Here is a 116,040-nt window from a genome sequence, read left to right on the forward strand (position 1 = left end):
GTCTAATCGTGTCCAACGACACAAACATGCACCCGCAACAGGTGCTCGCAGGGTGTGCCCAACACACACCCCCAGCAAAGTCAACTTGCTCGCCCCCTGCTAAAAGCCCTAATCACCAACTCCTGATATGGTGGATCTCCACTCACGCCAAGACTATCATATCACGAGGAAATCCCACACATACACATGCAAGCATATCAACCATTAAAACATGGTTTATATTAGGAGTTCAAAGAATAAGGGCACACAGTTGGCTATGCAGGTTCATCTCATAACAGTAATAAAGCGATAGCAGTTCTAGCAAGCAATGCCTAATAGGTAATCAAATCATAGATGGGCGTGAACCTGAGACTTCTCGTAGTCGTCCTAGGTCTTCGGAGTCATCTCGTAGTCTGGTACGTCCTTCTGGGTCCTCTGCGCGTCCGGGGCGTCGATCAGCTCCTCCTCACTAAGGGCCTATTCGTAATTATGAATTACTAAGGGGGCCAAAGTGCAAAAGTGCACAAAAGTATCCAAATAAGATCCAAATCACACCAAAACCTACTCTAACGGGTATATCATGATTTTAGAAAAATTATGAAACTGGTTTCATAATTTTTGAAACTCCGGTTAATTTATTATCAATTTTTTAAGCCTAAATCTATTTCTGAAATTATTAACTGATTTTTGGAAAAAGAAAAACACACAGTCAACGGTCAACGTCCAAGTCAGTGGGTCCACGAGTCAGTGGCCCCACCTGTCAGTCTCACGCAAGAGGCTGACGTGTGGGACCCAAGGGTTAAAAGGGTTAAAAGAAAGAGAAAAAGAAAAAGGGAACCATGGTTATTGGGCTGAAAGGAAAAGGGATCGGCTCAGGTTAGGAACGGGCTGGCTCGAGTAAACAGCTCGCAGGCCGGCTCAGACACGGCTCGGCTCGTCGGGCCGAAAGCAAGGCCGACGGCCCAAACGGCTCCTTCTCACTCTCTCTCTCTCTCTTACAGACTGGGCCCGCGGGGCGGTTCAGCGCCTTCCACTGACAGGCGGAGCCCGCCCGTCAGTGAGGCGGCGGATCCAGTGTGGCAGGACCAGATCCGGTGCGGCTGCAGGGCTGTGTGGCCGTGTGTGTGTTCGAGGCCGGCTGAGGGAGGCTGGGGTGCGTCGCGCACGCGACGTCGCAGTGTTGGCCGCGGTGTCCGCGCGCGGCGAGGGCTTGGCGAGGTGGCGGCGAGGCAAGGCCGGGTACAGGCTCACGGAGGCGAGGCTAGGCTGCGGCCTTTCAGCCTCGACGGCGAGCGGCGGAGGTTACAAGACGGCGAGCGGCGACACGCGCGCGGGCGCTTGGCTTGCCGAGACCGCAGCGTGGCAGGGCCTGGTGCACGGCAAGGTGGTGGCTTCGGGCAAGGCCAGGCTGGTCAGGGTAGAGGCATCGTGGTGTGCACGGCCACGGCCACTGTGAGGTTTGGGTTCAATGCAGGAAAGGTTCAAGACACGGCCTTGTGTCTTGTGCAGCGCCCGTGCACGTCGAGGCATGCCCACGGTGCGGCGGAGCACCATGCCCCGGCGTGGTCCAAAGGAGCGGGGGCGAAGCGAGCTCGGGGTTTCGACGGCGGTGCTTGGCTCCTGCAGAAGAAGGTGAGACGGGGCACCTGGGCTACTACGGAGGCTCATCGGCGGCGTACGGCGGCCGGACAGCAGTACAGAGACGGAGAAAGGGCAGCGCGACGATGGCTCACCGGCGGCTCGTGGAGGAAGGGCTCGGTGCTGTGGCGAGCCGATGCAGGCGGGGTTGACACCGTGCAGTGCCGCACGGGTGCGTCATTGTCGTCGTTCAGGGTGCAGGCGCGGTGAAGCTCCTCGCTGGTGGCGTCCTCTGGCGGTAGCAGGGGCGTCCTCCTCCTTGGCCCCTTCCTGGGCGCGACGGTGGCGCTGAAGTCCTGCTCCTTCCCACGGCGCCTTCCTTTCCTCTCCTCTCCTCTTCTTCCTTGGCTCGGAGCGCCTCCTCTATTTCACGATCGTGGCGGTGGCGGCGCTCGATTGGGGACAGGGAAAGGCGGCTAGGGTTTGGAGAGGACGATTGGGGGTTATATAGAGCTGGTGCTAGGGTTTGCAGGTCTGGGCACGGATGCCAAGGGTGCTGATTGGATGCGTCGCGGAGGCGGGACACGCGGCGGGATCAGGCGGTCCGGCGTCGGGGTTCACGGCGCGGAGCGCGGGGAAAAGGAGCGCAGGCGGTCAAGGTGCACGGCCGGGTGGTCTCCGTGCCTTGTCGCGGAGCGGTGGCGGTCGCGCGGGAGCAGGTGGAGACGCGGGCGTGGGCAGGCGGAGCAGCTTTGGCGCGGCGGCGGCAAAAAAGCAGAGGCGGGCGAGGCGTCGCGAAGGGGAAAGGCACACAGCGCCTTGAGTGGCTGACGAGGCGGGCCCGCACGTCAGCGGCTCATGGCGAAAGGGAAAGCGACGTGCGGCGTGCGCTAGGTGAGGCTGGGCCGGACTGGGCCGTGTGGGCTGTGCTGCTCGTGGGAAAAGCAGGCTGGGTTAGGCTAGCGAGGCAGGCCGCACATGAGGGGAGAGCGGGCTGGCTTTGTGGGCCGTGCAGGGCGTGCGGATGGGGCTGAAAGGCTGGTGGGGGGTTGATTAGGTTAGGTTGGGTTTGATCCCTGGGTTGGTCCGGTTAGCAGGTTTTGGCCCAAGACTAGTTAGAAGGCTGGTTAGTATTTGAACTTAATTTGATTGGTTCATATCAAATTAAGTTCCACACAATTCAAACAAAAATAAATCAAACCAAATTTAAACACGGTAGATTCAAATAAGCTCCAACTCCAAATATAGCACACTAGCATTTATATCCTTATATTTGTTTTGCTTTTAATTTTCTAGGAATCCGAGATGGAAAGGGAGATCAGCCTTACATTATTTCTACCTAATTACACATGCACACAAAAAGTTTTTGAAATCTCACATTTTGGCACTATATAACATTCCGTAAAAATACGGGATGTTACAGAAATCGAGCGAGGGAAGGGAGGAGATGCTCCCCGTGCAAGGAATCGAGAAGTAGCTCACCAGAGACGACGAATCGACGGCGGGGGTAGAGCTTCGACGTGCTCCAATGGTGGCCGGCCGGTGCGGGATCGATTCCGGTCAGGGAAACGCGGGGCTGAGCTCGGGAAAGCTTGGAGTAGGTGCAAGGGAAGACGAGGAGGCCCTGGGTGCGCGGAATCGGAGGACAACGGCCGGAGTTGGTCGGGGCGCCGGCGACGGGGGCGGCTCTGCTCGGCTCAAGCGCAAGGAAGAAGAAGAGAATGGAAACACGGCAGCTCAGGGATAAGGTCGGGGAGCTTTGTCGGGGATAAGGACGTGCGTGGAACGAGGATGGCCGGCGCGTGGCACGAGGATGGTCGGCGGCGGTGGCGACGTGCGGCGCGCTGTGATTCGTGCAACGCACGCCGAAGCAGAGCGCCGGGCGGTCCGTCCGGGCGGGAAATTTGGGGCCGTGACACGGTGGACCCGGGACCAGACCTTGCGATGATGCTGGTGTCCTCGGACGCCATTCCGGAGGTGCTGCATGCAGTTGGTGGTATCATATTGGGGTGCCCCGTCAGCAGATTATCAAGATTATACTGTATATCAATAAGGGCTTTCAGGAAATGCTTGAGCTATGAGAAATTTAATTTAATAATACATCCAGCTAGGAGGTTAGGTTAATACCCTAATCTGATAGAACCTCCCAACCGTCACGTGCACGATTGTTCATCACAATGCAAGCTTAAAAATACTGTCTTCACTCTGGTGCCTGAACAGAGTTGCTCTACTGTGAATACTTTGGCATTGATTTCAGCGGGGGAAAAAACGAGATGACGGTAGAGGAGGGTGTGATTTGCTGCTTATACTTGATTGCGCATGCGCCATTAATTTTTTGCTTGATATCTCTGGTACTTTGGAGATACTAATGATTTATTAGGTGGTGAAGAATCATTATTTGACCGGTGAAAACTAGAGTGCACACCAATGCATTTGTCCGATCCAGAGGGAGGGCAAGTCAATTTGCTCCTTCTGCTGGTCTGCTTCTGCTGGTCTGGTCAGGTAGATGTGACGACCGATTCGCAGGGATAGGATAGATAGGACACAGCATTCTTAGCATTGTGGAACCTGCCTGCTTGCTTGGACCTATATTTTGATTCGTCTATTTTTGGAATTCGACAGCTAAATTCAAGTCAAAACCGGCACTTGGCCGGCAGCAGGTAGAAAGAATACTAGGTATATTTTGATTAATGATACGCGGTTATAAAATTGGACAAGCAAATCTACAAAAATAGCATGCAGATATGTAAAAAGGCTTGAGAAACCCCGAAAAGAAGCGGCAAGGATTATTAATTTATCCCCGAAAAGAAGCTTGCTTTGCTGCTTCCAGGGAAGCAGGGGAAAAATCAAAAAAAGGAAGAGCCTGAACCTGGGAGCAAGGTACAAGGATCCTGGTTGGGGACGGAGGAGCAGATCCCTTGCAGATCGATCAGCTCGATCGGTTTGCTCGGCGTCCGAGACGATGTCCGTAGGAGTTTTGGAGGTGTGGTGGACGGGGGAATGCTGGAATGGAATGGGACCTTGGACTTTTGTTGCCAGTTGGTGGAGGGGAGGGGCTTCGGTTGGTGCGGGTACGTGACGTGGACGACTGCAGCGGCCATGGCGGCGATGTGGCCCAGTAAAGGAATGCATGCTGTTGACGAACAGGGAAGGACGGTTGGGCCAGGCCCGGGGCCGAGCTCGACACACGTCTCAAGGTTTACTGGATACTTGCTCAAGGTTTAGTAGTAGAGATATACAATTTGTAGGAAGAAGCTGACACACGTCAGATATCCAGTCAGTGACCAACTGAGCGACCCGCGCGGCTTGCTAGGGCCTGTGCTGTTGCTGGGTTTCCGCGTTCCATGTTCTTTTCTATTTCAGATTTCACCTATTCAAAATGTTATAATTCCCCTCTGAATTATGCAGCACTATATTCGCTACGATAAATTCTACAAAACTAGATCCCATTTGCATATATTTTATGCATTCATCCCATTTACAATTGATGGCTTGCTCTCTTTCTATAGCAACTTATGTATATATTCGACTTACTACGGTGACAACTTGTGTATATAGCAAATTTTGTTTCAACTTATATGCATGAGTGTATGATAGATTTTGCTTGTACTAACTTATATTCTATACGTATAACAACTCATGTGTATAATAGATTTTGTTTTGTGACAACTTTTGTTTTACATGTGTGACAACTTTTAATTTTATGACAATTTGTATATAAACTTACCTGTATGACAACTTACTCATTTTTTTTCTACTACTTATGTGTGTGATATCTTGTCCTTGTAACAATTTATGTATACGACAGACAACTTATGTTTATAACAAATTATGTTTTGTGGTGAGTTTGTTTCTGTGACAACTTATAAATATATATTTGTGGCAACATTTATCTTATATGTGTGTGAACTTATATTTTATATGCATATATTCTGTTTTATGGTAATTTTTTTTGTTATACACATATGGCAATTTTTTTACGAACAATTGGCTTTTATATAAACTTGTCAGATTACTCTATTTTTACTACTTATGTGTATGGTATCTTGTTTTTGTGACAACTTAATTATGTTTATAAGAGATTATGCATATTGTGGCAACTTTATTTTTATGACAACAAATAAAATATTTTTTGTTGTAACTTTTATCTTAAATGTGTAGCAACACGTGTGTACGAAAACTTTCGTCTTTTTGGCAAGTTATGTACATAACAAATAATAACTTGCTACCAGTGAAAAATATTTTCAAAATATATGTATGTGGGATCTAGTTTCGCTCATCTCATTAAGTAAAACACAATGGTACAATCGATATTTAAAACAAAAAGATAAATATTTTTATAAAGAATAATGCTGAGAAAAACATGCTTACATGAGAGTACGAAGCAAAGTGGAAAGCATGGAGGAGGGAGGTCGCGTGCTCTGCTTTTGCGCGACTGGTCAATGAATATCCCGGTCCAATTAGTAGATGGTAGTCTCTTCTCTAACAAATGAAATTTGCACCATACGTCACTAGCTATTCTCATCTATTGAATTTTGATCGACTGTCCACAACTAATGGTAGTTGAGCTATCGTTTCTTTAGACTAGAATATTCCGCGTGTAATGCGCGTCTTACTGTTTGAATAATCAACAATAAAATTGACAATCAAAGTATATGCATGGTAAAACGAAAGCACCATATCTAGCAGCAAGTATATCATTAACATGTTAATATAGATGTCTATCCAGCATTTGAATCGTAAATATGTCACCATATCCGAGCATCAAGCTATCCTAGCCATCAGGAGTCTGTCCGACATCTGAATAATAAACATTGCAAGACATACGAGCACCTGGCTCTTCTACGCATCAGGTGTTTGTCCGCCATCTCAATCATGAACATCACAATACATCTAGAAAGCAAGCTTACATTTATATGGCCCTCATAAGTATAATCAAATTTCAGAAATTAGGATGGCAGTGAAGATCCAAGAAAAAGAATATTGGAAGATATCTACAGTAAGTATATAGTTTCTCAAACTAATTTAGCATGCTACAGATGCTTTTCTCAATGGATTATAAATACCATCTTATTGGAAATTTACATTGCAGCATACCAGCAATGATGCCAATGCTCAACCTCAGCACAAGAAACCAAAGAAATATGTAATCAATGTCAGACCCGGGGTAGCGGGACGGGTCACAAGCATGAAATGTTCTAGAATAAGGGATAGCGCATGGCATGTGTCTTATCCTATTGTAACTACCCGATTAGACGTAGAACTAGTCAGAGTACAAGGAAACTACCCAACCTGGTTGGAGTAGGACTCTATCAGTACTCGATTAGGACTTTTCATGTAACCATGTCCCCCCATACTATGTAAGGGCGGGCAGGGACCCTTCCAAAACACACAACATCATACATTATCTAATGCAATACAGACAACCACACAGAACGTAGGGTATTATTCATCTTGCGACCCGAACCTGTCTAAATCTTTGTGTTCCTTGTACCATCGGTTTCAGAACTAGTCGATCACTTGCCTACAATACTACTGCCGGGGTTGAATATGGCTTGGTAGCGGCCTATGAGTGTTGCGTGCACATGTTTAGTACCACCTTGCTAGTTGATCAAGGGTAGAGCTAACTTATAAGTCTTTGTCCCTCTAAGCATTGCACCTTCAGATTGACTCTTTTACATGAAGCGAGGACGTTCTATGTGTATGCGAGCCCACCCCTCATATCAACATTAAGCTATTAGAACAATAGTAGATCCTGATTAAACGTGCGTCTCGTTAACATTGGTACTGTCACACCTTTTCTTTTAAAAAAAATACTGTCATACTTTTTTAGCCATCCAAAACTCTTGACAGGGCTTCAATTATGTCTGCAAGCAGTGCATCATGATCAAGTAGATTTGTTTGCTTCCGAAGTTGTGACAGTAGCCAAAACACTTGAATATATACTTTTCACACTCTGACACTAGATCGCATGACAAGTTAGGGGGTACAAGTACAACCCCATATTTTGTGGACTGGTGCAGTGGTGCCTCTCTGCACTCCTGCTGATTAAGCAGCTGCGCCATTTTCTTCAGTTCAGTGGAATACGGGCACCATGAGAACGGATGGACGAATGTTAACTCCAGCGTGCTGACATTACATTCCTAAACCTTAAAGCATAAACCAGACTGCGTGCTATACATTGGGGGGGGGGGGGGGGGGGGGGGGATGGCATTGCCATGTATCAACATGCATGAACACAGTAGTGGATCTGAAGGATGCACTGTACCAACCGACGACGCCTGCGTCCACATCAACAAGAATCTTCTCTTTTTTAAAAAAAAAAAAGCAACAAGAATCTTCTGCTCTTGGCCTTTACTTCATTTACCTTTCTATATACTTCCATACAATCCGTCGTTGACTTTACTTCACACGAAACCTACAAGTCAGAACACAGATCTAGTACTACATCACACACACACACAGGCTCATAGATCACTGACAGTGATCCACAGTGTTAAACCTGCATCCATCCAATCCAAAATCCTCTAAAAGGTGATCTTAAAACATGCTGCTCTTCTTATGGCTGCTGGTCAAAACAACTCCTGACCTGGGATTCGCAGGACCCAAACACTGCCACCCAGCTCTTATTTTTAACCCCCGAATCACCACACTGGTCAGACAGCCGAGGCCACTTCTTCATCGATCGGGGGATTAAAAATCAAAACTGGTTCAGTGTCAGTACAAAATTAACAAACAAACAAGCAGGTGCAGGTCTCGTTTCAACCCCGGCATCGTCGTCGCTTGCTGTTCGATCTCCCAGCTCAGCTTCTTCAACGCCTGCAACCAGACGCTCACGCCATCTCCAGACCTCGAGGCCGAAGAATCTCCTCCGGCCGGGAGCGGCCATTCCGAGACGACAGGCAACGAGAGGAAGCATTAGAGAAAGCAGAGCTAAGAGCTTGCATGGCGGACACGGACTTGTGAGCGAGCGCAAGCCAACAACGAGAGTTGGGACACCGAGAGCCGACCGGCCTCGCTGCTGCTCTACGCAATGCCCGTATAGCTAGCAGCTAGGTCAAAGCCCACACAGATCTACAAGACTACAAAGTAGTGCTGCTGCGAGTGTACGTACTAGGCTGCGGTTACTGGTGTTTTTTTAGACAAATTGATGGTTGTGATTAGTAGTGGTTACAAGAGAGATCACGATGTACTATAGTGGAGCAGATTCCATGCCTCGGTCAAATAATCATGCAGAGTAGAGATCTTTCATTTGTGGGCTTCTACTTGACACCGCGACGTGGGGTCCTCGCGTGCTCGATTGCATATTAACAATGTTTTAAATAGCAGGTTATTGTGATTTCACGGAGCTGCCTCTATGAACACTGCAGTAGAAAATAGAGCGCTATAGCGGCGCTAATAGCGTTTTGAAGATCTTGCCGCTAAATCTTATAGCTCACTATTTAAAACATTGCATATTAACCAAAGTTCATTTTTTTTCTTTACCAGGGCGTCATGGTATTTCATGATAAAATGAAAAAAAAAACCCTAAAAGAATGATGTCTTGATAAACAAGAAAACACGGTGTATAAACTATATAATTGTTGAATTAGAGCCCATGGTGCTGCACCTGTGGCAACAAAGGCCTCTCTTGCTTGCATTGATACGATATAAAAACTAAAAAGTGATGCAATAATGCGAGAGAAGATTTAGGCTAAAATAATAAAAAATGAAGTTTTGTGTGATTTAACGTGAGAGGATGCCTCAGAACATGGTACATAGTGCAATAATATCAATTCCAAAACTTATGCTTAGACTTTTGAAGCTGCCACTTCAAATTGTCGCCTTTGTCCTGACAAAACTGTCGTTGGTGCCAATTTTGAAAATTTGGAAACCCAATGAGTCCATAGCATTGAAGAGCTACCAGCACAGAGCAGAAGAAAACAACCTAAAAATTCCCAGCCTCTTCTCCAAACATGCCCTCAAGTCTCAACTCAAACTCCAAGCCCATTGCCTTGGCGTTTGGAGAGGAGACCGACCTTGTGAGCCGAGCCTGTGACATGCTACAGGCGACAACCAAGTAGTCGCCAAAAGCCAGGGGCTCCTCCTTTGCTCTGGTAGAGGGTGGACTGGATTCCCCTTTGACGGGCTCCTTTTCGGTTCGCTGATTTCGTCAGCGGATGTGGATTCTCTCTTCCAGGATCTCGACAGCGACGGCCGATGGACGCCAGAGGGGAGATGGTTTGCGGCTACAAGCTGGAGGTCCCTGTCGACGTCTTGGTTGAGCTCTTCGCCTAGGCGACGTGCTCCTTCTCCGACTCTAGCGGATCCATGGGGAGCATCTTGTCTAGGAGTTCTGCGTCTTGACCCAAGGACCTTAGTTTCAAATTTGAATTCTCGTTGGGTCTTGTATGCAACTTTACACCTCTGGAGGATGTGTGTTGTGGACTTCTTTGTAATTTACTTTTCCTCCAGGGTGTTGTCTGTAAGAGCCTGGCTCTTTTAATATACGGTTTCCAGTCCCTTCGCAAAAAAAAAAGTCAGGGGCTCACCCTTGTTTCGACATGTTCTGCCTGCGACCTTGCCCATGTCCTCACCCAAGTGCCCATGCACAGCCAAACCCCAGTACTCCTAACGCTGGCTCGCCTCCATAGCTCCATTAAAAATGGAGTAGGTTTTCCTTGGACCTGCACTCCAGCCTTTACAAACCTTCCTGATTCTGCAGACGTTTTGTTTTGCGGCGTGCACGCTGATACAGTCATGCTCGGCTTGCTCAGTCAGGCTTCAGAGTTCAGAGTTCAGATCCTGTGTGTGTGTGTGATCATTATTGGTGTGTGATTTCAGATCGCTCTGTCAATGATTAGGTCAGTGAGCTAGTTGCGGCAAGTGGCAGTGCAATTTGCAGCTAATTCTAGGGACTGGATGGGATCTTAATCTGAATTTGTAGCTAGGTGGCAGCACTAAGGATTTTTTTAGTGCTTGGGAATCTGACTGGAAATGAGGTCTACTGTGCCCATGCAGGCACTGCATGGGCTGACCTAGGAAGTCAGTAGTCTTGTCTGCTCACCACCGGTTGATCAGATTGCTAGTACCATTTTTTTCTTTTGGAATAATTTTTTTGAATATTTGTTTTGAAAAAAATAGCTGAAAACAGGTTGGTGTGATCTATCCTGAAACCTGAATTCCTAGTCTGTAGCGTTTACTCCGTGTTCCAGTATGCTGTGTTCGGTTGGCTTGTCGGCCAGCTAACTAGTAGTGTTTTTCTCTCACATCATATAATTATTTGTCACCAGTCACTAGCCAGCCAGCAATATTTTTCTCTTACAACAAATTAGCATCAGTTAGCGGCCACAGTCAGCCGAACAGAACGGAGACATGAATAATTGGAAGGTACCGCGACATGTCCTACGGTTTATTTATCTCACCCCGTCTGCCCGTGCCCCCATCTTTGCATAATGTGGTCCTGTATTTATCGTTAGACAGAAAAATCGGTAAGCAGTTTGGGCTTCAATGCGGGACCAAAAACAGTTGGGATCTTATGGGAATGGACTAGGAAGAAGAAGAAAGAACAGTATCTTGGGCATGGGCGCATGGCAAGATTCCAACTGTGAAGGCTTCAACATTCAAGTGGATCGAGTTCCCGAATTGTTAGAAGCTCCAGTCAACTTGTACTTTGCTAGTTTCTAATCTCTCTATGTTTTATTTTGTTTTGTTTTAAGGTTTATTTTATTTCGTTTGTACAATCCCTTGATCAATAATTAATTATTTATACTTCAAATATAATTATTTTAAATTTGGTGTCATTATATCCGTGTTCAATTTTTTTCTTATATGCATGTGGTTTTGTATCACAAAAATGAAATAGGTGGTAAAAGTCATGTCCTAACAATATGAAATAAGCCTAAGGGGGAGAATGCTTCTCAGTTCAAATTATTTCACCTATTATTATGACAAACTACATGAACAAATCCATATTATGAAATTCTTGTGGTACTTTTATCATACTCTAAAATAAATTGCAGCATTTGATATTCAGATGAGGTCGAGCAGAAACTGTTGCCATCATGGATGGATTGGATGGGGCGACGAAAAAGTTCCTCGAGCCTTTTCGGCGACAGCTCACTGCTTCACAAGGCCTATGTGGCCATTTGACTTTGTCCTTTCCACTGACATGCTGGATTCTCTGTGCAGCGGCAAGATTAACCCCCCCCCCCCCCCCCCCTCCTGACCTGATCCCTCCATCCACATCACGGGTGTCATGACAAGTTTTTTTTTTTTTGAGCAGGTGTCATGACAAGTTGACAAAGCTAAGGAGAATGGAGATAGTAATCATATGGACAAAGATAGGTCCCTGGCCTGACACGACGCAAATCATGCTATAGCTCATCTGCAATTCATGTTGGATATGATTTTTTTTTTCAACGAACAGGCAGAATACTACTGCTCAAATGGAAACATTATTGAATAAACACTCAACATCAAAAACACTGTTGAAATGTCAATGCTAGTATATGGATTTTCAATGATGGAAGTCAATGTCAGTTTGGGTACGATTTTTTTTTTTTTGCAAAGGGGCTGGACTAGAACCCATATATTCAGAACAAGTCTCATCATTAAAATTCCAACAAATGGAAAGAACTCATTTGCTTTAGCCCTATCTAAACTTCTTGTGTGGGACCCATTTAAAAGATAAGAGCTACTCGTAGTAGACAGATACAAAGGCCATTTTTAGATCTAAAATTCCAAAATCCAAAATTTTTGTAAATCGCCTGCATGGTGTAACACCCGTATTTTTTCAAATTAGGAACCAAAATAAATTTAATTAGGTTTGTTATAGGCTCGATAAGGTTTTATTTAATTTCTTCTTGAATTTAGAGCATTTGCCGAAAATTAAATAAAATACCTAGCCATAAAATAAATGTAAGGAAAATAGGTTTGCGCATCTCATGCTGCTTTGCATTTTTATTTGCTTGTTTTTCATCTTAAATTCAAATCTTTGAGTTTGAATTTAATTTGAAAGTGTTTGAATCGTTTTGGAAAATGAAAAATCTTTTCTCTTTCTCCCATTCTTTCAGGCCAGCCCATCTCTGCCTTTTTCTTTTTTCATCCCGCAGCCCAGCAATTTTTTTTCCCGCCAGCCCACCCCCCCCGCTCCTGGCCCAACCCAGCCCAGCGCCCCTTCCCCCTCCCTGTTTCACCGCCAGGCGGGTCCCGCACGTCGGGACCGTCTTCCTCTCGGGTCCGAGCCGGACTCCAGCTCGTATCCGCCCGAGATCCCCGCGCGCGCGCCGCCGAGTCCCTCTTGGGCCCGCACGCCAAGGTCCGTGCTCCGCCCCTATAAAAGGAACCCTAGACCCCTGGAAGCCCCAAACCGAAGCCGCAGCCGCCGCCTTCGCAAAAACCTAGCCGCGCCGCCGCCATTGTTGAAGCTTCTCGGAGCTTTGCCGCGCCGCCGTTCCGCTTCGTCTTCTCGACGACACCGCTGCTCCGGAGCTCCGCCGTGGTGAGAGGAACCTCGCCGACCTTTTATCTCCCTCCATCTCGCTCTGTTTCGGCCGCATTCGCTCGCCGGAGTTTTCGCTCCACCATGCGCCGCCGCTAGCCCGCCCCGCTGTCCTAGCGCCCTCCCAAACCCCCTAATCGAGTTCGCGTGCTCGCGCGCGCGTTTCCAGTCCAAGACCCGAGCCAAACGAGCCCCGGACGGCTGTTTTGGCCTACGCCGGCCGTCCCGCCGCTGCGCGCCGCCGCCTCAGTCTCGCCGCCGGCGCTATGCGCCGCCGCCAGCGCCGCTGCTCAGCCTCGACCCGTTTGCGGCCGTCAGATCTAGATCGGACGGTCCAAATTAGATCGGATCCCAGTCAACTAATCAGATACCGGTCAACCATGGTCCTTTTGCACTTAAGCCCCTCTGTTTTTCCAAAATTAACCCGCCGTCCACTGCTGTTGAAAAATATTTACAAAACAGCCCCTGTTTTTATGATCTAGCCCCTGCGTATAAGGTTTAATTACGTTTCAGCCCTTAGATCTTGTTTTAGCCATAACTTTCTCGTTTTAGATCCGTTTTCGATGATCTTTACGCTCACGCGATCGTTGCAACGAGTAGAATAGTTTAGTAACCTCTTTTTGTACTGTTTTTATTGTCTGGTGTACTGTTTCTTATTGTTTGTACTTGTTTGCTTGCATGTGCTTGTGTGGTGCGATAGACGATCCGCAGTTCGAGGAGCAGCAGCAAGATCAAGGCTTCGGAGGACCGGACCAGCAGCAGTTTGAGGAAGGCAAGTGGACCCTTGATCATGTTTTTGACCCATGAAATCACCAAAACTATCACATTTACTTTTATGTTCATGCATGTGTCTATAATATGATGGGAACCGAGTTAAGGACATGCCTAGTATTGTTTACCTTATTCCTTGATCAACTTGGGTTTAATTTCATGTTGGGTAGCTATGCTAGTTGCTATACCTTGGGGTTATGGTTGGTTAATGATGATACAAATATTATACATGTTTTATTCCATGTTCATGATGATTAATGTTGTTAATCAAGAGTATATGATTTAATTGGAACATGGAGAACCACCCAAGAAAACAGTGCAACCACAATACTATATGGCTCTGGTCTTGGCTAAGTAACTAGATGATCTATATGTCGTGCTGGGGCGTTTGATTGGTGGATATTTTTTTTTGGGTTACCGTGCTTTGAGGAGCGGGTGAAGGAAGCTTCGTCTTCTGAGGTACCGCAGAAAAAGGGACCAGTGCGTACATATAGTGATTCTTTGGAAAAGCCTCGTAGTGAATCCCTAGCCACTCACCAAAGGAAGTGTTTAAGGGCTTTGCAAACCCGGGCGACATGGGAAACACGAATTGTGGTGAAAGTGTACAACCTCTGCAGAGTGTAAAACTAACCGGTTAGCCGTGCTCACGGTCAAGAGCGGCTTGGACCCTCACATGATAATTTAACTTGAAGTTGATCTAAATCGATGCTCTAATTTATGGTTAATTGTTGTTTACCTCTATATATATATATGCTTATCTTGTGGGTTTAATGGTATATACTTATATCTAGCTAATGCTTGCTAATAAAATATGATCAACTAAAATTGCTGAGTGCAGTTAAACAGTGTCAGCTATTCCTTGAATTAGCCATGCATATATATTATAGTTGTTTCCCTGCCACTTGTTGAGTACCAACCATAAGTGTACTCACCCTTGCATACTTGCTGCTCAGACCGTAATAACAACTGTCCGGAGTTTCCAGAAGACTTCGAGGATTTCTAGGCGTATGTCTCCCAGTCATCTGCCTGTGCTGAAGAAGATTCCGCTGCTACTCTATAGACGTTTATTATTCGCTTAAGACTTTCGGTTTTGTAATAAAGTCTTTAATATTCTCTTTACGTTTGCACTAGTTGTGATATTCACTTTATGTTTAATCATATGTGTGTAAACTGATCCTGGCGCACATATGAGATGCATTCGGGTTGCCTTCATAAACCGGGTGTGACACATGGTGTACTAAATATAGTCGAAAAATAAATCGCATTACACAAATAGATTGTAAATCGTGAGACGAATCTAATGAGCCTAATTAGAACATGATTAGACACTAGATTGCTACAGTAAAGATGCAGTAAATATATGCTAATGATGAATTAATTAGGCTCATTAGATTTGTTTCGTAGTTTACAGATGAGATCTATAATTAGTTTTGTGATTAGTCTACATTTAATACTACAAATGTTGAAAGATTCCTTTCCAAAATCCCAAAATCCAAAATCCAAAGTGAACTAAACACACCCAAACTTAATTATCATGAAGAGCAAGAAAAGCAGCATAAAACTAGGCGAAAAGGCCAGAGACAGCTCCACAAACCAGTCAAGAAACGATCATTGTAGCAAAGCTTTTGCTTTAACCCCCTCAGAAGAAAATCATAACTAATAACACTATTGCATTTCAATGTAAAAAAAAGTTTTCTTAAAAAACTGAGGCAAAGTCAATGCCCAAGCTCTTGTTTGGATGCAGCTGCTGCTTTACAGCTCGACCACTGTACTCTGGGATGCGGATCTCAGGGAAAAATATTGCCAACAAAGTTTGTTTTTACTTGGTGTAGATAGTACACTAAAAAAAAGCACTCACAAGCAGCTGGCCCCTAAATTGTAACTGTCAGTACTTTATCACTCCAGTCCAGAGCAAGAGGTAGGAGGAACAAAGAACAAATAAAAAAAAGTTGGTGGTGTACTGGTGCTGCTGCTGCAGCTGCTAGTAGCTCTTGCAAGGCAATGAATGCAACCTCCCCCTCATCATGATGCACTGCATTTAGTGGCTCTTGAAACACTTGCAAGGGGTTTGGTGAGAGGAGCTAGGGTGTGAGTGGTCTCTGCATCTGAGTTTCTTCCCCCCATCTGGAAATCGAGCTAGGCTCGTTCTCCTGTTTGTGGCTGTAGATTTCGAGAGCTATTCCAGCACATCCCGTCCCATTTCGTTTCACCAGTTGGTTCGAGCATTGTTCTTGCTGTTCGACAGCTCAAGAGGGAGAAAAAGTGGGGTCAAATCTTTTGTATTCCGCTGCTTTCTTTCTTTGCGTTATTTGATGCTGTGCTCTTTTCTTTAATTTGAGTTCTTGATCCTGCCAAAAGTGAAAGCCCTCACCTTTGCAACAAAGTTGTGGGGGTGTCCTCGCATTTCAACCCCTCACCAATCCCTCCCACTCCAGAGCTCCAATCTCTACCTGCAATTTCCCCACCTCCAAATCCGTTTCCCTCCCAAAAACCTCGAATTTCCACACCCCTCCACCGCAGCAGTTCTTTATTCATTCACCCAGACCCAGTTATCCAATGACCCAGTTTTCCCTCCCGAAACTACAGTTTTCCTGCATTTGTCGGTCCAAGAACACAACGAAATCTCCCCATCTCCCACGGAAATCTCGGGGTTTTCGCCGCTCAATGCCTCAGACTGCTCGTTGATTCAGATCGCCGTCGGAAAGCTGTGATTTTTCCGCCCAGGAGCGGCGGTTTCTCGATCAGAGGCCCATGCATCTATCGCTATGGAAGCCGCTCTCCCACTGCGCTGCCGTTCTCCTCGCCAAGAACCACCGGCGTCGCGGCGGCGGGGGCGGCGGGCACGGTGGCCCTGGTAGCAACGGCCACCGTGACGACCCGTCCTCATTCCTCCGGCAGCTGCGGGACACACTGGACGCGGCATCGGAGGACGGCTCCCTCTACCCGCTGCCGGACGCCGCCGGAGCCGATGCGGACGCCGCTGTGTCCCGCTCCCGCTCCCTGGCGCGCCTGCGCGCGCAGCGGGACTTCCTGCGCGCCACCGCCCTCGCCGCCGCCGCTGGGCCGTTCCGGTCGCTCTCCGACCTCCCGTTGCTCTCCCACGCCATCGCCACCTTCCTCGCCATGTACCCGGACTATGCTTCAACCGCCGATGTCGACCGTCTTCGAGTCGACCATTACTCCCACCTCGACGCACCTGGTGCCGGCAGGGTCTGCCTAGATTACTGCGGCTTCGGCCTCTTCGACTCTAGCTGGGATTCTTCTTCATCGTCCTTTACATTGCACGGGCTCAATGCCAATTTGAGCAACCATGCGCTCTATGGCGGTGCAGAGCCCGGCACCGTGGAGAATGATATCAAAGAGCGCATCTTGGAGTACCTCAATGTGCCAGCCAGTGAGTATGCGCTGGTTTTCACAGTGAGCCGAGGGTCAGCATTTCGGTTGCTTGCTGAATGCTACCCCTTTGAGACCAACCGCAGGCTGCTGACCATGTTCGACCATGAGAGCCAGTCAGTCAACTGGATGGCGCAAAGTGCACGGGCAAAGGGTGCCAAGACGCGCACTGCGTGGTTCCGTTGGCCAACACTGAAGCTCTGCTCGACGGAGCTGCGGAAGGAGATTGTGGGCAAGAAGAAGGGGCGGCGACGGGATGCTGCAGTTGGGTTGTTTGTTTTCCCTGCGCAGTCTCGGGTGACTGGTGCCAAGTACTCCTACCAGTGGATGGCACTGGCACAACAGAATGGGTGGCATGTGATGCTTGATGCCGGTGCACTTGGTCCCAAGGACATGGATTCGCTGGGGCTCTCGCTGTTTCGGCCAGACTTCATTATAACTTCATTCTACAGGGTGTTTGGTGCAGACCCGACTGGGTTTGGTTGCCTTCTAATCAAGAAGTCGGTGATTGGGAGCTTACAGGGGAGAAATGGGTGTAATGCGTCAGGGATGGTGAGGATTGTTCCTGTGTTTCCACAGTATCTCAGTGACTCAGTTGATGGATTTGATGCATTTGATGAGCTTGAAGATGACTCGGGCATTAACAAAGATGAAAAGACAGCTTCTAATGCTCAAAATGGGTCGCATCTGCCAGCATTTTCAGGTGTCTACACGTCTGCTCAGGTTAGAGAGACTTTTGAGAATGATCCTGGTCATGACAGCAGCTCGGATAGGGATGGGGCAAGCACCATCTTTGAGGAAACTGAGAGCATCTCGATGGGTGAGGTCATGAGGAGTCCAGCATTCAGTGAGGACTGTTCATCAGAAAACTCTTTCTGGGTTGATGTTGGCCAGAGCCCGTTGGGGTCAGAGAAATCTGGCCAATTCAAGAAAGGGAAGCTGGGATCACCATTACCGTCTTCTTGGTTTAGCGGAAGAAAGTGTAACAAGCGGATGTCACCAAACTTAACCTCCAGAATATCGAGAAGCCCACTTTATGATGGTAATGTGATTTCTTTTGATGCAGTTGTGCTATCAGTATCTCAAGATGCAGACTGCCTCAAGGAAGACCCTGAAGAAGAATTTTTTGAGAATAGTCGGAGAACTCATTTCAGGCAGGTTAGTGAGATCCAAGAGGAGCCCGATGTCGAAGATGTAGCATGCCAACATGGTATGAATGGGGGTGCAGAGCACAAAGAAAGTGCTATAAGGAGGGAGACTGAAGGGGAGTTCCGGCTGCTGGGAGGGAGGGATGGCAACAACAGATTTACTGGGGGGCGACTCTTTGGTGTTGAAAACATCGGTGGAGATTTAAGCATGGGGCGCAGAGTTTCATTCAGCACAGAGGCTAATATTATTGCTGACAGGATGAACCGGGCTTTGGATGCTGCTGAAGCTTCTGGATATACATTCCGTGATGATGATGGTTATGCAACTGATGGATGTGATGATGCTCAGGATTGGGGCAGGAGGGAGCCAGAGATAATTTGCAGGCACATTGATCATGTTGATATGATGGGGCTCAACAGAATTACTCTTAGATTAAGATACTTGATCAATTGGCTAGTAACTTCACTTTTGCAGCTAAAGTTGCCAGACTCTAAAGGTGGTGACGGACTCCCTCTTGTACACATCTATGGTCCCAAGATTAAGTATGAAAGGGGAGCAGCTGTTGCTTTTAATGTGAAGCAAAGTGATGGAGCATTTGTTAATGCTGAAGTTGTTCAAAAGATTGCTGAGAGAAATGGTATATCTGTTGGCATTGGTTTTCTCAGTCATATAAAATTAGATATGAACCAAAAACAGTTAAATGGCGTGCTCGATATACCTGAGGCTTCCTTTTATAAGAATGGACGCAGAGACAATAAAAAGGTGACTGTAAGAGTTGAAGTCGTGACTGCTTCACTTGGCTTCCTTACTAACTTTGAAGATGTTTACAAGATGTGGGCTTTTGTTGCCAAGTTCTTAGATCCTTCATTTCTTGAAAGTGAGCTCCTTACCATTTCTGCTGACCACTCGGAAGGACAAACTTGAGCATGACATGTAACATAGCAACCACCACCAAACAAATGAGAGGAAGGTGATTTCTCCTTATGTTGAAGCATATGTTGACTTTTATGCTTTGGAGGGGTAATCAATAGTGGTTTTAGCAGATTTGTTTATTCGTTGCCTAGTTCCTCTATATATGAGCCATATTTGTTTTTGTTCATGTAGAATTTGCTCAAATATGTACCAGCAGCTCATCAGTGGAGCTCTTTCCCACGGAGCAATGTTTGTAATGCAGCTCACTGGAAATGAAAATAGTTTGAGTGGCTTTGTGCAAGTTCTATTCGATCAGATGTGTGTTCATAATGCAGTTTTACATCTTCAGCTAACATTTCATTTTGGTGTACTCATGTGTTCTTTGTTAAAATTGGCAAATTAAAAATTCTGGGAGTCCTTGTAACACCTGGATGTTGCTGAATACTCCTACATTTTCTTTTTTGTAGGGCGTATAGGAATTCAGAAAAGTCAAACTTCACAAGATTGACTGACAGTTAGTAAAATTGTAAAAGACTTCTCCAATTCCAAGTACTCCTTATCCAAAAAAAGATCGCATGAAGTGAACCCAAAAACTTAAAATGCTTTTCAATTTTCTTCCAATCAGCATCTTATGCTTCTTAATCCGAAGAGTACATGTTTGTTTCTTAATAGTAAAACTATCCGGCTGGGTTTGAAGTTCATGCGCAGTACACTGTTATCACATATTACCTGTGTTCTATTGTGCCATTTAAATTTTCTGTTATCTCAAAGAGAAGGTTGTTTTTTAATGTTAATTTTTTGTTGCTGTGAAAATGAAATGCCTTGCTAACTATATTTTAAGAAGTGTTAGAAATCAAATGCTGCTGTTTCTGCTGCCTGGGACCATCTTTGTTCAATGTTGTCCTATCGGTCTATGGCATACACATTTAGGATCCTGTCTGAAATTGCTATGATCTCATAATAAATGGAGAAGGTCCTATACAACCATAGCAATATAATGAGATCGAAAAACAGCAAGACCATTATTCTTACCTGACCAGGTCTTGCTGTTTCTGACCTGATTTTTGACCTGTCATCGTCATGCTATGCCTTACATTGTTTGCTCATTTTGACAGCCTGAGATGCTGGAATCTCCTTGAGGATATCTTCAAATTTAATACATCAAATCTCCTATAATTGTTCAATTTTTTGAAAGCAGAGAGGTTATTCTATTTTCAAGATCTGGTAGAAAGCCCTGGTGATTTTTATCAGGATCTGATTAGACCTGGTGCATGACGGGCCATGCCCTTTGTTCAGTCAATTTTAGTCAGTACAAAGTGAACTGGTCCTTCAGTCTGGATGGCAGCAATTTGCCAGCGCTTATGATCTTGAAGAGGGGGATTTCTTAGTGTTCACTTATAGTGGGCACTCCCACTCAAAGTTCGAATCCTCGATCTAAGCTCTTTCTCAAAAGAGCTTAGATCGAGGTAACCAGTTTTCCTTATGTGCAAAAAAGAGCTTTCCTGTGATGTGATGGACAACACTCCTTATGTGCAAAAAAGGAGTAGTCTCATCATAATTACATGGAATCACCGATGAAAGAACGGAAGTTTGGCAAAATATTGCGGTGATTATCTCTATCTACAGGAGGAAAACCCCAAAGATGAACCCAACAGGCTCCCCTTGGCATAAATCAGGTAACCAGTTTTGAACATACAGCTCTGTGTTTTGGTACATTTTAGTTACAATGTTCATGGTTAGAACTTGAGATTATGCAGCTGAAAATGATGCAACATCTTCTGATGACAGTCAAGAGCCCATGAGTTCAGGTGGACGTTGGACACCCACCCGCTATCACTATGTCCCAGCAACAGGATGCAGTTGGACTACACAATAGAAGGGAGTGTTGTCATGCTTGAGCAAAAACTTAGAGCAGCTGAAAATGATGCAACATCTTCCAAAGGCATTCAAGGGCCCATGAGTTCTGGCGAACATTGGGCACCCACCCAATCTCACTGTGTCTTAGCCACAGGGTGCAATCTGATTACAGTGTAAAAGGCCAGAGTTTTCATGCTTGAGCAGAAACTTAGGCACCGCATTCGATTGTATGTCACAAACTTGAACAAGACAAGTCAAGTCTGTCTGATAGATTTCTGGTATGTTCAATTGCATATTGCAATTGACTCAGACTGTACCTTTAGTTGCATGATAATTTTTTTTAACAGGAAATATTAATTTTTCAGATTCGAAGTATACCATTGACAAAACATTACTCTTCTTTCTACTTGTTTAACGGCTAGAAGCTACAGTTTCCTGAGATGTTAATGGAAGCCAGTGATATTATTTTAACATCCATGTCTTCGTTATAGGTAACTGATAATTGACAAGGATTATGCTGTCAAGCATCTTTCACATGAATATCAGATCATCACACTTTGCCATCGTAGCAACATCAGGAAATGGCATGCCAGTTTCAAGTTCAACACAGATGGTACACGCATTCTTCTATTGGCTTATCAGACTTTTTTCATGATAATGGGTTGCAAGAAGGTGATATTTATATATCTGAAGCATCTAAGAGGCCAGACAAGGACCACAATGACCGTTAATCTTCTTAAAAGATACCGTCCATCAGGTGATATTTGTATACTAGCAGCATGTTGTACCAGATATGAGCTTTAGGTGTAGACCTATGCAGTGCAGTTCGCACTTATTCCTTCTATGATAAACTTTAGACATGAAACAAATTATGCAGAAGGAATTACATCTTCTGAAAGTTCTGTATATGAAGATACCGAACCTTGGTATGCGGTCTGAGTGTCTGATAAAGAACCTGTCTAGACTCTAGATAATCAGCAGAAGAGGAAATAGTAAAAAAGGTCGAAGCTATTCAGTCTGAAACCCCAATTTTTGTGTTTGTCAAGGGGTGTAGTGGGGATTACAAGGTGGTGAGTCACATAACTTGTTTTTCCACAGTTTCTGAAGAGTGCTGCTACACTAACAACACATTTGTACAACTGTGTTACACCAGAAGATCAAATGGTCTGAATTATAATTCCAAGGGCTTGGATTTCCTAGCTGTATCACCGTTTGACAAATGGATTGTTTGTGAAGCGTGAGTGTGGTATGTTCAACAACTTATTAATTTTTACCATTTTGCAAGGGAAAAAAATTGCTATTAGATCTCGGTTGTGTAGTTGAATGTTTCGATTCCTATATAACATTTTCCATGCACATTGCAACCAGGGCTTGAAAAAATACTGGCTGTAAAGTATCTCCCACACGAAGAGCAACCGCTGATGCTCCGAAGGCGTAAGAAGGGCGCTGCTCATACTAAAGAGTGGGAAGCTAAACTCTTGATCAGAGCGATGGGTTGTATCATCTTGGTGGATGCTGGAATCAGTTCATCAAAGACAAACACGCTGCGATAGTGCCTGTTTGAACTGCTGAAGGAGAAGAGGCTCACCATGTATGTCCATATTATCCATGATCCTGCAAAAAAAATGAAGCGCAGTTGATCGGGGTAGGCATGAACCCTGTAGTAATGCTTTTGTGATGCAACTTGTCATCCTTGTGGTTCTTCTCTCTTGCAAGCTTTGGCAAGGAACTTGTGTCCCTGACCCTATTATTTTGAACTTTCTAATCACTCCCGGTCCATGCTGCCACCACAAAGATTTCTGGAATATTTTCCCCAAATGGTCAACGGTTATTAATATTCTTTATAGTTTTCATTAAAATCCAAGGGTTTTCTAGTCTTTACTAGACATTTTCTCAGAGTTATCTACTAAGTGGACATTTTTTTTTGAATTGCTGTTTCTTTGCTTTCGCCCTCGGGGATGTGCAAATCGGACTACACATCCATTGGTCACTTGAGGAAAGCTGTGAAGAATACAACCATTGGCCATTTATAGATAAAAACACTTGTGAATTCTTAAGTATTTTATGTGCCCGCAATTGATTTGGTAATTGAGGAGAAATACCATGCTTTCTTCCATATCTAGATCCCATAACTATAGGGGGTCCTTTTATGGTGCTTGCGAAGTTACCATGGGTTATAGATGAAGGAATGGGATTGGCTCCAAATGCATTTTTACTCAATGCTTAGATGAGGATTTTATTAGTTCTGTTGAAAGTGAAAACAGGTCATCATATATTCATGTGTTTGAAGTCTATGGCAGAAGCCCTGGATGATTCTTATCTGATGAGAGTTGTCATGCCTTGCTTCTAACTCAATTGGCAGCCAGAGGTGCTGAAGAATCTCGATCTCCCCAATGATAACTTTAAAACTCTAGAATTGTTCCAATTTTTTTATCCAAGTTCCATGGAAGAAAACTACCTGCCTGATTAGGCCTGGCTGATTTGACCCTATGAGTGACTGGTCATGCCTCCATTCAATCAAGTACTGTCAGAGATGCTGTAAAAATCCCCCAAATGATACTGAAGTAGTGCACAACGCCATCGTCAGGTATATTCCTCTCCTCTTCCCTGTCATCGGTGACTCTTTTGTCCCTGGTTTGAAACTTTTAATTCACAGACAGTTCAGGTATTTTTTTAGTGTTAAGTGTGATTACTTGTGATTTTTGGGCTTCCCCTTACTATTTCCGAAATCTTTGCACTTCCGCTCTTAAAAATAATTGCTTTGGATTTTTGAGTTGTGCCATTGATGTCTTTTAGAAAATATCCTGTTAATTCCCCTTCTTTTTTTGGATCAGTTGTTGGCTGAAGAAAAAAAATCTACAACACTATTTGGGATGATGTTCTCCGTTTCTCCTTGAACAGTTGAACTTACTAAAAGACGGAACTGGAACTAGCATATGTCAGTAGATTCCTTGCAGCTTTTGGTTCTCAGTAAGTCTAGGAACTCTAGATTCTCAGTATAAGTAATCATGGTAATGCTTTTTTCTGCACCTAGTTTCAGTGAAGTTATGATTACCAACGTTGAATAATATGCTAGAGTTTTTTTTAGATAAAGGATTGTCCCAGCCTTGAACACTCTCAAGAGAGTGTCTACAGCCTACAGCAAACGCAGCACGTAGACTGCAAGAGCTACAGCTCAAACACTATAAGTCCCAACCAGAATAAGCAAAGAAATGAAAAAACTTCACTCAACAGCCAGCCGACTAGATTAGCCCTTTAGTTTTTGCCTAAAGTTCCAAACACCTCTTGCCCCAAAGTCCATCATTACTCCTTCCAGGTTCCTGCAACACTTCAACATAAATTCTCTCGCTTGTTGGAGTGAAAACACAGGAACGCAGGTAAAGTATCCACACTTGTAGGCATTAGGCAGCGTGTTTCTTGGCTCATTTCAAGTGCTGCCTTGCCCTGTATCTAGGCCCGGCGTTTCTTGGCCATCTTGTGTTGAGGCTGCTTCTCTGCAGGACGATCGACTTGTAGAGCTTGTTTCCAAGGTTAGTGGCATCTTCATCTTTTCTAGATCTTGATCACACACAATCAGAAATGTCCTGCGCCTTATGGGTTAACTGTTTTGAAGTTATTTAGCCTGAAAAACATACACGGAGTTGAGTGTTGTGTAAGAGCTCGCAAGTCGGGCTCTAAAGGATTTGATTTTTCTTTTGGGGACAAGGCTTACATTGCCCTACGGACTTTTTTTTTATTTCTTGTTGACTCATGGTGTTTGTTTATCTTTGGCTTTTGGGGACAAAACGGCAGCACCGGCCCCAGTATTACTAGACCCTAAAAATGGCTGGTGTTCCACATACATGTGAATCATACCAAATTTGCAACATACTTGCTTGCCTATCATAAGGGTTATTTTTCTGTTTGCCTAGATTTAAAGTTCCCCTAACATCTCCATTACATGGTAGGATCGTAGGAGAGGTGATAGGATGAACAAATCTCGCACTGTGTGCAAGGAGTGTATTGCAAACCATTATTGGCACCACATGGATGACCCGAAGCGTTTCTTCAAGGTTTTGATGGGTGATTTCAAAAATGGAGTGGTAAGACATATATTCTATTTTGATGGGAAACCAAAATCTTCCATTTCTGAATCCAAATGGTAACACTTTACACTCTAATCATGTGTGCTCCTAGTTCCCTGGTAATTAATGATGCAGAGAAGGGGATCAGACTTTCGAAACAGTTGTAGAGAAGAGAACATTTATGCTCATGGTTTCATGTAAAAATTTTAAGCATAGACCTGGCTGTTAGAAAATTGTAGGTATGATACAAATATGCTTGTGTTAACTATTCATTACTGAGTTGTACCTGTGGTAATTCCTGGCCCTCCTTTTTCACTTGACTGCAGTTTTCACCATTATGGGCAAGACTATTATCTTGTTATGTAAAAGACCTAATTTGCTAACTCATGCAGACCATACCGAGAAAGTTTGTGGCCAACATCAGAGAGCATTTATCTGAAGAAGTCAAACTAGAGGCACCAGATGGCGAAACATATACTGTTCAGGTTGCCAGGGAACAGAATGAGTCGGTCCTTCGGTCTGGATGGTCAGATTTTGCCTGTGCTTATGAACTTCAATTAGGCGACTTATTGGTGTTCAGAAACAGTGAGAAATCCCACTTCAAAGTCCGAATCTTTGATCCAAGTGGTTGTGAGAAAGAGCTGTCCTGTGTTCCGATGGACGGCACTCCTTGTGTGAAAGAAAGGAAAGTTTCTCATGGTAATCATATGCAGTCATCAACAGGCAAAAGGATGGCAATTGGTAACCCAAGCGTCAGTAGAAAAACTTTGAAGACGAACCCAACAGACTCCCCTTCACAGAAAAAAGGCTAGAATTTGACGTGTTTAACTTACATTTGCGGCACTTCTTGCAGTCTTTATGTACTAATCTTTTCCTGGTTGACATATGTAGATGAACATGTCCCATCTTCTGAAGGCATTCAGAAGCCCATGAATTCAGGTGGTGGCGTCCAGAAGCGCACCAAGTCTTGCATTGTCTTGCCAACCGGATACGATATGACAAGTGAGCAAAGAGCTCAAATTACCACCCTTAAGCAGAAAATTCAACCCGAACTTCCTTTTTACATCACAGCCATGCACAGGAGAAGTGTGGCTTCTGGAATTCTGGTCAGTAAGTTCATTTACGATATTCTTGACTTGTGCCCTCATGTTTGAATCTTGAGCCTTCGCCTACACGTGTCAAAGATTATAAGATAAATTTGTAATAGGCCATCTCCAAGAATTATGCCATGGAATACCTCGCAAACAAAAGTGGGATCATCCAGCTTTCTCGGCTTGATGGTAGCAAGATATGGGCCATAAATTTGGACATAACCACTAAAGAGCAATATGCTGTGTCTACTGGCTGGATTGACTTCATTCGCGACAATAAGTTGCGAGAAGGTGATATCTGCGTTTTTCAACCATCAAAGAGCAAGGATGGAGTGACACTGATATTTCATCCTCTTGAAGAAAACCATCGCCTGCAGCCACCAGGTTATAGATATGTGTGCACAGTTTGGTTCCTTAAGATTTAGTTCTATTGATATACTCTGACTTCGATGACCATGATTATGATTGGGGCTTCTCTGCAGGACATATCCCTTCAACTGATACCATCAGTCCTAGGCATGGAGTCCCTAAGCCCCCATACATGTTACCGTGTCGCAAAACTCTGAGTGATCAGCAGATGAGTGAATTAAACAAGAAAGTTGAAGCTATTCAGTCCAAGATCCCCATTTATGTGGCTGTTATGCATAATTCCAATACTGCCCACAACAAGATGTGCCTTTTGGTGAGTCATCATTTATCTGTGCAGTGTTAGAAGTAGAAGGAAATTAACTGAAATTTCATTTTTCAAAAGTTTATTCCCCGTTGACTTAGCACTAATCGGAACATATTAATTTTCCTGTCATCGAAATTACAGAGCAGCAGAGGTCTTTGATCTGATCAACTCACTGCAACCTGTTGCTTTGCTTGTATAATCACCAAAAATTCATTTTCATTTTCTCCATATGCAATCAGGAATTCGGTAGAGACTATGCAACAAAGTATCTTCCTTGTGAGAACCAGACTATGAGGCTTCGACGCCCGGGTGCCAACAAGGACAATACATGGGAGGCTGTATTCCGGGTCCAGAACAGGAGGTACACCCTTGGTCGAGGCTGGAGGCAGTTTGTGGATGACAACAAGTTGAAACCTGGCGACCTCTGCCTCTTCAACCTGATGACAAACACGAAGCAGCTGACGATGAACGTCCACATTATCCGAAAGAGGTCGACTTAGCTGATCGGCACCAGAGCTGTTCGTGCTGATGCGTCCGAGAAAATGGCAACACTTTTGTGTCAGAAATGCTCATTTTGCCTGCTTGCTGTGGCTACCTAGCTTTGTTTCAAAACTTGTCCAACCTGCAGCATGAAACTCTGAATGTGATGAACTCTGAATTGTCTATTTTACCCCAGTAATAGTATGTTGCTTATGTTGTGGCAAGTTTATATGGGAGAATTACCGCGAATAGTACCAAAAAAAAAGATAGCTTAGAACTAGGGATGAAAACGGTCGGAAACGGTAATTATTCGGTAATTAATTTTTTGGTCGTTTTTCTTTGATTGCGAATAAATAGGATATAGAATTTTGTATACAAATTTGTATTCTTGTTTTGAGCATTGAGTTTGTAAAGATTCATAAAAGGTAAACCTTAAATTCATCCTATATTTTCTCAAATGATAGATATAAAATTCGGTATGGATTCGGAAACAAATTCGGTATTGTTTTTCACTTTTTTTTTGTTGTAGGGAGCAAATAATGCATAAAATAATTTATGCAAAAATTTATTCTTATTTGTAATAATATGCTTGATAATATAAGAAATGATCACCATCAAATTTTATACATATCTATTTTAAAATATTAAATTTATTCTAACAGTTCAGATTACCACTTTCATCCCTACTTAGAACTAGTAGTATATTAACTTTGGCCCTCAAGAAATGGCCAGAGTCCAGTCCTGTGTTGTGGCATTCGACCAGACCAATAATGAGACGTGGTAGCGGACATGGGCCGGCCCAATCGCTTAGCTCGTTGCTCGTCTCGTGCTGTGAAGGCCCAGCTGGCCTGCAGCATCGTCGTCTCCCTCGTGCGCGGAGACCAAGGCGCCGGCGCCGCCGGCGCATGGCGGCCGGCGAGGTGGCCACGCCCACGCGCCACCCGCGCCGAGTCCCTCCCCAAGCCTGCTGCCGTGCCGGCCATGCCGAGCCGCTGACCGCCGCCCGCCCGCCCGCCCGCGCTGTCCCGCCTGTGCCCGAGGCCCAGGGCGCCGCCGGCTATAGCTGCTCGGTTGAGGGGATGGATGGCGCCGTCCCCGCCTCGGCGCGACGGCCGCGAACATGCACCGAGTCCGGCGCCTCCGCGTCGAGGCGCGCTTGGCCGGTGTGAGCCGGACGGCAATGGCGAGTTGTGCTGGCCGCGCGCGCCATCGCGGTCCAAGGTAGGACGCCCAGCTCACATGCCACCCAGGTTCCACATCGACGTGGCTGCCTCTCCTACCCCTGGCCCACATGTCATCAATAAACCTACTACTCCGTCTCACGAAGACTATTAGTTTAGAAAATTACTATAGTGAAAAATAGCCATATTACCCTAGTTATTGTGAAAAATGTTCATATTACCCTAATTAACTATAGTAATTGTTATTGAGACCGCGCTATTTATTTGGATTCCTAGATTCTTAATAAATGCAAATGCAATGGAAGCATTGGAAATAGAAAAATAACATCTGCTTAACATTTGATTGGCTCCATGCTCTTCTCAATGTAATTATTTCTTAGCACTTGATATTGTTTTAATTAGATGAATTTTACCACAATCTAAACAAATAGTCTTTGTGGGACAAAATTTGAAGGATCACCTACTATTCCACTTGTTTAACCAATGCAATAGGTGATCATGAGATATTAAGGGTCTGTTTAGTTCCCAAAAATTTTTCTGCGCTACATTTTCAAAAAATTTCTTGCGCTACAGTAACTTCGAACATTTAACCACTAATTAGAAGTATTAAATGTGGATAATGGACAAAACTCATTCCATAACCCCCGGCAAAATCGCGAGACAAATTTAATAAACCTAATTATGAAATGATTAGACAATATAGTACTACAGTAAACAATCTTTAATGATGGATTAATTAGGCTTAATAGATTCGTCTCGCGATTTCCCATCCATCCGTATAATTAGTTTTAGAATTAATCTATATTTAATACTCCTAATTAATGTTAAACGCTCCCAAAAAGATTTGCCAAATTTTTTGGGACTAAACGCGCCCTAATTGAATGTGTAGTTTACTCCTTGCCGGATTGGACGACAGTTATTATCACTTTTTTTTTCTAACTATTCAACCTAGCAGAGAAAATGGGACCTGGGATTTGAAAATAAGGAGAACTTATTGTTCACTATTTTTTGAAGTTTTTTCTTCAGGTCTGCGGATTTCTGATAGTTCTTTACATTTGCCATTTTTTTATTAGAGAGTAAATTTGAACAATGATCACAAACTCAGCCGAGGATAAGAAAAAAAGTGACGTCTTGGGAACATATATTCAGCCAATATTAAGTTGCTTCTAGTGTTCTGTGCTTTACCAATTTTGTTTCAGTTTCCTGTGCTGTATTCTGTGTTTTCCTTTATTTTTTGTTGTGGTTTCTTTTGTTTGGTGGTGTTTGGACCATTTCCATCTTAATACAATAACATGCAGCTCTCCTGCGTGTTTTTGAGGAAAAATACGTATATATATATTCATGATAATAGTATTTGGTTTTCTCTGTATATTTTCATAATAAATAAATAAATTGTCAAAGTTGTGACTTGCGGGCCGGCCATGTCCATCCACGAGACATCACATATTGACAGGTGGGAGTACTAAATGTACCTTGAACTTGTATTTGAAAGCCCATAACTACGCATGATCACGTGAAATCTTTTGAATGAATCCATTACAGAAACCCATAAACACGGAGGATATTTTTGGTCACGTCGTCTGTTGGACTCTGTTTATTCTCATTAACGGCTGCATGCATTCTGCATCCTTTCAGCCGCCCTTTTGGTCTCCTTTGATCCTATAATTGATGGCCCAGTAAACCTCTGGCTGCCAGTCTCGAATGCGTTTGGCCTGATGGCGTCTCGAGATCCTGAGGTCCATGGCATGAGTGCCCACGAGATGAGCGGCAACTCCAGCAAGAGATGCAGCCACTGCGACTCGCATTACTACTGGCATCATCTGGATGATCGGCAGAAGCATTTCTTCAAGCTCATGCTCGGCGATTTCCAGCAGCAGATGGTACGAATTCCTTCACCAATTCCCCTTTATCCCCTTCTCAAAGGAAGGTGTTCTTATTGTTGGGAGAGAGAGAGAGAGAGAAGAAAAACAAGAATCTCTGTTTTACATCATGTGTTCCTGCAGATCGTACCGGAGAAATTTGCTAAGAATTTCAGAGGCCAGATCTCTGGAGTGGTCAAGCTGGAAGCTCCTGATGGAAACTTGTACAGCGTCAATGTTTCACAAGATCTGAACAAGTTAGTTTTCAGGTATGGATGGGGGACATTCTGCAGCGCTTATGAACTGGAGCAGGGTGACATGCTGGTGTTCAGATACAGGGGGGACTCCCACTTCAAGGTCCTCATCTTTGATCCAAGTGGATGCGAGAAAGAATTCTTCCGCGTTGTCATGAATCCCAGTTGTGGTGTCCGACAACGGGGCATTCCTCATGAACAATCTCCATCCGGGGAAGGGTTTGCGCGGCATCGAACCGGTGAACTGAGCCACAGCAGAAAAGCTTCAAAGATGACTCCAGTAGACACACCTTCACAGAGATCAAGTACTATTCAATTTGAAACATTTCATTTACATTTGTATTTCGTTTTTATTTACTTTTCCAAATCTTCTGACTTGATGATTGGTATTGCGTGAGCTGAAGAAATGACATGTCCAGAGGATACTCTAAACCCCATGGATTCAGGTGTCTTCCAAACATTCTCGGAATCGCGCACTATCTTAGCAAAGGGATGCATCCTGACTAATGCGCAGAAGGCGAAACTCGGTGCATTTGAGAAGAAAATTAGGCCTGGGATTCCATTGTATGTCACAAACCTGAACAAGACCAATCTGTGTAATGGATATATGGTATGTTTTTCTTACAACCAATGGCTCAACCTGCAGCTTCTGTTACTCAATGTTCATTGTTCAGATTGTTTTGTTACAAAATCTGTTCGAAACTGTTGAAACACCAGCACTCTGAATTGTTCAGATAATTTGGTTTAACCACCGGGTCATTGGACAGGTCATTTGCAAGGACTACTCTGACAAGTACCTCCCACATGAAGACCAAACCATCACGCTGTGTCACCCTCCTGGTAGCAGGAAACGGGATGCAAATCTGAAGATCTCCGCTGACGGCGCCTACATCTTCTCCACTGGCTGGCGGAGCTTGGCTCGCGGCAACGAGCTGCAGGATGGCGATGCCTGCGCATTCGAAGCATCGATGAGCGAGGGGCGAGTGACAGTGTCAGTCCATCCTCTCCACGGAAGCTACAGTCCACCAGGTGATGCAACGCTAACTCTGCACATTCCATTGTATCAGTTGTAACTCTGAATGTCTGATGGCGGTTCACAATGCTTTGGGGCTGAAACTTCCCTTGCAGAATTGGGCGCGTCACCGTCCCTGCAATTAGACATGCACCCAGGTTACATGGTGAGCAGGCACACAAATCTGACGCCGGAGCAGAAGAAGAGAGTCCTTGAGAAACTCCGGGAAATTCAGGCTAAAACCTTCGTCTTTGTGACGGCCAAGAAGCGTGGAAACGACAGCTTGGTAAGTCCAGTCCAGTCCAGTACCATTTCTTTAGCCCACAAATACAGTTCTTTCAGACTTCCAGTGCCTGAATCAAAGGTATATGAAAATCCTTCAGCAATGATCTGATTCGTGTCACCTGGGCAAAAAAAAAAAATGCAGTGCTTCAACAAGGACTTCGCCATGGAGCACCTCCCTCGGGTGCGGCAGACGGTGCGGCTGCGGCGGCCCGGCGTGAGCTGCAGCTGGGAGGCTGAGTTGCAAGTCAGGAACGAGGGCAAGGTGCACCAGCTCCGCCGCGGGTGGAAGCAGTTTGTCGACGACAACGCGCTGCGGCAGGGCGACCTGTGCCTGTTCCAGCCGCTCGGCGGCGGCGGCGAGGACGACGGCAAGCTCGCCATGAACGTCCACATCCTTGGCGGACGCTGATCCAGCGGCTGCGGCCCCAAGAAGTTGAGCCATGACGTACGATTTAGCAGTGTGTTGGAGCTGCAGCAAGACATGAAGCTTGACAAACTCCCATTTGAGAGATCAAAAACCATTTTACTTGTGCCTGTTTGACAATTCAATAATTGTTCGCGCCAAAAACAATTCAATAATGATGAATGGTGCTCATCCCCTGACACTGACAGCATTTGGCCAAGTTCAATAATTCTTGAAGCTTAGGCCGTGTTAGATCATTTTGCCAAAAAATTTTGAAAGGAAATTTTGCAAATTTGAAGTATTAAATAAAATCTATTTACAATTTTTTTTTTGTATAGATGGATTGTAAATCGCAATACAAATCTAATGAGCTTAATTAATCCATAATTAGCAAATTATTACTGTAGCAACACTGTTGTAAATCATGAATTAAATAGGCTCATTAGATTCATCTTGCGATTTACCATCCATTCGTGCAAAAAGTTTTATAAATATATTTTATTTAATACTCTATGTATGTGTCAAAAAAATTTGATGTGGCATTTTATGAATATAACGTTTTTTTGTAAAGTTTTGAGATCTAAACACACTCTTACCACTCCTCGAGTACAGAGAGATGAAGTTTGTTCACTGGTTCACTCCATTTCCATCAGCTTTAATTTTTACCACTCCTCGAGGTGGGAAAAAAAGACCTACCGTCCTTGGAAATTACCATATTGGCCCCACGTCTCAGTGACGGTAGGGTACCAAATTTGGTTCACCAGTACCTACTGAGGTACTTTGGTGAACTCTCAATAAAAGCTCTGTAACCACACGTCAGTCGTCACACTCTCTCATCGTCATCGTTAACATCAAGACGAGACTCGCTTCACCTTGGAAGCTCAGAATCCTTCAAAGAATGCAGCAAAGATCATGGTCAAGATCTCTCTCTCGCTCCCTGCGCATATGCTCCTGTGAACTATTTGTTCTGTGACAGTGTTGTGTGATTGTTTGGCAGATGGTTGAGAAGGAGTGTGAGAGCTGCAGGAAGTGGCAAGAGCACTACTACTGGGAGCACCTGGATGTGACCAAGATCCGCTTCTTCAAGCTCATGACCGGAGATTTCGCCCAGGGCATTGTAAGTGTCGGCATCCAATCACCCCTGTTCCCTGTTCAAAGATACAAGTCGCTTTAGAAAACTAGCTGTTAAACACTTACAGATCCAGCCGCCTATTTCATCATATTTTTATATCTTTAACTGTTACTACTCCGGTCAATGTCCCTTGACGTTCAGACAAACAGAACAAGTGGAAAGCAAGTAGGTTTTGTATGAGTAGCAAGCTGGTTTTGCTGTATGTGTAACAAGAATGAGGGCAACTTTTCTGGAGTCACTGGAATGACTTAATTAAGATGCCCTCATTCTTGTTTTTTTTTTTTGCTATTTGCAAATTTTTCCTTAATTATACATAAGTGACTTGTTTTTTCCTGTCAGAGCATACCAGAAAAGTTTGCAAAGAATTTCGATGGGACCAGAAGTATTGACCTGAAAGCGCCCAGCGGTGAAACATGGAACATCGGCGTGGACAAGCATGTCGATGAGCTGTGCCTCGTGTCTAGATGGGAGGATTTCGTCAAGGCTCATAGACTGCGGGAGAATGACCTCCTTGTCTTCACATGCAGTGGCAACTCTTCCTCTGATGTCCTGATCTTTGAAGCAAGCGGCTACGAGAAGGTTTCTTCTCTGTTTGGTAACAGTACTGGTCCTGATATGCGCAAACATTTTGATGATATGGCAGATAGGGGTAAACCAGGTAAACAAGCTGAGCATTACGCTCGGACTGATTCTGAGGACACTACTACCACACCGTCTCACCTGGCTGGATTCCCTCATCATGCCTCTACTTCAAAGAAACCTGGTAGCAGGAAGCCAAGTAAGTAGAGTGACTACAAGTTTACACCATCTGAAATAATTTGTCAGCAATGTTGTGTCTCCATTGATCATTTTCATATACATAAGCTGATAGACATACTGATACTGCACATTATCTTCACAGGGCAAATACTTGAATCTCCAAAAAGTAGCAGTGTTAAGCATGATGCTATTGGCGAAGAGGAAAGTGGTGAAGAGCATACCAACTCCAACTACTACTACTACTCAAGGATCGCCAACCGGCTAAGCGATGAGGAAAAGGAGAAAATAATCAGCTTGGCTTCAATCCGACCAGACAATCCAGCATTTGTGACTGTTCTGCAGAAGAGCCATGTTCGACGCAAGAGCAACTTTCTGGTTAGTCTGTTTTGGTGCATGTACATACATCATGGACAATGGCATCGCTATCTACACCATAAAAATTTGAATTTTGTAGATTATTACCCTGTATCTGGGAGGAACACTGACACAATTGACGTTTTCGTGTAGGTCTTCCCCAGCCGATTTGTTGCTGATCACCTTGCCAGTAGACTGCACGAGATCACACTTGTCAGGCCAAATAGGAAAGACAAGTGGTGCGTCAAGTACTCCTACGCACTCGGAGCCCAAGGCATCCGGAACTACACCTTCTCCATGTTTGTGCAGGAAAACAGGCTTTGTGAAGGCGATATCTGCGCCTTCGAGCTGATGAAAGGGGCAAGGAGGGTGACCATGACCGTCCATGCAATCAGGAAGGTTGACGGGCGGTTTGTTCGCCTGGGCTAAAAAGTTGTTGTTTGTTGAACTCTAACCTCCTGAGAGGTGCTCATCTACAGGTGTGGTTTTGTGCAGTATGGCGTAGTATGTAGGAGTAGCACTGGGAACTGAAACTGGGAGTGTCCTAGTAATGCCTTGCATCCAATGCAAGTGCACATTTTGTGTCCTGTAAAAAGGGAGCTGCTGGATGCAGCCATGAGCAATGTGGCTGGCTACTAGAACAAACTGTGACCTGTGTGATGGAATGTCTGCAAAGCAAATGGTGGCTTTGTGGTTTCTACAATGTTCAGATAGAACAATTAGCCTGGAGCAGGAAATACTGAAATAGAATCAAGGGGTGCAGTTGGCATCTGGGCAGCAGCTCCACAAATTCAAATTCTCCATGAAGATTTTTGTAGGAACTGATTTTACCTCATCTGAACAAGGTCATTCCATTTTGGCGTCATGTCCAAGACCGACGGGCTAGGTTGCCGGCGGCCGACGAACCGCACCCGCTGGCAGCGCCCAGCGCGCACCGCTCCATGTACCCCGCCCCGCGCCTCGGCCGGCGGGGGGCGGCGGCGGCCTCGAACTGCTCCGGCTCCTCGCCGCCGGTCAGCTGCATCGCGCCGCCCCCTTCGTCGCCGCTTCGTTTCCTCCATCTCCGATCCCCTCGTGAGAAACGCGATGGATGGGACGCGGCGATGCGGGTCGGCCGCGCCGCGCCTCATCTGTCCGCGCGCTCGCCCTCTCCGGCGGGGACCCGAGGACGGCGGCGGCAGCTGCTGCGGGCGCGGCGCCGATGGAGCAGCGGGAAACCAGGGGCCTATATGAAATTTTCAGAGGGCATTTTGCAAATATCGAGGGGGTGTTTGCAAAAGTTCCTGATGATAGACTAATCGTCCACTCGTCCGCCGCCGCTCGCCGGAGGGAGCGCCGCCTCACGGCGGGCTTCTCTTACGTACCTCTTCTTCCTTCTTCCGGTCTGCAAGCATCCATAGCTTCCTAATCATGGCTACGCTCGTGTAGTGTGCGGTGGTACTCAGATGTTCAGCTGTCGATTTCTCAGGCCTCAGCTCTGAACTTCTGAAGTCGGAACCAATCGAAGGGTTGAAATGGCGACGCCCCTGATCTTGAAGAAGACTGCCCTCGACGTGGCCGCAGGCGGCGCAGCGGCCGGACTTGGTGCGGGGTGGGTTCGAGTCGGACGAAGAGCGAGCACCTGCGTGGAATCGCCGCCGGCGTGGTCCACCGTGTCACGGAGCACGCAGATGCAGGGTGCCGTTCCAGGCAGGCACTTGCAAGCCAGAGCAAGAAACTGAAAAAATGGTAGAATAGAGTAGCTGCTGACTGCTCTATAATTCAGAGCTCTTGAGCTGAAAGCAAAATCATTGGTCCTTGCATGATTCAAAAGTTTCCAATCTAGTAGTTCCAGATGTTGGGCAAGTAGCAGAAATAAGTGAAGGTAAATTCCCAATAAATCAGGATCCAATAGCCTCTCCATCTTGCGCGGCTCAGTATCCCGCTCGGCATCCCCCGATTCTCGCTCGCAAGCTATACCGAGCAGGCGGACTCGCCATCTCGCTCGGCACGCACCTCTCCTGCCCTCCCGTGCTCTTGTTCTACCTTTCTTTTTTTTTTTCGAAAGACCCGGACAGCTTCCGGCATGTATTAATAAGGAGCTCTTGTTCTACCTTTCACAGCCCGCAGCCAAGCTCCTCCCCGGCTGAATCAGTCGAAATCGGCCTATCCACCACCGGCCACCTTTGATGCCGGTCAAGCTTTTTCCCCGCACATCGATCCGCCTCTCCAGCCCTCTTCCGCCCGAATCAACCGCATAATGGATTCGTGGTGAGCAAGGCCGCCGGCGCTATGTTTGTCGCTGGTCGCATCGTGCAACCCTGCGTCGCGCCGCCGTGCTCGCCGGCTTCGCCTGGCCACGCCACCCCGCACAACCGTCGGCCGGCCTCACCGTCGGAGGGAGCTGCGCGCCGCCGCACGCTATGGTCCTGGCTCGGCCATGACGAGAGTTTGTTGGAGTGCATGTTAGAGTATACCCCTCCGTTCCAAATTATAAGTTATTCAAAAAATCTTGAAGAGTCAAATTTTTTTAAGTTTGATCAAATTTATACAACAAGATAATAACATTTACGATACTAATTAAATATCATTAGATTCTTTGTTAGTTATATTTTCATAGTATATCTATTTGATGTCATAAATCTTTGTGTTTTTCTCTATAATTTTGGTCAAACATTGAGATGTTTGACTCTCCAAGATTCTTAAAATGACTTATAATTTGGAACGGAAGGAGTATTAGGAATATCTCTATATTAGGTAGATTAGGATTGTATTTGTATCCTACTAGATCTGTAGGAGAGGCTCCTTACCCTCCAAGTCATATATTCCTATATATTCAGTCTCAAGACTCAGGCTAATACAATCATCAATTACACCAAATCTATTCGACTACCGTGCACTTAAATATAGGAAGGGAGTATTGACTAAATAGATAGCTAAATAAAAATATGAAAAGTGAAATTTGGCTAGGCTTCTAGAGATCTCCAGAAAAACATCAAAATTCTGCTCACCTTGAGCTCTATTCGGCTTGCTGTGGTTGGTAGCTGGTACTGATTTATCGTAAGAGAAAAGTACTACTGGTTGGCTACTGGCTGGTATTGATTTGGTGTGCGAGAAAAATATTGCTGGCTGACTAACTGATAAGCTTGGTGAACAGAGCGAATATCAACCAAACCACATTGACTCATTTAACTCGGAGATTCCTATACAAGGTAAAAAAGGCTTAGGGATTACCGATGAGCCACTAAAATAAAAACAAAATCCAAGGAAAACTTCATGGTTCTATTGAGAGATCTAGAATGACTTGGCAAGCTTTAGGGCAAGTTGACTCAGGAAATATGAACCATCACTTGTAATTTGAATGGCAGAGTGTAGCTAGCAATTTCCAATTTAGTTGAAAAATGCAATTCGTAAAGAGAACAATAATTTTTTTCACATTAATACTGCATATCCATTTATACTGCAATAAAGTTTTTTTTTGAAATATTATATATACACTATACAATCAAGTGAGAAATAAATTCAAGCAGGAACCATGTCTCTATATATATTACAAGCCTCCAGCAAGTCTCCGAGGAACTCGACGAAAGCCACGTCGGACGGGCCCCCTTCCGCGATCGCCTCGGCCGCTCGGCCCCTCGCCGCCGCCGCGCGCTCCCGGAGCGCCCGCGCGCCGTCGGAGTCCCCCATCACCCACCTCACCTTCGCCTCCACCTCCTCGGCGCTCACCGCGCCCCCGCCGTCGCCCGCCGCCGCTATCTCCACCCCGAGCCTCATGTCCTCCACGATCCGCACCTTGTTCATTTTCTGCTCAGCGTACAGCGGCCAGCACAGCAGCGGCAGCCCCGCCGCGACGCCCTCCAGCGTCGAGTTCCACCCGCAGTGCGTCACGAACGCGCCGGCCGCGCGGTGGCGCAGCACGTCCACCTGCGGCGCCCACGACCCGACGGCGAGCCCCCTGTCCCTGGTGCGCTCCAGGAACCCGGCCGGCAGGAGCGCGTCGAGGTCGCCGTCGCCGTCGGATGGCTCGCCGGCGGCGCTGGGAGAGCTCCGCACAACCCAGAGGAACCGCTGCCCGGATTTCTCCAGGCCGGCGGCGATCTCGGCGAGCTGGCTCTGGGGGAATGCGCCCATGCTCCCGAAGCACAGGAACACGACGCTGCGGTCGGGCTGCGCGTCCATCCACCGAAGGCACTCGTGCTCCTCGCCGTCGCCGCCGCCGGGCGAGACGAGTGGCCCGACGCAGTAGACCGGCGGCGTGGCGCGGCCCGGCACGCACAGCCCGTCCCTGAGCGCGCGCACCGCGCGCGGCTCCAGCGACTCGAAGGAGTTGATGAGGATCCCGCGGGCGTCCGGCATCCGGGCGGCGACGCGGAGGATGGCCTGGCACGCCTCGCCGTCGTCGGAGATCCCCTCGGCCATCTCGGAGACCTTGAACGGGGGAGCGCCAGGGAACGACAGGACGGCGGAGGCGCCGAGCCCCGCGAAGCTCGTGCTCATGCTGGCCCGCCTGGCGGGCAGGGCGAGGAAGACGGCGAGGCCGGCCGCGCCCGAGGGGAAGAAGAAGTAGGCGGGCACGCCGAGCTCCGCCGCGATGTCGAGCGCGTCGGCGCAGAACATGTCGAGCACGAGCGCCCCGACGGACGGCAGCGAGCGGAGAAGGTCGCGGAGCGGCGCGTTGGTGGCGCGGAGGAAGCGGAGCATCCGTGCCAGGATGTCCTGCTGCTCGGCCTCGGGCTCGCCGTCGCCACCGGTTGCCGCCGGGGGCGGGGGCAGGAAGTGGAAGGCGACGGAGGCGTTGGCGGCCTCGGTGCGCGCGACGGTGGCGGCGAAGCCGTTCGCCAGGACGGGCGGCTCGATGACCGCGACGGCGACGTCGACCGCGCCCCCGCCGTGGTGGAGGAAGGCCTTGGCGAGCTCGAGCATCGGCGCGAGGTGGCCGACGCCGACGCCCGGGAACAGCACCACCGTCTTCCTCGCCATCGACGACGCCGTCGAGATGACGGCTGCGATTGCAAGTCGTAGCTAAGCTAGCTGCGCACCACCCGAACCCGAACGCGTGTGAGCTGCCGGGCTTCTGGCTTGTGTTCTACCGCTAGTCCTCTGGCGATCAGTCTGGTCCTGACGTCGTCGTGGACACTGGCTGTGCTAGCTAGTATGCTAGCAGCGTGTGTCCAAACGTGTCGTGATCAGGGATTTTTTTACCGACCGCCGGGACCGAACCGCCGGCCACCGGTTCCGGTTTACCGGACCGGTTGGACCGGTTACCGGTAAAAACCGGCCAAACTCAAATTTGAATTTAAAACCCACAGTTATACCGGTTTCGAACATCTAACCGGCCGGTTAGACCGGTTTACCGGTCCGGTTTGACCGGTTACCGGTCGGTTTGACCGGTAACCGGTCGGTTTAGGTTAAATTCAAATTTTTTTTCTTTTTTAGTTTAAATTCAAATGCCCGCAAAGTATACTAAATGAATGTTTGTATAATATATTTTAGCCTAAATGAACCCTCCAACTCTCTTTTGTACTACTTTTACATTGTATTTGTATACTTTTGTATGCATGTTTTTTTTGTTTAACTTCAAATGCTCGCAAAGTATACTAAATGAACGAATATTTGAAAAAATTTGACACCATTAGATTCGTCGCAACTTGAAGTATTTTTAAGAATTTTTTGGGATTTTTCCATATTTTGAAATTCAAATTTAAAATTTGAATTTGGGCCGGTTTGAAACCGGCCGGAACCGGAACCGGTCCGGGCCGGTTAGACCGGTAACCGCGGTTACCGGACCGGTTCCGGCCGGTTTTTTTAACCCTGGTCGTGATCTCATATGGATGCGCTTGACCGCCGTGGTGGTGGAGAAGAGTGGCTAGCTGACGCCAATCAGGTTTGCTTCCTTCAATTCTTCTGCTTGTTCCTTTAGACAGAAAAACCTTGTCAGTTGTCAAGTAATCGGAACAAGCTAAAAAACAAGAATAAAAGAACCCGTCCCGAACAGACAATAGTATTTTACAATTACTAATTGGAGGCTCCTTTGAAGATTCCACATGAAACCACTTAGGATCCTATGTGTACACTCTAAAAAAATAAAAAATTCTATAAATTCTAATAAAAATCATAAACATCTAGCCATCAATCTAACAACTCTAATTATAATAGCTATTATATCTGTTATCTTTCCTTATAAATTATCCACCTCTGCCATTATAAAAATAAATTAAAATAACCCCAAAATATGTATCTAAATTACCCACCTATGTCATTAAAAAAATCTAAAGTAACCCCCTAATCTTCGTATAAATTACCCACTTATGCCATTATAATACAAATTGCCCCCTAAATTTGCATATAAATAATCCAATTATATCATTATTAGAAGTTAAATTACTCCTAAATCTGAATTTAAATTATATAATTATAAAAAATAGTAAAGTATCAATATAAAAACTAAATTATAATTTCTATCATTACTAATATTATTGTTTATATAAAAATACTACCCACGATGTGTCACCATGTACTTATGTATGATGAAGAGATAAGACTACCAATTCACAAATAAATAGTTCAACTAAATATATATATCGAATACATGTGGAGGTGAGTTGCAAAATGAAATCTATTGTAACTAAATAATGATAAATATATATATATATATATTGTAGAGTATGTGTTAGAATATTTAATTGATGAAAAAGAGCATGAGATACGTAATTATAATTATTGACATCATTCTTATATTAATTTTAATTAGCTCGTGCGGGAGCACGGGTTGATAGGCTAGTATGCATAATTGCATATGCAAGAGGATAGCTATTTTTAACTCTTATTTTGACTCTGTAAATAGACTCATCTCCATATTGAGTGAGAGACTCCAACAGACACTTTATTTATCACTCTCCAAATCCTGACGGCTCATTCAACTCTCCCCCCTACACACACTGATGTGTGAATCCCACATGTCATCCTCTTCCTCTCCACTTTTTTATTCTCCCTGCCGGTCTCACACTCTCCTCGGTCTTCCTGCTGCTGGTCTTGCGGCGGCGGCGGCACAAGCTCGCCGAGCTCCGCACGTCGCTGCTCTCCTTGGATGTGGCCGCTCCCGGACGTCCGACATTGCTTTGAATTACGGGGGGGTGTGGGAAGGCAAGCTCTGCGGTGCCTGAGGTGCGCTCTCGCTCTTGGATGCGGCCGCTGACTTGCAAGGATGCCTCTTGCTTGCCACCTCCTCCTTCTAACGTAGCTGCCTTGGTGGCCGGGGTGCGTGGGAGGCTTCAGATCCCGCCACGACCGCCCGGGCTTCAACCCTGAGAGCCGGTCGTCGTTGTTTGCCTCGTTCGGCTTCGCCTCGCCGGAGACGGACCGCTCCCACTCCTCCCTAAGTCATTTCACTTTCGACAACAGCGGCCCGTCACGCTCTCCGAGGATGACAGCAGCACCGAGCAGGAGAAGCAGAAGGTTGCCTTCCCCTTTGATGCCGACCTCCGCACCCGCCGCTCGCCTTCCTCGCCAACTCGCCGTCCCCACCACCGCTCGCCTTCCCCGCCTGCTCACCGTCCCCACCGCCGCCTGCAGCACCAAATCCAGCAGGCGGCGGCGAGCCGGCGCGGGCGCGAAGGCGGCAGGGTGGATAGAGGCGGCGACAAGGGAGGGAGGTCGCGAGGGAGGATGGAAGAGGAGTAGTGCCGAGGCGGCGAGGGAGGGAGGTCAAGCTGGAGGGCGTGCGAGGGCGGCAGGGCGCGCGGGAACAGGGATGGTGAGTCGCGCCGGCTCGGAAAAGAAGGTTAGCAAAGGGGGAGGCTTTTGCAAGAAAGATAGCGAGGGGATGAAAAGAGTTTGTTAGATCCGATTTTAACTTCACTTTTGCTATTTTTAACTAACCAACTCATTTTATATGATGCTTCACTCAGTGTAACGAACATGGCCCCATTTAGGCCATTTCGAGTGATTTTGGTGATCATATGACAACGCAATCAATGAGATTAACGAGTTTGCGAGATCATACTTGTAGGATTTCTTAGGTCCCTTGGATGACGTCCAAACCATATCCGAGACGTCCAATGCACCGTCGAGACGAGATGTTCAATGCACCGTCGAGACAAGACATCCAATGCACCGTCGAGACGAAGCGTCCAATCCACCGCAGAGATATCAAGTCACAGTGAATATATTTGGAGTGTCCAAATGACCGCTGCAACGAGTTGGACAAGTGGAACAAGAAACAGAAAATTCCAGTGGGGTCGGATAATCCGAATGTGCCAGGTCGGATAAACACTTCAAAGCAGCCGGATTATCCGACGCGTTGAAAACACAGGTCGGATTTTGAGTAGTAGCATTACTCAGAGAGCATGTTTTCAGGGACTGAAAATATCCTATAGGGTCGGATTATCCGATGCTATGGAAATGAAGGTCGGATAAAGGCTCGGGTGATTCTGCAGAGAGCCTGTCTGTCGAGATGGAAAATTGCCTTCAGGGTCGGATGATCCGACATGGCATTATCTGAGCGTCGGACTAATGGGCAGTAGCAATGATCAGCGACCGTTGTTTGGAATTCAAATTTGGCAGTTGCACCGAATGATCCGACCTGTGAGTCAGAACACGTCGGACTAACAGGTCGGATAAATGACGTCAGCAAAAGTTGCAAAGGGCAACAGCTACAGGGGAATCTCAGTGGGGTCGGATGATCCAACGCCCTAGGGTCAGATTATCCGACGCCTACGCAGAAAAAGCAGTAACGGCTCAAAACGGCTAGTTCAAGTTGGAGGGCTATATATATGGGTTTCCCCGGTCATTTTCGAGTTGCTGGAGTTCAGAGAGACCCTAGACACATTGAAGAACATCTCCAAGCCAACCAAAAAGAGAATTGATCACATCTTTAGGTTTAGCACTAGTTTAGCTCTTGAGTGAGTGAGTGAGTGTTGGCGCCTACCAACGTCACCTGGCGATGACGCCCGCAGACGCCAAGTTTGGAGTGGCAGTATTTCATGAACCACGAATAAATCCGCAAGCGCACGAAATACCGCTGTAGCATTTTACCCGGGAGTATACCGGGGTGTCATTTATATTTCCGCAGGGAAGGCGATGAGTGAGAGAATATATAGATTAGTGGGTGAACTCTATCTAGATTGGATATTCTCATACATAAACAGGAGTAAGATAATAACATGGTAGGAGGTAGTGTGACACACACACAAACTATCCTCTCGGATAAATAAATAAAAGAAAGATAAAAGATGCTTTAGGCCGGGAGCAAGGTAAAAGTCAGAGCTCGAGTCAGCTGTACTAGGCTAGCTATATCTACACTTTCTCATTGGTTAGCTCGTTAGAGATTAAACTACACAACAGGGAGATTGCTATCGAAGCGACGGGAGGAGCCCGTACACCCCGGCGACTTTATGTACCTCCTACCCCCCATACCGAACGTGGAGGATTACTAAAAGGCTCGGACAGGGCTGTCACCACCTGCCAACTATCTCTACAAACTGTGGGTATAGTTGACATCCAGCAGCTCTTAGCTAATCTAGACGCCATGTCTACACTAGTAAGGGATACTCTAGTGTCCCGCGCGGAGCCCCCACCCTCCGGATGGACAGACATCACAATAGAGCAATCATATGAATACTGGAACAGTTGATAGAGTTCTAGGAACAAAAGACTAACTATCTCCAGCACAAGGCAATTATGCAATGAGATCATTAAATAATAATGCAACCATGACAAGAAGCATATACTCGATAACTCAGAATATGCTTCAAGTAGATATCGGTAACCATAGTCTAATTCTATTACAAATGACCAAATATTACAAGAGAGAGCTAGAGATGAACCCATACCAGACTCTCGAGCAACTCCGGTGACTCGATGACTCCTAGACTTCTCCCAAACTCCACTAAGCCTAAAGACTGTGCAAGAAGGAACTTGAGAGGTGAGTGAAGTGAGGTGTGTGTGTCCTATTCTCTACCCCCTTGTATTTATAGGAGGGAGCCACCGGCCCCAGCACCCCAAACCGACCTAAAGGAGCAACAGGGAGGCGCCACGTGGCAAAGTTGAGGCGGTAGGGCCCATGGGCCTGGTCGGGCGACCTATAGGTCGGCCGGCCTGCCCTGGCCGCCAACCGCCCCCAACTGTTGGGGGTTGGGCTTGTCTGGGCCTCCTTGTCTGATCAACACTGGGGTTGGCCTGTCTTGACTTGTTTTGCTTCGGTTCTTGGGCTACACTTGGTCCATTTGAGCCTGAATCGGTACTCTGATATTTTCTATGATTTTCTGCTGGGCCAAAGTGTGCTTGCAACCTGCATATTAGCTCAAAAACACAACTTGCATATTCTAAAAGGTAAAGTGTTGTTTAGGGAATTTATTGAATATAAGTACGTGTAAGAAATACAAACTCTCATGATTTTCTGATCAAGTTGACGCCTGGAAATGGTCGTTAGTGAGCGTCAACAGTGAGCAAGGTTGTGTGCCTTGTGCCCTGGTTCTTGAGTGAACAAAAGTGTATCTCGGTGAGCCGGCCATCCTTGGAGTCTTGGTGACTCGCCGGCACGTCTTCGACCCTCCGGCTTGGTGTGGAGCGGCGATGACAAGCTTTGTGCGGGGGACGTGGAGACCCCCTTCCTTAGTGGAGAAGTTTCTTAGTGGAACCCGGGATCGAGGTGACTGTGGGCTTGGTGTCCTCGGAAGAGACTTGATTGCCGAGAAGCAATACTCTTTATGAGTGCTTCAACAATATGGATGTAGATGTGTCTTTGTGGCTAACCGAACAACGGAATAAATCCTCGTGTCACAAAAATTTGCGTTCTCTCATCCCTCTTTAAGCTTCCGCATTTACTTATTGCAATTTTTGTGTGCCTTTACTTTCTAAATAGAATCTTGATAGGATTGGCTACAGGTTGTATAACTCTTTTGGGATGAAGGTTTCCACACTAGAAGAACACTAGTTACATATCTAGATAGTATGCTTTAGTTTAATTTATGTGCAAATAGTTGGAGCTTGAGGTTGAGGTTTTTAGTTTGCCTAATGTTGGTGTCATGACCCGGCGGTCCGACACCAACTAGTAAAATGTTGCGTGATCTCTCATTCTGTATGGTTGATGCGAAAGGTAACACAGGAACGCACGGGTTTATCCTAGTTCTGGCCGCGGGGCCGTACGTCCAGCAAGGGTGTGCGAGTGCGCTGTACTATTTCGCACGGGGGGTTCCTGTAGTAGGGGATACAAGCGAGGCGAGAGAGGGAGAGAAACTCCCAAATCTCTACTAGGTGATTGAGGCAAGTGCCAATATCGGGGCTCAGGAGAGCGCGTGTGTGTGTGCTGCGAGTTGCGTTGAGTGTTGGAGATAATCCCAGATGAGCTGAGTCCGCCTCCCCCTTTTATAGACACAAGGAGGGGCGGTGTACATGCACGGGGGGGGGGTGAGAAGTCGTCGTTCCTCCCCGAATCGGGGGATGTGCAGTGGCCGACTACTGTAGAAAGTACACTATGGGGTACTGGAGGTCATGGCACTGGGCGTGACGGTCGTCCTGGACGCCGTCCTTGGTCTTGCGGAGATCGCGCCGGCATCCTTGTGGCCCCAGCGGGCGTCGTGGTGGTTGCTGTAGAGGGTACCGTCCTCCAGTCCTGTCGTGGCGGCGTTCCGAGAGTCCTGCAGGCGGGAGTCTTGCTCCGGTCAAGGCCCAGGCCGCGTTCGAGGGTTGCGCCTATACTGTTCGAGGGTTCCCCGGTGGGGAAAGTACAAGGGAAGTACGGAGAGTTGGCAGTATAGTGGTGAGAGCAGTGCCAGGCACGTCTTGCATAGGGCGCCACAGATTCCCACAGTGCCGGGGATGGCGGAGCAGTGATCGGGGTTGGCGGACGGGACTTCGGTCACAACCGCTGTGTGGCGTGGAGGCCTGACGCCGCCTGACTCCTCACTCCGCGGTGGAGTGGTTGGCATTTATTGCTTTTGTCGGGCGAGCAGGTGAGCCGATGGATGTTAACTCCGTCGGGCGAGAGGTAGCCTCGAGCGAAGCGGAGTTGGTCCTCCCTCCCGAAGGTAGGTTCGCTACCCTCGAGCGAAGCGGAGGTGCGGAGTGTCGTCGAGGGCCTCGGCAGGGAGGCCTCGAGCGAGGCAGAGATTGTTGCGCGGGTTCGAGGGGGTTCGGACGGGCCGCACTGTTTGAGCTAGGCTGTGGGCCGAGTGCGAAGTGGGCCTCTTTGGGTCCTTTCCTTTTTTTCGGATTGGAAGAAGACTGTTGGCCTTCGTGGACCCGCTTACCTAATATGTGTTTTGCATTTTAAAGGCGATTGGGTCCCCTGGTTAGGGTGCCCCTAATCACGGTACCCGACACCTAATTCACTTTCTCCTTTTAGACTACGAGTACCCAATTCCTTCCAGAGAGAAAGCGGATCTTTGCCACTAAGGCCGAGATGGGACTACGAGACGAATGCCGTCCTGGTGGACCTGCTACCGTGGACCCCATCTCTCAGTGACTAAGGTCCATGAACGTTTGGCCCAGCAGTTTGTACTGAACCTGTAGGTGACATAGTGACATCTCATCAAAGCTTTGCAACCACCCCTGCATTCTCATGAGAACACATCGACACACGCTCTCGTTAACATCCAGGAGAAGTGAGCTGCTTCACCTCGGAAGCTCAGACGCTCTCAAAGAATGCAGCATTGTCAGGAAAATTCTCTCTCGGCGCATACGAATGGCTGTGAAATGTGGTGACAGTGTTTTGCGATTGGATTTTGCAGATGGTTGAGAAGGGGTGTGAGAGCTGCAGGGAGTGGCAGGAGCGCTGCTACTGGGAGCACATGGATGTGACCAAGATCCGCTTCTTCAAGCTCATGACCGGAGATTTCGCCCGGGGCATAGTAAGTGTGAATGCCTGCTTTGTGTTCTTGTATATGTTGGTTCAGAAAGGAGATCGTAAAAGTTTTCCAGATTTCACGAAAATATTTTGCTCTATCATTTGAAAACTGTAACAGTACATTTTTGACAAGTACTTATATTTCACTTCTTTTTCCCAAAGATTTGACCTACATATAGTAACAGAGAAGGTACTACTATAACATCGTGAATAAATCAAGTGGTGTTGTGTTACTGAAAGGAGTCAGCATTCAACAAAAGGAGTAAAGGACATACTACGGGTTCTAGTACCTTGTATGAATATCTTTTGCGTACAGTGAGTAAAAAAAAGATGGACTTAAATAAATTTATATTCACTTGCATAATCGCGGGCTGTTAGTTCCGAGAATTCTAACAGTTATCGCCTTTTCGATCGATTAATGATTATCGAGCAACGAGTTGTTACTTATATTATTAGCTATTACAGCATTATCCTCTGAGAATTGTTAGCCATGTGAGTAATTGGTCCTCAATTTTTTTCCCCATTCTAGAGCATACCAGCGAAGTTTGTAAAGAACTTCAATAGGCAGATCACCAAAGGGCTTGACCTGAAAGTGGCCAGTGGTGAAATATGGTACTTCAGTGTGGAGAAGCGTGACGATGAGCTGCTCCTCACGTCAGGATGGGAGGATTTTGTCAAGGCTCATGCACTAAAGGAGAAGGACCTCCTTATCTTCACATGGAGAGGAAACTCTTCCTTTGAGATCTTGATTTTTGAAGCGAATGGATGCGAGAAACTGTCTTCCCTCTTTGCCAACAGAATTGGTCCTAATTTGCGCAAACATTTGAATGATACAGCGGGGCAACACGCTGAACCATACACTCTAACTGATTACGAAGAGGCTAGCATGGCGCTACAGCTGGTTGGCTCCACACACATGGCTTCTAATTCAAAGAAATATCACTGCAAGGCTAAACCAAGTAAGTAGAATCATTACAAGCTTCCAGTTTAACATTGGCAGTGATGTTTTTGCTTGGTCAACTAGCTAATTATAAGCTGATATGATATACACTATGCATTTTCATTGCAGGAAAAGAGCCTCAATCCCCAAACAGCAGCAGTTATCATGTGAAACATGAAGCGATTGAGGAAGAGGAGAGTGATGACATGTATGCCAACTCCAAGTTCTACTACTCAAGGATGGCCAATCAGCTTACAGAGGAGGAAAAGGAGAACATTCTCAGTTTGGCTTCCATCCAACAAGAAAATCCTGCATTTGTGGCTGTTCTGAAGAAGAGCCATCGTCAGCGCAGGAACAACTTTCTGGTAACTTATTCATAAATGAGATTATATACCCACATAAACTTTCTGTTAACTTCTTGATCACTTCATTGGAATTAGAGAGAATTTTTTTCTCCGCCAAAAATAGTAGCTGCTATTTGTCTTCATGGACTGATGTCTTCATCTATACATAATTTGTAGATATCTCATCACATTACTATATCATTGTACGCAATTCAATGATACATTGATACTGACATGATCACGACGTTCATGTGCAGACCATCCCCAGTAGATTTGCTGCTGATCATCTACAGGAAAGAACACAAGATATCATACTTTGTAGGCCAAGCAGAAAGGACGAGTGGTCTGTCAGATACTATCACATGACCTACAACCGGGGCTTCCAAGGCCTGCGGTTTTTCAGGTTTGTGCATGAAAATAAGCTTCGCGAGGGAGATTCCTGCGTCTTCGAGCTGATGAAAGGGGCAAAGAGGGTGACAATGAGGGTCCATGTCATCAGGAAGGTTGGCGACCGGCTTGTTCTGGTAGGCTGAAGTTCTTGTTCTTTCTACTGTACTATATGTCTATATACCCCCCTAGGAGTTGGCATGTAGGTGGGACTTGTACAGGTCTGGTTTCTGAAGCATGTACTACGTAGGAGTAGCACCTGGAAACTGAAACTGGCAGTGCCTAGAGTGACTCCTTGCATGAAATTCAGGTGCACTTTTGTTTCTTGTAAGGTAAGCAGTTTGGCCGTGTGGGTACTAGAACAAGGCTTGACCTATGAATGTGAATGTTTATCTAAGGAAAATGGCACCCGAAGATGGTGCCCTGTGCTTTCATTTGCGCAGTGGCAGTGCTATTGTTCATACTCTCTAGTTCCATTGTTCAGAGGAAGCTTTGTTTGGCCAGTAGACTTGGTGAAATTAGTTGCTTTTTTTGTGACTCGTGAAATTAGTTGCTTGTGACGCAGTGGTTAGTGGTTACTGCCTGCGGTCTCTGTTTTCGTCGGCATGTGCAATACTCTGAAAGTTCTGAAATGGTGACTTGGTATGTGTTGGCGTGCTGCCGCTAGGAAGTTACATATATCAAATTATTTCGATAGTAGGATCGTTTCAAGTGAAAAAAAAGAGCTGATGAACTAGATATTGAGCATTACAAATGTTATTTAAATTTTATCTAACCTCTCATATAAGTTACTGAATTTTCAAGGTCAGCTCGTAGGCAAATGTGCGGCTCTGGTGAGGTTCAGACTTCAGACCCTGGACCTCTGATTTTTATTTTTATTTTTATTTTTATTGTTATGCGAGACTCGAAAGTTTCTCCAAAGCTGGTAGTATCTGTAGCAGCGAAACGTGCTACTGCCACAGATCATAGTAACACTTCACTCGTCTCGGCTTCACTGATACAGCAATCCTTTTTTTTAAAAAAAAAAGCAGGAGCACTACTAAATTATATAAAAAGGAAGCAGAAGAAGTCTTACAGCAGATAGTGTAATCTTTTTACTGATACAGTAATCTTTTGACACTGTTGTCCCATAATAACTGAACAAAGGAATCAGTATACGAGCAACCGAACATAATGGTGTGATCACAGATCACTAATCAGCTCGCAACACGACAGAGGAGACAAATCTTGTTCACTTCTTCACTCCACCTGCTGTCTGCTTTTACCGCTGTCCAAGATGAGGTAAACGCTCTGCCCTTGTGAACCTACCGTGGTGACCCTCCTCACAGTGACCTAGGTCTAGGAACGCCTGGTCCACGAGAAATTGCTGTATTCGACTCGATTTAGTGGTGTACTCTCAGAAAAACTTTCTGCTGTATACGTAGTCACTCCGGTCACCCTCGTCAGACACACACACACTACTCTCGTTAACATCGAGAAGAGGGGGGCCAGCTTCACCTCGGAAGCTCAGCCTCGCAGGATGCAACAAGAACATGGCCAAGCTTCAGTAAAACTCTATTTCTCTCTCCCTCTGCATCTGATCCTCTAAAATATTTGTGTTGTGACAGTGTTGTGTGATTGCATTTCGGCAGATGGTTGAGAAGGGGTGTGACAGCTGCAGGAAGTGGCAAGAGCACTACTACTGGGAGCACATGGATGTGAGCAAGATCCGCTTCTTCAAGCTCATGACCGGAGATTTTGCCAAGGGCACTGTAAGTGTCCACAGCCTGCTCTACTACTCTGTTTTGAGGCAAATCTTCCACTGCTATGTGAACTGAACAACTGGACATTACTTGTTTTCTAAAATAGATGTTCTAGAAAACATGTTTAAAATATGACAAATTTTGGCAACAAATAAGTAAGGTGTGTACATCTGCCATGTCAAAATGGTAATTAGTAGCAGACTTGTCATTGCAAGTATTCACTAATTCAATTTTCTCAGTAACTTTTAATAACAAATAACAGGGAGAACATGAAACAGTCCAACAAGACCATTTGTCAATGTTTTTTTTTGATACTGACCATTCGTCAATGTTTGAAACCACAATGTAAAGTAGAGTGAGATTATACATTTCTTATACAAGGTTACACGCTGTGCTTCTATTAGATCTTAATTGCGATTGTGGTGAGGACAAGTGAACTATCCATGTAAATTGAGATATGTTACTGAAAGGAGCTTAAACAGTATTATCTTACATAGGAGGCTAGAAGCACCTATAGATGGAAAATATTTTGTAAATAATATAATTTGTGATATTAATCTTATATCCACTTGCCAGGTTTCAGTTAGAATTTTTTTTTCAAAAGATACGGCACTGCCGTTCATTATAAGGCAAGCTTGTTTCACTGATTTTCAAGATATTTGTTGCTTTTTTGGATGTCAAGATTACTATTGTAGGTGATTATGAAGCAAATATTGCCCTAATTACTATATTATCAACATCTGAAAGTTAACTATATGATCAATGAGTGGTCACTTCTTATGTTTTCATCTTTAGAGCATACCAGAGAAGTTTGCACAGAATTTCAAGGGGCAGATTACTGGAGGGTTTGAACTGAAAGCGCCGAGTGGCAAAACATGGCACATCAGTGTAGATAAGCGTGGAGATGAACTGTTCCTCATGTCAGGATGGGAGGATTTTGTTAAGGCTCATGAACTACAGGAGAATGATCTCCTGCTCTTCACATGCTGTGGCAACTCTTCCTTTCAGGTGCTAGTCTTCGAAGCAAGTGGTTGTGAGAGAGTGTCTTCTATGTTTGGCGACCGAATTTGTCCTGATATGTGCAAACATGTCAAGAATATCGCGGGTCAACATGGTAAGCATTGCTCTGTGAATGATTCTGAGGACACTACGATACCGTCACAGCTGGTTAGATCCCCTCACAACGCCTCTTCTTCGAAGAAATTAAGTGGGAAGACTAAACCAAGTGAGTAGAGAAGTACTACGAGTTTGCAGTGCACCAATAGGCATGTTTTGTTTGTTTTGAATAATTTGCACATGGCATGTATTAGATCTTAATATATGTAGGTGTTGATCATTTTTCAATATATGTGAGCTGATATACATAATGTACATCTTTCTTTTCAGGTGAATATGAAGCTCCAACCACAAGCAACTTCATGGTCAAGCATTCTGCAAACAGTGATGATAGTAGTGATGATGAATTTGCCAACTCTAACTGCTACTACTCCATGTCTGCCAATCGACTAAGAGATGAGGAGAAGGAGGAGATAATAGGTTTGGCTTCCATCCAACGGAACAATCCTGCTTTTGTGACTGTTCTGAAGAAAAAGCATGTTCAACGCAACAACTCTCTGGTGAGTCATCCATTCAAGTAGAGTAAGTGAAATGATTGAATACAATACCTACATGAAAGTCCTGATTTCTTTGTTTTTTTAGAATGAAATCCTGATGTCTTTGTAGGTCGTTAAGGTTTTGATTTGTTAATAGCAACTACAAAGAAGCTTTCCTCTTTCAAATGGTAGATAGTATGGTGAAAAATTTGCTGACAGCCACAACTTTTCTGAAACTACCAAATGGCAGCTCTCTTGGTAATCTGTGTTGTCCTGTCAATCTGACAATGTCCAATACTGAAAATCCTCAGCTACCTAAATGCAGTTAACTGTATATCCCAAGAATTGAGTATTTTCAACCCTAACATACTGCTTATAAGGAAATCTTAATCTCACAGTAAATATGTGTCTATTTTACTTTTATGGATAGTGATATCTTCATCTACGCTTTAATTTGGTAAAATTTTGTTGATATCATATTATCAGATCATGCTCTGTCCGTACAATGCTGATATAGCCAATTTAATGTGCAGATTATCCCCTGTAGATTTGCTGCTGATCATCTAGAGGAAAGATCACACGATATCATACTTCGTAGGCCAAACAGGAAAGATAAGTGGCTCATACGCTACTACTACTCGGGCTACGTACGATGCTTCCAAAACTTGGCGTTTTTCAAGTTTGTGCGCGACAACAAGCTCCGGGAGGGTGACATCTGCGTCTTCGAGCTGATGAAAGGCAAAATGAGGGCGACAATGACCGTCCATGTCATTAGAAAGGCCAGTGGCCAGTTTATTCTGGTGGGATAAGTTGCCTTGAATCCTCCCAAGAGTTGACATGTAGGATGTGCACTTGTACTGGTCAAGTTTCTGCAGTATGTACTATCCCAAGAGTAGCACTGGAAACTTAAACCGGAAGTGCCTAGCAATATGCCTTGCTTTGTAGCCAGTGCACTTCTGTATCCTGTAAGTTAACTTCTTGCTGCAGCAGTATGGCTGCTAGAAGCCTAGAACAAGGTGTGACCTGTGTAATGTAAATGTTTCTAAGCAAATGGTGCCCTAGGTGTTGGCTTGTGCTTTTGTGCCTCGTTCAGTTCTCCCTTCTGCTGAAAGTTATTGTACTCTGTGTTAGATATCTAGGCAATTTTCGGTATATTTTAATTCCAAAATTAAATGTATAAACTAACAATATTTCTATGACTTTAAGGAGTAAAATAAAACATGTGAACATGTTTATACTTATCACACATATAAGCATAAACAATATAAATAACCAAAGTTTCAGGGAGTACCCTGAAGCGGGGCCGTTGCCGGAGGCATTGGCTGCGCTATTACCAACTGGAGTAGACATCTACTCGGTTGGCCTCAGTCGAAGTAGTCGAACTAAATCGGTGCAGGAAGAAGTTCGCAGTGCAGTCCCGCGAACGGTCACCAAGATGTAGTCGACGTAGTCGTTCGGCCACCAGAATGTAGTCGACGTAGTCGTTCGGCTCGTCCACCAGGAAGTAGTCGTACAATCGGGTAAAGCCTTAGTATTTTTGAGCAGTCACGCTAAAGCGTTACCCAAAAACCTGATTGCCCGCCTATCCCGTGCAGGATCTCAAGGCGAGCAAGGTTTCGGAGGCCTGCTCACGCTAATTCTGTGCGCGCAGAAATTAGCGTTGGGGAACTCAGTTGTTGCAACTGGAGAGGGAGAAGAGAGGAGCCGAGTTGCCTCAGTGCTCTGGTGCAGAATGGATGAGGGGAATGGCACTCCTTATATAGTGACTCAGGTGCTCAGGATCGTTGAACCTGGACACCATCAGAGTCATTTAGGTGATGCGGTTATGGCCATTAATTACAGATTTAATTGCACGTTTAATCGCACGATTAATTGCTGTCAACGGCAAAATAGCCATCACATCACATCGCACCGCGCCACGCCGCACCTGCACGTCACGTCCGGCCGCGCACGCACACCGCCCGCCCGCCCGGCCGCGCCGCGCCGCGCCTCGTCTCGGCCACGGCCACGGCCCGGCCCGGCTCGGCGAGGCGAGCGAGCGCGCGCGTGTGGTTCACCGTCCTCCTCTTACCGGCTTCACAAGTGGTGTACACGAAGTCCACCTTTTAAGTTGGTTGAGATCCTCCTCAATTCCCGGTACGGAATTAAGCATTGATTCCCTAGCATTAATAGTGGGCTTTAAATTCTTTTAATGCTTTAGAATAAATGGGCCAAGCCCATTACTCCAACAATCCCCACCAAGAAATTCAAGCCACACTAGAAATACTCTCATTCCCTCATTGATATACCAGTATTCGACAGAGACTGTTAAGTTGAACTTCCATCTAGGACAAAGGCTACACTTATTCACAACTGTGCAATGGACTATGCCTTGAATTGCCAGTTTTGTGCAAACAAGTTTGACCAGAGCCCTACACTGGTACTAGGCTGCAAAAGCATCCCCGCGGTTTGGAGCTTATAAGTCATACTCCAGGCCCTTCATGAGTTTCTAGAGAATACCCAATTCTCATAGACCATGACCAGTGGTCAAACTCATATAGGTGTGTTCCTTTCAGATGTTCAGTAGGACAACATCTTTGTTTCAAGAAAACAACTCATTTGTTTAAAAGAAACCACCTGGCACACATTAAGGTATAGACCAACCTGCCATACAGATTAGAAGAGAAATGCACCTTATACACGGAATGAGCCCTTTTTACAAAGGTTCTCTTCTCACTGTCAGACTTTAGTTTGTTTCACCATCCTAATTCACGGGATCTCCGATCACATAGGACAGGTTTCCACTATAGAATGACTCACGTGGGTCTCAAGCCCAATTCCATAGATGCATTGTCTATCACATTTCGTGAAAGACCCTTTGTAAACTGATTTGCCAGATTTTTAGCCGTCTCAACATAGTCCAGGGCTATAACTCCGGAGTTTCTCAATTTTCTGACAGATTTCAACCGCCTTTTCACATGTCTAGATGACTTCATGTTATCCTTAGAACTATTCACCTTGACAATTACCGTTTGATTGTCACAGTTCATTAGGATTGCCGGTAACGGTTTTTCAACTATCGGCAAGTCCATAAGGAGCTCACGAAGCCACTCAGCCTCAACAGTGGCGGTATCTAATGCTGTGAGTTCTGCTTCCATAGTTGACCTCGTTAAGATGGTCTGCTTGCAAGACTTCCAGGAAACAGCTCCACCACCAAGTGTAAACACATATCCACTTGTGGCCTTTATCTCATCAGCATCAGAAATCCAATTTGAATCACTATACCCTTCTAGTACCCTTGGGTACCCGGTGTAGTGAATTTCATAGTTCATTGTCCCCTTCAGATAGCGCATTACTCTTTCAAGAGCCTTCCAATGATCATCTCCCGGGTTTGAAACAAACCGGCTCAGTTTGCTTACAGCAAACGAGATGTCAGGTCTTGTAGCGCTCGCTAAATACATTAATGAACCAATGATCTGAGAATATCTCAGCTGATCTCGCATTATCCTTTTGTTCTTTCTAAGAATTAAACTGGCATCATATGGTGTTGAGACAGGTTTATAGTCGCTATAACCAAAGCGACTTAACACCTTCTCCACATAGTGAGACTGTGTAAGAATCACCCCACCATTGATCTCTTTTACCAGTTTTATATTAAGGATAACATCAGCTTCTCCCAGATCCTTCATCTCAAAATTTTGAGATAAAAACTCTTTGACTTCCTTAATCACATTAAGGCTAGTGCCAAAGATCAGTATGTCATCCACATACAAGCACAAAATCACTCCTTCAGCCCCACCATAGCGATAGTACACACATCTGTCAGCTTCGTTCACAACAAAGCCGGCAGAGGTCAAAGTTCTATCAAACTTTTCATGCCACTGCTTAGGCGCTTGCTTGAGACCATATAAAGATTTTAACAACTTACAAACCATTCCTTCTTGACCCTTTGATACAAACCCATCCGGCTGATCCATATAGATCTCCTCTTCTAACTCTCCATTGAGGAAAGCCGTCTTAACGTCCATCTGATGAACGAGAAGACCATAAGAGGCTGCCAGGGAAAGTAACACCCGAATTGTGGTCAATCGGACAACTGATGAATAAGTGTCAAAGAAATCTTCTCCTTCTTTTTGGGTATAACCCTTGGCCACAAGCCTAGCCTTGTACTTTTCAATAGTACCATCTGGCCTAAGCTTTTTCTTGAACACCCACTTGCATCCAACCGGTTTACATCCATAAGGACGTTCAACGACCTCCCAGGTTCCATTAGACATAATAGAATTCATCTCACTCCTTACTGCTTCCTTCCAATAGTCAGCATCAGGAGATGAATATGCCTCTTCAATGGTTCTGGGTGTATCATCTATGACGTATACAATGAAATCATCACCAAAAGACTTTACAGTCCTTTGTCTCTTGCTCTTTCTCGGAGCATCATTGTTATTCTCCTCAGGATTTTCTACAAGTGTATGTTCATTGTGTTCTATCGGCTCAGTAGAGCCATCATCCTCGATGAACTCTTGTCTATAAGAACTTGTTTCATCTCTCATGGGAAAAATGTTTTCAAAAAATGTAGCATCTCTGGACTCCATTATAGTACCAACATGCATGTCAGGTACTCCAGATTTCACTATTAAAAATCTATATCCAACGCTGTGAATAGCATAACTTAGAAAGATACAATCCACAGTTTTAGGTCCAAGCTTACGTTTCTTGGTTATTGGCACACTCACTTTTGCCAAACAACCCCATGTACGTAAGTATGACAGTGTTGGTCTTTTCTTCTCCCATTCCTCGAATGGAGTTATCTCTTTATTCTTTGTAGGAACACGATTTAGGACATGACATGCAGTCAATATAGCCTCACCCCACCATTCCTTGGAAAGCCCCGATGTATCTAACATGGCGTTAACCAAATCCGTTAGAGTGCGGTTCTTTCTTTCGGCAACCCCATTTGACTGAGGTGAATAGGGAGGCGTCCTCTCATGAATAATACCATGTTCCTCGCAGAATAAAGTAAATAAATTTGAGAAATACTCGCCACCACGATCTGACCTAACTCTTTTGATATTTCTCTCAAGTTGGTTTTCTACTTCAGCTTTATAGATTTTAAAGTAGTATAAAGCTTCATCTTTTCACTTCAACAAATAGATGTAACAAAATCTAGTACTATCATCAATCAAAGTCATGAAATATTTTTTACCACCTTTTGTCAACACTCCATTCGTTTCGCACAAATCGGAATGAATTAATTCTAAGGGTGCCAAGCTCCTTGCCTCCGCGGTCTTATGAGGCTTACGAGTTTGTTTTGATTCAACACATACATGACACTTAGAATTTTTGACAAAAGTGAACTTTGGAATTAAGCTCAAATTAGCTAATCGCATCATACAACCAAAATTAACGTGACAAAGCCTCGAATGCCAAACATTTGTTTCATCAACGTTAATAACATTGTATGCAATTTTATTACAAACATCTGACAAAGAAAGACGGAACAAGCCTCCGCTTTCATAACCTTTTCCAACAAAAGTACCAAACTTAGAAAAGATACATTTATTGGACTCAAAGACTAATTTGAAACCATCTCTACACAGTAGAGAGCCGCTGACTAAATTCTTCTTGATGGTGGGGACATGCTGTACGTTCTTCAGCTGCACGGTCTTCCCCGAAGTAAACTTCAGATTTACCGTACCAACACCAAGAACACGCGCATGTGATCCGTTCCCCATCAGCAAGGAGGAAGTCCCGCCGGTCTGGTAAGAAGAGAACAAAGAAGCATCAGCACAAACATGAATATTAGCACCAGTGTCAACCCACCACTCGGGTGAACCAAAGACTGAAAGAACAGTAGGTAATAAATTACCGTACCCCGATGTTCCTCCAGGCTCGCTAATAACCATGTTGGCGGAGTCGTTGCCTTTGCGGTTCGGACACTTTGCAGCAAAGTGATCCGTACTAGCGCACACATAGCAAGCTCCCGTCTTCTTTTTCTTCTTAAAAGTGGTTGTCTTCTTAGTCTTTGGTTGGTTCTGCGGTGGCTTTTTCTTGTTCTTGTGGGAGTTGTTCTTCTGAACAAGATTGGCACTTGAAGCACCAACAACTCCTTTCCCACGTATGTCCTTTGCTCTCGCCTTCTCCTCAACATCAAGAGTCCCTATGAGTCCATCTATTGTGAACTCCTATCTCTTGTGTTTTAGAGAAGTAGCAAAGTCCCTCCAAGAAGGTGGCAGCTTAGAGATTATACCTCCAGCCACAAACTTATTGGGTAACACACATGTGGACTCTTTGCTGCAATTTTTGAGATCTTTTGCCAGAGTATGTATTTCATGAGCCTATTCCACTACAGAACGGTCTTCGACCATCCTGTACTCAAGGAACTGCTCCATGATATACAACTCACTCCCGGCGTCAGATACTCCATATTGAGCCTCAAGAGCATCCCACAATGCTTTGCCAGTTGGCAGCCGGATATAAGAATCCACCAGGTTATCACTGAGAACACTAATGATCAAGCCTCGAAAGAGGATATCAGCCTCATCGAACGCACTCCCTTCCTCTGGAGAGAATTGTTCAGGCTTACCCTCTTTCACATGGATCACTCTCGATAGTGTTAACCACAGTATAAGCCGCTCTTGCCAACGTTTGTAATTTGAACCATCAAAAGGTGATGGTTTGATTGATGCAGCAAAGCTAGATACCGAAAGTCTATTAACACATTCAGGTTTTTGGATTGTTAGATATCTAGGCAATTTTCGGTATATTTTAATTCCAAAATTAAATGTATAAACTAACAATATTTCTATGACTTTAAGGAGTAAAATAAAACATGTGAACATGTTTATACTTATCACACATATAAGCATAAACAATATAAATAACCAAAGTGGCGAGGCGAGCGAGCGCGCGCGCGTGTGGTTCACCGTCCTCCTCTTACCGGCTTCACAAGTGGTGTACACGAAGTCCACCTTTTAAGTCGGTTGAGATCCTCCTCAATTCCCGGTACGGAATTAAACATTGATTCCCTAGCATTAATAGTGGGTTTTAAATTCTTTTAATGCTTTAGAATAAATGGGCCAAGCCCATTACTCCAACACTCTGTTCAGAAATGTCTGTTCTATAATCTATAGGTAGTTTCTAAGTTCAGTGGAAGCTTTGATTGTGTGGTAGTGGGAGCCATGTTGGAATTCGTTGCAGTGATATGCTTCTGCATTGCTGTGAACTCCATTTCATTTCTATATGGTGATATGATGTGTGCAGATTTTTTTTAGATTAAGGAAATGGTGACATGGCATGTGCTGGCACCTTGAAGTTTCAGCTGAGCGGGTAGGTTTCAGCTTGGTTTTTGGTTAAAGGAGCCTGATCTCTTCAGTGCCGCGCTGTAAATAAACTAAATATAAGTCTGAATATTGAACAGCTCTGGTCAGGCAATTATTTAAAATTACTCTGATTTTGCTTAGTTTTTGTACGAAACAATCATATCGGGACAACCGCTCTTGAAATAGTTGTGTGCTGATAGCTGCTAAACCAAATGTCTTATTTTCCTCCCTGAAGTGGAAGCAAGGGAAAATAAATTTGTGTTCACTGTTCACCGCACTTACTGCCAACTTTATCTTCCCCCAAAGATGAGGCAAAACAACATCTAGTGCTCATCGCCCAAAACAATGAAAAGAAGGGAATCCAAGTGCATCAGCTACCCTGACCCGCTTGTCAGTGACCAACGGCAAGGGACATGAACAGTTGGTCACCAGCCTCCAACCAAAGCATAGGTCCAATCTCACAGTAACCAGTAACAACTCCTCTCACCTATATCACACTCCCTCGTTAACATCAAGGTGAACAGAGAGCATCTATGCCTTCCGCTTCCAGAGAATGCAGGATGAGCAAGGTAAGTACTCTTTCTACCTTCATCTCCTCCCAATCCATCCATCAAATGTGAATGATTCGCGACAAATATATTTCCAGAGAAACTTTGCAAGATTTGTGCTGTGGCAATGCTCTGTTTTTGCATTGCAGATGATTCACCAGGGGTGTGAGAGCTGCAGGAAGTGGCAAGAGCACTACTACCTGGAACACATGGGTGCAAGCAAGGTCCGTTTCTTCAAGCTCATGACCGGAGATTTTGCACAGGGCATTGTAAGTATCCATTGTACTCCGAAGTTGGTAGCTGTTCATGTTGTGCATTATTTAACTGTGCTTGTGCAAATTTGGAGAATATTTTCTAGTTTTGTTGCTGGATGTGTTACAAAAGAATCACACTTGTGGTTTATGTTATACCCTCAAGGATGAATCTATGGACACTTCTTTTTTATACGAACAGTTATCAATAGTTTACATTAGTCACTGATTTTCTAACTGGACATGGATTTCTTTATATTAGACATATAATCAAGTTATTGACACCATATTCCCCTAAAGGCAACCTAATTGTATTCTCTGCCTCCTGTTTTTTGTCTTAGAGCATACCAAGGAAGTTTGTGAGCAATCTAAATGAGCAGATCACCAAAGGGTTAAAACTGAAAGCACCCAGCGGCAAAACATGGCTCATCGAGGTTGCCAAGAATGCTGATGAGCTGTTGTTCATGTCGGGATGGGATAACTTTGCCAAAGCAAATGAGCTGCAAGAGAATGACCTCCTCATCTTCACACGCAGTGTCAACTGCTCCTTTGATGTCCAGATCTTTGATGCCAGTGGCTGCGAGAAAGTGCCTTGTTTCTTCACCAGTAAAAAGGGTCCTTGTATGCACAAGCACTTCGATGGCATAGTGGATCAACACGTTGAGCACTGCACTTTAAGTGATTCAGATGATTTAAGAATGCCGTTGCGCCTCATTGGATCCCCACACAAAGCATCTACTTCAAAGAAGATGAGTGGCAAGACTAAACCAAGTAAGTAGTAGTACAAATCTGTGGTATCCTCAGACATCTGTTTTGAAGTTTGGAAGCACTGGGTTAAAGCTGTGTGCATTCAGTTATCAAGTTTATATACAGCTTTCATCATGTGCAATCAATAATGTGTTTTACTCTGTCACATTTTTTACAGGGAAAGAACCTGAATCTCCAGGCAGTGGCAGCTACCATATCAAGCCAGAGCCCATCAGCGATGAAGAGCGGAGCGACGACAGGCTTTTCGAATCCAACTACTACTACTACTCAAGGTCTGCCGGCAACCTAACTGGTGATGAACGGGATCAGATATTTAGTTTGGCCTCGATTCAACCAGGCAATCCAGCATTTGTGGCTGTCCTGCAGAAGACCCATGTTGGGCACAGGAACAACTTGCTGGTCAGTTCATATATTCAACTATTAGGATCACAATTGTGTATAATTTGTCTCATCTTTACTGATTTGTACCTAATTGGTTACATCAATTTGCAGTTTTTTTAGGTTCACATAATCAGTAGTTAATATTGTGAACTTTGTAGCTGATGGCACTCTGACTGCAATGTCCTCTTGCATTTCTATTGTTAACTATGCAGTCAGTGCTGAATCTGTTATGCCTTTGCAATGCAGACCATCCACCATGAATTTGCTGCAAATCACCTTGAGGGAAGATCCCATGACATCCTGCTCCTCAGACCAAGGAGGAAAGACAAGTGGTATGTCAGGTACTACCATGCGAGCCACACAAGAGGCTTCAACTGCCACCGCTGGGTCAAGTTCGTCCGCGACAACAGGCTGCAGAAGGATCACATCTGCATCTTCGAGCTGATGAAAAGCACGAGGATGACAACAATGGTAGTCCATGTCCTCAGAAAGGTTGATGGAAGGTTTGTGATGGTGGCCTAAGTTCATGTACCCTCGTTTGCTATGTTGTATCATGTGTAGTGTTGTGCTGTATTTTGTGTACGTATGTGCCACTGAAAAACTTTAACTCAAAGTAGGCACTGGTGCCTGCCATGATCTCATCATCTCATGAACTCGAGTCATATGGGTGAATGTTTCTCCTAAGCAAATTGTTTCGTCATCCATGAGAAATTCTGAAGACAACTTTCAAGAGAACTGACTGTAAGCAATATGGGGCAGTAAAACATCTCATCAACGAATGATAAGGAACTCCAGATGATAATGCAAATTGCGCTAACACCTCATGCAAAGGTACAAAGGCAGTACCGCGGTAGTAACACTATAATTTAACAGGTCAACTGAAATTTGACACCAAAGAATCTCAGCAGATGTATGAGATCACAAACCGTAGAAAGAAAATGCAAGTCCACGGGCAATGCCATGTAGCATAAAATTTATTTCAGTCTAATCTAGAAACCTAAGGAGGAAACTGGCTATTGCTGGGTAAAGTCATCTAACTTTGCAGTGGATGAAATGCCAGAATAGCTTTCCAAAAGATATATCTTTTTATCCTTTCAAAAGGATGGAATCTACACAACAGCTTCAAGTACCTGTAAAATTGCAGCATCACATGATAAGCAAAGGCTTGGAATATTTCAACCTTACTGTAATAATATGAGATAACGAACTGCAAATGGAGAAAATTATGTGACATCAAGAACTGCAAACAGAGAAATTTGAAAATCCTTCTGAGCTTGGAAATACAAAAAATGAAACATCAAGGCACAAATAGGAACCAATCAAGGCACACAGTAAGCATACGAACAGGAGAGGAGATTCTTGTTGCTGTACATTTGAGCAATAAAAACAAAGTACTACACTGAAAGAAACAGTACAAACCTCAAATAATGAAATAAACTAAGTCAAAGAAAATAAATTTCAAGACAGTTGAAACAATGGAACTATATTAGACACCAGCAAAGGAGGACAACCTTCAAGTACATCAAGGAGCAACAGAAATGACTGAATACACTCATTACTCGAGAACTCTGGAAACATAGGAACAATTGTTTTTTTAAGGAGAAAACCCTAGGCAGCTATAGAAGCTGCTGGCTGATTGGAAAAGCTAGCACCTGATCTGGAGTCATGGCTATTTAGTGCATGGCACATCTGTTTTTTCCTTAACATGTGATGTTTTGAACTGGATCCTATTGACCTGTGAGTATTCCTTTTTCTATAACAAGCTTAAACACAGCTCTCCCACACTTTCAATGAGGATAGCGTGGGTGGGTGGGGGGTCCTTTCTGGCAGAAAATGAACACAGAAAAAAGAAATAGATATCCAACAAAAAATAGGATATATTAGACATAGGTTGCATGACTTATGGCGTTGGTACTACAGAATGATTCTGATTTGTCATTTATCATTTAATTAATCTGAAATGTTTTGCAGTGAATTACTAATTGCTTGAGTTCTGTCAAAAGTCCGGCTTAGGATGAATGAGAAAATCAGGATTACCAAAGGAGTACATGCTTCAAATCAGCACCTTTGGCAGGCTCTACAACGGCCTCTCTTGCATCACCCATCTTTTCCAGTTCCTAACAAATCCCAACCATACCCTCAATCAACTAAAGTTTCAATATTGCGCAAAGATTTATCTTATTCAAGTACAAAGGAACAGTGGTGCAATGGAGCAAATTTAATTTGAATTAGCATAAAACCAAACTTTAAATGTCAGATGTAGATAAATCTACATCAGTGTAGGGTTCTTATGCTTCAGAATTATGGTAAAAGGAATGCAACACACAAAGGCTAATGAAGAATCATAACACGAAAAAGGCATCCAAGCAATAGTGTTCTAACAGCCAACGAAGCACTCAATGTTCTTCCTACATTCAGAATAACTCCCAACCAACTAGTCAAATATACTTGTGTAATTGAGGATTCAAAGGGAAAATGGGGAAAAGAATTGGGAAAAGGGGGACCTACATCATTCTAGGACGCAAAGTCCCCATCAAGTTGTGCAGCCTCCAGCATCAACCATCTTTCCCACTCCCTATAAAATCCCAATTTTAACCTCCTTAAATCAGTTCCACTTGACTTTGTTATAAGAGTAGAAAATGAAGCACGCATTACAATAACCCCTAGTGCACCCCTGCATTGCTCGAAGTTCACCTTTAAAAATGGTAGCTAAGAATCTCTATTAGACGCTGTCGTTTTATGATCCTAAGTTCCTATTATTCAAATACCATGCAATCAACAACATAACTAGATTCACGTTAACTACCACCACTTTCTATTTGTAAGCCACGCTTGCTTCAAACCATGAAACAATTCAGTGGCTAAATGCATCTACAACAGACATCCATTTAGTAGTCCAATTGAATTTCCTAGGCTATCAACAGAAAGAAGCACAGATCAACGCTACAACACAAAAATTCAGCGCGGCATCTATCTAGGTGGTACTAAAGGTGCGGTCTTTAAAGTCAGATTATGCAATGCAAGTGATAATACACGATGCAACAGCATGGCTACTAACTTAGATGGCATCAGCGATCTTAACAAGTGTGGCGGAAGAAGGTTACCCTGTGAGAGCTCGCAGCACGCCCGCGCGCTGGCACCCGGGTGCGCCGTGAGGCGCGTCATCACCGACGCCGCCGTCACCGGGGACCCCATCAACGCCGCCAGAGCCCTGCGCACACAAAACCGCGACGAGCCCATCTGACTGGTCAGATCACCGCCGTAGTGCCCCATGGATCTGTGGTGGAGGAGGAATGCCCCCATTGCTTACCGCGCGGACGGGACGCGGCGGCGAGGGGCCGCGAACGGGGGCGGGGCGCCGAGGCGAGCGGCCGCGGCCGCGGGCGCGGTGGCCGGGCGGCGCACGGCGGCGAGGACGGTCCGGGTGGCGTGGCCACGCCACGCCATGGCTAGGGTTTCGGAGGAGGGGGGATGGGAAGAGGAGGTGAGGTCGTGAGGAACGGGGGAGACGGCGGCGGCGGTGAGGGTATAGGGTTTTATTTAGGAAAAAGTCTATATCACCCCCTCAACTATGGCGTTGGACTACATAACCCCCAAAACTATGAAATGGTCTATATCACCCTCTGAACTTTCCAAAACCGGTCAAATTACCCCTAAATCAGTTTTGAAAAATCATAGTAAATCACAGAAAAATCATAAAATAGAAAATCGAATTGTGTTAGACTTCAAATGAGTAGATCTACACAATGAATATATAATATGGTATGCTTTAGTACAATTTTTTACAGCTATAAAGAAAAACATAGATCTAAAGCTACAGCAAAAAAAATATACTAAAGCATACCATATTATATGTTCATTGTGTAGATCTACTCATTTGGAGTCTAACACAATTCGATTTTCTATTTTATGATTTTTCTGTGATTTACTATGATTTTTCAAAACTGATTTAGGGGGTAATTTGACCGGTTTTGAAAAGTTCAGGGGGTGATATAGACCATTTCATAGTTTGGGGGGTTATGTAGTCCAACCCCATAGTTGAGGGGGTGATATAGACTTTTTCCTTTTATTTATCAGGCTTGGTACAGTACCGGAGAGATGTAGTGGGCCGGATTCTTCAGAAGTTGGGCCCCCATTAAGTAACTAACTATTGGGCTTTAATTAGATTGCTGGGCCTTGACGGTCTCAGGAGGAGTTTGTATTTATCTTCTCGTTTGTATCTCAAAAAAAAAAAAATCTTCTCGTTTGCGTGATCGATTCTTGCGCTTCAGGGAAACAAGAGATAAACACCTAGATTTCGATGGTAAATAATCTCATGTTGTTGCTAACCATAGGGATCTAGTTTACTCCGTTAATCTTGCTCTCCTTTCCTAATTTCTAGGTCTGTTGCAACAAAAGGGAGTGGATCGGATGAGGTATTTACCCCAAGAAAATCATATTCAAAGGAATCTTCTGGAGGTTGCTGCAACTTTCATCACACTTTTAGGGTGGTTTTCAAATTTGAAATGAAAGGGTTTAGTTTTCTAGTTCATATAAGCAGTGGCGGCTCTAGAAATCAATTAATGGGGGGCTTATTTCGTCTCCTTTTTCTCTTTCTCCACAAAAATGGAGGGGGGCTCAAGGAGGGCTCCATAGTTTGTAGGGTCTAGGGGGGCTCAACGAGGGCTGGAGCCCCCCTAGACCCACCGTTGCCTCCGCCACTGCATATAAGAGTCTTATGATATTTTTATGGACTAGTTAGTTGGAGGCTTTCAAATTTTATTCTATAGGTAGTTAGTTTAACACACCAACTAACTTTTCTATAGGAAAAAGTTCGATTTACTCCTTCCAAGTATAGCCAAAGTATGAATAACCCTCTAGACCATAATTTGGTTCAATTTACCCATAAACAATACCATTTAGTTCATTTTACCCCCATGATACAATTTATCTTTTTTGTTTCTCTATATACAATTGAATTTTAATTTCAAATTTTGTAGGGTTGTAGTGGACATCACAGTATATATTAAGAAATTTATAATTTTTTCATCGTTATTTTTATAAAATTTTGAACTTAAATGATTAATTTATTATTAAATATCATAACCTATCAAAACAATGATAAAAATATGATGTGTTTTTCTAACATGGGGTTATGATGTGTACTATCATATTGTAAAATTTCAACTTAAAACTCTATCCATACATGGAGAAATGAAAAAGACAAATTGTATTAGAGGGTAATTTATTTGAACCAAAGAGCATACTCTGAGGAGTAAGATGAACCAAAGGATAGTTTAGGAGGTTATCTGGACTTTGGTTATAGTTGAGGGGAGTAATTTAGAATTTTTCGTTTCCTATAAGCATGACTGCAATACTAATTACCCAAAAAAAGTAACACTGAGTATATGCTGGAAAGGGAGAGCCATAAGCCTCCAATTGTGCAGTTGTGAGGCAATCCACATCCATCCACGACACCAAAAAGTGACAATTCATCACAACCAACAAGGGTCCAAAAGCATGCTTCCAAGCAAGATGGAGCATCCTGTCTGGTGACATTGCATGCTCCCAAGGGGGGTGCACTAGTCTTGTGTGTGCATGGAGTTGAGCTGGGAGGTGCATATATGGTGAAAAATTAGACCTAATCATTGTTTTTGCAAAATTTCGTGGGTGCATGGGCACCCCCTAATCACTACCTACCTTCGCCCCTGCCTAGAGTACATCCATCTCCACAAGACTGCTGCATTGCTTGAGGCCTAAGTGGTCATTGGGGCAATCATCGGCGGTGGCCCGGATGAGCAAATTGAGCGGTTGCGGAAGTATGCAAGATCAATAGGGCTTCTGTTCCAGATGGTCGATGATATAATTGATGTGACCAAGTCGGAGGAGGAGCTAGGGAAGATAGCGTGGAAGGGTAAAATAATCAGAGTTAACTTGGAGTTAACGGAAATGGTAGGCTGCCAAGAAGTGTCTTCTTTTAATGGTATATATATCTATAGATGAATATTCTTATGGTATATATTCAAAGTTTGGTTCTTTTAATGGTATGGATCCCATTTCGCCCCTTGTTTTTTTAGGAGCAAACCCTAGTTTGTGTTGGGGTGGGTTTGGGAGGGGGATGAGATCAGTGGAGGGAGCCCATGGACAAGGCTATGTCTATCTGGGTCTAGGGGGGCTCTTGTAACGTCCCGCCTCCCCGAGGTCGGGCCCGCTTATATCTGGCTGCTTTCTATGACATAGACTGTCCTCATAGACCAACACCAGTCTTTTCTGCACACCTTGTCCTCACTCGTGCGCACCCGGGAAGAACTTCCCGGTCAGTCACCCATCCCCAAATTTCTCCGGGCCAAGCACGCTTAACCTCGGAGTTCTTTGGAGACCGGCATCCGGAAAAGAAGTTGCAACTTGTTGACATGAGTATTCTATCAATCCTATTAAGCCCTGGGACGGGATGTCACATCCTCACCCCCTTAAGAGACCGACGTCCTCGTCGGTCAATCCCAAGCCAGGAACGCCCTCTCTTGGCCACGTCCCGTACGTCCAGTGCCAACAGCCCATGTGCGATGTCCGTGCGTCTAGTGCCAACGGTCCCTGTGCGACGTCCCCCACGCGCCCGTCCACATGCCCGTGCACTTACGCCCGTACGTGCCCGTGAAACCGCGAGAGTCGGCTCTGATACCATTCTGTAACGTCCCGCCTTCCCGAGGCCGGGCCCGCTTACATCTGGCTGCTTTCTAGGACATAGACTGTCCTCACAGATCAACACCAGTCTTTTCTGCACACCTTGTCCTCACTCGTGCGCACCCGGGAAGAACTTCCCGGTCGGTCACCCATCCCCAAATTTCTCCGGGCCAAGCACGTTTAACCTCGGAGTTCTTTGGAGACCGGCTTCCGGAAAAGAAGTTGCAACTTGTTGACATGAGTATTCTATCAATCCTATTAAGCCCTGGGACGGGATGTCACAGCTCTCATAGACCCCTAAAAATAATGGAGCCCCTCCTTGAGCCTCTCTCTATTTTTTAGAAGAAAGGAGGAGGAGGAAAGAGAGGAAGAAGAAAGGAAGGGAGAGAAAGAAGAAATCATTCCCCCTTTAATCATTACTGGATCCGCCATTGCCTCTTCGGCCGCTTGCTCCTCCATTTCCTCCTCGGCTTCGGGCCAATACGCCTGTATCTCCTCCCTCCACCACCACCTCCTCCTCGTATACCACCTGCTTACACCTCCTCCAGCTCCACCTCCACACCGTCGCGGCCTCCAAGCCCTCGTCTGCCGCTCCGCCACGCGCTGCTCCGCCTCCCTACGACGACGGCCGCGGCGGCACCAACACCGGCACCAGCACCAGCACAATGCGAGTGCTACAACTCCTCCTATGCCAATGTACAACAGGACCCTAGGGCAAGAAGGACTAACGGAGGGCTCGTACTGCTAACTGGTGTAAGCAGTGGCGGATCCTGGAATGATTAAAGGGGGGGCTGATTTCTTCTTCCTCTCCCTTCCTTTCTTCTTCCTCTCATTCTTCTTCCTCCTTTCTTCTCAAAAAATGGAGGGGGCTCCATCCCCCCTAGACCTAGTGCTGCATCGGCCACTAGGTGCAAGGGACACCATTTCTATCACAAGTAGCTAGAGCAGCCGAGCAGGGGAGAGGGTTCCGAGTGCGCGGGATGAGTGAAGTGGGAAAGGGCTAGAGGGGATGCTTGTATTTAAGGTGGGTGCGTGAGGTACCCACACTATGTAAGAAATGCTCTAAGGTGACGCGTACAAAGGTGAAGCGTTGTTGTTGCGCATCACCTTGCGATATAGGTGACACACGAAGATGATACACGTCACCTTTGACACCTTGGGGGCCTCCCTAAAATATTGCCCGTCACCTTTCTTATGACATATGTGACGTGCAATATCAAAGCACGTCACCTTTGTTATAGGTGACGGGCCACATTTATGGTCCATCACCTATAAGTTTCATATAGGCGACGATCAACATTAAAGCACGTCACCTATAAGGTTAGTATAGGTGACGGGCTTTGACAAGTCAAAGGTGACGGCATCATCAAAGCGTGTCACCTTTATGACTTTTTATAATATTTGAACACGCGTTTTTTTGAAAAATTCAAATTATCTTAGATTAAAAAATGGTCTATACAAAAGTTGTAGGTCTCAACCCGATCTACAACTTTGTAGTTGAAAATTTTTTCAGTTGAGGTTGTTTTGGCACCCAAATACATAGTTTAAAATTTGAACTTTAAATTTTCAAAATTTTCAAATGGCCCCATATGGGAAAAAAGTATATATGAAAGTTGTTGGTCGCGATCAGATCTACAGATTTGTAGTTGATGAGATCGTTATAGATGTGAAATAGGTTATATAAGACATTTGAAAATGACGATAAAAGGAAAATATCTCATTGTTGGTCACATGTGATGGTGTAGCCCAGTGGCAGGGAAGGGCACGCGCGAGGCTGAGATTGTGTGTTTGAATCTTGGTAATGGTGGAAAAAATCGCATGTGCGCATATTCGCGCAAAAATATCACGCGGCTAAACCAAGTAAGTAGTAGTACAAACCTGTGGAAGTTTGACAGCACTTTGTTAAAGCTGTGTGCATTCAGTTGTTAAGTTTATATACAGCTTTCATCATGTGCAATCAATAATGTGTTTTACTCGATCACATTTTTTTTACATGGAAAGAAGCTGAATCTCCAGGCAGTGGCAGCTACCATATCAAGCCAGAGCCCATCAGCGATGAAGAGCGGAGCGACGACAGGCTTTTCGAATCCAACTACTACTACTACTCAAGGTCTGCCGGCAACCTAACTGGTGATGAACGGGATCAGATATTTAGTTTGGCCTCGATTCAACCAGGCAATCCAGCATTTGTGGCTGTCCTGCACAAGACCCATGTTGGGCACAGGAACAACTTGCTGGTCAGTTCATATATTCAACTATTAGGATCACAATTGTGTATAATGTCTCATCTTTACTGATTTGTACCTAATTGGTTACATCAATTTGCAGCCCTTTTTTAGAGGTTTACATAATCAGTAGTTAGTATTGTGAACTTTGTAGCTTATGTCCGATATTCTGACCGCAATATCCTCCTACATTTGTTCTATCGTTAAATATGCATTTAGTGCTGAATCAGTTATGCCTTTGCAATGCAGACCATCCACCATGAATTTGTGGGGGTCTAGAGGGGCTGGAGCCCCCCTATACCCACCGTTGCCTCCGCCACTGCATATAAGAGTTTTATGATATTTTTATGGACTAGTTAGTTGGAGGCTTTCAATTTTTATTATATAGGTAGTTAGTTTAACACACCAACTAACTTTTCTATAGGAAAAAGTTTGATTTACTCCTTCCAAGTATAGCCAAAGTATGAATAACCCTCTAGACCATAATTTGGTTCTATTTACGCATAAACTATACCATTTAGTTTATTTTACCCCCCATGATACAATTTGTCTTTTTTGTTTCTCTATATACAATTGAAATTTAATTTCAAATTTTGCAGGGTAGTAATCACAGTACATATTAATAAATTTATAATTTTTTCATTGTTATTTTCATAAAATTTTAAACTTAAATGATTAATTTATTATTAAATATCCTAACCTATCAAAACAATGAGTAGTAATTTAGGATTTTAGGGGGTTATCTGGACTTTGGTTATAGTTGAGGGGAGTAATTTAGACTTTTTCGTTTCCTATAAACATGTCTGCAATATTAATTACCAAAAAAAAAGTAACACAGGGAGAGTCGTAAGCCTCCAATTGTGCAGCTGTGAGGCAATCCACATCCATCCACAAAACCAAAAAGTGACAATTCATCACAACCAACAAGGGTCCAAAAGCATGCTTCCAAGCAAGATGGAGCATCCTGTCTGGTGACATTGCATGGTCCCAAGGATTAACTTGTTCATGGCTAGCAGCTTCGTTCACTAGCTACTAGAGCAGTACTGCCTCCATTTGCTATTCTGTGGTGAAGCCTCCAATCTCTGTCATTCTCATTTCTCTCTCCCTGTAATAGTATTCCAACCTGCTGCATGTCCCGCCTGGGGGTTGGCACATCTCTTTCTTCTTTTTATTCCTTGTATATATGCAAGAGACCAAAAGCCCCAGCTAGCTCTAGGATAGAGTGCCCTTTTCAATCAAATCAACATTATTATTCACCAAAATGCATTCTGCATCTCAGAACTTGTCCCCTAGCTACTCCCCATGCCCAACTCCGAATTGTTGGATTTGTTTGTTTCTTCCTCCCAAATTTTACAAAAGCAACAAAGAAATTTTAAACAAACTTGTCCCCTTTTAATATTTTAGAACTTCAGCAACTGCTATTTTGCCTTGTAATATTTATAAACGATACATATTTTAAAAAGAGTAACTCCAAACAACTTGCAAATATGGGTGCAATTTTGTCCAAGAACATGTCAATGGCCCATCGGCAGACCGTTCCACATGCCCTAGAGCTTAACTAGCTAGAAGAAGACCTGGCAATATCTACATCCATATCGCTGAACCAAATCGTGGCCTGCGCAGCCATGTGTTACTGTTACCACGTGGGCCCGTGGCATGTGCTGGCTGTCATCACACGTCGTCCTTCCAACGAACGTGTCGCCTCCGTGTTCTGCCGAGCAGAGGTTGCGTCCATCCTAAGCGGAAGCCTGCGCGGCGTTCTTCACTGCCCAGAAAAATCGATCACGCCAGGTTATCTAGCCGGACGTCCTCACCTCGCGGTCGACGACGCTGTCGTAGCTGCAGTCCCCCTTCCGCTCCGACAGGTTGCAAGTTGCAACTGCAACACTCTACATGTTCTGATCGGTGATTTAAGCCATCTCCAGCAAGCGAGCCATCAGCAGCAACCCCGGCATTGCTGATTCACGTTGCTATCGTCTCCTCTGCCAGAGGCGATTCGCTCGCAACCTCCTGCGGCAGCTACTCTCCACACGCCTCGCCGTCGCCGGAGATGGTCCGTCTCAATTCTGCTAATCAGGTCTGAACCACCTGACCATATTTGTTCCTCACGCGTGAGTGCCAATTCTGGGTACAGCAAGCTCCCCTCTCTCCTTAAATGGTGTAGTAGTGGATTGAAACCATTCATGTACCCTCTTTTCTTTCCCAAATTCATCGGCGACTACTACCTGTAGCCTTTTGTGTGCTCATGACTACAGGTGTTGAGCAACCAGCACGCAGCCAATCCCAGTGAGACATCACGGGTGATGAATTGACCTGCAAAACAACAGAAATGTAGTCAAGTGAAAGAGCATGTTACAACATATTACAGGTAGGCTATCTATGCACTATAAAACAACTAAATTCTTTCGATTCAAAGATATTGGTCTTCCAATTGTCTTATTATCATCATGGTATAAATGTGTCATTTTCATATTCCTAAGGTTCTAAAATCAGTGTCTTTTTTCTTAATAACTGAGGATGTATATGGTACGTTGTTTTACTCTGAAACCTACCATAAATGTGGCACCTCAATTCTTATACTTTGCATATCAACTCATATAAAATCATTTTTGACTTTGCTGTCAATATTGGGAAATCATCTGAATAATTTAGCCAACATTTGCATGCTAAACAGGCTATATAGTTTAGCTATGAAAGCTATTTACTTCATTGTTGTTAATTTTCTTTCCCGTCAAGTTGTTTTGATTCCTGTAATCTCATTTTCCTCTGCTTACCCAGATGGAACAGGGACCACCAACATCGACATAAGAGAAAGTTACATGTATCAATTTTTTCCATAGTTGAGTAGATCGTGCTTTGACTTGTATATCATATAGAGCCAAGCATATCTATGCAAGGTTCTAAACATATATAAATTAAATCCCCCCATTATTCAATTATGTGGAATATTCCTTGCTCTCCACATCACTGCATGCTCCTGTCCCACAAATTGCAATCTCAGTTAGCGAGCTAATAAACTACATGCCAAATGGCATCACTGTCGTACTTAGAAGAATGAGATCTAGAAAGATATTATGGGTAAATTTATTCTTTGAAATGTACTGCTTCCTTGTCACTGCCAGCAAATTATATCTGAACCTATTAACTTTAATTATATTTCAACTAGCATAGTGTCCATGCGTTGCTACAGATAATATAATAAACTTACATAATGCAATCAATTTGTGTTCATTCGCTTCATGCACAGGTCGTGCCGTGATTGTGCGAGGCATTGATTGTATGTGTTCCGACTGGGATTCCAATTGATTTGTTCGGATTCCGATTGATTTGTCCGGACTCCGATTAGGATTTTGATTGACGAACCAATAAAACATTGCTTGCTTTAGAAATAGTAGAGATAAAGATGGAGATAGAGATAGAGATTAAGCGAAAGGAAGGTGAATAATAATCGTGGAGAAACAGCAGTATTATAATGATGAGTTCATTTCAATGAGCACCTCATCTGATGTTCTCCTACACCTAAAATGGAAAAAATGTGAGTGGAGTACTAGTAGTGGCTTTCACTCAAGGTCGTAGTCAGACGATGCTGAAACATTCAGCTGAGCTAGCTAGCTGATCGGGAGGGGAATGAGTGAGAGGGAGAAAGTTGTGCGGTTTCAGAAGAAAAACGTTTCAGTGAGTTAGAGAGAGAAGTGATGAACAACTTTTGCCATGATGACATGCAGGACGACTATGTCCGGAGAAAGTTGAACTCCCATGCTCGTTTGCAGGGCTACACCGGCAATGATATCATTTAAATTAGGTACGGTGTATCAAGGTTTTTCCATTGTTAAGGCCTGTTTTTTGATAGACAGGCACTAGATCTTTCTCGCACTATGTATATACAGTTTGCTGCAAAATGCTTTCTTGCAGCATTTGTCGAAATGAATGGTAGAGTTGATGCATGCTGCTTACTAAGTGAGCTGCTGATACTTGCTTGAACTCAAGTACAGGAAAGGTAGAGTTGTGAACAAGCTATAAGTTCAGGTAGGAGTCCTATGCTACGCCATGTCAGGTAGTTATCCATGGACAGACGTGAGCCGTCACCGATCTCCAACGCCAACGTTTAATGTTTCTTCTCGTTGTTTGCTGTGCCCTTCGTGCTCGTTCGTTGGATCTTCTCGGTTCCTCCACCCCTTTTCCAGTTCAATAATTTACCCCTCACGTCAAAGCCCACTTTCCTAGCTCTCCTACCATCTCCCACTGTGTGCAGTAGGTTGAGACACGCCCCAATGCAAGTCCCATCTCTGAATCCAACTGGTCTGCAGTTCTAACCCTGGCATGCATGCAGCTCGTCATCAATTCCACTGTACTAGCAGTAGTCTAGTGGACTGTCCTTGCTGATGCCTGTCATGAATGTGTGCGTGTATGCCTATTACAGTTTGATTTAGGACACAAATGATGCAGCTGTGTGTTGTATGGTTGTTGGGTAGATCGCTGGACCGGAGGATGACAGGATAAATGTATAGAGTGGTAGCATTTCACTTCTTTCCCTTTCTCGTTTTCGCATGTATGCCGGCCTTTTGAACCATGCATCACAATCAGCTGATTGCAACACAACATACTCATGTAGTCATGTTTCAAGTGTCATTTGCTTGATGAAGAAGAATAATGCACTGTTGGAGAACGGCTTATTAGTGCCGGTCACAGGACGTGTTAGTGCCGGTCCCTGTGGCCGGCACTAAATGGCCGGCACTAACGTGACAGACGTTAGTGCCGGCTACTCTGACCGGCACTAACGTGCGTATGTTAGTGCCGGTCCATAATACTAGCCGGCACTAACGTGCCCGAACCCACCTGAGTCCTGACAGCAAGGTTAGTGCCGGCTGGTATAACTAGCCGGCACTAAATGTTTTTTCTTCTTTATGTTTCTTTTCTTTTCGTTTTTATACGTATGGCTATGCGTATTTCTACCGTATGTGACTACATAGTCGTACTATTTGCATTGCACAGTATTATTAGAACAACATATTACACTAATATTATATATATATATATTTGTCATGTATTGAACACTTAGGAGTTCAAAAGTACATGAGATATTACAAATTATTGCGCACATCAACTATAATAACGTATCAGCTTCCTCGTCGTCGGATCTTCTTGGGCGACGCTTAGACGGAGATCGCCATGAAATTCGCCCTTAGGATTTATGACTTCATCGAGTAGAAATCCGCATATAGCTTCTTGAATTGCCCTGATCCGAGCGATTTCAATGAGTTCTTCTTTCATCCGCCAACGCTGTCACATTTTTCGATAAAAACATGAGAATAAAAAATAATGAATTAAAATAATGAGCAGATGTGATTGTGCTCACGTACATTGAATGCCTCCACTGTCATTTGCCCTTTTTCACTTGCAAAAGAGTTGATCCACTCGCATACGTAGTATCCACATAAGTTGTTTCCTTGGCCCTGTCTCCAACACTATGGACAAATGTGAGTTACGATATAGAATTTCTCTGATGTTTATTGCGAATGACATTAGTAGCGAGAGTATATTCATACCGGAAAATCAGTCACCCAATGAAGAGGTTCGATTTCACCTATGGGCAAGCCTATGTGTTTGTGGAGGTAACGACTCCATGCAGTATTTACCACCTCGATGATATCTTGGTACTTTGATTTATCTTGCCTTAACGAGTCATACACCAAGACCTTGTGCTCCTCAATCCGAATACAAAGCAATATCCAATGAAAGCTGTGCATATACATACGCATAACCAATTAATGTTGATTATAATAGTTATTAAACAGTATTATTAATACGAAGGGATTGAAAAAAAAGGCTAACAAAGAACGACTCACTGATGGTTGTATGGCAAGAGAATGAAGGGACACATGCTATTCTTACGCAACCCCCTGTATATAACATTGACTATGTCTCCAGGATTTAGCGCTAGCGATTTCTCGTGTATAATATCGGGGTCGAAGAACCCGACGTTATGGAAGTTCTTCTTTCGGCAAATTTGAATTTTTGACCTACGGGACACAAGAAAAACGGGGATCAGTCAACACACAAGGCTAAAATAATGAAACGAGAGACAATACTTACATGCACCATACACTGACGAGGGACTTGTGAAGGGCATCTTGATGGTATAAATCGTAGAGTGATGCAAACTCGATATATACATCATCTGCCCCCCGCCAGAAATGCTCATCTTTAATCCGAGCCGGGAACATCTCTAATTTACTAGCTTTAGATTGCACGGCATACCATTTGTGTAACTCGGCCATTCTCGTTGGTAGGAATGGTAGCAACTCTGGCCATATCAAAGGTTCACCAAGTACAAACTTTTTCCTGCCGCGGGCATTCTGTAGGGCCTCCCCAAGCAATTGAGCCCTTGTTAGATCAGTTTGCAATATCATCCCAGCCATGGTCAACGGATCTCTTGATTCATCGGGACAGTCTTCATGTGGCACTATCAACGGAGGGATCGATTGTTTGGACTGCTCTCCGAGCTGGGGAACGGTCTTTGCATTAATCAGCCGATTCTTGGGGTTGCTGTAGCACTTTCTGATCTGCCGATCATAATCCGACTCTCTTTCTTTCTCCTTGGTGGGATCTTTAATGAAGTGTTTAACAAAGTGTGCCTTTGCAACCGGATCTATTTCTGGCTTCTTGTTCGCAGCCTCCCTCAGTAGCTTGCGCTTCAACAAGAAGGTTTGAAACGATTCTTCTGCCTCTTCCTCTTCTGGAGCCTTCTTTTTCTTCTTTCTTTGCTGCTTTTGAGATGGCTGGACCGAAGGTACCGTGTAAGCCTTCTGTCGCTGACTCTGATTCTGTTGTGCGGCTGGTGATGATGCCGGAATTGGCTCGCTGTCTTTCTGTGCATCAAGCAACGCCTGACCTAGCTCGTCAGGTGGCTCCTCTTGTGCAACATTTGCTTCACCCTCGTCAATTGGTTCATCTTGAAAGCCACCTGCTTCATGAACCCATGCCCAATCTGGAAGGTTGTTATCATCATCGCCATTTTCTTCATTATCTTCCATCATAACTCCAACTTCGCCGTGCTTGGTCCAAAGGGTATAGTTACTCATGAATCCATTCAAGGCCAGGTGATTCCATAGAGTATCTCTTTTCCGGAATTCCTTTTTATTTTCGCAAATACTGCATGGACAACACATTAAACCCTTTGGCGACCTATTTGCCATTGCCGCTTTGAGAAAAGAATCTAAACCCTGAATCCACGCCGAGGTGCTCCGGCTGCCGTGCATCCATTGCCGGTCCATCTGTAATTAATTACCGTATAAAAACAAAAATCAATTCTACATATATCAAAACAAGTTACTATGAAGTATTTCGAAAACAAATTGTAAATGTGTCATAGGCCACCTATCTAGTAAACCTAAAGTAAATAGCAAAATAAATTGACACAATAACATATACACATGTCACCATGAAATAATTCGAAAAAATCATTCTAAATATGTGATAGTCAAACTATATAGTTAACTTTCTCTAAAAAACAACAAATAATTCTACCTTGCTCAAATTAATGAATAAATTGATAAATCATGTTCATTTTCCCTCATCCTTAAAATTTTGCATAATAACATATAGACATGTCCCCATGAAATAATTCAAAAAAAAATCTAAATGTGTCATACTCAAACTATATAGTAATCCTTCTCTAAAACACAATAAATCAATTCTATTTTGTTCAAATTAATGAACAAATTGAAAAATTATGCTCATTGTTCCTCAATCTTAAAATCACTATTTTCTTTACCTAGAAAGCATGAAACAAAAGAATAAACACTGTGAAAGAAGAGTGGAAGAAGCTGCTAACCTTTAATGCACTTGGATGGACGAAATCCTCATAAATTTTGGAGAAAATGGGCAGCACCTCCCCTCTAACACGCCATGGTTGAGAGGAGAAGCTCGGCCAAATGGATGGGTCGGGCTGGGGAAGAAAGGAGGGGTCAGTATATACGGGGCAACTTAGTGCCGGCCAGTGAATTCAGCCGGCACAAACTATAGACAGTTAGTGCCGGCTGGACCCTTCAGCCGGCACTAACCTGCACCGTGCCAAGTTAGTGCCGGCTGGAGGCTCCAGCCGGCACTAAATTGGCTCTGACCGTTAGGGCGCAGGCTGCTGACCGTTGGGGGTGACACTTTAGTGCCGGCTGTAGAGAATAGCCGGTACTAAAGTGACTGTGGTGTACTGTAGATACACGTTAGTGCCGGCTCCCATGTGACCGGCACTAACGTGCTGGTACCGATAAGCGTTTCTCCAACAGTGATGCAGCTCGGTGGCTTTAGAAGCTAGCTGAAAAACATCCACGTCTAAAAAGTAAGTCGAGAGGTTTTACTCCACAAGGAAAACAATCTCGGCAAGAACCATTTTTTCTACCACCTGATTTTCTTTTAGAATCTGCCAAGACCCTTTAGCCGATGAAGAGCAAGCGAAACGTCTTGTGTTTTCACAAGACAGGGGTTTGGATGACCATCCTGGGAAAGGGTCGGACTGCAACATTTGGCCCCTTCATTGGACTTCGACACTTTCAAGGATCCCTAGTGATCCTCACGGCTTGGTCGGTCAGGAAGATGCGCAATCCTTTTACGGCTGCCACCAGGACACACTCGTCTCATGCTACAGGAGATAAACGAGCAGACAACGTTGCGGAGGATGGCTGGGGCCAAGGTGCTGGGGGAGCTGCTGCCATATACTTAGTGTGCTGCAGCGATGTGTGTGTGGTTGTTTATCTCTCTTTAGTCGCGAATGCAAAAAAAAAAACTAACTCAGGCTGTGGATTTGGCTTTAGTTTTTGAACAGTTCTTTCAATCTATTAATACAACGACATGTAGTTTTCCTGTGTGTTCGAGATAAAAGAGCAACCGAAACTAATCCCAACTCCAATGGACCCATAGTGAAACATATTGACGATTCACGTATACTTCAACAAAATATGAAACTTTTTAAATGCATTCGTAATGTTTCGACGCGAATCAAAACATAGCTGGACCTTGTTAAACTGTTAGGACCACTAGAACATAGATCAATGGAGGTTTCTTTCTCTTTTCTTTGATCTGAGTACAAGAAGTATCTAGATCTACACGAGTACACAGAGAGAGAGGTAGAGGACCTTCAGTGCCTGCAGAGGAGCTTGAGCCGGCCATCTCGGGTTTGTTGATGGAGATCTGCGCTAGGGCAGCGGCGAGTGATGCAGCAGCTTCGCGGTCGTGGCGACGTTGTCGTGGACGACGGCGCCAACGGTGACGAGTCGAGGACGAAGGCGGCGGCGGCGATGGTGGTGCTTCCCACTGCTCCAGCGCCCCCTTCAGATCGGCTTAGAGTTTTGGGAATGTTGGTGAGGGCGTTGGCGGCACGGTCAACCTCGTACCGAGCGCCCCGGCCCCTCACCCTTTTTTATTTGGCGCTGTACAGTGGGGGCCCACCAACCATTAATGGGTTGGGCACTCCCGATCAGGGCGCGGGATTAAGGGGCCTAATAAGCCATTGGGCTTATTAGGAAAGATATCAATCCAACATTCTCCCCCTTGATCTCACTTTGTACTTTAACTTTATACTTTAATTTGAAATTTTTTTCTTTAATTGTTCCATCACAGATTAATGAATAGAGCATGTTTTATCGTCACGGTCCAAGACCGATAAACTCAACAGCTACCACACATATCACTGTTTTGAAATAAATTCTTTAACTTTTGGGCCCTTCTATTCTCCAGAAATCACAGGTTTTCCCTTGAACCCATGCCGGCTACGTGTTCACTAAACACGTTGGGTGGTAAGCCTTTTGTGAGCGGATCCGCAAGCATTTTCTTTGTGCTAATATGCTCAAGAGTAATTGAGTGATCCTGGATTTTCTCTTTCACAACATAAAACTTTATGTCAATGTGTTTGGCAGCACCACTTGACTTATTGTTGTGAGCATAGAACACTGCGGGTTCATTATCGCAGTACATTCTGAGTGGTCTTTGAATACTGTCTACCACTCTTAAATCGGGTATGAATTTCTTTAACCATTCAACCTGTCCCGAGGCCTCATAACATGCTACGAATTCCGCGTACATCGTCGATGACGCAGTGACACTTTGTTTGGAGCTTTTCCATGATATAGCTCCCCCTGCGAGTGTGAACACATAACCAGACGTGGACTTTCGGTCATCGATGTCCCCCCGCAAAATCCGCATTTGAGTACCCTTCTATCTCCATAGAATCGGATTTTCTGTAGGTTAGCATGAGGCATTTTGTGTCTTGCACATAACGCAAAGTTTTCTTTACCATAATCTAGTGTGTTTGTCCTGGATTACTTTGATATCTGCCAAGTATTCCGGTAACAAATGCCAAGTCAGGGCGTGTACACACTTGAGCATACTGTAGGCTTCCGACAGCTGAAGCATATGGAACCGCTTTCATTTGATCGATCTCATACTGGTTCCTGGGACATTGAAATTTCTCAAATCTATCGCCCTTGATTATAGGCGCAGGTGAAGGCTTACAAGCATGCATACTGTATTTCTTTAGAACTTTTTCCAAGTAAGCCTTCTGTGACAATCCTAATACCCTCTTTCTTCTATCCCGATGAATTTCAATTCCCAAAATGAATGAAGCTTCACCGAGATCTTTCATATCGAAATTTGAGGACAGAAATTTCTTTGTCTCCAGTAGCAGACCGACATCACTGCTAGCAAGTAAAATGTCGTCCACGTACAGGATAAGGAAAATGAATTTTCCACTTTTAAACTTTGCATAAATACAATTGTCCTCTTCATTCTCTTTAAACCCAAATTTCCTTATGGTCTCATCAAACTTTAAATATCACTGCCTAGAGGCTTGCTTTAATCCATAAATGAATTTTCTTAGGCGACATCCCATATGCTCTTTTCCTTTCATGACAAAATCTTTCAGTTGTGCCATGTAAACACTTTCATATAGATCTCCGTTAAGGAATGCCGTCTTTACATCCATCTGATGTAACTCTAAGTCATAATGTGACACTAGTGCCATTATAATTCTGAAGGAATCTTTACATGAGACTGGAGAGAATGTCTCATTGTAATCAATCCCTTCTCTTTGCGTAAAGCCCTTTGCCACGAGTCATGCTTTAAACCTTTCTACATTCCCTCTGGAGTCACGTTTAATCTTATAGACCCATTTACAGCCTACTGTTTTGGCCCCTCTAGGAATATCCTCTAAATTCCAAACACCATTGGAACTCATCGACTTCATCTCATCTTCCATAGCCTCCAGCCATTTGGATGAGTGAACACTTCTCATGACTTCTTCATATGAAGTGGGATCGCCCTCCATATGAACCTCTTCTGTATTATAAACTTTATAGTCACTAGAAATAGCTGACTTCCTGACTCTTTGGGACCTTCTAGGGGCCTCAACTTCTGGTACATTATGTACCTCAACCTGTGGCACATTATCCTCTTGGGGCTGTTATGGCTCTCCCTCATCTGTGGCAATTGGTTCTGTCGGATCCTGAAGATTAGGTTCCCGATCAACATTTGTTTCCACAGCTGGAGAACTCACAATAGGTGTTGGCATCACAATATCAGGTATTGTCGGTGCAGCAGCAGCAATAGGTAGTGAGAAAAACGGCTCTTCAATCATCGGAGTAGGCACACATACCCGCTTCTCCTCAAGATCAATTTCTTGAGCTACCATGCTCCCCCTTACCATTTCTTCCTCTAGAAAAATAGCGTGTCTCGTTTCTACAAATTTTGTGTGTCTGTCTGGGCAGTAGAAACGAAAACTTTTTGACTTTTCTAGATAGCCAATGAAATGGCAGCTCACTGTCTTGGGATCCAGTTTCCCAATATTTGGGTTAAACACTTTAGCCTCAGCTGGGCTCCCCCACACACGCAGGTGGTTTAGTGAGGGTACTCTTCCTATCCACAGCTCGTACGGTGTTTTGGGCACCGACTTACTTGGCACTCTGTTGAGAATATGGATGGCGGTTTTTAACACCTCCATCCACAAACTCAATGGCAAGGTGGAGTAACTCATCATACTGCGCATCATATCTATCAGTGTACGGTTACACCTTTCAGCTACTCCATTCTGCTGAGGCTCGCCTGGTGTTGAATACTGGGTGACTATTCCATTTTCCTGTAGAAACCTCGCAAAAGGTCCAGGAACTTGTCCATATGGGGTATGCCGACCGTAGTACCCCCCCATCAGATATTACTATTTTAATTCTTTTATCATGCTGATTTTCAACTTCAGCTTTGAATATCTTAAATTTATCCAAAGCCTTTGATCTTTCTTTAATTGGATAAATGTATCCAAAACGGGAGTAATCATCTGTGAATGTTATGAACGAGTCACAACCATCCACACTTTGCACAGGAAAAGGACCACAAATGTCTGTGTGAATTATCTCTAAAATTCCTGCGCTTCGGTTGGCACCCTTTTAATTTACTTTACAAACTTTCCTTTAATGCATTCTATGCATTGTTCAAGATAGAACTCTAGTGGAGGAAGAATTTCATTCTTTACTAATCTTTCAATTCTCCCCCTCGAAATATGGACTAAACGACAGTGCCATAATTTCGACGATTCAACTTGAGTTCTCTTTCTTTTCCTGTTCGCATTCACTGACAAGGACGCTATCACATTTACATTCGCATCATACACGTAATGTACTTTATCACGCATAGATAATAAATAAAGCTCATCGTGAAGGAAAGCATCACCAAAACAATTATTATCAAACCATAGTTCACATTTGCCATTCTCAAAATGACAACCATAACCATCTTTGTCTAGACGTGACACACTAATCAAGTTTCTATGAAGCGAAGGAACAAATAAAACATCTCTCAATACAAGCATGAAGCCATCAACTAGCTCGAGGGAGACATCGCCAACAGCTTCAACTTCTGCTTGTACTCCGTTTGCAACTTTAATTTGTCTTTCGCTTCTTAGCGTAGTCCTTGTCGAACGGAATCCCTGTAAAGAATTTGCAACATGAACAGTTCCACCAGAATCAATCCACCAAGTAGATTTAGAAAACTGTATATACAGGGATTCATTTACAAATGAAATTACATTCTCACCATTGGAGCCGGGACAATCTGCTTTACGATGCCCCTTGTCATGGCAGTGGAAACACTCATCTTGAGCTGGAGGGCGCTGTTGCTGATACTTCTGTGGCATAGGGGCATTGTCTTTGGACTGTGAGGAAGAGCCAGCTTGGAAAGATCTTTTCTTTTTATTGTGGACAAAATTAATTGAGCCACCATTCTGGCGCTTCAATCTTTCTTCTTCTTGCACACACATGCTTGTTGCCTTTTCCATGTTCCACTTCTCTGGCTGTGAGTTGTAGTTTACAACGAACGTTGCAAACTCTTTTGGCAGAGAGGCAAACACCAGGTGCACCATAAACTCTTCCTTGAGATCCAAGTCCATTGGTTTGAGCTTGGAGTTTAAGGCGCACATCCCCATGATATGATCTCTTATAGTACCGGCATTGCCATAGTACCTCTTTGTGACCAACTGCTCTATGATCTGTGTGACATAAGTCTTTGAAGAACCAGTAAACAGATTCTTTATCTTTCCAAGGTACTCTGCAGCAGAATCACACTCTCCAATTGAACCCACTTTGCCTTTTTGAGATCATAAGCCATCTTTAAGGGTGCATAGTCCATTTCCTTTTTCTGCCACTCAGCATCAGTGTCAGATTCCCCTCTCACTGGAGCCGATGGCTCAGTGGGCTTTGGAGTGGTGATTATCTCATCCACCTCTCCACAGACGAAAGCAAGATCAACCTTCTTGATCCATTCGCCATAGTTGTCTCCTTTTAGTGTCGGGATGTGATTGATGAATCCCATCAAGTTCGTCCCCGCTGAAAATTTCAAAAAATAGTGAGAACATAATAGCAACAATTGCATGTAATAATTCCAACATTGATCAAAAATAGAACATACAACTGTTTATGCAATTAAATCTATATCACCGTTGGGCAGAGATAGAAATAAAAGCACAAGAACTATGAAATTATAGTATTATAATTAACAACGTTGGTCAGAAAAATAATAATACCATAATCCTCAAAAATACTTTAAACATGCTCTCAAATTTAATTGTCTCATTGGTTCGAATTAAATTAGAGAGCAATAACTTTAAACTTTGCAGTGGAAACATGTTAAATTTCTATTTTCAGAAGCAATACTATGGACTTTTATCTCTAAACAATGTACACGTTGGTGCAAAATTGAATAGCGATCAAACTATAAACAAATTCATACAAAATACTATTGAAAAGGCTTCTGAAAAAAATAGAAAAATGAATTAAATCTTGCACTGTTGAAGCGGCCTGGGCGAGAAATCAGCCCGGTCCAATCAGCGCGCACGGCGCTCGGGCCTTCGGCCCAACAGCTGACGGCCAGGCCGCCAAACCGGCCTGGCGCCGCGCCCCTCTTGGGCCAAATCTGGCCCTCTCACCGCCGCGTCGCCCCCTCGCCGTCGGATCTGAATCCGACGGCCGCCCGCGCGCGTCGCGCGAACAAAACCGGCGACGGCCGGCGCTCCCCGAACCCTAGGGTTCATTCTCTGCCTCCCCCTTTCCTCTCGCGCACGGCAGCGGCCATGGGTGGCCGGGGAAGGTGGCGGCGCCGCCGCGGCTTCCTCGCCGGCGAGCGCACTCGTCGGAGTGAGTGCACCGCCGTCGAGTGAGCCGTGGACGGTGCCCTCTTGAGCCCACGCGCATGCGCCTCCGGCGTCCCGGCGGCGAGCTGAGGCTCCTCGGTGTGCTCCGCCCCGACGAGCGGCGGCGGGTTTCTTTGCCGCACATCGGCGGTGGTGCCGGCGGCAAGACCCAGGTAAGTCCGCCGCCCCTCTTTCCTCTTTTTGCTAGGGTTAGGGTTTGAAAATCTTTTCGATTCGAGATCGATTTGCTTTTCCTTTCTCTGAGTCTTTCGATTCGAGTTCGAATCCGTCTTTTCCCCTACTGGATCTATACGCTAGCAAGGCGACTGATACCATTGTTAAACTGTTAGGACCACTAGAACATAGATCAGTGGAGGTTTCTTTCTCTTTTCTTTGATCTGAGTACAAGAAGTATCTAGATCTACACGAGTACACACATAGAGAGAGGTAGAGAACCTTCAGCGCCTGCAGAGGAGCTTGAGCCGGCCATCTCGGGTTCATTGATGGAGATCTGCGCTAGGGCAGCGGCGAGTGATGCAGCGGCTTCGCGGTCGTGGCGACGTTGTCGTGGACGACGGCGCCAACGGCGACGAGTCGAGGACGAAGGCGGTGGCGGCGATGGTGGTGCTTCCCACTACTCCAACGCCCCCTTCAGATCGGCTTAGAGTTTTGGGAATATGGATGAGGGCGTCGGCGGCACGGTCAACCTCATACCGAGCGCCCCGGCCCCTCACCCCTATTTATTTGACGCTGTACAGTAGGGGCCCACCAACCATTAATGGATTGGGCGGCCCCGATCAGAGCGCGGGATTAAAGGGGCGCGAGATTAAGAGGTCTAATAAGCCGTTAGGAAAGAGATCAATCCAACAGACCTCTATCAAAAGATCAAGACTGTGGACTGCAATTGCTGACTGTGTGCGAGCCCCCCTGGTCAATTCAATGGAAAATGGGTATTAAATTCTGCACAGTGGGACGCTTGGTGCTCACAGTCAGATCCGTTAGAGCATGTCACACTCCAACCGCTCTCTGTCTCCCCTTTCCCATTTCATGCAACCTGAGCCCCCCCATCCTACCTCTTCCCTTCTCTCTCTAGGCATTATTCCTCTGATTTCTTTAACTGCGCCTCTCTCTCACACACACTTTTTATTCTCCTACCTGGGAGGTTTGGACACTGCCAATCCCATCTTTCTCTCCATCATCACCATCCCTGTCTTTATAGTACTACACTAATAGTAGGGTAGCATCATCTTCTCTCTCTAGCTCCTATACATGTAACCTCTCCCTCTTCACACACGCTCAAACGCAAACCCCCGTACAAGAATGATACGCCACTCATGACCAAATCACTCAGATCAATTCCAGTACCTCTTCTTCCTCCTTAGCTTGCAACACCCAAGAAGTTTGCAACAAGATTCCTTCCACAGCATCAGGAGGACTAGCAGGGCGACGACGATGGCAACTCCTGATCTCTCCCTCCACATCAGGCCTCCGTCGCCAGCGGCAACAGCCGGCGAGATGCAGGCCGTGGAGCCGAGGCTGCTGCTGGGGCTAGAGCTCGACACGGCTGCAGCGCCGCCGCCGGCGGTGATGAAGGCCGACGACGCGGCTGCGCAGCGGCACGGCGGCCTCCAGCAGGTGCAGCGGCGGCGGCGGCCGCTGCACCAGCCGAGCCAGACGGCCCACGGGTTCAAGAAGAGCTCGGGCGGCACCGGCGGCGGCGGCGGCGGAGGGAGGAGGAGCGCCAGGGCTCCGCGGATGCGGTGGACCACCGCGCTGCACGCGCACTTCGTGCACGCCGTCGAGCTCCTTGGCGGCCATGAGAGTATGTTCAGAGTGCACACAATTAGCACGGCACATGCATGTACCTGAATTCTTTGATCGATGGGGTTTCCGATCTTGCCCTTGCTGCTAATTTTCTTGGAGTTGTTCTTAATTTGTCGGTGCTTCAAGTAATCTGTTTGATTTATTGCTAAAATATAGTTTGCTACTTCGAGATTTTGAGTTTCTACTAGGATAATGATTGAATTGAGAACACTGAAGATAATTTAAGTATCACGCGTGTTATTTTCCTTGAACATTACCAATGTTTAAGGATTTAAAGGGCAAATTTTAGCATAAATAAGCTCTTCTAGTAATTTGTTTGTTCTTACTTTCCTGTTGCAAGAAGATTTTAACCTTAATTATTATGTATATATCTTCTATTCATTCGTAATAAAAATATGAAATATACTACTTTAATCTACACATGGTTTCGTGCAAACTGAGAGTTTATTCTATTATGTGATTCTTCCTCCATGCATGCATGTGCATATATATTCTTGGTTCTGAAACTTCTTTCGCTTTGATTTTTGTTTGCAACTTCTAGGAGCAACACCAAAGTCAGTATTGGAACTGATGAACGTGAAGGATCTTACACTAGCCCATGTCAAGAGCCACCTGCAGGCAACGCTTTAATTTTCTCCTCTTTTACCAGCATGTATAACATGTCTATCCACACAAACACTTTCACTGCCACTAGTCTCTCATCACCCAACTAAGTAAAATTAGAAAAAAGACGTGTTCACATACCCTGTTTCATACCTTAGCTAGATTCTTGTTGCTAGCTGATACCATGTACCTTTTGTCCTTTTTGTCCTCCAACTCACTTAAATATACACGCATCACACGGCTAATTATCTGTATGACACATGCTCCAAGACTAAACCATATGGCACACACACACAAGGAATAAGCATGCCATGCCAGTCTTGACACATCCATGTATCTTTCTTTTCCTGCAGATGTACAGGACAGTGAAGGGCACAGACAGATCATGCTTTGCAGGTAAAAAATAACACACACACATATTGCCTAGATCCTTAATGTCCTGGCACTGCCCATGTCGTCCGAGTAGTTGTCGATCGATCAAGATCATGTCACAAACAGTGCTGAATTATTGGGATGCATAGGATGTTCACCAACTGAAAGTCCCACAAAACACAGCCATAGATCTCATCAGCTTAATTGTACCGTAGCACTGTATGTAATCCATATATGTGTGTGTGTTTAGTTTGCAATTTGATGAGACATATGCATGTATCATGTGTTGCAGGCCATGGGCAGGCCAGAGACATGGCCTTTCTGAGAAGAGGTGCTGCTGGTGAAGTGGATGGCTTTGATGTTTTCAACAGCAACAGCTCGGTCAACACCACCACTACCTTCAACAACGATACTGCTAGGTTAGCACATTACATTTATTTCCTTTCTGCCAAATAATGAATTCTAATACCACATTAATTTTGACAAAGTACTTACAAATCTGTATATATATTGTACAAATATGACGCATGTTTTGTTCCTTCTCTCGGTCTTTGTGTCTGCACAAGTCTGAATGTGTACAGTGATCTTCATTATGACTTTGTGGCCCACAAAACAAAGGGAACACAATTAACAAAAAGAGACATTCCTCATCCTTAAAGCCTCATTTTTTTGGATATTAGAACCATTATTTTGTCCAATGAAAACTCTACCTTAAACTCTCGACAAATATAATCCCTGTGTTCCAAAAAGGTTCCCCTGAAAATGTGTGAGAATATGTAAAGAATAGCATTAGCATACTCTTATGAAGTGAAAAAAATATCCATATATTATTATCTTACAGACAGTTCCTATAAGAATGAAATTGACCAGGAACTGAAAGTTTTTTGGTCCATCTCTGACACGTGCTAATTAGTTGAAACTGAAGCAGCAGCCAAAGCCATGATAGTTTGCCGTGCGTGCATGTTTCTCTGATCCCTATGCGCTTGCTCGCAGCACTGCATGCAGCCTTTGGCCTGCCATTGAATCGATCATGTGCTCCTTTTTCATCTCGAAATGAAAATTTCCATCACATTTTGTCATCGATCACACTCATCAGTCATCAGCATCTTCATCTCTCTCTCTCTCTCTCTCTCTCTCTCTCTCTCTCTCTCTCTCTCTTCCTTTTATTTTGGTACTAGTAACATCTGATCTCTGAGAAAGAGCAAGCATGCCTAGACTAGCAAGCCTAGGTATCCAGGTGTTGTGACGTTTTCTCCATGCCTGCCGTACTGCAGCTCTGAAACCACCACGCCCTCCTCCGATCCTGCACTTCGCCATTTTTTCAGCATGCTCCTCATTTCAAACTCTCATGCACGCTTGAAGCTTGTACTGATCCTCTGGTGCAGTGCAGAACAGACTACGTACTACTGCAGATAGATAGATTAGAGAGAGAGAGAGAGGTAAGCACTATACCGGTACCCCCAGGTCTGGTGTGAACAAAATTGAGCATGGATGCATCAAGCTTTGTACAAAGGAGCAGGAGAGGGGACACACGAGATGAAAGAAGAGCAGCAAGAGGCCGGCTGCTTGTAGCATGGATGCATACGAACATTGCACTGCATTTCAGGAAGGGTCATGATGCACAGGAAGACTCTACTCCCTCCCGGTCCCGGGACTCCAGCATGCCCTCCTCCTCCTCCCAAACCTTCTCTGCACGCGTCCATGCTTGATGCTTCCCTCTCAGGGCCGTCAGATCAGTGTTGGTAGCAGCTAGCTCCTCCTCTAGTGTTGTTGTTGGCTTGTTGCTGTGGCTGCTGGGGTAGCCAATGATCAGGTAGTAGATGGTTGGATCGACATGTTCAGATCGATCAGATCCATGCATATCGATCAATTGTCCCTCTGCTGGCGGTGGCCGGCCCGGCCCTACCGGCGTCGCGCCGGTGCCGGTGCCGGTGGGAATCTCGCGTTGCGACGGGCGCTACGAGACAAGCGGCGGCTCCATCGGCCTTGACCGCGGGGAAAGCCTGCCTGCCTGCGGCGGCGGCCCGGCTTGAACAGTTGTAGTGGCGAGCATGGACAAGCGACTTGGCAGCGTTACCGCAGCTACCTGACCGATCCATCGATGGATGGCATGGATGTGTTCCCAGCAGGCGTACCTCCTCAGGATTCAGATGCGTGTCCCCGGCCCCATCACCTAGCTAGATGGCCTTGTTCCTTAATCTCACTTAGGGTTTTAGTAGGTTCTAAGCATCCAAGTTTTCTTACATATGGATGGTGAAAAAGATTGGAACTTTTTTTCTTTTTCTAAAAGCAAAGAAGTTTTCCTAGTAGCATGCACATTATTAGTTAATAACATCGATCGTATGAGTTGAAGTGATGGTGAGGATGGAAATTACTGATGGCCTACTGCTTCTACTGGCACCATTGATGGTTTATTTGCTGCGAGTAACTCCTACTGATGCAGGAGGTCACGGTCTCCATCAGGAGAGCTGGAGCAGCAGCGGCTGGATCATCAAGAAGCAGCAGCGGCCGCTTGTGCTTGGATCCACGCCCACCAGCGGCTCCAGAGCTGCGATGAACTGACGCTGCAGCCACCGCCATGCCGCCTGCGGCCTGCAGCTGACCGCCTCTTGACGACGACGACCACGGAGCAGCAATGCCAGCAGCAGGTAGTTACTACTCTTATACTCCACTTGCATTGGCTGCCTCACACATCTTTAAAACAAACAAGGAATTTATACGGATCACGCGACCGCATGCACAATATTCAATTTCCGGTTTAATTCAGATCAGGTGCTGCAATGCAAGTGCAAGCAATTCAATACCGGTACTGCATTTATCTTCTTCGTCCTTATTGGAGGCAAAGAGGATATATATATCTTGAATGTTGCTACTATACATTCACTTTGTTTATGTCATGCCATAGTACAAACATTAACCTAGAAGATTTTGATGGACTAGTAGGCCAAGCATTTTTAGCTTTGACCTTCAATAACCAAAATAACCACTGCTACAAAAACGATTTGTAGCAACGCCTTGTTTTTTTAGGGGTGGGTTGGTCGAAAAGTTATTCATTTCTACAAATGAATGTGGTCACTATAGCTTTTGACCCGCCCCTTGAAATGTATTTTCAGTGACATAAGATATGACGCCATCACTCACCTCTACAAATGAGCCCCTAGTATTTTTTAGCTGCAAAAACTAGGGATAGGTAAAATCTTTTTGTGTAGTACTGAACTGAACAAATTTTAAGCTTAAGTTTGATGGTATGCATAATTCAAACCAGAATCATCATGAGAAAATATTTTCATAGAAATTGGTATTGGAATTGGTTTCATCATGTACAATATACATGCAGGGATCAAAGGGAGGAGAGCAAGATCATCTCGGAGAAGGTGCCGTCGTTGTTCATCATCTCGCGGACGAGACTCCGGAGAAATTACCATCCCCGGCGCCACCCCATGACCACCACGCAGGAAGCGGCTTCTTCCAGCTGCCGTCGCCGACGAACAACACGAGCAGCAGCGGCGACACGGCCTCGAGCTCCGAGTGGCTCCAGCAGCGGCGCCACTACTGCAGCGGCGGGGGCGGCATGAGCGTCAGGCTTCCGGCCGCCGGACTGTCGGCCCCGCCGCCGCCGCCGAGCCTGGAGATGAGCCTGGGAAGGCAGGGGTGGCAGATGGAGCAGCACGTCGGCGCCGAGTTCGAGTTCGAGTCGTCGTCGCCGGCGGCGGCGGCGCCCAACGAGCTAGCCATGCTCAAGTGCTTGTGAAATTGTTTAGTTATTTCTTGCTAATTAATTAACTGCTTAAAGCTAGCCTAATTTGCAGTCAAGACTGTTAGCCATGCCGTTGAAATCCATGTCCGATGAGCTAATCTTATCTTCGCCGTCTTTTGTTTGTTTGTTTCTTCCCTTTCCCGTTGCCCCACTGGAAGATCGTCGTTATCTGTCACGTTCCAAACCATATGTAACCACAATAACGAACATGGCCGGCCAGTATATAATCTCAAATATGGCCTAGAGATCTTTTTTTCTTTAATAAAGAAATGAAGATTTGTAGCTCTTTCTGAATCAAAGATACTAAGTTCGATTTCTGGGATCGGACCAGATGCTTCACCGGGGATTTTCTCTAGTGTACAGTCTCCACTTGGATGCTTTCAAGCGTTGCCTCTTACGCGTGAAGCTACAATGGGATTGTGACGTGTCCGTCACCTTCGGAGGTTTCCGGTGATCTCGAGAAGGACGTGGTCTAAGAATCCGAGTGTAGTTGTAGATTTGTTTGTACATGTGTGGTGTGAGGTGTGTGTGGAGTGGGTGTGAGTGTTACGTATGAACAGATTCTACAGCTGTATCCAGATGGGAGGCTTAAAAAAAGATTTGATAATATCGTTAGCATCAATCACCCAATCAAAACAGGACACGTGGCACCAGCATGTTCCCATCGTGACGGCAACGGTGGAGCTGAGGGGGTTGCCGGGTTGGTGCGCACGCGCCGTGCCGCCCGGTTCTCCCTCGGAGCGGTCGCCGGCCGCCGGCCCGGAGGAAGTTACCGTGCGGTGACACCGCCCCGTCGTCTGCGCACGCAGACGCGATAGGAACAACGAGGCCGACGACTAGGCACGCGCCTGGCACTGGCAGGTAGCCGAGCCGATCCTGTGTTCCGACAGGGCGACAGCGACCCGGCGAGGCGAAACCGCGTGCTCGGCGGGCGCGCCTGCCGTTTCGCGGCCGCTGTCGTCGCCGCGCCGCGCCGGCGACGTCTAGAAGCCTGATCCGTTCGGCGCCGGCGCGGTATATAAGCAGAGGCCGAGGGGCTCCCGAGCTGAGCAACCATCCAACTCATCCAGGCTTTGTTTCTCTCTTCAGCACACACGCACACGACACCAACTGAAATCTAGTTAGCTCGGGTGACTCTGCATCGTCTCAAGCATCTCCATGGCTTCCACGGCGGCGGCGGCGTCCAACTTGTGGCTCGGTGGGTTCGCCGCGGCGGTGCGGGGGACGTGGCAGGCGGTGGCGGCCGGCCACGGCGACACGCGGCCGAGCCCCCAGCAGCAGCAGCAGCAGAAGAAGAAGACAGCGGCGGTGCAAGCAGGAGCCGCCGCGGCCGGTGGGAAGGCGGCGGAGGTGGTGGATGTCGGGAGGTGCGGCGGCGCCATGTCCGACACCACAGTTTACCTGCTGCTCGACCGGTTCACGCCCAGCTGATTCGTCGCCGTCGCCGTCGCCGCGACAGCCGGAAGCTATATGTGTAAATAAATGCTGTAACTACTAGAATTGAAATGCCATCTTGCATTTTCGCTGGCCGTGAAGGTGGACGCCTGGAAGGCTGATCCGTTCGCGTTCGGCTCGGCTCGGCCGGCGGCGCGGCGCGCGATATAAGAAACACCAGGCCAGGCCCCATGTGTGCTCGTCACAGAACCTTCTCCCGCGCGCACCGAGTTCAGCTCGGGCTTCACCTGACACCTCCATGCGACGACGGCGACCAACCTGGCCGACCTGTGGTTTGGCGAGCTCGCCGCGGTGGTGCAGCAGGGGACGTGGCAGGCGACGCCGGCCGGCCGGCCACGGCGACCCGCGGCCCCGCCACGAGCTCGGACGCGAGGAGAAGGCAGCGCAAGGAGCCGGGAGGTGCGGCGGCACCATGCCCGACGCCACGGCCTACCTGCTGCTCGACCAGCTCGCGCCCGCCGCCGCCGCTGCCGCCGTTGAGAATCGAGATGCTTCGAGAAGAAGAAGAAGGCGGCGGCGGCGGCGGCGGCTGATGAAACGAGGAGGAGGAACGGCACGCGCGCGCACGGGGGGCTTCCGATGGTCACTAAGACTGGCTTCGCCGCCGTCGCGTCAGGGCACGTCCGCATCGCGACGGCGACGGCGGAGCTGGAAGGTTTATCGTCAGCGCAACACGACGACGACCGCGGCACGCGCCGGCCAGGCTGGCAGCTAGCTGAGCCGGCCCCGTTCCGCCTTCCGATCGACAGCGACCCGGCGGGGGCGGGGCGGACGAAACCGCGGGCTCGGCGCGCCTGCCGTTCCGCTGCCGCTGTCGTGGCCGGCCGCGCGCTGCGCCGTCGACATCGACGTCTAGAAGCCTGATCCGTTCGCGCTCGGCTCGGCTGGCGCGCTATATGAGCGCGGGCCGGGGTCCAAGCTACTCGCTCACTCACTCATCAGAGCCAGGCGGGCCAAGTGTTCTCCTCTCCTCCTCGCCGAACCTTTCCCCGCACTCGCCAACTGAATTCGGCTCAGCTCAGCTCGGGTCGATCCTCCGATCGCCATGTCCTCGACGACGGCGTCCAGCCTGGCCGGCGTGTGGCTCGGCGAGCTAGCCGCGGCGGTGCAGGGCGGGTGGCAGGCGCTGGCGGCCAGCCACGGGGGGCAGCAGCACCAGCAGAGGAAGCTGAGAGCCGGTCCTGGCGAGCAGAAGCACAAGGCGCCGGCGCCGGCGGGAGCAGCGGCCGCCCAGCTGAGCTCAGCTGCGGTGGCGGCCTCGCCCGCGCTCCGGCGATCTGTACAGGCAGAATAATGGCAGCCGATCGCCGTGTAAATGCTGTGGATTGTAATGCCATCTTGGCATCTTGCTGCCGGCTGTTCACTTCCCCCATTTCTTGCGCTCCATGGGCGCAACTGCAATGTCCCACGAACAATGAACATAGAGGGTGACTAACTGCATATGCAAAGTTCGGCAAGGCGCTAGGCGTTTTCTAGGCGTTGACCCACCGCCTAGAGCCTAGGCGTTAGCAAGGCATTTTCTAGGCGTTAGTATATACACATAAATATGTTTAAAAAAGAAAAAGAAAACAGCAGATAACTGGACTTCAGGGAAGAGAAAGGCCCATAAAACAGTAAACGGCCCAAAGCCCAAGTCCCAAACACCTTATCAGCTTATCCCTTTCTCCTCTGCTCGGTCTCCCGCAATACATACACATACAGCCGCCGCCGCCGCTGGTTCCCTCCCGCATCTCTCTCTCCCCGTCTCCTCTGGTCAGCACGCCGCCCGCCGCTCCTTGCCCCCCACCGAAGACCTCCGCTCGTCGTCCGCTCATCCTCTTCCACCAGCGACACGAGCCCGCTCATCCTCTTCCACCAGCGACCTCCGCCCGCCGGCCGCTGGTCTTCCTCTCCCCCACTGGTGACCTCCGCTCGCCTATCCCTCCGCCTACCCCTTAGGCGAGGCGGCACCCCTCCGCCCAGCGCGTAAGCGCGCCTAGGCGCGCCTAAGGCGTCGCCTTGCCGAACTCTGTGCATATGCATCACCCAGCAAAACATCTCAGCAATGGAGGATGCATACTCTTGGGAGGAATGCATCAAATAAAATGCAGGCAACTCATAATACAATTTACAAGAATCAGAATGGGCCGGTCTTTGCGCACCTCATCATTCTACTTGCAAAACAACTAACAGCCATACAAGCAATGATCAGCTACGAACAAAAGGAATGGGGGGCAACAACTCTAAGAAATGGCGAAATGCACAGATATTTACACCTCTTCTCTGCACACAGCAAAGGTTATGGGGGGTCAGGTCAGTGGGTGAAGGTGCTCAGCTCCTCGCTGTAAACAGTCTCGCTGGCGCCGAACACGGGCTTCTCTTCCTCCCACTTGATGATCTCCCGGCCGTAGCGGATCGCGGACCGGACCGACTCCTGGTCCAGCGCGTTCACGTACGACACGTAGAGCTTCCGCCCCGTGAGGGAGCCGAACAGCCTCTTGAACTTTGTCGCCATGTAGTGCGCGGCCATCTGGGCCAGCGTCGCGCCGGTCTGGCTGCTCCGGGTGCTCCTGCTGCTGCCGTTGAGCAGGTTGCGGCTGATCAGGGGAGTGAAGTCATCGAACCAATCGCACGATGTTAGAGGGGAGCTGTTAATCTTCTGCTCTAGGAGATCAAACTTGGTGAGTAGGAGGAGGAAATCCATTTGCTCAAATGTTGGATGAAGGGCAATGCTCTCGAACAGCTGCCTGCTCTCTATCATCTTGTTGACAATGGTGCCATTTGCATCCTCATAGTACTCATCATAGTCGTTAGCAGCAACACAGAAGATAACAAGCCTCACATCATCAAACATTTGCAGCCATTTGCAGTTCTCATGCAAACCTCTGTTGTTTATCCTGATCAGCTGGTACCTGAAAGCAAATGGAAAAGTTGATTTCGGGAAAGATGGAGAATAACTAGTGCAACCTGAAGCTATTTTAGAGAGGAAAATGAAACAGAATTACACAGCTATCACAATCCCTGACCTAAGTCAATAATTAAAACCTATAATATAATGTTTAACAAACGTGCATGTGAGTTTCGATCCTAACCTGCTCGCTCTACATGAAAATGCCACAGGCCCATACATTATAAAAAAAGTATTCACATTTAAGAGGTGTCTAGTCTAGATAACACAGTACGGCACACTAACAAAGAAGCTGTAGAGAGAGAAAGTGAGATAGGTAATACATCACTAGCAGACTACTATTGCCTTTAGAGTGAGAACTGACCTTAGCAAGGTGTCTTGTGGATCAGGCTCATCAGCGCCCTGTCCACCCAAAGACATCTGTGGGAAAGAGAATTCTGTTGATGCTAGCCCATCCGAGGATGTAATTCCATCAGCATACAGTATATCGATATCAGAGAGCTCATATTCAGTTCTAGAAATATCAACAGCCTGGCCATTCCAAACAAGGTTGAAGAATGAGCAATCACAATTATATAATAACCAAAGAAAAAAAGGTTTGCAATGTCCCAATAATACCTTGTCAAGAAAATAATTGGCAGCAGGTGGAAGGAATGGCAGTTCACTTCTTCGTTTATATGTAGCTTGAATAGCATGATCTTTCCATAGTTCCTCAACAAGTGGTGCATATTCACGACTAGCTGCAGGGAAAATGTCTTCAAGGTTACCTAAAGCCATTGCCTTAAGAATCCAATCAGAGAATGCTTTCAAGCGTGGAATAAGGGAGTATTCAGTAACTTCATCAGAGAACCCAGATTCACAGCGGCCTGCAGAAAAAAAAATCACTTGTAGCAGGCACAATTGCAAACATAGAAATGTTTTCTTTTATTACTTTGATTCACAACAAGGAAACAATTAGGAGTATTCCTTAAACTCCCAATTGTTTTAAGGGTGGTAAAAAATTGGGCCGTACCAGAGCTAGAAGGGTCATGCTGACTGTTTCTTCTTCTATCAGCTAAAGCTTCATCTTCAAACCGCTCACGGCCTTCAAGTAATATACCAAGGTAGTTGTATATGTTGCTTTGTATGACAAGTTTCAGATCTTCACGCTCATCCACTGAAAATGGTTTGCTCTTGTACAAGAACTTGGCCTGATATATTCAAAAGATTCAACATCATTTGCCACATCAACATTGCAAATTTGTGGGGTGCACAACACTGATCCTTATTTATGTGCAAAGCATATCTTGGATGGTGATATTACTACAGCTGATCAACTTATATGTCCGTGCACATTAATTTAGCAGATGTCCATAAACACTGTACCTGTTTGAGTATGCTGCTTGCCCCTGACCCAACCAACAAAAGCTTCTGGATAGTCCTTTGCTCCAGGTAGTCAGGAATAGCTCGATTTACCATGTGAGCAGCTTCTTCACCACATTGATTAGTTGCTTTGTTTGGAGTTGGCAATGACAGGACAGGACTAAGAAGCTTCACTATAGGCTGGTGAGAAAGTTAGAAAAATTCAAAGGGGGTCAGTTTCCCTCCGAAGTATTACAAGGCATCTACATAAGAAGGATCCCAGCGTTACCTTATCCCAGATCTTCCCTTTAACAGTTTTTTGGCCTTCCTCTTGGTAAGTCCCATCAGCATTCACCCAAAAATGAGGTTTCCCAGCACATTGGACCCCAGCCAACTAAAATCGAACATTTTTTAGGAAAAACAAGCAAACAGCAGCATATCTTAAGGTGAGGCAGTAGCATTTGATTCCAAACCTTAAGCATTTGCAGTTCAGACTTGGTAATCTCTCGTCCATTAATCAATATTCCGGTGTTTCCGTTGCTTGCCTTTTGAGCTAGTGAACCTCCAACATTGAGATTTGCACTGATTATGCAATGGGGCTTGTGTCCCTCCTAGAAAAATTTCAATGAGAGCAATCTTGTCAGATTTGTCAAGGACAAATTATTACAGGATTTGTACGAAGAAAATAGCAAAATGCAGCAACTAAATTATTAACAAAATTGTGAAATGGCATAAGAATGACCAAAAAAAGTCAACTGTTATATTCAATTTTTCCCAAATTCACAAGCCAAGTCAAACCTGGCACCTGAGACCAAAACCATGTTCTATATATCATGACTAAATTGCTGTCAACTTGTCCAAAAAGATTGTGTCTAATAACTCCACATGTAATATCACAGACATGCCAACCTTGATAGGCAACCTTGTGCAGCTCTGAACTAAAAAAACTAAAAAATATCAGATTCTCCTGATTTAGACAGCACACTACCCACTATCATTCCTAGGACAATGAGACCATTCGGACCATGATACAACACCCAACGAAGCTGATTCATCAGACAGAGCCCCAGCGAAGTCAACTAAATATCCCATACCATGTTCAGCAGCACTAGGCATCCAGATTTCCAGTCCATGCATCATGATTGCAATAAATAACATAAATCTAGTGAACTCTGGCTATACATAAATGCCATAAGTTGTTCTGCAAAGAGTTTACCCAAGATAACACCTAAAGAAGTAATCTTCACTTCATATCTGCACATTGCAGGCGTAGTGTCCCTATTTCTACTATTAAGACTAACAGGAATAAACACGAATCACAATCAATTCAATTATAGTCTGTGTTGCATCAGATAGCTACATGGTTCCGGATGAGCAAAGGAAAATTCAGATCGCCACGAGTCACATACCTTCCCCCAGAAGCCGGACACCTTGTCGTACCAGTAGAAGCCCGGCCTGAGCCTGGAAGGCGGGCACGGGCACCCCTGCAGCACCACGAGCTCCTCCGGCGACAGCCTTGACCCGTTGACGTACACGTCCTCCGCCCGCAGCTGGTTCGCGGCACACTCTCGCTCGCTCCTCATGACCAGTTCCACCTCCGCGGCGCTGAGCAGGCGCCGCAGCACGCGCGACCCTCGCCCCAGCGCATCCCGCCTGGACTCGGCCACGGGCCGGCCGATGCAGTCCAGGCACTTGCGCCCCTCCGGCATGGAGCCCATCGCCCGGAGCACGCAGCCCGCGCAGTACCGCGCCCCGCAGGCGAGGCACGACTCCTTGTCGCGGCCCCAGAAGCCGCCCCCTTTCCCGCACCTGTAGCAGCCGCGGGACCTGCCGCCCCTCCAGTGCGCGGGCGAGAGGGAGCCGCTCGACTGGCCGGCAGCGGCGCGGGGGAGGGCCGCCCCCGCGGCGGCATCGTCCTCCTCCTCCTCTTCCTCCTCCTCGTACTCGCCCTCATCGTCGGAGGAGTGGAGGAGGGAGCCGCTGGTCTCGGCGAAGGTAACCGCAGCCAGGTGGCGGGGCTTCGGCGGCAGAGCCGGGGCCCCACCGTCGCCGTCGCCCTCGTCGTCGGAGGGGGAGGAGGGTGGGAGCTCAGCGGAATGGTGCGCGGCGGCGTGGTGGTTCTCGATGACGGAGGTGGGGGAGTCCACCACGGCTCCCCCCGCGGCGGGGGCGGGCGCGGCGGAGCGGGGCGCGGGGTGGGCGCGGGGGTGGATGGCGGAGCAGAGGGAGGACGGGGTGAGCGGGCGGACTACGGGTAGCGTGGAAGAGGACGCGGAGGGGGAGCCCGGGGGCGAGGAGGAGAGCGCGGCGATCGGGATGCGGGAGAGGTCGAGCGGGATGGCGCGCGGGAGCGAGTAAGGGAGCGGCGGGCCGTCGTACTCCGCCGCGAAGGAGTAGTCGGTGGCCCCGGCGCCGGCGGCAGCGGCCATGGCCGGAGGCGGCTGCAGCGGCGAGGACGGCGGGCAGGAGGAGGATGCTAGGGTTCCGGGAGAGGCATGGGGGTTGGAAACCCTAGGCGAGGGGGGGAAAGCCGAGCGGAGCAGGGGAGGGGAGGAGTAGCTTTTTGGAGCATGCGCGAGAGAGGAGACGAGACGAGAGGAAAGCGAGGGGGAGAGAGACAGAGGTGGTGGTAGAGAAGGCAACGGCTTTTGCCCCTGAGCCGGGTCCATGAACCGGTAGACCAACTGCTGCGGCTAGAGATGGCGTCTTTTGTATTTCTTCTTCAGCAAGATCAGCTTTCCATTGGTGACTGGAAAATTTTGTTATCATGAAACAATGAGTTATTCAGCCATGTGTCTTAACGAGTCAACAAGAATAAGTAACCAAGTAATGCTCGAAGAAAACGACAACTGAACCAGCTATAAACCGTGCCACTGAGTTGGTGATAATTTGATATATTTCTACGAACTTATCGCGATGTACTTTCTTACCTCAGCTATATAAACCGCTAGTAGTTGGTGAGCTATTAAAGTATGGCTGACTATAATTAGTGATAGAGGATGAGATTTCGGTTATGATAAGTATTTAAGGATAGATAGTGTTAGAAAAGCCAGCAGCTAAACTACAACCGTCGTTGACTGTTCGGCTGCACTAGCTACAACTCAGCATCTGTGGTTGTGCTGCTCCACAGCTGCTGCTGCCGACGGGCACTGCTAATTCGGCCAATCAGGTGAGCGCACGGCTGAATCGATGTAGGGCAGCCAAACAGTTGCAGGCAGCATGAATTAGCCCAACGGGATGCAAGTAGTGTAGCCGAACGAAATTGCATAAGAATGGATGAAGCACTAAGATATAAATTGTTAAGATGTTACGAGAAGGCTAATATTAACTGGCCACTATACCATAAAAAGCTATGACTGAATTCTAACCTAAGGATTAGGTTTGAAATTGGTGTCGGACTAGTAATGCTGCATTCTCGGAAGCATACGATTTGGAGATATTTGGCATTTAGGCACATGTAGAAATAATGAGAAAGATTGATTGTCTTACTTTTATAGTGGTGGGAAGATAGAAGCAATAGTAAGACTGCGTACCGTTGATGTGCTGGACGGTGATCGCTAGATAGGTTCTCACTCTAGTGTTGAAGTCTACTTTTATATATCCGTGGAGATGAGAGGTTTGCAAATATAGCTAATAATAAAAAAAAGATAAAGTTTATTTTTTCAACCCTCAACCATCACGACTTATACCCACTTTCAATAGGGAAAGAACATAAATTTCGATTACATACGTAGCATGTTATCTCAAAGGGAGTGTCTATCTCTCACTTGAGTGAAATATCACATCTTCTCACTCAATTATTTGAACCACTGGATTAAGATCCAAGGGCTCTCCTTCATCTTCTACCTCCAACTTCTCTCCTTCCACGCCGATACACCACCCGCCGCCACCCGGCCGCCGCGCAGGCCTCTCCCTCCGCCGCCTCCCGCAGCCATCGCCCTCGCCCCGGCCCCGCCCAACCGCCGTCCTCCGCCGCCGGCCTCGCCGCCCCCGCGCCCACCACCACCGCCGCCGGGCCGGCCTGCCGCCGCCGGCCCTCCTTCTATGGCTGGTGGTGAGCAGCGCCCCCCAGCAACCGGGAACCCTAGCCTGAACCCTAATCTCGTCGGAGTTGGAGAAGAAGGTGTAGATAGGGGAAAAAATCGAGTGAAGAGAGTCTCCAAATCACTCGAGTGAGATTTAGCTTTCTCCTTTATGAAACCAAGGCGAAGGTAATTGTATTGTTTGTCATAGCTAGCACTCCAAATCACTCGAGTGAGATGTTACGTAAGACTTCTACATTACAACATCTGAGTTAGTTTTTTACCCCATACATACTTACAAGTTGCAAACTAATAATATTTATAGAATCACTTGAATCGTGCAGCTGGTTCCTATTAAAAAAAGGAATTTTCACACAAGATGAAAAAGTTCCATCATCGGTGCATCCTCGATCGCTGCCCGGTCCAGCAGCCGCCTCCGCCGGTGACGGTTTGAACACGCTGAAACTCACCTCGCCGGCGAGCTAATTTAAAAATCCATGCTCGCATCCCTCCGGTGAGCTTTTCGGTTGAGCCTGCCAGCAACCCCGGCGGCGCTTTTCCGCTTTCCCGCCTCGAAATGGAGCCCCGGCGTTTTTTTGTTTTTAAAAACCCGCGCTTTTCTCTGCTGCACTGCGGCGCACGATCTCGTGATCCGCCCCCCACCGTGGACCGCGTCCACCCAGCCAGGCCTGCCGCGGAGCTCACCCCCCGACCCCGTCCGGGTACGCGAACGGGGACCGGTACGGAAGGAATTGACCGGCGGGGCCCACACCAAGCCCACGAGTCCAGGCGCCCAGCCCCAGCCCGACATGGACGCGCGACCGACAGGTGGGCCAGCCTGGCGGCGCGAGGCGGCAGCGGGCACGAGATTTTTTTTTTCGATTCGTTTTTATTATCCTTTTCCTTCTTTTCTTTTCGAGCGCGCGTGCTGCCAGCTGGCCGGTCGGGTGTCGCGGGGCGTGGGGCCCGGACGGGCGGACGGACACGGATGCGAGTTGGCAGGAGGCTGGGCCGTGGGCCCGCGCCGCGCCGTGCCGCTGCTGCTGCCGCCCTTCTAGACGTGCGCGACTGCACGGTTCGGTGAGGAGGGGGCCAGTGGGACCCGCAGACCGCGTGGCGACCAGGGTTAAAATATCCGACCGGTTAGCGGTAACCGCCGGCCTCCTGTTCCTGTTTACGGACTGGTTTAACCGGTTACCGGTAGAAATCGGTCAAATTCAAATTTGAATTCAAATGGCGCAGTTCAACCGGTTCGTACCGGTATACCGGCCGGTTAGACCGGTTTATCGGCCGGTTTGACCGGTTTACCGGTCGGTTTGACTGGTAACTTGTCAAATTCAATTTTTTTTCTTTTTTGGTTTAAATTCAAATGCCCGCAAAGTATACTAAATAAATATTTGTATAACATATTTTAGTCTAAATGAACCCTCCAACCCTCTTTTGTACTACTTTATATTGTATTTGTATACTTTTGTATGCACGTTTTTTTTATTTAACTTCAAATCCCCGCAAACTATACTAAATGAATGAATTTTGAAGAAAATTTGACACCATTAGATTCGTCGCACCTTAAAGTATTTTTAGGAATTTTTTGAGAATTTTTCATTTTTTTAAATTCAAATTTAAATTTTGAATTTGGAACGGTTTCCTCCCGCACCAAACCGGAACCGGTCCGGACCGGTTTGACCGCGGACCGGTTACTGACGGTTTGGTTTGGTGAACCCTGTCCCCACCCCGCCACAGGGTTAAAAAAACCGGTCGGAACCGGTCCGGTTACCGCGGTTACCGGTCTTACCGGCCCGGACCGGTTCCGGTTCCGGCCGGTTAGAAACCGGCCCAAATTCAAATTTTAAATTTGAATTCCAAAAAATGGAAAAATCTCAAAAACTTTCTAAAAATACTTCAAGGTGCAACGAATTTAATGGTGTCAAATTTTCTCAAAAATTCGTTCATTTAGTATAGTTTGCGGGGAGTTGAAGTTAAATCAAAAAAGAAAAAGAAAAAAATGGGCCGGCCCATTAAGGCCCACCAGGCAAACCGGTAAAACCGGTCGGTAAACCGGTAAAACCGGCCGGTAAACCGGTTGCACGGGAGCTTTTGAATTTGGATTCGAATTCAAACCGGTCAAACCGACCAGTAAACCGGTAAAACCGGCCGGTAAACCGGTCGGAACCGATTGCACGGGAGTTTTTGAATTTATTTGAATTTAGATTTGAATTCAACCGGTTTCCACCGGTTACCGGTCCAACCGGTCCGGTAAACCAGAACCGGTCGCCGGCGGTTTGGGTTAACCGGTCGGGATAAAAAACCCTGCCCCGCCACCGCCACCGCCGCCCCCAAGCAAGTCTCGCAGCCCCAGCCCGAACCCCGGGGGCCGAGCCTTCCTCCCATGGCCCCGCCCCACTCCATGGCGGCGGCCTCCGATCGCGCCGGCCCCGGGCCCGACGCCGGCGCAGGCGAGCCCTCGCTCCGCCTCCGCCGACGCCGGCGATTCCTCCGGCGGCCGGCGCGAGAATGGCGGCCCGCTCCCGCCGCCGAATCCGCAGCAGCAGCCCGAGATGCTGTACTTCCGCGCGTCGGCGCCCGCGCACCGCCGCGTCAAGGAGAGCCCCCTCAGCTCCGACGCCATCTTCCGGCAGGTGAGGATGCGCCAATGCTTAGAATCTCCGCCTCCCTGCCGATTCCCGCGATTCCATGACCCGTGCGCCCGCTCCGATCCTTGCGGGCCGCGAAACCGTGTTGCTTCCAGTCAACTCCGCCTCTGGCCTCTGCCTTTTGTGTTCAAATCGCGCTTTGTGCTGTCGTTAGCTTAATTCGCGTCGGTTACCGTCTCCCGTGCCGGGATGCCTATCCGTGGGCTCCCGAATCGCCGATAGATTCTGCGCGTGTACCGGGACGGGTACAATTCGTTTCGTGGGGGCATATGCTACTGCGGATTGAGGTCGGTGTTTGCTTGGTTTGGGGATCAGGGGGGCCAGTGCGCGGCTGGGCGCCGGACGCGTGCCATGCAGAATTTGGCATCGGGCGGCTGAAGCAGCAAACAACGAACGTAACTGTTGCCACTAGGAGAGCTCTGCGTGTTGAAACGGAAGGACAAACGTGTCGTTTGCGGTCGTTGTTGGTAGCAGTACTGTACAGATAGCCAGGTACAGAGAGTTGTTGTGACTTAGGTCAGATGGTTCTGATCTGAGTTAATACTAACTTTTCAGCAGCTGCAGGGCTGACTGGGCAGCTTCAGAGTTAATACTGACTTTTCAAACTACAGTTCGTGTTACATTGTTTCGACTTCAGTCAGGTGCTTCAGATTTGGAGCTGCAGGCTGCAATTGCAGGGCTAATGAAGCAGTGTCATGACTCATCATCCCAGTATCAAATGTTGACTTTTCAAACTACATTCCGTGTTACATTGTTCACATAGTGCATTATGTTGCATGCTGATTGATGTACTTGCCTTTCTGTTTGGGGCATTGCTTCTGCTTGAGGACCATATAAAGCTTATTCTGGTATGGGACCACATACTGGTTCGCCCTCCATTTTTGACTAGGCATATTATTGGATGGTTTTTTTTTTCTTTTTCAATGGACTTGTTTTACATGTTACTCTAGAAAGCCATACCAGTGTAGCACTAACTGGGCCCAGACAAGTTGATGTCAAATTGTTGAATGAGACTTAAACTGTACACTAGTGAGGCTGGGAAATGATTTGAGCCTCCTACAACTCACACCCAAATTGGTGCCTTGTCCATACCAAATTTGATCTGTTTCTATCTGAAATTTATACTCGTAATAGATCTGAACGATAACCTAATTTACTTTTGAAGGTAGAGGTTTAGTTCAATGCTTAATTGGATGATAATCTAATCCTCTGTGAGTTATCCGTACGTATATACATCGCATTCTTCCTACACATGTTCCTGGGATGCCACCAGAGGACAGATGTCCTTGTGAGAGTTTTACTATAATATTAGTACATCAAATGTCATTTGTATCTTCTTCTTGAACTAAGAGTGAATCCTCAGTTTGTAAGCCATGTGAGAACTTAATTACAATATGAGTTTATTAAATTTCATTTATCTTATTCTTATTTAACTGATCCAAGTCATATTTCGTGGTTGCTGCATAAAATTGAGGTCCTGAAACTAATCAGTCCTCTTGATTCCAGAGCCATGCGGGTCTCTTGAATCTATGCATTGTTGTGTTGATTGCAGTGAACAGCAGACTCATTATTGAGAATTTAATGAAGGTTTGTCACTTTACCTTTCATTTCCCTTGACTTCATTCAGAGCTCCCAATCCATCTCCAGATGTAGCATTTGGTTCCTGTGCTTTCTGCACACTTTTCTAGTATGCATCTATCACATTTTCATGTTCTCAATTTACTGTTGCAGTATGGCCTATTGATAAGAGCTGGATTTTGGTTCAGTGCAAGATCGCTGGGAGACTGGCCCTTTCTTATGTGCTGGTGGATATACTAGCTCATTTGATTCTACTGGGTTTCAACTAACAGCAGTAAGCTTCACAGGATTAATCATTCTGTTTATTGCAGCCTCACATTACCGATTTTCCCACTTGTTGCACTCGTGGCTGAGAAGCTGATTAGAAGGAAGCTCATTGGTGAACATGTAAGTTTCCTTCACAGCACTGTGTAGTCTTTAGAAAAGTTGCTTCTAAATAAGTAAATAATCATGTCATTTTCACCAAACATGCTCTTTATTGTTTACTATGTATATCTTGGAGCAATAGATGTAATATTTGAGGGTTGAATTCTATAAAGGATTCGTCCTTTTTTCTATTCTGTATGCTTTTTTTCCATTGTGCTATTTATGACTTGTATACACCTCTTGCAGGTGGTTATTCTTCTTCATATCATTATTACAACATCTGTCATCGTCTATCCAGCTGTTGTGATTCTTAAGTAAGAATATTTCTTTTTGACTTTGCAGTTTGTTTGGATGCATCTTCTTTTGACATTCGTTGACCTCTTATATTTAATGGTATGGGATATACTCAATTCGTTTATTATTCATGATTTGCAGTACTTTGTGGTATGGTGGTGAACTACGTTGTTGTGTCTCACAATTAACCTTTCTTTTAGTTACATGACATAAACTTCAAATTGGACGATTTAAAAGGAGGCTTATATGACACTAGTATTTAATTTTATCCGGTGATAAAGTTTCTTATGTAACCTTTGAACATTTACCTCTTGAGTCTATATTGCCTTGCTCTGTCTTGATCCATCCATGGAGAGACCAAATTGGAAAGATTTATATGTAGCCCAGAGATGTCAATTCACATAATGCTGTGGCTATTTTGTTTTCTATCGTTGTAGCTTAGAATCCTTTTCTGAAGTGCCCTGAACACCGACTGTATTAAAAAAATTGAAAGTAGAAATGTAAAGTAAGCAGCTGCAGTGTTTGGAATTTCTTATGCTGCTTTGCAAGTAGCATTGGAATATATTGTAATTTGGTTGAGTCAATGTTATCTCTCCAAAAGAGGCACCAGGTGCTGAAAGTTACTTTTTTGTTGATTATATTGTCAATGAGATTCCAGAACTCTGTATGCTTCATGCAATATGTTACTTAGTTTCATTTAATTTTGTTAGTTTATTTTAATTTTCTGATTGCCAAGAAATGATACTTCAAAAGATAGTTTCCCATACATGAATTCTGGATTATCAGCTCAGTTACATAAAAAATTTCAGGTGCGACTCAGCAGTACTATCTGGATTTGTGCTAATGTTTCTTGCAAGCATCATGTGGATGAAGCTTGTCTCTTATGCACATACAAATTATGATATAAGGGTGTTGTCCAAAAGTACTGAAAAGGTAATGTGTTGAAATGTTCATCTGAATTAGTTTAGATATTTGGCTAACAAGTTGCATGTTTCTCAACGTTGATCTACTCCACTTTAAACTTCTTTTCCAGTTTATTGTATATAGTTCCTTTTGAACACAATGAAATATAGTTCGAATTAATTATGTTTCCATTAGGAGATTCAAACATTTTTTAATAGCTTCTCATATTGTGTTCTTTTTTGCATATCCCTAACCAGATATACTCTTAGGCAAGGATGGGTAAGTTTTGTCTACATGCGTGTGCTACTCCCATCATCAGTATACCTCTGTGCATATCTCTACATAGTATGTTCATATACTAATTCTAATGTACTTTAAAGGAAATTGTATGAAATATATCAAAAGCATCTCTGTATTTCAAATATATAGTGATTAACTGATTATGCCTTGATACTAGTATATGAAAATATGTGCACATACCCTATGCATGGTCAAATACCCAATAGTATAGACCAACCAAGATGGTCTAGTATGATCATATACTCCTCGTTACTCTTCGTTGGTCTAGTATGATCATGAGGTACATGTAGGAGTAGCTACACGTGCTTGTAGAATGGATTTTTCCTATGATTATATCATTCATTCTCATTTTTTCATGCCAGTGAACCATTGTTATTCTTATATAATAGGGTGCTGCATATGGCAATTATGTCGATCCTGAGAATATGAAAGATCCAACCATTAAAAGTCTACTGTACTTTATGTTGGCCCCAACACTTTGTTACCAGGTACTATTCTTCTACAAGGCTTCTATTTGATTTTTTGAAGTTATGCTATCGATTCCTTCATACTTGTATCTAGTTACACTAGAGACAAAACATGAATGTCCTAATTTCACTTTGGTGCATTATGCAGCCAACTTATCCTCGAACTACATGTATTAGGAAGGGCTGGGTGATCCGACAACTTGTAAAGTGTCTTATTTTTACAGGCCTGATGGGCTTCATAATTGAGCAGGTAAGCCTTCTATGTTCCTCAAGTAACATTTATTTATATGGGGTCTTGAATTAAATTCCAAATCTCTTTTGTTTTCAGTACATAAATCCGATTGTGAAGAATTCCAAGCATCCACTGAAGGGGAATTTTTTGAATGCTATAGAGAGAGTCTTGAAACTCTCAGTGCCAACACTATATGTATGGCTTTGCATGTTCTATTGCTTTTTCCATTTATGGTTAGTAACTTACTTCAGTTGGGTACCACGTGTATCAGGAGTACCTTTAATTTCGTAGATAGTGGTGGTTATCTACAATAGGGCAAGTGACTTTTGACCTGACATTGATGTTTCCTCTACACGGCATTCATCCTTTTTTTTTAATTCTAGGCTGAACATTCTAGCTGAACTCCTTCGTTTTGGTGATCGTGAATTCTACAAGGACTGGTGGAATGCCAAAACTGTTGAAGAGGTGAGAGGCCTGTTAAAATCTAAGTTCATTTCTTTTCCAGGTGAAACTTTAAATAGGACGGACATTATTTCCATGCATTTTAATGCGATAATATTTTGGGGCTTACTTCAGTACTGGAGAATGTGGAACATGGTAATCTTCTTGCTACATCCATCTTCATATTTCTTTACTCTTGTTCAGATAGCACTTGATTACTTAACTAATAACATTGTTATGGTAGTGACTGATAAGCATATCCTTCAAGTAACTGACAATTGGTCTACCTTTTTGTCAGCCTGTTCATAAGTGGATCATTCGACATATATATTTTCCATGCATAAGGAAAGGCTGTCCAGGGTAATTGCTTCTATATGTCTACAAGAAGTGCACACTTGTTCTTCTTTGCTTTCCAATTTTCTGTATGCAGTTAGTCCACCTAGCTAAATAGTACCAAAATAATATGTTATTTTTGGCTTTCCACATGATGCTCATACATAACAGTAAAAAATTCACCATATACAAATCTTGATAAATGGGGAAACAGGCTGGCCAGAGTATTAGCACTCAATCATCATAGTTCTAATGAAGACAACCAAACAATTGACAATACTGTTGTGAGAATGTCAGAATATGACAGATCAAGAATTTAGTTTCGTTGTTAAATGATATACCATGCAGATAGTACTGTTCGGAAACAAATTTGGAATAAATTTAAGAAATATACATGGATTAGGTGTATATAAAACAATTGAGGATAGAGTACAGAAGGATATCTGATATTGAGTTGGAAAAAATATCTTAATTCTGTCTTCTGTTGAATGTCATATGTAAATACATGAAGAAAGATAATTCTGTTAGTCTTATGATATTCTTTACTTTTCGGAAGTGACATGATTTTTCTCAGTTAATTCTCAAATTCATATTGTATATACACTGCAGGGTGTAGCTATTCTAATCTCGTTTCTGGTTTCAGCTGTATTTCATGAGGTACTATAGTTCTTCTGAAACCTTTATTGCTTATACGTCATTTCTGACTCATTTTCTAGACACCAGCTAAAGCAGGAAACAACAGGTTTCTATGCTGTTATTGAGAAATGCTCTCGCTTGAATTCTAGTCAGCATGTTACCAATATAATCCATCTTGAACATTGGCTTCTTTCTTTCATTTTGCATGTTTCCATTTTACTTAAAAGAATGTAATATGACCATTTGCATGTATTTGTCAGTTTATCATAATCTCATTTCCTTCTCATTGTGAATTTGCAGATATGTGTTGCTGTGCCATGCCACATTTTCAAATTCTGGGCATTTTTCAGGATCATGTTTCAGGTATAGAAGTAACACTTACACGTACCAGTTTACACATATCCTCACATTTCAGATTTCCATCGCTGCATTCCATAAAGAACTACATTACACCATCCTGGATACAATATACTTTCCACTGTGTTTCACATAGGCTGAGTGGCTGACACCACTAATGTCTTTCTTCCCCAGATACCATTGGTGTTCTTGACGAGATATCTTCAAGATAAGTTCCAGAACATAATGGTATGCTGCCCTTAAACACAATCTCCGTTTCTTCCCTTGCTTCATTCCACATGAATAACCTTACATAAACTGTACCGATCTGAGCAGGTGGGCAACATGATATTCTGGTTCTTCTTCAGCATAGTTGGACAGCCGATGTGTGTCCTTTTATATTATCATGATGTCATGAACAGGCAAGCCCAGGCAAGTAGATAGTTCTGCTGAAATACAAACCATGATACAGATCATCAGATGGAAACCGAATCGAATAGGCTGGAAGAAGTAGCAGCCCCCTTGGCGTGTTTATCACCAGCTAGTCAGCTTGCAAATGCTCCCATTCCGTGCGGCCGTGCCAGGGATGCAGCGTGTACATTACCTGTGATGCAACATCAAGATCTGACAGAGCAACCGACATGTCAAAACTTTTTCGGTCTACATGCCAGCAGTGCTGTGTGTAACATCCCGTAAAAATTACGGAATGTTATATACTCTAAAAATGCGAGTTTTCAAAAACTTTTTGTGTGAATGTGTTAATAGCTAGAATAATTTAAGAATGTCTTCTCTTCTATCTCAAATTCCTAGAATTTAAAACCAAATTAAGATAAGGACTATATCGCTAGTGTGAAATAATTGGAGTTATTTGGCTCTTCTCAAATCTACCTTGTTTAAAATTGTTTGTTGGATTTTATCGAAATTATTTTGAGCTTGTCTGATTGAATTGAGTGGAGTTCAAATTAATTTGAGCCAATTAATTTGAACTCAAATGCTAACAGGCCTAAAGCCTCTAACCCAGCTAACACCTAGCTAACCAGCCCAGCTATCTAATCCTAACAAGCCCATCTAACTTCCTTAACCCAGCCTGCTAACTTCCTGCCCAACCCGTTAACCCGCACCAGCCCAAACCGAGCGCCCCAGCCCAGCACCACGCGTCGGCCCGATAGCACCATCGCAGCCCGACCTGCCAGCCTGTGCAGCCCGATCACCCGGCCTGCTAACCTTGCCTGGCTCGTTAAACAACACCCCGGCCTGCCTTCTAGCTTCGGCCCAAACCGCGAACCCGCCGGCCGATCTGCGGCCCACACCCCGGCCTGCCTTCTAGCTTCGGCCCAAACCGCGAACCCGCCGGCCGATCTGCGGCCCAGACCCGCGCACGCGCGCGCCCACGCGCGCGGACGCGCCGAGAAGCCCGCTCCGCCCCACCGGCCTGCTTTGCCACGGCCCAGCTCCGCGCACAGTCCAGCACCAGCCGCCTCACCCCTTACCTTCTGACGCCGACGCCCTGGCCCCGCTTGTCGGCCGCACGCGGATGCTCCCCTGTTCTTCTCCGCGCGGACGACGCCGCCTTCCGCTCGACCTCGCCTTTTTCCGCATCGCGACAGTGGAGGCTAACCACCCGCATTCCACGCCGGCCTCACCTGCCCGCGCTGACGCCCGCGCCTGCCCTCCCTGTCGGCCGCGACCCCGAGCCTAGATCGGAGATGCCCTTGATGCTTGCCACGTAGCCCCGTCCGCGAACCGCCACCCGCGGGGCGATCCTCGGTGTCCGTGCCGCCGTGAGGACCAAGCCAAGCCCGAGTGCCCGCCTATAAAACCCCAATCGGCCTCCCACGAACCCTAGAGCCCTTGGGTGCTTTTCCTTTCCGCCGCCGGCACAGCAAGAAAGGGGAGATGAGCCAAGAACAGAGGAGAGAGGGAAGGAGAAGAAGGAGAGGAGGGGCGCCAAGAGGGTCTCGCCGCCGAGAGGAGGAGCGTCACCGCCGGAGCAAGACGCCGCCACCGCACCCGGAGGGAAGGACCTGCGACGCTGCCGTCAAGCCAGCGCCCCGTTCGACTCCAACGTCGCTGCTGCTCTGCCTGCACGGCTTCGACTCGCCACGGCCGCACCTTGACACCGCTTCAAATCTGTCGCCCTCGAGCCCTTCGGTAGGTGTCGCCGCCTATCCTCGTCACCCTCGTGCTGCCCGGCGTGAGCCTTGTACCGCCGATGAGCCTCCCGTAGATGTGCCGTAGGCCCCGTCCCTTGTTTGTTGCAGGAGCCCGTCGTGCGGCGCCGCCGTCTACCCGCAGACCGCCGTCGCGTTATCCCTGCGCCGCCGTGCCGAGCTCGCTCGGCAGGGCCATGTCGCGGCCCTGGGAACCAGGTGCCCGCGCATGCGCGCGCGGCCCAATCCCGAGCAAGCCTGGGGCATTGCCTTTGGCACGCCACGGCGAGCTCCGCCACCGTTGTACCTCTAGCCCGCCGCCGTGGCCTTGGCTTTCCAAGTATCCACGCGCGTGCGTTGCTATGCCGTTGTGCCGCGGTCTCGGCCAGAGCCGAGAGCCCACGCGCGCACGCCAACCTCCGCCTTGCTTTGACCCAGGTAGACGCGTCCACGGTCGCGATGTCGCGGTCGCGATGTCGCGTTCGCGACGTGACCACCCCTACGGGCTTTCCGTCGAACGCCCTAGGGGCACACACACCCCGACCACGCCGCGAGCGCACGGACCGCCATGGACTTCGCTTTGGGTGCACCCCACATCGCGCTCGCGCGCACAGGCCCGAGGCCGAGCCTTCGCCTCGCCTCGGCGCCAAGCTTCTGCCTCGCCCCGCGACACCCTTGGCTTCGTCATCGGACCCGCCGCCGCGCCTCACGGCCTTGCTCTGCTCTGTTCTGCCTTGGTCCAACTTTGCAGCGCCGTCGCCCTTGATCCCGCCGTGGCCGCACGACCTCGCCACGGACTCACCCTGACTGAACCGATGGAGAAGGGAGCTTGTACCGCCGCCGCCGCAGCCTGGAGATCGAGCCGCCGCCGCTAGTAACGCCGTTGTCCCGCCGCCTTTCCGCCACACGGACCCAAGCCCCGGTGCCGCAAGCACCAGAACCAAGCTAGGCCCTGCACCATGCCTCTGTCGGCCGCCGCCTTGACCTGCCCGGGCTCGCCGTCGTTCCCGTGCTTAGACGCTACCCTGCGCACGCGCCGTTGTGGCCGCCGCCGCGACCCTAGCTCCGCCATGGCCGCGCCTCGCCTTCACCTCGCCACCGCACAGTCCCCGTCCTTGACCGCGCGCCCCTGCCAAGCCCGTCGGAGGAGGCGAGAGAAGCAAGAAGAGGAGAAAGACGCACTGCTATGCGGGCCCGGCTCGCCAGTGAAAAGAAGAAGAGAGGGGAGGAGAAATGGGCCGCCTGTGCCCCGTCGGCCCGAAAAACCGCCCGCGAAGAAAAGAAGAGGAGGAGAAGAGGTGATGGGCCGCCCGTGCCCCGTCGGCCCAGTCCGCGAGCCGTCCTTCCGAGCTGCAGCCCGAGCCAGCCCGCTAAGCCGAGTCCCGATCCGGCCGTTCTCCTGAGCCACCAAGCCAAACCTGATGGGCCACCTAGCCGGCCCAATCTCTTTGAGCCCGTTTACAACCCCTTGCCCTTTTTATTTTTCTTTTAACCAGACCTGACACGCGGAACCCACTGGTCAGTGACTTGGTGCCGCTGACATGTGGGCCCTACCTGGACATCGACCCAGTTGACCGTTGACTTGGTCAACATTGACCGCGTCAACGCTGACGTCATCAAAGGCCATGATGATGTCAGCATTTGGCGAACCCCGTGATGACGTCATGCTGACGTCAGCAGGACACGTGGCACTCCCCGGTGCTGCCACGTGTCAGCCTGTGTGTTTTTCTTTTTCCGAAAACCTTTATTTAATTCTAGAAATTGTTTTAAGCATAAAAAATTGATAATAAATCAACCGGAGCTCCGAAAATTATGAAACCAGTTTCATAATTCTTCTAAAATCATGATCTACACGTTAGAGTAGGTTTTGTTATGAGTTGGATCTTATTTGAGTAGTTTTGTGCATTCTTGCACTTTGGCCCCTATAGTAATTCGTAATTACGAATAGGTCCTGCTGTTCAAAGAAGATCGACGCCCCGGACGCCCAGAAGACCCAGGAGGACATCCCGGACTACGAGAAGACCCCGAGGACCTCGGAAGACTACGAAGAGCTACCAGGTTCACGCCCATCTATGACTTGAATTCCTATTAGGCATTGCTTGCTAGAATTGCTATTGCTATACTTGTGTGTGAGAGATAAGCCTGCATGGCCTACTTATACTGTATTCCTTGCATCCCTATACCTTGATTGATTCTTGAATGCTTTGGCTACTATGAGAGTGATTGGGTATGAGATTCCATGATATGATAGTCTTGGCATGCATGAGATCCATTTTGTGAGGAGCCAGAGATAGGGCTTTTAGCGGGGGCAAGTGAATGTCCGGGGATGTGTGGTGGGTACATCCTAAGAAGCACCTGTGGCGGGTGCGGGATGAGGAGGGGTGTACCTGTGTGGTTGCCCAAGGAGAGGTGATACCTGTGATGGGTGCCTTTGGCGGACCTTTGCGGAGGACTGCGCGCTTGCCCCGGCAATATAGTTCGAGATAGTGCCCCTGGTGACGGAACTATGTCAAACGTGCACACCACTTACCCCCGTATGGGCAGGGGTTCCAGCCATTTCTAGCTGTGCAGTACCAGACTGTGGCTGTGTTTAACGAGAGGGTAGGCCGAGCACGCCCATAGGAATTCGGGGTGCGTCAGGCCCGGTCGGGTGTTCCGACCCTAGTCTCCAGGAGAGGGTAGACCGCGCACGCCCAAGTCGGGGTGCGTGGGCCCGGTCGGGTTCTCCGACCCCAGTCTCCGAGATTCTCGAAGCCATGGCCAGGCTAGAGATCCACAGCCCCGGAACATTCGTTGCGGCGAATGTATCCCACCCCGGGAATGCAGGATGGTACTGTCATGGTTAGGGAGTCATGGTTGTGGGCTGTCTCAGCCGGTTAGCTCCCGGCTTGCAGCCCGAGTGGGTACAGGTGTACAACCCCTGCAGTGTGAAAACTATACGTATAGCCGCGTACTCGGTCATGTACAACTCTTGATCCGGCCACACTTTCATAGAGTAGTGAGCCCCAGTATTCTACCTCCCTCTAGTCCACTTCCCCCTGTGGAGTCAGATGAGGTGCAGGGAGAGGGAGTTTCCTGCACCGACCTGGGATGGGTGAGAGACATAATTATGGATATATATATGTATATGCTTGCATAGGAAACCCTAGCCTATCCTTTGGCTACTTTTTATACCTTTGCATCTACTTAAAGCTTGCATACGGATACGGATGGTGACGTGAACCTATCCCGTCCTTGGAGATAATTTGGCAAGATGCAGGGTCCGATCAGGAGTTTGACGCCAACAACAACAGATGGTACGATTGAAGCTTAGAAGCCCGTGCTACGCTCAAGTGCCGCCTGTGGAGATGAAGTTCGAGTTGAAGGATGGCCTGAAGACCAGCTACCGCTACCGTTTTCTGTTTGTTCCAGTTTAGCCCAATGGGCTTGTAATAAAAGTTTCGTACTGCAAATGCTCTGGATATTGTAATAATTAAATCTATATTTGAAGCTATTTTAAGTGAGTATGAACTGATTTACTGCCTGAAATGAGTTCTGTATGTGATAGCTACTGATCCAGAGACTATCACAACGATACAGGGATTCGGGTTCTTCGTTCGAATGCCTGAAATGAGTTCTGTATGTGATAGCTACTGATCCAGAGACTATCACAACGATACAGGGATTCGGGTTCTTCGTTCGAAAACCCGGGTCGTTTCACTGTGTGCATAATGTCTTGTAACATGTATGTCTGTACCATGAATCCGTGATGTGTCACGCCTCGAGGATCCAAAATGAGCCCAAAAGGGGAA

General features: G+C 46.1%; 12 protein-coding genes, 3 long non-coding RNA genes and 1 pseudogene across 27 annotated transcripts in view; 10 read left to right on the forward strand and 6 right to left on the reverse strand.

Moving 5' to 3' along the window:
* Positions 1-4,571, reverse strand: part of LOC120666757 — a 5,649-nt gene extending 1,078 nt beyond the window's left edge. Inside the window, exons 1-2 of the long non-coding RNA XR_005671854.1 lie at positions 4,427-4,571; positions 346-456 (exon numbers count right to left, since the gene is read on the reverse strand). This is a non-coding gene — a long non-coding RNA (uncharacterized LOC120666757). The remainder of the gene's footprint in view (positions 1-345; positions 457-4,426) is intronic.
* An 11,182-nt stretch (positions 4,572-15,753) lies between these two features.
* LOC120666758 lies at positions 15,754-23,515 on the forward strand. 7 transcript variants are annotated; one of them, XM_039946683.1, is made up of 7 exons: positions 15,754-19,322; positions 19,732-19,813; positions 20,380-20,940; positions 21,053-21,399; positions 21,613-22,191; positions 22,275-22,367; positions 22,490-23,515. In XM_039946683.1, exon 1 carries the CDS (start codon positions 16,562-16,564, stop codon positions 19,274-19,276), a length of 2,715 nt encoding a protein of 904 aa, XP_039802617.1. In that variant the 5' UTR covers positions 15,754-16,561; the 3' UTR covers positions 19,277-19,322; positions 19,732-19,813; positions 20,380-20,940; positions 21,053-21,399; positions 21,613-22,191; positions 22,275-22,367; positions 22,490-23,515. The 7 variants fall into 7 exon arrangements, with proteins under 7 accessions (XP_039802617.1, XP_039802614.1, XP_039802615.1 ...); XM_039946680.1 differs by having other exon boundaries at positions 21,613-21,878; positions 21,999-22,367; XM_039946681.1 differs by having other exon boundaries at positions 19,732-20,940; positions 21,613-21,878; positions 22,220-22,367.
* A 203-nt stretch (positions 23,516-23,718) lies between these two features.
* Positions 23,719-27,558, forward strand: LOC120666761 (B3 domain-containing protein LOC_Os12g40080-like). The gene is made up of 7 exons (XM_039946687.1): positions 23,719-24,651; positions 25,069-25,203; positions 25,578-25,992; positions 26,077-26,291; positions 26,393-26,660; positions 26,759-26,958; positions 27,189-27,558. Exons 2-7 carry the CDS (start codon positions 25,090-25,092, stop codon positions 27,447-27,449), a joined length of 1,473 nt encoding a protein of 490 aa, XP_039802621.1. The 5' UTR covers positions 23,719-24,651; positions 25,069-25,089; the 3' UTR covers positions 27,450-27,558.
* Positions 27,559-30,136: 2,578 nt separating this feature from the next.
* On the forward strand, positions 30,137-32,615 carry LOC120666760 (B3 domain-containing protein LOC_Os12g40080-like). The gene is made up of 6 exons (XM_039946686.1): positions 30,137-30,490; positions 30,614-31,028; positions 31,128-31,333; positions 31,491-31,752; positions 31,852-32,021; positions 32,163-32,615. Exons 1-6 carry the CDS (start codon positions 30,326-30,328, stop codon positions 32,427-32,429), a joined length of 1,485 nt encoding a protein of 494 aa, XP_039802620.1. The 5' UTR covers positions 30,137-30,325; the 3' UTR covers positions 32,430-32,615.
* Positions 31,281-37,008, reverse strand: LOC120666766. 3 transcript variants are annotated; one of them, XR_005671857.1, is made up of 8 exons: positions 35,500-37,004; positions 34,777-34,863; positions 34,276-34,315; positions 33,946-34,165; positions 33,481-33,571; positions 32,193-32,553; positions 31,979-32,088; positions 31,281-31,871 (listed from the first exon to the last, which is right to left on the reverse strand). It is a non-coding gene; the product is annotated as an uncharacterized LOC120666766 (long non-coding RNA). The 3 variants fall into 3 exon arrangements; XR_005671856.1 differs by having other exon boundaries at positions 31,979-32,553; positions 34,276-34,650; positions 35,500-37,008; XR_005671855.1 differs by having other exon boundaries at positions 31,979-32,553.
* On the forward strand, positions 33,200-35,364 carry LOC120666765 (B3 domain-containing protein Os12g0592300-like). 2 transcript variants are annotated; one of them, XM_039946691.1, is made up of 5 exons: positions 33,206-33,338; positions 33,421-33,540; positions 33,895-34,333; positions 34,457-34,689; positions 34,822-35,364. In XM_039946691.1, exons 1-5 carry the CDS (start codon positions 33,336-33,338, stop codon positions 35,095-35,097), a joined length of 1,071 nt encoding a protein of 356 aa, XP_039802625.1. In that variant the 5' UTR covers positions 33,206-33,335; the 3' UTR covers positions 35,098-35,364. The 2 variants fall into 2 exon arrangements, with proteins under 2 accessions (XP_039802628.1, XP_039802625.1); XM_039946694.1 differs by having other exon boundaries at positions 33,200-33,540.
* A 1,052-nt stretch (positions 37,009-38,060) lies between the features above and the next one.
* On the reverse strand, positions 38,061-39,788 carry LOC120666762 (UDP-glycosyltransferase 88F5-like). Its single transcript, XM_039946688.1, has one exon. It carries the CDS (start codon positions 39,628-39,630, stop codon positions 38,170-38,172), a length of 1,461 nt encoding a protein of 486 aa, XP_039802622.1. The 5' UTR covers positions 39,631-39,788; the 3' UTR covers positions 38,061-38,169.
* Positions 39,789-47,086: 7,298 nt separating this feature from the next.
* On the forward strand, positions 47,087-49,599 carry LOC120666763 (B3 domain-containing protein Os12g0592300-like). Its single transcript, XM_039946689.1, has 5 exons — positions 47,087-47,302; positions 47,379-47,498; positions 48,024-48,453; positions 48,564-48,799; positions 49,036-49,599. The coding sequence occupies exons 1-5, from the start codon at positions 47,210-47,212 to the stop codon at positions 49,309-49,311; spliced, it is 1,155 nt and encodes a 384-aa protein (XP_039802623.1). The 5' UTR covers positions 47,087-47,209; the 3' UTR covers positions 49,312-49,599.
* Positions 49,600-50,036: 437 nt separating this feature from the next.
* Positions 50,037-53,578, forward strand: LOC120666764 (B3 domain-containing protein LOC_Os12g40090-like). Its single transcript, XM_039946690.1, has 5 exons — positions 50,037-50,711; positions 50,797-50,916; positions 51,703-52,132; positions 52,294-52,523; positions 53,033-53,578. Exons 1-5 carry the CDS (start codon positions 50,685-50,687, stop codon positions 53,306-53,308), a joined length of 1,083 nt encoding a protein of 360 aa, XP_039802624.1. The 5' UTR covers positions 50,037-50,684; the 3' UTR covers positions 53,309-53,578.
* A 6,661-nt stretch (positions 53,579-60,239) lies between these two features.
* On the forward strand, positions 60,240-62,398 carry LOC120666767 (B3 domain-containing protein Os12g0592300-like). The gene is made up of 5 exons (XM_039946695.1): positions 60,240-60,369; positions 60,498-60,617; positions 60,941-61,370; positions 61,525-61,766; positions 61,995-62,398. The coding sequence occupies exons 1-5, from the start codon at positions 60,334-60,336 to the stop codon at positions 62,268-62,270; spliced, it is 1,104 nt and encodes a 367-aa protein (XP_039802629.1). The 5' UTR covers positions 60,240-60,333; the 3' UTR covers positions 62,271-62,398.
* Positions 62,399-62,534: 136 nt separating this feature from the next.
* On the reverse strand, positions 62,535-65,237 carry LOC120666768. 4 transcript variants are annotated; one of them, XR_005671858.1, is made up of 4 exons: positions 65,059-65,237; positions 64,853-64,959; positions 63,786-63,865; positions 62,535-62,878 (listed from the first exon to the last, which is right to left on the reverse strand). XR_005671858.1 is itself a non-coding variant. In XM_039946697.1 (4 exons), the coding sequence occupies exons 1-3, from the start codon at positions 65,193-65,195 to the stop codon at positions 63,846-63,848; spliced, it is 264 nt and encodes an 87-aa protein (XP_039802631.1). In that variant the 5' UTR covers positions 65,196-65,237; the 3' UTR covers positions 62,535-62,878; positions 63,814-63,845. The 4 variants fall into 4 exon arrangements, 3 of the variants coding, with proteins under 3 accessions (XP_039802631.1, XP_039802630.1, XP_039802632.1); XM_039946697.1 differs by having other exon boundaries at positions 63,814-63,865; XM_039946696.1 differs by lacking the exon at positions 63,786-63,865 and adding an exon at positions 64,257-64,323.
* An 11,080-nt stretch (positions 65,238-76,317) lies between these two features.
* On the reverse strand, positions 76,318-76,781 carry LOC120664740. Its single transcript, XR_005670996.1, has 3 exons — positions 76,727-76,781; positions 76,480-76,653; positions 76,318-76,372 (listed from the first exon to the last, which is right to left on the reverse strand). It is a non-coding gene; the product is annotated as an uncharacterized LOC120664740 (long non-coding RNA).
* Positions 76,782-86,360: 9,579 nt separating this feature from the next.
* LOC120666769 lies at positions 86,361-91,984 on the forward strand. The gene is made up of 6 exons (XM_039946699.1): positions 86,361-87,120; positions 87,664-87,740; positions 88,079-88,121; positions 88,390-88,516; positions 90,541-90,745; positions 91,435-91,984. Exons 1-6 carry the CDS (start codon positions 86,751-86,753, stop codon positions 91,846-91,848), a joined length of 1,236 nt encoding a protein of 411 aa, XP_039802633.1. The 5' UTR covers positions 86,361-86,750; the 3' UTR covers positions 91,849-91,984.
* Positions 91,985-92,882: 898 nt separating this feature from the next.
* LOC120666770 lies at positions 92,883-94,707 on the forward strand. The gene has a single exon (XM_039946701.1). It carries the CDS (start codon positions 93,013-93,015, stop codon positions 93,283-93,285), a length of 273 nt encoding a protein of 90 aa, XP_039802635.1. The 5' UTR covers positions 92,883-93,012; the 3' UTR covers positions 93,286-94,707.
* Positions 94,708-95,354: 647 nt separating this feature from the next.
* Positions 95,355-100,120, reverse strand: LOC120666771 (extra-large guanine nucleotide-binding protein 1-like). The gene is made up of 8 exons (XM_039946702.1): positions 98,947-100,120; positions 98,011-98,148; positions 97,827-97,931; positions 97,562-97,738; positions 97,209-97,386; positions 96,815-97,062; positions 96,561-96,727; positions 95,355-96,200 (listed from the first exon to the last, which is right to left on the reverse strand). Exons 1-8 carry the CDS (start codon positions 99,964-99,966, stop codon positions 95,603-95,605), a joined length of 2,631 nt encoding a protein of 876 aa, XP_039802636.1. The 5' UTR covers positions 99,967-100,120; the 3' UTR covers positions 95,355-95,602.
* A 3,758-nt stretch (positions 100,121-103,878) lies between these two features.
* Positions 103,879-110,840, forward strand: LOC120666772 (annotated as a pseudogene).
* Positions 110,841-116,040: the final 5,200 nt, after the last annotated feature.

Source organism: Panicum virgatum, chromosome 3N (assembly GCF_016808335.1).
Source record: "Panicum virgatum strain AP13 chromosome 3N, P.virgatum_v5, whole genome shotgun sequence".
Lineage (NCBI taxonomy): Eukaryota > Viridiplantae > Streptophyta > Magnoliopsida > Poales > Poaceae > Panicum > Panicum virgatum.

What these genes read in the sequence shown, in the direction of transcription:
- LOC120666758 (XM_039946681.1), top strand. Translation starts at nt 16,562, where the DNA reads ATGCATCTATCGCTATGGAAGCCGCTCTCCCACTGCGCTGCCGTTCTC.
- LOC120666761 (XM_039946687.1), top strand. Translation starts at nt 25,090, where the DNA reads ATGAACAAATCTCGCACTGTGTGCAAGGAGTGTATTGCAAACCATTAT. An exon ending in CCATCGCCTGCAGCCACCAG is followed by an intron (nt 26,661 to 26,758) that starts GTTATAGATATG and finishes GCTTCTCTGCAG; the next exon opens with GACATATCCCTTCAACTGAT. An exon ending in ACAACAAGATGTGCCTTTTG is followed by an intron (nt 26,959 to 27,188) that starts GTGAGTCATCAT and finishes ATATGCAATCAG; the next exon opens with GAATTCGGTAGAGACTATGC.
- LOC120666760 (XM_039946686.1), top strand. Translation starts at nt 30,326, where the DNA reads ATGGCGTCTCGAGATCCTGAGGTCCATGGCATGAGTGCCCACGAGATG. An exon ending in CACACCTTCACAGAGATCAA is followed by an intron (nt 31,029 to 31,127) that starts GTACTATTCAAT and finishes CGTGAGCTGAAG; the next exon opens with AAATGACATGTCCAGAGGAT. An exon ending in AGCGTGGAAACGACAGCTTG is followed by an intron (nt 32,022 to 32,162) that starts GTAAGTCCAGTC and finishes AAAAAAATGCAG; the next exon opens with TGCTTCAACAAGGACTTCGC.
- LOC120666765 (XM_039946691.1), top strand. An exon ending in GAGATTTCGCCCAGGGCATT is followed by an intron (nt 33,541 to 33,894) that starts GTAAGTGTCGGC and finishes TTTTCCTGTCAG; the next exon opens with AGCATACCAGAAAAGTTTGC. An exon ending in ACCTGGTAGCAGGAAGCCAA is followed by an intron (nt 34,334 to 34,456) that starts GTAAGTAGAGTG and finishes TTATCTTCACAG; the next exon opens with GGCAAATACTTGAATCTCCA.
- LOC120666762 (XM_039946688.1), bottom strand. Translation starts at nt 39,630, where the DNA reads ATGGCGAGGAAGACGGTGGTGCTGTTCCCGGGCGTCGGCGTCGGCCAC.
- LOC120666763 (XM_039946689.1), top strand. Translation starts at nt 47,210, where the DNA reads ATGAGAACACATCGACACACGCTCTCGTTAACATCCAGGAGAAGTGAG. An exon ending in CTCTCAAAGAATGCAGCATT is followed by an intron (nt 47,303 to 47,378) that starts GTCAGGAAAATT and finishes TGGATTTTGCAG; the next exon opens with ATGGTTGAGAAGGGGTGTGA. An exon ending in GAGATTTCGCCCGGGGCATA is followed by an intron (nt 47,499 to 48,023) that starts GTAAGTGTGAAT and finishes TCCCCATTCTAG; the next exon opens with AGCATACCAGCGAAGTTTGT.
- LOC120666764 (XM_039946690.1), top strand. Translation starts at nt 50,685, where the DNA reads ATGCAACAAGAACATGGCCAAGCTTCA. An exon ending in AAGTGGGAAGACTAAACCAA is followed by an intron (nt 52,133 to 52,293) that starts GTGAGTAGAGAA and finishes CTTTCTTTTCAG; the next exon opens with GTGAATATGAAGCTCCAACC. An exon ending in TTCAACGCAACAACTCTCTG is followed by an intron (nt 52,524 to 53,032) that starts GTGAGTCATCCA and finishes TTTAATGTGCAG; the next exon opens with ATTATCCCCTGTAGATTTGC.
- LOC120666767 (XM_039946695.1), top strand. Translation starts at nt 60,334, where the DNA reads ATGCCTTCCGCTTCCAGAGAATGCAGGATGAGCAAG. An exon ending in GAGATTTTGCACAGGGCATT is followed by an intron (nt 60,618 to 60,940) that starts GTAAGTATCCAT and finishes TTTTTGTCTTAG; the next exon opens with AGCATACCAAGGAAGTTTGT. An exon ending in GGCACAGGAACAACTTGCTG is followed by an intron (nt 61,767 to 61,994) that starts GTCAGTTCATAT and finishes TTTGCAATGCAG; the next exon opens with ACCATCCACCATGAATTTGC.
- LOC120666768 (XM_039946697.1), bottom strand. Translation starts at nt 65,195, where the DNA reads ATGGCGTGGCGTGGCCACGCCACCCGGACCGTCCTCGCCGCCGTGCGC. An exon ending in CGCCGCGTCCCGTCCGCGCG is followed by an intron (nt 64,960 to 65,058) that starts GTAAGCAATGGG and finishes TTGTGTGCGCAG; the next exon opens with GGCTCTGGCGGCGTTGATGG. An exon ending in GTGCTGCGAGCTCTCACAGG is followed by an intron (nt 63,866 to 64,852) that starts GTAACCTTCTTC and finishes GGGATTTGTTAG; the next exon opens with GAACTGGAAAAGATGGGTGA.
- LOC120666769 (XM_039946699.1), top strand. Translation starts at nt 86,751, where the DNA reads ATGGCAACTCCTGATCTCTCCCTCCACATCAGGCCTCCGTCGCCAGCG. An exon ending in AGACAGATCATGCTTTGCAG is followed by an intron (nt 88,122 to 88,389) that starts GTAAAAAATAAC and finishes CATGTGTTGCAG; the next exon opens with GCCATGGGCAGGCCAGAGAC. An exon ending in TTCAACAACGATACTGCTAG is followed by an intron (nt 88,517 to 90,540) that starts GTTAGCACATTA and finishes CTACTGATGCAG; the next exon opens with GAGGTCACGGTCTCCATCAG.
- LOC120666770 (XM_039946701.1), top strand. Translation starts at nt 93,013, where the DNA reads ATGGCTTCCACGGCGGCGGCGGCGTCCAACTTGTGGCTCGGTGGGTTC.
- LOC120666771 (XM_039946702.1), bottom strand. Translation starts at nt 99,966, where the DNA reads ATGGCCGCTGCCGCCGGCGCCGGGGCCACCGACTACTCCTTCGCGGCG. An exon ending in CAAGCAGCATACTCAAACAG is followed by an intron (nt 97,387 to 97,561) that starts GTACAGTGTTTA and finishes TGAATATATCAG; the next exon opens with GCCAAGTTCTTGTACAAGAG. An exon ending in CCAATTATTTTCTTGACAAG is followed by an intron (nt 96,728 to 96,814) that starts GTATTATTGGGA and finishes TGGAATGGCCAG; the next exon opens with GCTGTTGATATTTCTAGAAC.